Here is a 127,460-nt window from a genome sequence, read left to right as displayed (position 1 = left end):
TGATATCCATATAATTCATATTAAAACCACACAATCCCTATTCTATTCATGTCATTTACCAGGGTAGTTAGTTTTTCCTTGTGATTGCTCCAAGAGTACATATGTGCATAGAATAGGAGGGTTCCTGAAATGTCAGTAATGTAGAGTTCCTCTGGGTCAGAGATCTCCTAATCCTAGCCTGAGTTTGGCCCCAAGAAATGTTTTGTTCAGTCCACACATGTCAAAAACATTTTGGAATTGGTTTCCAGTTAATATGAAGTTAGGGGAATTGCACTTTGGAAGCCATGTGTCCAGCTTCTCCAGAGCAGAAGAAGAAGGTGAAAAAAGGAGGTGGAGGTGGAAGAGGAGGAGCAAGAAGAAGAAATCTGGCATCAGCGGAGCTGAATTCCCACATGGTAACCAGGGCTTCTGACAGCCTGCACATCACCTTTGAGCCAATTAGAAGGCATTCTTTCTTCAAAACCCTCCACAGACAGACTTCCTCCAGGAAATCATCATTGATAAATAACTACGTCTATGATGTGAAAAATATCTCCTCTGAAGTAGTGCCCCTGTGCAGTGCACAACCTGCACAACTGTTCTCAATGACCCTGATAGAATAAATCTTCAGAACTGAGTAGAGTCTACCCCTTTACAAAGGCATGAGCTCTCAACTTTCTACAGTCCTCACCATTCCCCTTTGTCTTATGCCTGGTCCATTTCACTCATTGATATTACCTGGCCCCAGAAGGTGTTTAAGCCTGGGCCCCTGGCCTCTCATTTTACAGAAATCTATGGAGAAGTAAAGGAATTCATCCAAGGTCATTCAGTGAATTAGCAGCAAGTAAAAACCAGGCCTTGAGTCTCTTGTCTTTCCAGATCAGGACTCTCTGCCATGCTGCCTGCCTCCCTCAGCATATGGTTCAAATCTGTTGGATTGTTTCTGGCCTAGGTGGTTGTGGAAGGGGTAGATCAACAATCCTTGGGGCATTTTATGGTTCTAGGAAGAGGAACCAAGCCACACACAAGCAAGCTGGAAATTCAATTGCCTGTGCAGCTGCAGAAGGCTAATTTCTACATTGATATTTGGCTTAACTAACAGCTAGAAAACACCACTCAACTCATTTTTTAAAATACTATCATATTAAATGACATTACACTTATTTATATACTGCACACAGTCCCAGTATCCTCAAATATGATTCTAATTTTGGTAGGTGTCTTGCAAGAGGGAGCATATTTCCAACTCATCCAGATACAGGGCCCTCTTTCCTCCTTATTCCTGTCCACATGTGATCAGATGGTGTATTGAGTTAAAGTTGAAATATGAGTGTCAGTGGGCATCCTGCTTTTTTCATTTAATTCAGGATTTTCTATCAGAGGTGTAAGTAGAAGACTCACCCAGGGAGCTTTCCCAAAATTCCAGTGCCCAACCTACTCCCCCGTCCAAGCAAACCAGAGACCTGTATTTTCATTTGTTGGGCATTTGATGCACACCCCTGGTTAAGAGCTGCTGAGTACTCACAGTGTGGTGGATGAATTCCAGGTTGCTAGAGGATCGTCAGACACTCAGCTTACATATCTGCCTGATGTGGCTACATCACAATCTCTAGCTGTTAGTCTGCTCCTGGACATTTATGGATATAATTTGATAAGCAACTTTGGGAAGGAGTGCTTTTGCTTTTTTTTTTTTTTATTATTATTTATTTTGAGAGAGAGAGAGAGAGCAAGCAGGGGAGGGGCACAGAGAGAGGAAGACAGAAATCCAAGCAGGCGCCACGCTGTCAGCTCAGAACCCCATGTGGGGCTCGAACCCATGAACCGTAAGGTCATGACCTGGGCCTAAATCAAGAGTCAGACGCTTACCTGACCAAGCCACCCAGGCACCCCCGAGTACTTTTACTTTTTAAAATTATGTCTGGCATCTGGATTTGCAGCAGATGGACCCGGGAAAAGGCCCTGCCCTTTTTCAGTTGCTCTTATGGTCTACAAATGCACTTCCCCCAAAGGGTCCTTTCACTTCCTGCTCATCAACAGCACAGATACATGTATTTTGCAATCACCTCTGCTTTTCCATCAACATAAAAACAGAAAATTTAATTACTTTCTTACTGTAAATTAAACAACTTACTTTTTTACAGAAAATATATACTTTTTTCGAACAATCTTGGATCTGAATCACTAAATCAAATCAAATCAAATCGAACAAAACTCTGGAGACAAACCAAATATTTGCCTGTGAATTTCCTAATGTGCAGCAGAGGGCAGCATTATAAAAAGGGGAAAAAGTGCTTTCCTCCTCTGAGGCCCCTGGGGTGCTAGTAAGGTGATATTGCAGAACTTGGAAGAAAAAGAAAACCAAACGAAATAGTTAAGTTATAAACCAATACCATTTATCATTGTCCCTTTCCTCTGTAACACTTGGAAAGGGGAAAATTCCAACCCATTGCCTCAAAAGTCTAATTTCAATGACTGCACTCACAGGCAGAGCAGAGATTGGGGCCAGCAGGGTTTCTTCTTTCCTAAGTTTTATACTTTCCCATCAAGACCCCAGGAGCCTGCCTTAGATGGGCAGAAAGGTGTCCCTTTCCTGGTGTCTCCCTGTCCCTGCTCCTCTTCCCTCAAAGACCCTTTAGATTCCAGACCTTTCTGCCCAACCCCAAGGCCCAACTCCCAGCCCTGTGGCCCTGGCTACAGGTCACAAACAGGCAGAGGTGGGAGGGGGGGTGTGTTCTCATATCATGTATGACATTTATCCACATAGCATATGGTTATAGTTTTTTATCACTGCTGTAGAGTCGTTATTTGTGTGAATATGCCATAATTTACCCATTCTGCTAGTGATGGGCATTTGGATAATTCCTAGTTTCAGGTTATTATGAAAAGAGTTGCCATGAATACTTTAGGACACGCCTTTTAGTAACTACACCCATGCATTGCCCTTGGATATTTACCTAATAATGGCTTTGCTGGGTCACCAGGGTTGCATATGTCAACTTTAGTAGATACTCCTGTCATAAACCCTAAGTCTAACATTCTCTTTAGGACATCAAAGAGCAGGACGTGGGATGAAAAGCGAGAGATGGCTAATATCCAGGAAAAGACAAGAGCCCTGAATAAGGGTCCTTGCCCCATATTTATTAAGATTAGAAGGCTTACAAATGTGATGGGTGTGCACAAAGAGACAAAGAAACTGGGAACATTAACTTGGGGACGTGAGGGAAAAGGGGGGTTTTGAAGATATACGGTGTTTGGGGTTTGGGTCCATATAAAACAAAATCTTGGTGCCAGGCAGATGAGCAGATGTTTGTTAATGGCAGACAGGAGTCGCCATGTCTGTTTATCTTAGCTAGCCTAGGGGATAAGACAGATAGGGCAAATTACCTCAGGGTTAACAAGGCACCTTTTCTTATGTGAACCATCTCCACTCTAGGCTGCTTCCCCTGCAGTGCAGCGGTCCATAGTCCAATTCACCTGTTTACTTAACTTTGCCCTTTCCTCCTGTGAAAGCAGCTTTTCTGTTATAGTACTAAATTGGGGGGCATTTTTGCCCTGCATGCCTAATTTTGTTTACCTCATATACCTTTGTATTGGGAGCCTTTGCACCCGTTCCTATTTTGGGGCCTTTGCCCCTCCCTCTCTGTTCTGGGAGCTTTGCACCCCTCTCTATTCTGGGGTGCCTTTGCACCTCCCTATTTTGGGGGTGCCAATCTTGTTTATCCAAACTTGGGTGTGAGCATTCTATGGCTTTGTATTTCTTTATGCCTTGTTAACCCATTGGTGTAAGCCCGGGAGATTCCTAAACTTATTCCCCACAACTCCAAAAAGCTTTCCAGAGTGGGTGCGCCCTCATACCAGCAGAGTAAAAAATTTCTAGCTGCTCCATATTGTCAATACTTGGTATTTTCTCAAGGATTCTTTCACTTTTATTCTTATTCATTACTGTATTTCCTTGCTTAGCTTTGCTGTAATGCAACAATTGATTTATAAAATTGCATTCCTGAAAATAAGTTACTCAATGGGAAAAGTGGACCACTGATGGTCAGTTAGTAATATAAAGGCAAGGACAACTTTGTCCACCACCATGGCCACTAGTTAGGTGACCAGGCATTGACTTCATCAAGGGTCGTTTTTACTGCAGCCATTACCTTGAAACCTCAGGGAATGTCTTTTGACACTCAGCTCTCTGGATGGAAACCACACTATGTTGATGTTGCCAAGGCTCTTTTGATGCTGTCTTGTAAGCAAGTGATTGGATTCCCCAGATTCAACCCATTCTGGAACTGGCAGAGGCAGAGCACAGTAGGAACTTTGGTCTGGAGGTGGATCTCAGAGGGAACAGCCGCACCTCCATGTGCATGGGGGGGGGGGGTGTATCTGCATTCCCGCTCTCACAGATACACAGTAGCTCTAAATCCAGAGGGTTTATCTACTGCTACATTTTAAATGTGTTTGTCCAGCTGGGGGGAGGGTTCCTCCTCATGCATCGGGTTTCCCTTTCTCTTCTCTAAAAGCAGTTGTCACTCCTCTGTCTACCTTCCTACTTCTAAAATGTTGACTGATGTCATTGTCTCTCCTCTTCCATTCTGTTTGTACACATGCTTGTGGACGTTATTTTTTGACCTTTTAGAAGAATATGGGGAGGGAGTGGAAATAAATGCAGCCACTGATCCTTCTTTAGTAGGAAGGGGAAAAATGCTTTTTTAAAATTTTTTTAAATGTTTTTATTTATTTTTGAGAGACAGAGAGACAGACAGAACATGAGTGGGAAAGGGGCAGAGAGAGAGGAGACACAGAATCTGAAGCAGGCTCCAGGCTCTGAGCCGTCAGCACAGATCCTGACATGGGACTTGAACCTAGAACCATGAGATCGTGACCTGAGCTGAAGTCGGATGCTTAACAGACTGAGCCACCCAGGCACCCTGGCAAGATGCTTTTTTATTAAACAATTAAAAATAGGTATGTTTCTACATTTTTGACAGCCACACGGCATCCCATAATAGGAATACTTGATAAATTATTTAAACACTCACTATAATTGGTCATTCAAGTTATTTCACAGGTTTTACTACTGTTAGTATTACAGAGGTGGACAATTTGATGCATTCTCCTTTGGGCTCATTCATAATTATTCCTTGTTAGTGAATAACAAGAATGTGGAGATGCCCCTTTGAAGTGTTTGGATAGATTTTTCCAAATTGCCCCGAATAAAGCTTGTACTAGTTTATCACTCATAACAACGGTTCCTGTTTTTCCACACTTTTGTCAATATTTGGCACAAGCACTAACATAGTAGTGGTAGAAATCCTTGACAGTTTGATAGTGGCAATTTGAGTGTCTGCTTTTAATTTGCATGTCTTTTTTTAAGTTTATTTATTTATTTATTTGGAGCAAGACAGAGACAGTGCAAGTGGGGGAGGAGCAGAGAGAGAAGGATAGAGAGAATCCCAAGCAGGCTCCATGCTGCCAGTGCAGAGCCCGACAGGGGGCTTGAACTCATGAAACTGCGAGATCATGACCTGAGCTGAAACCAAGAGTTGGACACTCAACCGACTGAGCCACCCAGGTGCCAATTTCCATGTCTTGATGTTCGTGTTTATTGATATGTTGAAATGACATTTTATAGGTGTATAGCTTCAAAGGCCCTTGGAATGTAGGTGATAAGATGAAGGGGGTTGACTCACTCATCCTTCCCTCCACCACAACCTTATGTTCACACCTGATGTGCTCCTGACCTGCTTCCATACAAAAACAAGTAGGCACAGAGCAGACAATGATTTGGGGATGGGGTTACATCTCCCCACCCCTAGCTGCCAACCAGCCCATTGGGCATCCTAAAGATTTCATGGCCCCCTGGACCTTCTAAAGTGAGTGCTGAAGGCCAGCCTTGGTAGATCCTGAGATTCGGGCAAACCATTGTGCAGTCCAGCATTTTGAAGAAGCTTATGTCACTATTCTTGCTGAGGCCTGTGGGAGCCCAAAGGCCAAGCTTTCTCACGCATGCAGAGAACTTAGCCTTCTCTGGAGAGCAGAACTCTCCTCCCACCCTTCTCTCATGCATGCAGAGAACTTAGCCTGCTCTGGAGAGCAGAACTCACCTCCAGCCCCTCCAGTGAATATTTAGGAGGAACCCTCTTGACCTCTCCAGTGGTTTGCCTGCTTCTGCCAGATTCTACTTTCAGAAACACCTTTTTTTCCTTGTCACTCCCAGAATTAAAGACTTTTGGTGGCTTCCTGTTGTTCAAGGTGAAATCCAGTTCTCCTTAGCTTGCCATTCAAGCCTTGTGACCTCCATTCACCCTTCTGGCCCAAATGTTCTCCTCAAGAGGCCCCCAAGTCTACCTTGCACCAGTGACCATGTGCTCTCTTCTCTGATACAACAAATCCTGTTCACCTCTTAATGCCCTCTACAATCAGAAAATCGTGGATGGTTTGGGCATTAATATATATAAACTCTAACAGAGCTCAGAGTAAGAAAACACACAAAACCCTTCTCTCACTCAAGGTCACTGTATCACCCAGATGTCTATTAATACAATCTATAATAATTTGAGTTTGCTGGACCCTTTCCAGAAGAATTTAATTCAATCTTAACTTTCTGGGGCCTCAATTTTTATGTCTTTCTGATTCACCCTTTTTCTTTTTTTACTCTTAGAAGGCTGAAGGAAACCTTTATAGCATAGCCCTAGCAAGCAAGGACTAAGTTTACAATCTTTTATTTAGAATTTAAATAAAAGAAATACACAAGCTCCTTGTTTACCAAAGTATAGTACACTTATTCCTAGAGTTATGCAAGATTACTTCAGATGGTGCACAAACTTCAAAGCATTATAAAAATTCTTTTAATGTTTATTCATTTTTGAGAGACAGAGAGACAGAGTGCAAGTGGGGGTTGGGCAGAGAGAGAGAGGGAGACACAGAATCTGAAGCAGGTTCCAGGCTGTGAGCTGTCAGCACAGAGACCAACGTGGGGCTTGAACTCACAAACCGTGAGATCATGACCTGAACTGAAGTTGGACGCTTAACTGACTGAGCCACCCAGGCATCCCCAAAGCATTATATAATGGTTATGTATTTATTTTGCTATATATTAGAAAAAAGCTCTAATATCAAATCTGTGATTTAATGGATATTAGTATCTGGCAGGAACTACCATTAAAATCTGTCTGACCTTCTTTGGCACACAACCAGACCATATTTCCTAGACTTCCTTGCAATTAGTTTGGCTGTATGGCTAAATTATTTCCAGTGGAAATTCCAGTGGGAATATTTCCAGTGGAAATTCCAGTGTCACTGTGAGTGACATTGAGGTATGCCACATTCAGGCCTGGCCCACCCACCCTGTTCACTCCTCTGTGCTTGCCCTCATTCCAGCTGCCTAGAATTGGCACCCGTAACAACATTAGAAACTATGAATTAAAGGTAGTAAAGCTGCCATGTTCTAGGTCAGGAGTTAGCAAGCTGCCCATGGGCCAAATCTAGCTGGCCACCTGTTTTTTCAATAAAGTTTTATTAAAACCCAACCATGCCCATTTGCCTAGGTATTATCTATGGCTGCTTTGGCTGCAATGGCAGATTGGACAGTTGCCACAGAGACCATATGACCCTCAACGACAAAAGTATTTACTATCTGGCCCTTTACAGAGAAACTTTGCCGACCCCCCTGCTTAGATCACTGGAGGGCAGCCACCTTGTTGACCTAAACAGCACCACATTTCTTCACATATACATGAAATAAGCCACTGAAATTCTAGGACGATCTGCTACCATAGTTTACCCTGCTCTCAGTATATTCTTACTCACAATTGTCAAGCTAGGCAGTCCCATGAGATTGCCTGATGGAGACAGCATGAATGTCAGTTGCTTGTGCCTTGTGGGATGACCATTTATGTCCATGGTGAGTGAAGCACTCCCCTCCAGAGCACACCCCCAGGCCAAAACTTCCCACAGGTGCTCTGCCTCAGTCTATCCTAGGACATATTTCTGGCTCATATTTCTTCTGGTGTTTGTCCTAGTAGGTGCTCTCCATATGTCTGTTGAGTAATTTGATGGAGAGACTGAGGGGGGGATAATTTGGAGGCCTCAGAGTTGTCTTCCCTCCTAAGACCTGCCTAAATGCTTGAGAGTTAAGGCCAGTTTCTAGGACTTTACTCTTTAGACCATCTCGCTCCACAAGAGAAACCTTAGGGAGTTTCCCACAGGAAAAGCAATAATCCCAGTCAAATGCCAATGAAACAAGAAGAACTGTATTATTTACAGAGCTAATGTGGTGCAAGGAGAGCGTAAACATTAAGCAAAATTGAGTTCTGGCATGAGCCTTTGTGAACTCCAGCCTCACTTGTGCAGAATCATCGCGAGCCAGAAATGGGCTTCCAGACTGCAGCCAGACATGGCAAGGTCTGGGAATGGCTTCCTCTGTTTGTAGAATTGGCCAGTGTCACAAGCAGGCATGTGATTAAGTGGGACTGGGAGAATAATTCATCCCCACCTTTTGTATTTTGCTAAGACAGCATCCTAGAATTTTTTTATGCTAAAAACCAGGGCTGTGTTCCAGGCTGCAAAGACCAGCTGGCCAGGTCAAAAGGCATAATGACTATGCCTTAACTGGTGTGTGTGTGTGTGTGTGTGTGTGTGTGTGTGTGTGTGTGCGCATGTGTTCTGCTGATTAGAAAGAGGCTTATTGTCTGCTCAGGAAGACAACCCAGATTGTCCCATGTGGATAGAGATGGGGTCCTCTTTCTTAGGGTGGTCTTTAGGACTCAGGTTTCTTTCCTGGATGAAAGGGAGGAACCCCAGCCCAGGTCAGTCTTCAGAGAAGCAATCACCTCTGGGGACTGACTCTACTGCTGTCACAATGTTCTCACCCCTATCCCCACACTGTCCTGCCACGGTGACTAGAATGAGTGAAAATTAATATCCTTTTTTGAATTTGAGTCTCCCGAAACTTCATTTCAGCTATAACCTGTGGCCTTGGCCAAGAACCTATGAGCTTCCCTGAGTGTCATGTGCTTTATGGCTGCTGGTTGCCCAATTTTCTCAGATGTCAATACTGGTCTGGCCTGGACAAGGGCAGCCTTGCCAGATGACACCAGGAAAATAGTGTCAGCCTGGAGAAGGCACGGCTGCCTGTTCAAGGCACCAGCCGGAAGACAGCTGTCCTCCACATCTGTTTCCTGTCCATTGACATCTCATGTCTCCAGTTCAATGCAGGGGGATCGGGGCATGCGATTTCTGGCTGGACAGCGACTTCTCAACAGCAAGTCAGAGCCAGCAGCAAACGCCTCCGCTGCCGGGCTACCTGTCCCAAGAGCCTGTTTCCACCGGTTTCAACCTGCCATCCCTCCAGGCAGCCTAAGGGCCCAGGAGGTGTCAGCAGGGAGTCATGGGTGCTTTGAAGGGTGGAGGTAGAGACGGTTCCAGGAGAGAGAAGCTACCGGAGCTTACCCACAGGCAAGTCAAGCATGTGCTTAGGGCACCAACACAGTCAGTCTGTCAACAAGGTTTTGACACCACAGCAGAATGGTTAAGAATAGGGGCTGTAACAGGGGTGCCTGGGTGGCTCAGTCCGCTGGGCATCTGACTTCAGCTCAGGTCATGATCTCATGGTTCATGGGGTCGAGCCCCGCATAGGGTTCTGTGCTGACAGCTCAGAGCCTGGAGCCTGCTTCAGATTCTGTGTCTCCCTCTCTCTCTGCCCTCCCCCACTCGTGCTCTGTCTCTCTCTGTCTCAAGAATAAATAAATGTTTTAAAAAAATTTAAAAAAAATGAATATGGGCTGTAACATTATGCAGCTTTTGTTCAACCCTCAGCTCTTCCTGTACTTGATGTTCCTTGCCCTGCTGAGCCCCGGGATATCATAGAATCAATTCACGGGGTTAATTTTGAGAACTGAGTGAGGTACAGAATACAAAACGCTCAGCGCCTCGTTTGCCACACAGAGAGCTCTCAATAAATCTCTGTCGAATGAAGTCCTGAAAGAATAGAAGTGGAAAATATGAAGTAAAAACATGATACTGCAGCCAGGAAAATGGCTGTGGTAATACAAATTAGATGTATAACCTTCCAGAACTTTTCCCACGCAAAGATCTGTTTTTACTAAAATGGGGTATTAGTATGGAAATAAAATTCATAGACCATACAATTCACCTTTTCCAAAGTGTGCAGCTCAGTGTTCTTTTAGTATATTCACACCCCCCCCCCATCTAAACCCAGAACATTTCGTCACTCCACAAAAAAGCCTCCTACCCATTCTGAGTCATTCCTTATGCCCTCCCTCCTCTGCCCCTAGCACCCTCTACTCTACTTTTTGTCTCGATGGATTTACCTATTCTGGAATTTTCCTATAAATAGACTTCTATAATATGTGGCCTACTGCTGTCCAGTTCTTGTTGCAACAAGAATCCGTGGTTCCTTTCTTTTCATGGCTGAATAATATTCCATTGTATGGAGAGATCAGACTTGGTTTATCCATTCATCAGTTGAATGGTCACTCGGGTTGTTCCCGCTTTGGGGTATTACAAATAATGCTTTTCTTTGTGTCTCATTTTGTATGGATATGTTTTCAATGATCTTGGGTATACCTAGGAGTGGAATCGCTGGGGGTATGGTAACTCTACGTTCGATTTCTGAGGAACTACTCAGTTATATCCTAAAGCAGCCGCAGCTATTTCATAACCTGATTTTGCCCCTTTTGCAATAGATCATGACTGTCTGTCCTTGTGTGCCTCACTAGTTTGAGTGAATGCATGCATAATATTTCCTTAGCCAGCTGTATCAGACTGTATTTAACAAATTCCCTTTTGTTGAACATTTAATAATCCTGTGAAAGAGTCATTGAGCGTCTAACTTGTGTCCCCAGCAGATACATGACACCTTCCCAGGTATATTCAGGGCACTTTGTATCCCCCTGTTGTAGTGCTTCCACAATGTGCAGTAATCCACTCTCCCCGACACCACGGTGTCGTATCTACTCCATGGTGAGGTCCTTGAGAAGGAACATCCCTTGAATTCATCTCTGTATCCATATCACCTGGCATAGCACCAGGCTTTTGGTAAATGGAGAATAAATGAATAGATGGAATAATGACTGAATGGAAGGAAGGATGAATGCATGATTAGAGCCAGGGAGTAGGGAGAGAAAGAGTTCACTTGTGGTAAGAGCTGTCTGCCCAAAGATCCCCACCTGGAGATGTAGTGAGTTCCCTGACCCTGGAGGTATGTGATAGGAAGCTGAGTCACTTGGAGAGAATATTGTAAAGTCAATTTAGACATCAGAAGGGAAACCGGATGAATTTAAGGTGCTTCCAAACTTGACAGCATAGAACTCCATAGAAAAGAAGCCCAGGCAGCTAAGAGATTTGTCGTGAGTTCCTTAGCTGAGCGGCTGTGAGGCTGGCAGTTGCTCTAGAAGTTTTCAAGTTTGTTCTGAGGACTTTGGACTAAAGCCTCTCTCTCCTTCTCTACAGGCATCCAACTGTTCATGCCTGCTTGTGAAACCCAGAGTACACTGAGGTTAGAGTCCTGCAAGGCAGAAACCCTTATATAACAGGCTGCTGGACGAGTCCGTGGCTATCTGTAATCGGAGAGGCAGTCCTGGCAGTTTGGACGAAGAGGGTAAACTGAGCGGGTGTGGCTTAGAGGCCCTGCCACTTGTGGAGCCACAGAGCGGTGGGGGCGGGAGTGGGACCAGGGGGTGGTACCCGCACAGCCTCTATAAGCGTCGTGGACACCTTGAGGCTCTGCAGCTGCAGTCCTTCCATGATGTGGCTCTTAGCTCTGGTCTTGACCTCCCTCACCACTTCCATGACTTGGGGTGAGTCCTTCTGAAACAAAATAGCGAGGGGCGTTTGGAAATTCTTGTCCAGGCACGAGGTGGGGGAGATGCATGAGGGCAAGGGTGTGTGTGGCAGGACTGGTTCCGCAGCAGCGCATGCCCTCCAGACTTGGCGCGCTTGGGACCCAGCGGGGCCCCGCCAACCCGAGACGCAGGGGAGCATGAGCACCCTGAGACTGCAGCTGTGTGCACAGGAGGGCACCCAGCTAACCTCATGCCTCATGGATGAGGGTTTCAGAGACTCCGTTTATTTTCCGCTTGATTATTTGTCTGAGTATGGCTGAATCATAGAGGGTGGCTTGGAAGAGTAGTAAGAGTACCCGTGGCTTTCTGCAAGTTGCATTAAGCCACTTTGCTTTTAGGAAAGACCTATATTGGTACCTGTTATCGTAACCCAGAGAAATCCGAAGAGGCTCTTCACTGTTCCGTTACTGTACTCACGTAGGTCTTTTCAAAAAAGAAAGAGGCCTGATGCAACTTGCAGAAAAAGAGGTGGGCGGGGGGCGGGGCGGGGGGTTGCTCTTCACTTCATGCCATTTCGACTTCGGAAAGATTTCATAGGAATAATCTACCTTTGGCTGGCACACAGAGAGCCTGGATGGACTGTATATCCAGAGTGCATGGGTTTGAATTACTAGCTGGGTGTCCTTAGACGCCCTGCTTTAGTTTTCTGTGCCTCGGTTTCCCCCTCTCTAAAATGGGAATGACAGTACCTACCTCATTAGGCTGTTGTGAAAGGTAAAACAGGTTGTTTCTAAAAAGTGCCTGCTATGGAGAGTGCAAATAAAGGATTCCTAAATAAAGAAGTTGTTTTCAAATGTAGTGCGGTTGTAGAAAACTTGAGGTATGTTAAGGCCAACAGATCAGCAGCCAGCCGCAATAGCTGGCTACTCACAGTTCCCAGGAGGGGGAGGCATGCCACCACCATGTCGCAGGGCAAGGTGATGCTCAGGGTGGGTGGGAGGAAGAGGGAGGAGGAAGGAATTTCGGGGAATTACCGTAGTTGCCAGGGGAAGGAAGAGGTAAGACAGGATAAGCAAGTTTAGGATTGGGAAACGAACCAATTTCAGGGAGTTCTCAGGCACAAGAGCGGCTGGCTGTTGTTGGGTACCTGGCCCTGGAGTGATTAGGGCAGGATGGTAATGGCTTGGCCTGGGAGAGCCCCATAAGGAGGTGGTAGGGGTACGGGTTCTGCTTGCCCAAAGGGAAGTTGGCTCCTGTCTCTAGAATTGGCTCCCTCTGAGAGGGGCAGTGCCTCCGGGGTCAGCAAGGCCCCAGATGTCAAGCATCAGCATACACAAAATAAAACGCGAGATAACACAAGAGTGTTGCACGGGACCCCGAATGCATCTGCGCCCGTTTACAGGCAGAGAAACAGACTCAAGGGAGGGAAACGTATTTGCTCAAGGTCAACGGGAAAATCACGCTCTGGAATCTGTCTGTGGTTCATGAATTGAGAGCCAGGGCTGTGACCATCAGAACTGTGAGGGTCCAGACCTCATCTGCATTTTATCTTCATTCTGATGGGGACACGGTGAGAAAACTGGAACTGCATATAAGGGCAGAGTAAGAACCCAATTAGGAATGGATCTATCCCTTCCTGCCGGTTACCCCCTGGCAAGGCCATCCCATTTCCATCCTCAGAAAGTCCATACTGGCTGCCTCCATTTCCTCAGCTTCCTCATCTGTAAAATGGGCATATTGTAAAGATAAATGGGAAATGGACCGGAATGCACACGTGGCACATAGTGAGCGCTCAGCATACAAACATTACATCTATACTTACGTCGTACATCGAGTGCGCACTGCTCCTGTTACCATAACCCTTATGCCTCTCCCTCCATCCACCCCCTTTTTCACCCTCGCCGATTGGGCTTCTGTCCACTTCATCTGTCTTGAGGATTATCACTGGATATTCTCCTATAAGACCAAACCTGGATTCTCCTTTTCTGTTCTGCCCTCACATTTTGAGGGAGAAGTTGGCCTTTGGTCTATGCCTAAAAGGGAGCAATTGGAAGGATGCCAGGCTAGAAATGGTTTCAGATGAGAAATTTACACACACAGGCTGCTTGGGGGATGGGCCGTGATCAAGAGTCTGAGCGGCCACTTGCACATGCAAATCCAGAAAGAAACCAGGACTGGGGTGGAAGCTTCAGGGAGACGGGTGCAGCTGGGTGGGGAAGAACTGCCTGCCCAACAAGGGTGGAACAGGTAGGAATCGGACCCCCAGTCTCCCCTCTGGACGACCCTGTGCAGAGCCTCCAGAAGAACCCCCTTCAAGCTGATTGGGTCACTCTGGCATATTCCTAGACTGTTCACTGCCTCTCATTTACCCACTAAATGAAGGCCCAACTGTTAGGCTGGCGCTGAGGCCCTCCCAGGACTGAACCTGACTCGTTACAGGCTGCCACCGGCTCCCCAGCGACTGCCTTCGCTCTTCCTCAGGCTGGCCTTGCATTTTGCTCTCAGAGCCTCGCCTAGGCACGTTCTCTTCTCTGCTTTATACCTTTATCCCCACTCTCCCCTCTGCTGCTTGTTGGGTCCCCCTCTCCCACTGCCAGTCTCAGCTCCAAGTTCACTGTCCCCATGATGCCACCAATCAGAAGGTCCCCCTGCCTCTTCTGACTCCTGTAGGGCCTCACTGGGACCTCTCTCAGGACACCAACCCCCTTGCTTCCCTCTGAGTGGAGTCAGGTGTGTTTATGACTCATTCTCCCTACAAGGTTCAGAGACACTGAGAGGAGGGAGTGCCTCTTGTTCATCCTCTCGGCCAGCATGCAGCTCAGCACCTGGGTCCTAATGGATACCTGTTTCTAGAGTCTTCTAAGGGTGGAATCAAAAGGCTTGATCCTCTCAGCAGCTCTTTTTCTTGCATTTCCTTTTTACTCGATGGTATTATACCTCCAATACCAATACCAATCCAGATAGCCCCGAGTAAGGGGCTGTTTACAAAGAAGAAACTGAGGCCCAGAGGGTTTCAGTGACTCATTCAAGGTCACATGCTGAAAGCGGAAAACCCACCTGCAGTCCAGGTCAAACTTTTCCTCTCTTTCCTCTGGATGTCCAGCAGGGCACCCGTCCTCACCTCCTGTGGTGGACACCTCTCAAGGCAAAGTCCTGGGCAAGCACGTCAGCGTAGAAGGATTTGCACAGCCTGTGGCCGTCTTCCTGGGAATCCCTTTTGCCAGGCCTCCTCTTGGATCCCTGAGGTTTGCTCCACCACAGCCTGCAGAGCCATGGAACTTCGTGAAGAATACCACCTCCGACCCTCCTATGTAAGCTGGCATCTTTTCAATGGGAATGTTTGCCTCAAAGTGATACAGGAAGGAGCCAAGGCGACACCCTGAGTGGCTTTGTTCTGAAATCTCTGAGCTGTTGTAGATCCTTAAAAACCTTGCAGAACTCACAGCATTCTAGAGCCCTTTATTCAACAAACGTTTATTGAGCATGTTCTGGGTTCCTAGGATCCATGCATGAAAATTATCCCTATGTTCGTGGCGCTTGCATTCGAGCAGGGAGAGTTAGATAACAAACAAAAAATATGCAAATTAATAAATTATGTACTATGTTAGAATATGATAAATGTCTTGTGAAAGAATTAGAAGTTGAGTCAGTGAGGGAGATCAGCTGTAATGATTCTGTTTATTCTCTTGTCTCAAACTTTGCTAAAATGGGGGAGCAGGATGGGTGAAGGAGGTTTGTGGGTGGGGAGTCCTGAGGGGAGTTGACTGGGAAAGTTCTCAACTCTCAGGTGTGTCTAAGTACCTAGTCATGAGCAGAGCAGTGGTTGGTGTGTCCCAATCACCCTGACCAAAGGTGCTCAGTCGGTTAAGCATCTGACTTTGACTCAGGTCATGATCTCGAGGTTCATGAATTCAAGTCCCGCGTCGGGCTCTGTGCTAACAGCTCAGAGCCTGGAGCCTGCTTTGGATTCTGTATCTCCATGTCTCTCTGCCCCTTCCCTGCTCGCTCTCTCTCTCTCTCTCTCAAAGATAAATAAGCATTAAAGTATTTTTAAAATGTATGCATGTTTATTTCCTGATTGCAAAGGTAATAACATACTCAGTACAGAAAAAGGAGGAAGCACAGGTAAGTAAAGGTAAGACAATGAAAATCATACACAATTCCGCCATAGAGAGAACTGCTGTTCACATTCTAGATTCTGCTTTTCTGGTCTTTTATCTATTGCATATTTTCTCCATTAAAAATAGAATCCATAAGATTCTGCACTGAATTCCAACGCGTGGGTTTCTTTTCCCCCACATCAAGAAACAATTCTCTGACACCAGCTGTGTGTCCTACAATTCAAATCATTCTTACACTGTTCTGCCCGGAGATAGTGTCAGATCCCACAGGTTAAAGACTCAGCCCCACAAGACTGCTGTCTGCTTCTGATGCCAATCACAAGTAGTCCAAGCTGTCAACTGTGCTTGTGACCTTGGCTCTAAATCACAGGTTCCCATGACCCCCTTCTTGGGTTCTATTAATTTGCTAGAGTGGTCACAGATCTCGGGAAACTGGTTTATTCACTAGATTACCAGTTTATTACAAGGTTTTTAAAGAGTATGTATCAACAGTTAAACGAAGAGATCCGTGGGGTGAGGTCCAAACAAAGGAGATTCTGTGTCCTTCTAGAGTTTGGGTTCTGGCACGGTGGCCTTAAAACATTCTGATTCAACAACTTGGGAACTCTCTGAACCCTGTCCTGTGGGTATTTTGGGGAAGGCTTTGTTATGTAGGCATGATTGATGAAACCAGTGGCCACTGGCCAGGATTCCACCTCCAGCCCCTCCTGCCTCCCCAGAGGCCAGGGGGCAGGACTGAAAGTTCCAGGCCTTTAATAAGTGTTTCATTTACCTGACAACCAGCTCCCATCTGAAGTGTGATCAAAAGTCACCTTATTAACACAACAAAAATATCTTTGCTGTTTTCTTCACAGAGGAGATGCCAGAGGTTTTAGGGAGTCTGTTCCAGAAATAGGATGGAGGCCAGATAGATATTTCTTATGATAAAAAACAATATCACCTCACACGATAAAGGTAGTTTAGATGCCTGCTTTGCTCATTTATAAATATATCATGAACATTGTTCTATGTCATTAAATATCATAGCCTAACATAGAAATAGCTACATTACATTGAGTATTGAATCATACTTTATTTACCCAATCTCTTATTTGGGGTCATTAAGTTGTTTTTGATAGTATAAATAACACTCTGATGAATATCCCGCAGCTAAATCTTTATGCACACCAATGAATATTTTTGGATAAGTTCGAAGAAATGACATTTCTGAGTAAAAGAGTATGCACCTCCTGTTAAATTCCTTTCCAGAAATGTTCCAACCACACTCCTCCTATTAATATATGAACACCTCCATTCACCAGAACTTTTGCAATGCGTGGGGTTATTAAAAAATACCTTTGGGCTGTTGGATAGGCAAAATAATAATAATTATTATTATCATTATAGTTATATATAATTTTGCTATTTATTCCCCATTAATTTGAACACTAGTGACGTTGAACTCTTTTCTCTCTTTTGACGTTTGATTTTCTTCTTTTATGACTATTAAGCTCCTTGTTCTGGTGATCAGGAGAAAGTTCCCTTACGGTGGAAATTAAGAAGTCACCGTTGGGGGCCCTGATTCTGCCACTTGATAGCTATGTCATCCGAGTGCCTCACGTACCTAATTTACATGCGGGGGGCAGTGATACCTGCCTTCTGGTACCTTGAGATCCAGAAGCGTTGCTTATTATGTCCTTAGAAATATAATGCACTACATAGTACAGATCTTTCCGGCTGCGTGACCTTGGGTAGTTCTCTAACCTCTCTGTGCTTCAGTTTTCTCAACTGTAAAATGGGGATAGTAATAGAGTCTATGTTATGGGCTTGTCATGGGAGGATTAAAGGGGTTAGTACATAAGGAGTGCTTAAAACAGCACCTGGCATGCTGGGAGGGCCATGAATATTACCAGTTTTAATCTATGTTGGAGCTTTAAGATCTGTTATTAGGGAAACCAATAGTGCTTGTCTGGGTTGGATAGATTCTTAGCATGTCAGGGCTGCAAGACCTTTTTTTTTCTTTTTTTTTAATGTTTATTTTATGTATTTTGAGAGAGAGACAGCACAAGCAGGGGAGGGGCAGAGAGAGAGGGAGAGAGGGAGTCCCAAGCAGGCTCCGTGCTGTCAGTGCAGAGCCTTAACGCGGGGCTCCAACTCACGAAGAGCGAGATCATGACCTGATCTGAAATCAAGAGTCAGACAAGCTTAACCGACTGAACCCCCCAGGTGCCCCTGCAAGGCCCTTATAGAAATCCCTTCCCTCACAGAGACCTGGCAGAGTCAAGCCAAAGCAGGCAAGGGATTCACCCTGGGTCTCCCAGAAAATTAGTGAGGGAGGCAGGACCGGAATACAGTTCTCCTGATATGGCCCCACACACATTTCACCCCTGAGCTGTTGTGGTCCTTAAATGCCTGCCATGTGAGTGACTTTGCAGGGATTATGGAAGTCTACCATGAACTAGAACATGCTCACCTGGTAGAGGACACGCTTACCTGGAACACGGAGAGCTGGGATGCTTCTGGGACTGTTTCCTCTGGCATTGAAACAGTCCTCTCCCAGGCAGTCAGCATACTGGCAGCCTCCTCTCCTTGACCCAGGGCACCTCAAAGCCTCCAGGAAGGGCAGAGGTGCTTCTCACCGTGCATGGTCCTGGGAGACCTTAGTGAGCCTCAGGCCCCCTACCCAGACTCTCCCTCACCGCCTCTCCTGAGAGAGTCTCCGAACCATTCCAATGTCTCCAGCCTAGTAAGAACAGCTTTACTTATCAGCCTAAACCCACCAGCCCAAGGCCTGGCCTGAGCGCAGAAGGCATTTGCTCGGCTCCGGGTGAACCTCACAAGCTCCTCTTTCTTGTCCTCTCCCTAGGTGTTCCCAGGATGCAGTGGGAGGGCAGGTGCTCTCCGACCTCTTTACCAACAGGAAGGAAAACATTCCTCTCAAGTTTTCCGAAGACTGCCTGTACCTAAATATTTACACTCCTGCTGACTTGAGGAAGAAGAACAGGCTGCCGGTAAGCAGAAGCTTCCAGCACTGCGGGTCTTCCGGTGTAGACCAGAAGAGCGAGAAGGCAGCTTGGGTGGGGGCTGTTTCAGGGACCCCCTGCTTCCCTTACCTCCCACGGTCAGACCTCATGACCCCAAGAAACACAAGCTCGCCACACCTCAGTCTCCCCTAGTGACAGACACGGGGCCTTTGGGGGAGTTTGCTGTGCCTCTGTCATGCACATTGTGATTTTTGCCAAATTGTTTCTTGCTGATAGAAGGACAAGAATGATTACTCTTAGAGTTAAGCCACCAGCCCAATCCTTCCTTTACAAGTAGAGAAACTGAGGTCCAGAATGGGGGAGGGGAGATCACGCTGGGGGATTGGCAGGATGAGAGCATAGGCCTTCTGAGTCTCAAACCAGTGCTCCCTGGCACAGACTGAGAAAGTGAGCCTGGGTGGCCTTTCCTCAGCACTTAACATGCTCCTCTGTCAACTTGCAGGGTCCCCTGAGAGATGTTAGGGGAAGAGCCTGGGGCAACCCATGAAGCTCTTTCTTTTGCCTCTGGCCAAATTTCTGGGATTTTATTGTAGCTAATCTCCTTCCTTGATTGTCTTTGGCACCGACCTATGACCCCATGAGTCAGCATTTCCACAATAAAAGAGGCCTAGAGGTGGGGCAGCTTCCAAACTCAAGCTGAAGCTTGGAGGAAGGTCTCCTGGAAAAGGAGGTATTCCCTGGGGTGGAGAGGCGTGGGGATGTTAGCACCCAGCCATCTCCCAGAAGCACACCTGGCATGATGCCCTGGAGTGGGGAGACGGCATCTGTGGACTTGTGAGCGAAACTAGCACTGTATATGCTCAGCTCAGTGAGATGGGACAATGTTTCACTCACTCATTCATTCATCCATTCTGTTACGTACTCCGTGCCCTCCCATGCATAGCTACACCTGGGGTTAGGACAAAGGAGGGACAAAAAAGCCATCACCAGACAGCCATTACTGTGGAGGATGGCTCCATCTGCGATGCTCAAACATTGACCAGCTTCTTCAGCGAGTCACTACTGACCAGCCCTTGCCTCAGCCTTCACGCAGATGACTGCAAACTCAGTCCCTCTCCGCAGAGGCGGGCAGGGATCAGAGGTGTGGGAGGAACAGAGGGAGGACCCCTACTTATGGACACAGGACTACAGGGTCTGGTCTTAAGCCTCGGTTCTGCCTTTTACTAGCAGAGAGACCTGGCTCTGTTTCCTTAGAATAGCATTAGTCACATATTCGATGACGCATGTCAAGCTTTGTCTCAGTGGCTGGTGAGTGTACAAGGCAAGTACTCCTGAAGCATTAGTTAGAGTTGAAGGGAAGATCTTACTCCTGTCCTAACGGCCAGCCCACTGCACCAGGCTGGGGGCCACACTGCGCTGGGTGGCTCAACAGATGAACTCCAGAGCCAGACTGGGTGGGTCAAGTCCTGCTTCTGCTGCTTATTAGTTGTGTGACTTCAGGCGGGTTAAATGCCTCAGTTTTCTTGCCTGTTAACGGGACAGCATTAGTCCCTACTTCATGGAATGGTACTTGGCACTTAGTGTTACAAAGTCTTTTTTTTTTTTTTAAGTTTATTATTTTTGGGGACACCTGGGTGGCTTGGTCGGTTAAGTGTCCGACTTTGGCTCAGGCCACGATCTCCCAGTCCGTGGGTTCAAGCCCCACGTCGGGCTCCGTGCTGACAGCTCAGAGCCTGGAGCCCGCTTCGGATTCCGTGTCTCCCTCTCTCTCTCTGACCCTCCCCCACTCATGCTCTGTCTCTCTCTCTCAAAAATAAATAATCATTAAAAAATTTTAAGCTTATTATTTATTTTAAGAAAGAGAGAGACAGAGAGAGAGAGACAGTGGCGGAGGGGCAGAGAGAGAGAGAGGGAGAGAGAATTCCCAAGCAGGCTCCGTGCTGCCAGTGCAGAGCCCAATGCGAGCCTTCATCTCACCAACTGTGAGATCGTGACCTGAGCCGAGGTTGGATGCTTGACTGATTGAGCCACCCAGGTGCCCACCCCCAATTTTTTTTATTAATAAAACTATTACAATATTATTTTTCAAGCACTCTTACTCCCTGGCTGTGTGAGAGCCTACATGCCAGAGCCGAGCATTATGAAGGGCCGTGTCTACCCTCATCCTCAAGGCTTATCGTGGTCCCTGGCACATAGTAGGTTCTCACATCATATCGGTCAAACGAATGACGACTTACTGGAGGAGGTGGCTTTTAGGCTGGGCTTTGGAAGATGGGTGGGATTTGGGGTTGCAGAGGAGGCAGAAGGAAGGTGTATTTGAAAGAAATCCCACTGGGGGCACGTGTGCTTCTTGAGACAGTCATTCATGTGCCAGAGCCGTTTAATTCACCGCACACGAGGTAAGTAAGATGAGGCTGAAATACAGGGCTGCGGCAGGCAGGGCGTGCAGGGCTGTGGGAACAGTCCGAGGACAATGGGAGTGTTGGGTGTTGGGGAGAACGTGGTACTCTCAACCTCGGCTGCCCCCATGAAGAAGTTCTCAGCGTGAAGAGCCTGGTGACACTGGAGCTGGGGACCCAGGAAGGGACAGCCAGGGTGTACTGAGTAGGGTGGTGGCCCAGGCCCCGGTTGGGAGCACAGAGGAAAGGAGCACCTGCCTGCTCCCACTTTGCTGGGGACTAGTGGACTTCAGGGATCGGCCCCCTTGGGTTACGGTCAAGAGGTAGGCGACCAAACCAGATAACCTGTTGAGGCCTTTCCCGGCTTTGCTTCCTCTAACCGGGACGGTTGCTTCCCTCCCGTCCAGGTGATGGTGTGGATCCACGGAGGGGGTCTGATGGTGGGCGGAGCATCAACCTATAGTGGACTGGTCCTCTCTGCCCATGAAAATGTGGTGGTGGTGACCATTCAGTACCGCCTGGGCATCTGGGGATACTTCAGGTAAGATACATTGGCCCCCAAAGCAAGGATGCAAGGATTCAGCTCTGATCATGTCAGCCCCCAAGGGGATCTTGGCCAGGTTCCCTAGTGAAGCATCCAAGTCCCTTCATAGTTGGGCTCCACCTATCTTCTCCTTCCCCAGCCACACGGGTCCACTTGCTTCTGAGCTTTTTGTAGGTGTATCCTCTCTACCTAGAATGCCCGTTCTACCTGATGGACTTCTTCCTTTTTTTTTTTTTTAATGTTTGTTTATTTTTGGGGGGGAGGGGCAGAAAGAGGGGGACAGAGGATCTGAAGCAGGCTCTGTGCTGACAGCAGAGCCTGACGTGGGGCTCGAACTCACGAACCGTGAGATCATGACCTGACCCGAGGTTGGACACCTCAACCGACTGAGCCACCCAGGCGCCGGTACCTGATGAACTTCTATTCATCCTGCAAGGCCCAACCCAAATGTTACACCCTCTGAAATACTCTTCTCTTTCTCACTTGTGCTGTCCCAGCACGTTGCACACATCTATCGAGACAGCATGCGGCGGGGCACTTAGAGGCTACCACATGAGAAAGGAAGGAAGGAACGTGGTCCGGGCAGGAACTCAGTGCATCCTTGTGGGTGAAGGAAAAGGAACGGGTGTCTGGAGCTGAAGGTTGTCGGTGCATCTGACTCCAGTGGACAGCCCCCCTGGGAGGAATGTCAGACCCACTCCTCCCGTTTCCTTTTTTGGAATTTGGCCCAAATGAGTGAAGGCAAGTGTCTTCCCGATTGAGTCTCCATGGGGCAGGGACCAGCTTCCCTGCAGGACACAGTTACCTCTGTGTTACACAGTCCCTCTGACCCTGAGATGGCTGAAGGGTGGGCCGGGGGTGGGCTGCTCCCAAGAAAGACCCCCAGGGCTGGAGGAGGGCTACCCCGGGTGAGTGCTGCCTCGGGATGAATCGCCATCATTGAGACCCCTCTCCTCTCTCAGCCGTGGCCCGTCTCTCTGCTCCCCGTTACAGTCAAACCGCTATATTAGCTATTTCTGCTGCTGCGGCCCCTCCCAGTCCGCCCTCTGCCCACCCCACCCCGGTCAGGGTTCCTCTCCAAACACACCACTGCGTTCTGGCCGAGGTCACCAGTGACCCAACAGCTCTTGGGCCAACCTCGGCAGCATCCACACACGACTCTTCACACGAGACCCTCTGACCTCCATGTGTATCTCTCTCTCCGTCTGCACTGGCCCCCTGGGTGACCTCAAAGCTCCCCGTTTCAGCCCCTGCCTCTCCTTGGAAATCCAGATGTGTAAGGCATTAACCAGTACCTGCACCTGCTGTCATCTCCACTGGACGTCTGAGGGGCCCCACACTCCACGGGGACACACGTAACCCTTGACCCCCACCGCTCCTTGCTCCGCACTTTCCTACTCTCCTGACAGTGCCTCCTGTTGGCTACTGGAAGCCCCTCCTTCCACCTGCTCCAGATAGAAGACTAGCGGGCACCCTTGACTTGTCTTCTTCTTACTCCCCACATCCAGTCGGGTCGGCAAATCCTCTCGGTTCCACCTTCGGAATATATTCAGGATCCAACCACTTCTCGCCTCCGCCCTTATGGCCCCTAACCAGCCCTCTGTGTCTCTCTCTTACTTAGAGGATTGTAATAACCACCTACTTTTATAACCCTGCTGCTTGGATGCTTACGTCTAATCCAGACAGTAGCCAGAGCGATCATTGAAGACATAAATGGAACCTCGTTGTTGCCCTGAAATGGATTCCCACATTGCTAACAATGACATCAAAGGTCTTACCAAGGCCCACAGAGCCCTCTAGCTGCATGTCCGACACTCCTACTTTTGTCCACTGGACCCCAGGGCCTTTGCACTGGCTGTTTTTTCAGCCTGGCATTCCCCTTCTTTGGATATGTGCAAGGCTTATGCGCTCATCCATTCAAGTATCTACTCAAACGCTACCACCTCAAAGAGGCCTTTCTTGATCATGTGATCTGAGATAGGACCCAGCTGCTCCACTCCTGCCTTTTCCCTCACCCTGTTTTATTTCTCCTGAGAATACTTTTACTATCTGACATCATATTCTGTATTTATCTGTTTGTGTGTGATCTGTAGTGTGAGCTCTGTATAATCAGAGATTTTGCCTGCTTCGTTGTCAGATGTGCTCCTAGCTCTTAGAACAGTGTTTTGCATGAAGTAGACACTCAGTAAATAGATCCCAGCTGAATGACTGTAGAGCCCTACAACAGAACAAGGCTACAGAAATGAAGATGGGAGACGACCCTTGTGTCAGGGTTGTGGAAGCCCAGTCTTTTACTAGAAGACTCACCTAGGGCCCCCAGCCCCATTTATGGTCCTGAGAGCCCTGCCATGAAGTCTGTGCTCCCGCCCCCACCCTGTTCTTAACAGCACAGGGGACGAACACAGCCGGGGAAACTGGGGTCAGTTGGACCAGGTGGCCGCACTTCGCTGGGTCCAGGAGAACATTGCCAACTTTGGAGGGAACCCGGGTTCTGTCACTATCTTCGGAGAGTCAGCAGGAGGTATCAGCGTCTCTATTCTCGTAAGTGTTCCTGGCCTCGGTACGGCTACTGATGAGACTCCTTGGAGCTTTTTGCCCTGTTGGCACCTTTCCCTACGAGATCTGGATCTAGGGCTGCCCCTACTCTGCACGGCGTTAGATGGTGGGGAGGGCTAATGGTCAAACTCTCCTTGGCCCCCGGGAGGCTCAGAGCCTAGGCTAGTGTCCTGGGTCCTCGAGAGTCTCCAGCCCCAGCCACAGCGGCGACATTCCTCCTCTTCTAACGTGGCTGAGCTCCAGCTCTCTCTCTCCTTCCTACTCATCTTAGCATTAGGATTCACTGCACTTCTCCTGGAAGGTAGGGGTGAGCATGGATTATGAATAAGAGTTGGACAGCGTCACTGTTCGGCCTGAAGCCAGGTCTGCCTGTCGGGGGATGTGAGCGCTCAGAGCAGGGCAGAGGTGGAGCCAGGATGGGGGGAGTGTGTGACCAGGGGAGGGGTGGTGGAAGTGGGGACGGGAAGGGATGGGGGAGCCGTGTGGGCTCCTGGGGCCCCTGGGGGCCAGGTGTGGGGAATGAGGCTGGGGAGCCGCTGAGAGAAGCAGGGATGGAAACCAGCTGACAAAGTGCTGGGAGCCATAAAACACCCTCCAGCCCCTTCACTGTTGAGGGTCAGCACCATTACTGTATTTTGAACGTATGTATTGGTTTCCTTGTGGAACACTCAGAAGGAAATGTTTTTATATCTTATTAAGTGGAGAAATAGGAAAAGTACAGACAAACCCAAAGAAAAAAAAGTCATCCATAGCCCCATTACCCAGGGAAGCTCACCATGGACATTTTGACACTTACTTTTCTAGTGTTTTCCTCCATGATTCGCTTACCCTGTTTCTCTCTCTCTCTCTCTCCCTCCCTCCCTCTCTCTCTCTCTCTCTCTCATCTATCTATCTATCTATCTATCTATCTATCATCTATCTCTGATTGATCTATCATTTATCTACCTAAGATTTTTTAAACAAAACCCTTCCTTAGCATATCTTATAATGGAAACATTTCCCTGAACATTAAACACTCTTCCACTAATATCATTTTGTTGTAGATTCCATGGTATTCCATGGTATAGATTTGCACAGTATTCCACGGTAAGAACGGAAAATGGTTTATTCACTCAACTGCATGATACTGGAAGCTTAGGTTATTCCCAATTATATTACAAACATTATGATCACTTTTCTTAGGATAAATCCTGAGTAATGGAAATGGGGAATCAGAACTGTGTCTTTAAATAGTTCTGATTGTTTAGTTTAGATTGTTTAGATAGTTCTGATTGTTATGATCAGTGTGATCATAACACTTCCCCTTCTCCCCTCATTCTGTGCTGCTGGCTCTCTCCAGCTAAGGTTCTCTTGGAGAAACCAGTCCCAGGATCGGCCTGGGACCAGGCCTGGCCAGGCAAGGACCTGCTGTGTCTACTGAGTGCCAGGGTCTTCAAGGGAATGGGCCAGAGTAGAGCTGTGGATGGGATAGCTCTTGAAAAGCCCTCCACACAAGCAGAAACTCTCTTTCCGTCCACTCTCCTGCCAGGTGTTATCTCCACTGGCCAAGAACCTCTTCCACCGGGCCATCTCCGAGAGTGGCGTGGCCCTCACTACTGCCCTGGTCAAGAAAGACATGAAGGATGCAGCTCAGGTGGGTCACCCTGGGTCACCTGACACCCTTTGCTCTGCTCCCCTGGAGTCTTCAGGGGACTTTCCTGCCAGGGCATCCAGAGTCATGAAACTGGAAGGGCGAGGAGACGTTGCAGCCAGCCTCCCAGTTTTACCACTGAGCAAACTGGGGCGGACAGTGGAAGCAGCTTGCCAGGGACCACAAGGGATCGGGGCAGAGCTGGGATTCGAGCACGTGGCTCTGGACTGCCAGCATGGTGCTCTGTCCACTGAGCACTCCTCCCAAAGTGTGCCAAGGCGGGCTGCCAGGCCACACAGTGGGCAGCGGACTGTCCCCACGTCTCGTCTCTCAGGGTCTCAGTTCTGGTGAACCCATTAGCAGGATGTGGGCCTGGAGTCGCTCCTCCTTAAGTGCCTCATGGCTGGGGTGGGTTCCTGGAGAATTCATTCATTCACTCATTCATTCATTCATCACATAATTTGGGGATAGCCAGACATCTAACAGCCACATGAATTTTGCATTGTAATGGAGGAGACAGATTAATGATTCCATAATCACACAGATTATAAAGTCTCAGCTGATAAGAGCAATAAAACAGAGGTGTCTGATGTCATAACGTAATCCAAAAGAAGCACCTAAGCTAGTGTGTAGGGTGTGAGGCTTCCTGAAAAGACATCTGAAACCAGGCAGTGTGGTTCTGGATTCCATGCTCTTACAGCCCCCACCCCCCGCCCCGATCCCCTGCCCTGCACTCCCTCCCTCTAGACGCTCAGCTTGGAGATCGTTACGCCCATTTTAACAGAGACAGGGGAATAAGGACAAAGCTTGTCTAATTGGCACGACGGGACCCAGGACCCCCACCTGCTGGTCTAGAGTATTCTCTGCTCCCCCACCACTGTCTTTAAAAATGAACGTCGGGGTAGAACAGCTCTTTTTTGATGGAGGGAAGGGACATGGCTCTTGAATTTTGCTGTTCCTTGTGATCTCTGCAGCAAATTGCTTTCTTTGCTGGGTGTAAAACCACCACCTCGGCTGTCACTGTTCACTGCCTGCGCCAGAAGACAGAAGAGGAGCTCTTGGAGATATCGCGGAAGATGGTAGGTGTATCCATTCTCGTGGCCACGTGAGCACCCCACCCAGGCTTCATTATTGCAGCAGTCCCCTTGACCTAGAAACCTGCCTGGGACAGTGTGTCTCCCCTGGGGAACAGTGTCAGCCTCTGGATATGAATGGGAATTTCTTTATTTTTTTTTTTCTTTATTTAATTTGAGAGAGAGAGAGCGCATGCAAGCTGGGGAGAGGGGCAGAGGGAGAGAGAGAGAATCTTAAGCAGGCCCCATGCTCATGCCGAGCCCAACTTGGGCTTGATCCCATGACCCTGGGATCATAACCTGAGCCAAAATCTAGAGTCAGATGCTCACTCGGCTGAGCCACCCAGGCGCCCCTCTTTTTTTTCTTTTTTATTATGAAATATCTCAAACATTTGCAAAGTTGAAAAACAGCACAATGAACAAATTGTATCATAATCTCTCACCTCTATCAAAACTTACTATTTTCCCATTCTTGTTTCCAAATGTATTTTTAAGAAATTAAGCATTACATATTCCCAGAGATAACTACTGTTCTGAATTTTGAGGATGGGATATTAAGAACAAAGATTTTAAGGAAGGTTGTCACAATTTATCTTGCTTGATTTAGAAATTACCTAGGGGCGCCTGGGTGGCTCAGTCGGTTGAGCGTCCGACTTCAGCTCAGGTCACGATCTCGCGGTCCGTGAGTTCGAGCCCCGTGTCGGGCTCTGGGCTGACGGCTCAGAGCCTGGAGCCTGCTTCCGATTCTGTGTCTCCCTCTCTCTCTGCCCCTCCCCCGTTCATGCTCTGTCTCTCTCTGTCTCAAAAATAAATAAACGTTTAAAAAAAATTAAAAAAAAAAAAAGAAATTACCTCAATTATATCCCGGTGGTGGCCCAATTTTCTGGCTTTTCTGAGACTCTGCCTCCATTGTGATTCTAGAACAACCATCCATCCATCCATTCATCCATCATCTCATTTGTCTACTCATCCACCAGTCTGTCCAATTCATCAATGTTCTTTTATCAGTTTAATATCAGTCCATCCCTAACTTTCATTCATTTCAGTCACCTCTACATTATCCAACCAGCACGTATCTTCACTTACCATTCACGTATCATCCCAAATCAATGATCCATCCCTCACCTAGTTGTTGTTGATCTACCCACCAATCCGTCCGATTCACCCTTACGCCATTGTATTGACCGACTCCATCCATCATCTACATCCATCCATCTATCTATCTGTCCATCCATCCGTCCCTCCCTCCATCCATCCTAGGTGTATGGAGAAGGGTAATTGGGTGGGTGTTGCAGACATTAATCAGATACAGTCCTTGCTTATGAGGATCTGTCCAAGGAGAAACACACTCATATACTTCATGGGTTAAGGGTGATGGGAGTATACAGAGAGGAAACATTCATAATAGTCAGTAGGGATGCTTCACAGAGGAGGGACATTTGAGGACTGATGGATGGCTATGACAGTGTCATCACAAGGACGCCCAGAAAATACAGCATGTAAGCCCAATGGGAACTATTCCGTCTGTGGGAGAAGGGCATGAATGTGAGCTAAGGTGTATCCTAAGCCCCTGGACTCTCATCTGAACCCTCAGCCTCTAAGGATATTCCCGGACCCCCCAGGGCTAGGCCTCTGGCCCTGGACTCTGTTTTATTTCCTGGCTTAACTCCAACGTCCAAAGCCTTGGGGCTTGGATCTTGGTTTCTCAGTCTCAAATAAGGTGATCAGTGCATTCAAAGAATAAAAACACAATTATTTCTGATTCCTGGAAAGAGGTAGGTTTATTTCAGCAATTCTCCATTGACTTAAGAAGACTCAGTTTATAAGGAGAGACTTGGTGATTTTGAGAAAACCCAGAGAAATTAACAGCCCATGTTATGTTTCTGAGTTGATATAGAGTGTCTCCCCAAAACACACCCACACACTCCCCCCCCCACACACACACAGGCACACAGACATACAACTCACTGACTGGTAGGGCTACAGCCCTAATAAAGAATACCTTACTGGTCACTTGCTACATTCTAGTGAGACCTGTTAGCTACAGTGTAGCAAATATACAGCAAAAAGGAGCATGGGTTGGGGTGAATTTCAGTGAGTTTGCTTAAGTCAAGACTTTCTTATACAAGAGGAGACTCCTCTCAAAATGCCTTGAGTGGAAAAAGAAATGTGTTGTAACAAAATCTTCATGAAACTAACTGAAAACTAAACCACAGTTGAGGAATACAAGGCTTCAGGCATGGCTGGATCCAGATGCACATATGATATTATTAAGAATATACCTGCCCTATCATTCAGCTTTTTTTTTTTTTTTCTCTCAGGCAAGTTTGTTCCCTGGGGAGGTTAAAGATAGCAACAGCATCTAGACTTACATTCCTATCCATTTAGAAACTTTCACAATAATTCCAGCAAAAACTTGGGGGGTAAAGTCTATTGGAGTAACATGGGCCTGTGCCCATACCTGAACTAATCTCTATGGTCAGGGAGATGGGGCACCCCAGGTCACATACAGATGCCTGGATTTATGGAGTGAGAGTGAGGAAGAGGGAGGTCCCCCAAAGGAATACTGGGGTCATGTTGCCTAGGGAAACAAGTAGGGGAAATGGATGGAGGGCAGGCACAAACAACAGACGTTTTCTCCAGCGCCTCCCTCCCCCATCCCACGCCTACACCTGTGCCCCTGCCCAGGGGAGCCAGTGTCCTGCCCACTTCCTCTCAGTCCAGCCAAGGTGGCACCAGGAGGGAGAACCTGACACCTTTGGCTCACCTCTCATGGCTTTTGTGCTGGAAGCCTTCTCACCCACACCCTCTGCCTTTGTCTTCACAGAAATTTTTCAGTATTGATTTATATGGAGACCCCAGAGAGGTAAGGACTTTTGGTTTCTTGATTACAGGTTTCTTGACACCTTTAAGCTCTAGTCAAATAGGAATGAATGAACCCTCCCTTGTGGGCTCTTGGTAACTCCTCGTGTTTATGTTGCCGAGGCTCAGAGAGGGGCAGTGACCTGCCTGGATAACGCAGCCAGGCGGACTAGTCATGGGACTGGAACAGGTTTCCCTGATTCCCAATCCAGAGCTCCCAGTTACCAACTCTGTGTCCCTTGGCCCCAGCCTACTGCCCACTTCTTGTTTACATTTCCTGCTCCCAGAAATTCCCCTCAGGAGAGGGCTGGGACTAGAAACTTCCACCATGGGGTCGTGGAGCTAGCTGGATGAAGCATTTCTTCAGGAGCCTTCACTGAGGAGCTCACGCCTTTCCCAGGAGGCTGCTGGGTTGATTAGCTGTCCAAGCTACACTGTTGGAGGGGCCGTCTGGAAGGGGCTGAGAATCTCAGTCCTGAGGATATACCACCCTCCTCCCAGCCACACCAGAACTCCATAGTAGCCTCCCCATCTCCTTCCTCCTCCCCTCCTACTTTCCAGCACCTTGACAGGTTCTGAGACATTATCTCTGCAACATTTACAGTCCTGTGCTCTCTGCTCTCTCTTGGGGATGGGCACCAGCACCTGCCTTCAAAGGTGTTGCGAGCATTCAGGGAGATTCGTTCATTCATTCAGCAAAGATTTAAGTAGCACTTGCTGTGTGAAAGGACCTGATTTAGGAGCTGGGGAAACAGCAATAAAACAGGCAAAGCAGATACAATGCCCTCGGAGTGAGGGAAGAGTACAGTAACAGAAAAGCGTCCTTGTTATGGGGGGAAAGAAAGTGAGAAATGGGTATAGAGTTTGCTGTGGTTTGAATCTGCATAGCAGAGTTAGGGAAGTCTCAAGAAGAAGAAGGTGACATCTGGGTCAAGTTCTGGAGGCAGAGAGGAAGGCAGCTGTCAGGTAAACTGGAGGAAGAGTATCCTAGGCAGAGAGAACAGCAGCTGCAAAGGTCCTGAGGCAGGAGGCCTGTGTGGCTGGTGTGGAGGGGGTCGGAGGAGAGAACAGGCTTGAAGCTAGAAAGGAAAGGGAGGTGGGGGTGGTCCCTTTAAAGGAATTGGATTTTGATTTCAAGTGAGATGAGGAAGTGTTGGGAGCGGTTTGAACAGAGGAGTGAGTTGACCTTGGGTTTTACAAAAGGGCTCTTTGATTGCTGCATTGAAATTGAAGGTAGGGAAGGGTAGGCAGCCCCGGGAGACCGTATGGGAGGCCACTGAGCTGCAGTAGTCAAGGCCAGAGGTCATGGCAGCCTGGGCTGGGCCCGTAGCAGAGGGGGTGGTGAGACAGTGGGGTGGCATCTGGGTATTTTTGAAGTCGTGGCTGGTGGGATTTGCTAATGGACAGGATATGGGGCAGAAGAGAAAGAGGGGGGTGAAGCACGCCCCTAGGATTTTGACCCGAGCCTGGGAATGCCCGAGGCCCACACAGGGCAGCCACTGGGAAGCGATCGTGTTGTTCTTGGTGTCACTTGTCAGCCTCCGTGGGACGCCACCTCCGTCAGATCATGGCCCCTCTGTCCCTCTCCTGGACTTTGATTATCTTCCACGTTTATTTCCCCCCACCCTCGTCCCCCAGTGCCGCAGACTGACCCTTGTAAACACAGGTCAGTGCATGTCACTTCCTTCTTAAAAGGCTGACCTTTCTTACAAGACGAACGCCCTCGCCCCCATGGAGTTATCCCTTCAGAACACGTCCATGTGACTGCTGTGTGCCAGGCATTGTGCAAAAAGTAGGCCGCAACATCCGACCCTCCCAGGCCGTGCCCGTTCTGGATTAGGCTTTGGGCACCGGTCCCGCTGAGCCCCTTCTGTGGCTGCCAGAAATGGCCCGTCATCTCTTCATCGGCCCTTGCAGGGCAGATGCAGTTTCCTGGAGCCACAGGGGACTGTCCAACGCCGCCTGCCCTCCGGTGGGGGGAATCAGGCACATGGCGTGAGGAGCTGGAAATACGGCTCATGGAGCTGGCGAGGGCTCCGGAGCACGGCCAGCGAGTTTTAGGAGTGATCTCTAACGTGTATCGAGCTGCCTCCGGGACCAGGTACTGTGCCGAGCATTCTGCACCGGTTCGGTCACTTAATCCCTATTCCAACCCGTCTCACAGATGACAAAACCAAAGCGCAAACAGATGAAATAACTTTCCCAAGTTACCAGCCAGTAGGTGGCAGAGGCAGGATTCAAGTCCCGATAATCTGGCTCCAAAACCCACATTCTTAATAACGACTGTGGCCAAATATGCATTATAACCATGCCCAGAGCCGGCTCCCCGGATGGTGACATGGGGGTCAGGTGCTGCTGCTGAATCTGTGCCCATGTAACTGATCTTCATCAAAGGTGAAACCTCAAATGGAGACATTTTTTTCAATACAATGCGAGCCCATCCCTGATGATTTTATTCATGCTTTTTCTCTCTAAGAAGGAATCGGGTCTCTGTTTAGGCACCTTGAGTGATGGGGGGCTCATTACCTCCTCGAAGCGAACTGTTTATCAATAGCAGCTTGTGTTTAATTAAATATAGACCGATAAGTACAATCGATTCTTATTAATTGTGAATTCTGTGTTTGTGAATTCATCTACTCTCTAAAATTAATGTGTGACCCCAAAACTGATACTCCTGACACTGCTTTTTTTAACGTTTATTTATTTTTGAGAGAGAGACAGAGCATGAACAGGGGAGGGGCAGAGAGAGAGGGAGACACAGAATCTGAAGCAGGCTCCAGGCTCTGAGCTGTCAGCACAGAGCCCGATGCGGGGCTCGAACCCACGAACTGTGAGATCATGACCCGAGCCAAAGTTGGACACTTAACCAATGGAGCCACCCAGGCGCCCTGATACTCCTGACACTTTTTACTGTCATTCATGCACATGGAGTGGTGAGAAGGCTGAGAGACCATGTGTAGGCTCCCGTTCGAGATGCAGCAAAGCCTCTGGCTTCTTGTCTCATGTCTCATACTCTTAACACGTGTCCTTTCCACTGTCTACTCAGTGCCACGTTTTCCGCATTTTTGTGCTTTCTGTTGATGGTTTCACTGTGGCAAGTGGCCCCTCAGGCACTGTCCCGTGCTCCCGAGGGAGGGCTTGTTCCAGGCTGTGATGCGCCTTCGTGTGTTAGTTAGATCAGCTTCTTCCAGGGCGGCTGACTGTGCTGTGGGCTGTGAGTTCAGCGGCAAGGGATCAATAGGGCAGCCCATCCAGGAACAGGAAGGGGCAACTTGCCGATCTGTCTGTGAGGCGGCTTGGGAAAGCGCTAAAATAACATCTAGTATGTGATGAAAGCTGTGGGAAATCGGGCACATCCGTGGTTTTGTGAGATGACCACGGATACGAAAGCATAACAACCCTGCCGTGAGGCTGAAGGCGAGGAAGTTCCAGGCGTGTTCCCGAGGGCCCAGGAAGACGGTGAGGCCTCAGCTGGTGTTTTATTATAAATAAATACTACATACAATTAGTTATTTGTAAGCAACGCATATTCCATCAAGGTGTCTTTAAGCACACGGAAAACAGAGTTGGTGAAAATGTGACCAGATAGTTGCAGGAACCTGACGTCGTATTTCCCCATGAGCAGTGGCCCCGCATTTGCTAGTTCAGAGCCCACGGTGCCTTTAGAGAACCAAACAGCCACGGATAACAGAATTGACTCTAGAGACCCACATAGGCAAATGGAAACTGCAAATTGAGAGATATAAATTTTTACATATACGTGCGGTGTATATATATGTGTGTGTATATATATATGTATATATTTTATGTATTTATATAAAGTTATATAAAATGTATATGTTTATAGATTTTAATACTAAAATATATTTGCATATTTATATATTTATATATTTAATATATTTATATTTAATAAATTTAATGTATGCTTATATGTACATAAATGTATGGACATATGTAGAGATATGTATACATGTATTTCAGTTTGAGTGAGTTTTGCCCCCCTCAGACTTCCCACTGCTAGTTCTGCCTCTGGGGTCGCATGCACTTGGCCCTGTTTGGAGGAGCCTGAGTTCTGTGGCCACCGCCTGTGGCCGTGCAAGTGTGGGGTGCTGGCCCCCTGCTCTGACAGGTGGAGAGGGGGATATGCGTGTGGCCTTGAGAGCAGAAGCCCAGACACCATGATGCCCTCCTTCCCAGAGCCATCCCTTCCTGCCCATCGTGGTGGATGGAGTACTGTTACCAAAGATGCCTGAAGAGATTCTGGCAGAAAAGAAATTCAACTTTGTTCCCTATATCATCGGAATCAACAAGCATGAGTTTGGTTGGCTTCTTCCAAAGGTGAGAATGTGGGGTCCCCTTAGGCTCCCCTCCCCCACCCATCACATCACCCCTCCCATCTCTGCTCACAGAGGCTCCTCCTTCTCGAGGCCCCCTCTGAATCCAGGGCAGCTGTCCCCTTCACATTTCCATGGGGGGTGCATTGACATTTCCGTGGGGAAACTTCTCCAGGATGGCCCCACTGCCACCTGGGGACCCTTTTCCCCAAGCAGTCTGACTGTCTTCCAATCTAAGAATCCCACAACGTGGGTGCCGGGGGAGTCTGTAGGGATAATCACTGAGCAGATGGGCAGACCGAGACTGGGAGAGGGACGGACTCCCAGTTAAGGAGTGAGGCCTGAGCCCCTGCGGCCCGTCCACCTGGGCTGGTGCTCTCCCTGTCCCTCCATAAATCCCGCACCTGCTCTTTCTTGGTCATCTAACTGGGGGAGTCAGTGGAGCTTTCTCCCTCTGGGGTGAAAGTTCGAAAAATCAGAAGTGCTCTCCCTCTGTCAGAAATAAACACAGCCAATGCCAGGTAAAGCGGTGAGGACCGTCTTATTTAGTTCTACCCCCGCAGCAGGGAGGAGAGACCAGCGTGAGCTGAACTCAGGTCCCTGCAACAAAAGGCTGGAGCCTGGTTAAAGGCCTGAATGTGCCAAGGAAAGACACTGTGGGGGTGTGACAGGGGCACGGAGGGCGGGGGAGTCTGTCCACGGGACTAGGCCACCTCGATTTGTTAAGTGCTGTTTTTCCAGAAACAAATTTCTGTCTCTTTGCCCAGAGGCAGTGGTTTTCAGGCTGCAGCAGGGTGCCCACCAGAGTCACAGGGACTGAGAGGGAGAAAGGAGACTTAGGGGCTGAATGTCTGCATTTCAAAAGGTGGCCCTAAGGTCCTGGAGGAAACAGTTTGGGGTGGTAGATTTACATCTCAAAGGGCAGAGAAAGAATTGTAATTGCAAGCTTTCTAAAGTAGCTGCTCTAAAAGGGGGTTCAGGGACCTATCAACCTATCACCAGGTTTGGGCCAGAATAAATAATACATTCCCCTGGTGTCCAGGGGCTCGTTAAGGGGAACTGGGATAATCCTAGGGACAAAATCTTAAGCTCTGGCAGTCAAGCCAGAGTTTGGTCAAGTTCTACAGTGCAGAGGTTTGGATGGAGCACAGAAATTTCAGAGGTCACTGACGGACCAAAGCCATAATGGCGGGATTTGATGATTCCTTGGTCATCTGAGACAGTGGGGGTATTTGTGAGGTCGGTGTTCTTTGTCTCAGAGCCCTCTACTTCAACGCTAGCCGGGCATAAATCTCTCCTGTGTGTCTCCATGTCCAGGGTGGGGATTCTTGCCTATGATTGATACACACACACACACACACACACACACACACACACACACACAGTACAAGGCCCTGGGACAGCTTCTCTTCACACTTACTTTATCCTTTTGCACCTGCTTGGATATAATAAGCTTGTTTGTCTCATTGATTTTGCCCAACTCATCAAGGACCCATGTCTGTCAAGTCATGACAAAGTGACCTTTGGTTGGTTGGTGAGTGTGGTTCTTTGTGCTGATTCTTGATGATCCACACTTGTGTCACTTGTTTTAACAGCTGATGGGTTACCCACTCTCTGAAGGCAAGCTGGACCAGAAGACAGCCATGTCACTCCTGTGGAAGTCTTACCCGCTTATTGTAAGAGTCTGGGGAACCATGGGAACTGGCTGAGACCCAAGGAGGGGCAGAGGCTTGCCCCAAATAGCTGAACAATTTGATGGCAGAATGCAGACTGGGGCTGGAGGGTTCTGCCCCCACTTTTCTGCCTTTCCCACCTCACCACGCAGGGTAGTGCTGGAGAGATTTACCACTAATGCAAGCCATTCTCTGTGTCATTCACTGGGGTGGGGGCCGGGGCCACTTTTACTTGTGCTCCATTTCAGGGCATCCCTGAGGAATTGATTCCACTGGCCGCTGAGAAGTATTTAGAAGGGACAGATGACCCTGTCAAAAAGAAAGACCTGTTCTTGGACGCAATTGGAGATGTGATATTTGGTGTCCCATCTGTGACTGTGGCCCGTTACCACAGAGGTGAGTCCCACAGGTTGGGCAGGAGAGGGACACTGAACCCACCAGCTTCACTGTCGGTCCTACTCACTTCTCAGCATAGACAGATATGTGGAAACCACCAATGGTCAAGCCTCCAAGGCCAATTTCTTATGGCCGGGGGTGGAACACTGTCTAACTTTGGGTCTGCCAGAAGCCAACTCTGAGAAAAGAATCTGAATGCAAGTAGCTTATTTGGGAGGTGACCCCAGAAAACACCAGCAGAAGAATGGAGATGTGGCCCCGAAAGGAGAAGGAAAACAATCAGACTTCCCTGGACACCTGGAGCTATCGTGTCTCCAGTCACGTCTCAGGGCTATTCCGTGTGAGTGGCAAGGGGCAGAGGTATTTATTCTTTCACTCTCATGAGCCATGAGTTGAAGGCTGTTCCCAAGGGGCTGGTAATTCCCTGGAGCTCTCACCTGCCTTACATACGGGCAGTGTGGTCTCTTGGTGGCCAAAGGGACGCCGGAGGTGGGAGTCAGGCTGGCACGTCCAGAAGTTGGATATGTGGTGAGGCACCAGCAGCACCTGCCACAGGGACCCCTCCCCTGAAGTTACAGTGGTCTGTGGGGCCAGAGGGCAGGTCTTAGAAAATATGCCTTGGCAGGTTTCCAAGGTCAGAGCTAGCTGCAAACTGGTTTGTTAACTGGTAGAGCTGGGGGTAGACTGAAGCCAAGCATATAATCAGGAGGCTTGTCTAGGACCAAAAGACAAACAAAGCAATACAAACAAACAAACAAACAAACCCAAAACAACAACAACAACAACAAAACAAAAGAAAACCAAACCAAAATAAAACAAAAGAAATGAGCAGTGGGAGGTGTGGGGGCAGGTGTTCCAGAGACTGTCCATGTACACAGCTGGCTTCTGTCCATCCCGATGTGTGCTGACTCTACCACAGGACCTTCCTGCACTGATCCAAGGCTGTGAGGTGGATCCAGGGTTGGATAAGCTCATCTAGAAAGGATGCATCCCTTCTGGGCGTCTTTACGAGGTCCTCATAGGACCCTTCCTTCACCTAGTCTGCAAGCCAGGAAATGGTTCTCTATCTAACCATGCCGGAGGGGTTTTAAAATTCAGGACTTTCTGTGCATGATAAAAAAGCAGCTAGAGCTGACCTACCCTGTCCCCAAGCCCTCGGTATAGTGATGTGCAGGAGCCAGTTACTGTTTCTTCCTCCCGGGGGGTCTGATGAAACGCTTCAGCCAGGGGCCGCCTGGGGTCAAATTTGCTCTTTCATAACCTTGGTCTTGCCTCTGGATACATGGCATCTTCTTCTGCTTCGTCTGCTGGTCCCAGCTATACTGGACTTGTGTTTTTTATCTGGTATCCTATGACTTTGAATTCGGGGTCTTCTTGCCAGGACCACACAGATTTTTGTCAACGTTATTCTCTCATTTTGTATTTGTCTCGATCTCTTTTTGATAAACAGAAAGTTTTCCGAATATAAAATTAATATCCTACACGTGTGGAAAATTTTTAAGATATGGAAACACATGAAGAAGGAAATTAGATATTACTCTAAATTCCTCCACCTAGAAACATCTGCTGTACGTTCTCTTTTAAATTTTTTTTTAACATTTATTTTTATTTTGAGACAGAGAGAGACAGAGCAGAGCAGGGAGGGGCAGAGAGAGGGAGACACAGAATCTGAAGCAGGCTCCAGGCTCTGAGCTACCAGCACAGAGCCCGACACAAGGCTCGAACTCAGAGACCTTGAGATCGTGACCTGAGCCAACGTTGGACACCCAACTGACTGAGCCACCTAGGCTCCCCTGCTATACATTTTTGATATATCTTCTTTGAATAATCTTTCCATGTCTTACATATAATTTAGAAATTAATTTGATATCGTATGCCATATTTTTGTTCATAGAACACTATTTTGTGTTCAAAAACAACCACTATTTCATGGAATGATGCATCAAAATTTACTTTAGTATCCCTGTCTCATTGGATATTTAGTCTGGCTGCTTATATTTCGATGCAGGAAAAATATATTATGCTAAGCCTTTAAAGTCAGACTTTAACCAAGTCTCTAATAATTTTCTTAGGATTGGTTATTAGAAGTGAAGTTCCCAAGTGGGGCCGTTAGAGCATTTTAAAGTTCTTGATACATGGTGTGAAATTGCCTTCCAGTGCATGCCTGGGATTTCTTAATTCTCTCGCTTGCAAAACTCAGATTAAAAAATAAAGACAATGCTGCCAATTTCACAAGCTCTTCCTTAAAAAAAAAAAAAAAAGGGGCCATCCCCATGCTTTAATGGCAAACTTAGATTACAAAATCTGTCCTTTCTGCTCCTCCTATTCTTCTTCTGCTATTGTCCTATTATCCTAATCTGTGCCCTACTTTCCTTTGAAAACATGTGTTGTGCTTGTAGGAATTTTATACCTCCTCTTGGTTTTAGGCAGAAAGTTAAAAGAGAGAGAGAGAATTCTCTTTTGTGCCGCATGCTGGCTGCCCCAAAGGAGTTCTCTCATTCACAGAAGGTCTTCCCTCTGTGGCAAAGAGCTCCTTTCTAAAACTCCCGAGTGGTGGAGGGACGTTACAGCCCCTTCCCTCAGTGAGTTCTGCTTGACCTTGAAGCAGCTGTTTAATATGTGGATTTAAAAACCACAGAAGGGTTCCTTCTTCCAGACAACACCTCTGGCTAAATCAAGGGTGCACTGTTGGGGGGTCGAGGAGGCATTCCAATAAATTATTCTACCTCCTCATGTGGGGATGGCATATAACGTTAAATCATTTGGGGACAAATATTTAATGATATGGAGAAATGATTTTAGTATATTACAAAATGACATATACACATCATCCCATTTGTATATGCATAGAAAGATATATGCTAAAATATTAACAGAGGTGTCTTCAAGTGGTGCTAGGATTATAAGTGATCCTTTTGGTCATTTTCCTTTTTTCTGCACTTTCCAAGTTTGTTTTGGCACCCAAAGGGGAAAAAAGCTGTATCATTTCTCCTCCAGCCAGACTAGGGACCCAACCCTTCCCCATCAGTCATTCTGCTGTGGGCATTGGGGTCCATGCAAAGTGCTAGTTCCAGGCACCACCCTAGACTGGTGGCCCCCAACTTAGCCCTGAAGGGGCAGGCAGAGTGGACAGCTCTGGATAAAGCTATCTGAGGGAAAATCGACACCTCCTGGGGGCTTGGAGAGGGGGTGCTGAGAGTGGGGGCTGGGAAAGCAGGAGAAAGGCACCGTTGTCCTCCCTCAGAGCCCTCTTTCTCTCTTCTGTCACCACCCCGGGCGCAGCAGGAAGCAAGATATGAGGTGACGAGGTGATGGATCAATAGAAAATGCTGAGTTTTCGGCTTCCCCAGATACAAGAGACAGATTATGCCCTTCCCCCATGTTTGTATAAATATCTGAGCTGTCAAGCCAGCAACTAGGATTTGCTTCCCTCTTCCCTAGGAATTAGCTGACAAGCACACTGGAAACTCTCCAAACTGGGTAGAATAAAAGGCACCTGTTGGGCTGCAGATAGTCTCCAAAGGGATCAAAACCAGCCCGTTTTTCAATGAAATACAGTAGCGTAAACAGTGTGTATAGAGATGTTCTTGCGTGTGAACCCATCAGTAGGCAACAGGATCTGTGTGTAATTGGCCCAAGGCCCCTATAATGATACTATTTTGAATGGATTTATTCAGAATTTCAACATTTCATTCATTCAGTCTTCAGTCATTGACTCATTCAACAAATATCTGACGTAAAGCCAGTTTATCACCAGTTTATCACCAGTTGATCACCGCCAATATCACCTCCTCCAACTGTGCACCTTTAAGCAAATCGCAGAGCTTTCCCAAAGCTTTGTTTCTGTGTTGTGCTGGTAACCAAGGGTTTTCTGTAGGGCAACACAATGTCCAGTACACAGTTGGCTCTCACGATGGGCAGCTATTAATGTTGCTGCTGTTGTGTACCTAGGACCCAGGTGTGCCACCAATTCCCGGAGCGCTCAGGGCCCCCTTGGTGCCATCCAGGTGCGCATCTGGGGAAATGAACTGTGCACGAATCCATGTCCTTACAGATGCCGGAGCCCCCACGTACATGTATGAGTTCCAGTATCATCCAAGCTTCTCATCAGACATGAAACCCAAGACGTTGATAGGGGACCACGGCGATGAGCTGTTCTCAGTCTTCGGGGCACCATTTTTAAAAGGTGATGGCCCTTCGGCGATGACAAATTTGGAGTTAGAAGATCTGGGTTTAAGTCTCAGTTTGGTGGCCATGGGTCAAGTTCCCCCTTGTCTCTTGACCTTACTTACCCAAATACATCGGAGCAGGGCTGAACTATGAACATTTCCAACCTTTCTCCTACCCTGACACATCTGATGGAGAAGGTATATCCAAGTGCCCCCATTCATACTCTAAGAATTCAGGCCTGGGTATCAATAAGCCACATGGCAGGTCACCTGCTCAAGCGCTAGAGGGCCCTGCTCTAGCCCTCACCATGCAGGGCCCTGCTCAAGCGCTAGAATGTCACCACTCACTTCCCACTGTGAGTGAGGGTAAGGTTAGAATTGGTGTTGACCTTGAATCGGGGCTAATGTGCACGTGTGTGTCTGTCTGTCCAACCATCTACCCACCTAAAATTCCTAACTTTCTCAACTTAATATATTTAATAATATATATAATACTTTATTATTTTTTAATGTTTATTTTTTCAGAGAGAGAGAGAGAGACAGCGTGCAAGTGAGTGAGGGAGGGGCAGACAGAGAGGGAGACACAGAATTCGAAGCAGGCTCCAGGCTCTGAGCTGTCAGCACAGACAAGCTGAGAGATCACGACCCGAGCCACAGTTGGATGCTTAACCGACTGAGCTCCCCAGGCACCTAGATAATATAATACTTTAAAGAAGACCTTTCACAAATATCTCCAATGCCTTCACTATCACCAGTTACAGATGACTTGCGTGTGACCCACCTCAGGCTGTTTGTGGCCGACACAGCAGTGCCTCTGGGCATTTCCTGCTTGGCTGATTCATTAGGGCCACTGCACATCAATGATATTTCAGGTTTTATGAGAACGTGGGTGGGTGAAGGAGAGCGAGCAAAGGCCCAGATGGGAGCAGTCCCAAGGTGGGGTCTCTGTAGTGAACATTCTGGGTGTAGCCCTGGAGACCTTGATAGGTGCGGAGAGGCGTGGCTGTCTAGGCACTGAGGAGACTGCAGCCACCCCCGAGTCCCTCATCAGCAACGCCCAAGCTTAGAGTGCACACAAATTACCCAGATCTTCTTGAAATGCAGATTTTGACACAGACGGTCTGAAGCAAGGGCTCAAATTCTGAGTTTCTAACAAGCTGTCCCGTGCTCCTGGCCATAAACCACACTTTGAGTAGCAAAGGCTTTTTTTCTTCTTCCCCACAGGAGGTGCCTCAGAAGAGGAGATCAGACTCAGCAAGATGATGATGAAATTTTGGGCCAATTTTGCTCGGAGTGGGTGAGGCTGGTGACAGAGATGGAGCAGGGTTGGGACAGGCGGGGGTGTTTACTGGGAAAGGTAGTTCCCAGCCCTGTAACCCTGACAAGGAGCAGCGAGAGTTCTCTAAAAGTGGACAGGCTGCCTAGGATTCGGTGAGCTCCCTGCCTCTGGAGGTGAAGGAGCCTCCTGGGGGAAATGAAACCAAGAAGTCCTGCAAATCTCAAAGTGTTGTTGGGTCCCCACAGTCACTTTGGGCAATTCTCATTTGATTCTGTTCCTAGGAACCCCAATGGGGAAGGACTGCCCTCTTGGCCGGCGTATGACCAGAAGGAAGGGTATCTGCAGATTGGAGCCACCACTCAGCCAGCCCAGAAGCTGAAAGACAAGGAAGTGGCTTTCTGGACCGAGCTCCTGGCCAAGGGGGCAGCAAAAAAGCCACCCCACAAAGAGCACGTTGAGCTGTGAATGGGTGGCCTGGCTGGCCATGGGCCCTGGGGGAGCCCAGACTGGGGTAGTCTATAGAAGGTGTTTATGAGCCAAAGACGGATCTTATTGGAGGAGGCTGGGAATATGTCTGGTGGGGGAGGGCAAAGGCCGGGGAAGAGGAATTGTGGCCAATTTAGGGAATAAATGTTCTCTCGGAGACCACGTCAGTGTCTGTGTCTTGGGCTCAGGGAAAGAAGATGAACAGGATGGGCATGATTGTCTGGAAGGTGCCTCCGGTGGGGATGGCTTGGCCCCAGGAGCTGCCAAGGATAATTGTGCATCCGCCCCATGTCTCTGGGCCCTCAACAACTTCCAGCAACAGGATGTGGGGTGGCCAGAACGTAATGTCTCTCTTGTCCATGTGGAGCCACCAGTCTACATATGTACCTGCAGTGGTGGAGAAAGGAGGTGTCGTGGTGACCCTGTGGCACCGTCACGTGGCCCTTACTGACCCTTCCAGAGATCCGCAGTTTTCCTTCAATGTACACAGCATCCTCCCGGGCCCTTCCCTGAGGTCATCTCATCCAGCAACTTGTCTGAACCCCTCCTATAGCCTGGATCACTTCAGGATTTATTGTTAGCATATCTGTGCTGGCTGCCCATTAGAATCACCTGAACGACTTTTTAAAAAATGCCGTTGCCCAGGCCCCATCCTGATTCTAATTCCTTTGTCCGGGGGAGGGTCCTGGACTGCAGGATTTTTTTTTTTTTTTTTTAACTCCCTATGTTTAGCTGGTGTGCGGCTAGAGTTGAGAACCACTGACCTGGTCCGTGAGTTCTTCGAGGCAGGACTCTTTGTGCGAGTCTCTATGTCTCCTGGGCCCTGCACAGTGTGTGTGCTGAATATGTGTATGGAAGGATGGCATAAGCCAGCGAATAAAGGAGAGTTCCCAGGTTCCTGAAGATTGCTAAATAAATAAATAATTATAGGCCTTCCCAGGCAATGAGACCAGATGGACAGGTTGATAGATGGTGGTCGGATGGAACTTTACAGAGTGAAGGTGGGCGTCAGCCTTCAGGTATCTGATGGTTATACCTTTGAATCCTATAATAATAACAGTAACTAGAAGTTATTGGATATTTATTATGTGCCTTCATAATAAAGTACTTTTTATATTAATTCAGATAATCTTCACAGACACCCTTTGAGGTGAATGCTTGCTATCAACCCCATGGAAGTTAACACAAGGCCCAAGAAAACTCAACTAGTGAGCGACAGACAAGACCACGTACATAATTTGCTGTGCAATTTTATTAACAATAAAAATGACTATTTATTTAAAAATTGTTAAGAATTTCAAGATGGCGACTGCAGAGTTTTAAAGCCACCGTGAGCCTAGAGTCCTGAGTGAAGGCACGGGTCTCGCACCTATGAAGCCCATCCTGGTGACGCAGCTGGAATGTGGCCCTTAGCAGTCTGGCTCTACAGCTGGAGCCCGTAAGTGCGAAGCAATCCTTCCTTTGTAAGCAGGACACTTCAAAACTATTCTGGGCTTGTCCTGACCTCTCCAGTTCATCGGATTCGGCCAAAGGCACCCATTTGACTGGCGGTTCTTTGCTGCCCTCTGGTGGGCGGTGTCCAGATAGCCGCACTTGCTTCCGGGAGGGATCCAGGACTGTAAGGGGGCTGAGACTCCCAACTCTGTCCCCACCGCGGTGACTACGCCTGAGCTGACACGTTCAGGGGCAGCATTCAGATTGGTCTCTTGGCGCCTCCAGAGTCCTAACCACGCAGGGGCAGCTAGGGTAGGAGCTCCTCAAGTCTTATTCCTACTTCAAACTGAGATGAATTGTTTCCTGGCCCTGGTGGTCTCCCCAGCCTCCAACAGAACGAATCCAGTTCCGGGCACCTCAGAAGTGCTCGGAAAACTCCACTCGCACAGCACTTCTCTGCAAAGCGTCTGTCCTTTGCCTCTCATCCGGGCTGATGAAAGTCCTAACTAGCCTCCCTGCCTTTTTTTCTCTGTGCTATAGAGCCAGGGTGATCCATCTGAACGGCCACCCTGGTTTTCCCTTGCTATGCACATCCTTTGCTGTCTGATTTTGCAGCTCCACTCATAAAGAGTCTGGGTTGGCCTCTTCACTGGCTTTGACAATAAAATATGGCAGAAGTGATGCTGTGCCTCAAGAGGTCTTGCACGTGTTCACACACTGTCTTGAACCCGCATGACTGCTGTGTGAACGAGCCCAGGCCAGCCTGCCCAGGAATGAGGCAGCACACAGAGGGGAGTCATCCCAGGAGAGGCTATCGAAGACCAGTCGGCCTCCAGCCGACCCACAGCTTCAGACGCTTGGGTGAGCCCAGTCAGGATCAGCTGAGGTCGGCCAGATTCGCGGACCTTCCTGGGTGGTCCACAGACCCCTCGGCCGAATACACGGCTGTTGTTTTAAGCTTTGGGCCGGTTTGTTCCACAGCAGTCACTTCCTAATACACTATGTGACACCCAAGTATGGACATCCGCTCCACTCCTATCTAAAACTTATTAATGACTCCTCATTGCCCTCTGGAAAAAAGTTCCACCTCCCTATTGCAAGTTGGGAAGGCCCTCATCTTCTAGATTTTACTTGCCTCTGCAGCCCTTCTATTTGGAAATTTCCACTGCAAATTTCTTCAGATCCTTGTGTCCCCTGTAGTCCTGCGTGCATCTGTGTTGTCACTTTTGCTATTCTCATGACCTAGAATTTTCCTCCTGACTCAGCTCAAGTATCACCTGTTGCAGGGCACTCTATGATCTCCCCAGGTGGGGTTCTGCGCATGATTTCTCTGCCAGGTTTTGAGATGGCCTTGTCCCCCTCATCTCTGTAAACCCCACCACCTACTGAGGGCCGACCATGTGCCAGATACTCGTCTCGACACTGGAGAGATAGATATCGGAGGTTGCTGTCTTCTGTCCCCAAAGTTGCTGGCCCCCTGAAAATTCATTTCAACAAATTGTGGTAAGTTTGGTGAGAGGGGTGGGTTAGGAAAGGCTTTTTAGGGGCGATACCATGAGGGACAGGTAAGAGTTGGCCAGTTTCAGAGAGATGGGGAAAGGCCCAGGGATGAGGCCCAGGGGGACAGGGTGTCCTTGGGTACACATCTGCAGCTAGTATAGGGTGACCAGAACAGAGAGGGGGAATGAAATGAGGATAGTCTGGGTTTACTTTGAAGGCACTGGGGAGACCCCAGAGGGCTAAAAATAAGCACGCAGTAGGTGCTTAATATATGTTTCCTGATCAGCACACCATCTGCCTCCTCTATCAGACTGAGAGTTTCTCAGTGACAGGGTTATTCCTTCTTTGTATAGTCCAGTTCCTCCCTGGTATGCACTAGGACCAGGTAGGGTTTTCATCAGTGAATAAATGAATGAAAGAGTAAATAAATCCACCCGAGAGATAACAATACAAAACCAAATGGATCTTTTCATCCAGACAAAAACTACTCTCTGCTCCCCTGGTTCAGGGAAGTATGGAAGGTTCGGATGGGCTCTGAGGGGGGTCTAGAGAACAAAGACCCCCATCCTCCTGGCTTCTCTCAGCCTCTGCTCTGCAGGAGGAATGTGCATTGGTGCCATCTGGCGGCCACAGCGCCCATATTCTATTTTAATCCGCTTCCTCTGTTCCTAAGGTGTGGTCAGGCCAGAGAAGGTAAGCGGGAACCTGGGATGGGCGGAAACCTTCTGTCAGCAGACACACATCCCCACCTGCTCAGCCAGCCCCAGGTCTGCCTGTTCTCACCCTGCAAGACCTCAGCCCTGAGTCCAAGAGAGTAATTGATTTCAGCCCATGGGACAGAGAAGCCCTTATCTACGGCCACTCAGACCCTGGTGCTTTCCACAAGGGCCCCCACAGTTCTCAGCAGATGATGGATTCCAGGGGTGAAGAAGCCATGGGAAAGGAGGCAATGACCAGTGTTTTCCCAATATCCTTCGTGTCTTCTTCCTAAGAGAACACTGATTTTGTCCAGAGCAGCAATGTACCCAGTTACAAATTCCAGACACCCTGATAGCTAGAAATTGCCATAATGCATGGATCTGGCCCATGAGATACAGGCAGACATCCAGGTAGGGTTCTAGGAGACCCACGCTTCTGAGTAAAGAATCACAGACACAGCTGGCCTCTGCCTTTTGCCCCTTCTCTTTATTTCCCCTCCTCCTGCCTGAAAGGTGGGCAAGATGTCTGCAGGTGAATTTGCCTGCCCCCCTCCCCCGCCACCCATGAGCATGAGAACCACATGCTATGGATGTGGATGGTGAAACGGAAAGCTACAAATAGTCCACATCCTTGACGACTTTTCTTAAGTGTCTCCACAGTCATCCCAGGCTACTGGGCATGTCTGGGCAGAGACCCTCACTAAAGTTCTTCTCTGAGAGCAGACACTTCTCTTCTTCTTGCTGAGGAACATGTCTCTCCCTGACCCATTGCCTATCTGTCACAAGAGCATGAGAAAAATCTCATTTGTTAAGGGACCATACGTAGATTCCTGTTATATTGTCATCCTAACATATAGAGGATAAGGATAGGGAACCCAAGTGGAACCTGTATCCGACATAAAGAGCCAGACAGCATGGGATTAAAGTGTGTTCAGAGAAAGCATAGGTATTTTCTCTGGGAGCCAGGAACTCCAGAGAGTTCAAGATGAACTCTCTTACTGTAGTGACCTTGGGCAAGTCTTTGCTTCCTAGCACATTGGAGGCACTTAAATGCATACATATTTAAATATGTTTGTGTGTATATATACATATATAATGTGTGTATATAAATTACATATGTGTGTACAGATTACAGATTGTTTGTAACGAAGAGGGTGTTGGAACTAGTTGAGGACCATGCCCCTACCGGCTGAATCATGTTATGCCTGTATGGCCAGGGCCCAGAGACAATGGCATACCAGAGTGGCTAAGAACACAAGACTGCCAGGGTGCCTGAGTGGCTCAGTCAGGTAAGCGTCTGACTTCAGCTCAGGTCATGATCTCACGGTTCGTGGGTTCGAGCCCCACATTGGGCTCTGTGCACACAGCTCAGAGCCTGGAGCCTCCTTAGGATTCTGTGTCTCCCTCTCTCTCTGTCCCCGCCCCTCCTTGTGCTCTGTCCCTCAAAATAAATAAACATTAAAAAAATTTAAAAAAAAGACAAACACAAGACTCCCTGGGTTCAAACCCCAGTTTCACCAACTGGTAAGTTATTTCATCTCTTTGTGTCTCAGTTTCCCCCATTTGTAAATGGAGATAATCATACTACCTCCTGGCCTCATCAGGAGAATTCAATGAGATGAAATTTGCAAAGCACCTGGAACAGTAACTGGCACTGGATAAGCCAATGTTTGGCTGATTAGATGTCAACTCAGTGCATTGGCCTTGTCCAAGGTGCTGATGTTCCTAAGGTCACAGCACCTCAGGGGATCCATGGCTGTGAGACCAGGAGGGCTCCATTCTCTCTTTAACAAACCCAGGGACTCCTTGTGCCCTGTTTCCCTTCTAATTCCATAACTTCAGTGGGGCCGCTCTAAATGTAACTAATTAACAATTCTAGTCTTCGCTGTGATGCTCCCTGATCTGACTCTGCGGCTCATTTGAAATGTCGGAGTTGCCTTGCCCTTCCTTACCTGTGAGCATGCCTCAGATACCACCCACCACCCACTCTTCTCTCCTGATAGGGTGTCATTACTGTCATGTGACTGCAGATGGCGGATCAGAGCTTAATGGCAACTACCGGGGAGCCTGGGGGGCTGTGACGCAAGAAAAGAAGTTTAGCACGGACCTGGGAATATGCTCGGGTGGACAGCAGGTAGGTGCCCCGATGTTGGGCTGACCATGGCCTTCAAGTCTGCACCAGGCTTCCTGCGGCCAGGGGCTGGGCGTGTTTCAGGCCTCTCCTCTTCTGATTCTGAGTCTGCCCATTCTCAGCTGGTACTCTGGACTGGGGCCCGAAGCTGCAGGGTGTGTGGGGTCATTCTTGGCTACAGAAACGATCCATTTGTGGCCCCTGGGTATGTCCAGGCAATGGACTTTGCTTGGGCCTTCTCAGGGGACAGAGATGGTCTTCCTTGATTTCCTGCAGCCCACCCCCTTACCTCCATGCCCTGCTGGTCTGGCCCAGCTCAGCCCCTCCCAGGCCTGAGGCCGACAGAGCCAGGAGCTGAGAAGCAGGACGCCAGAAGTCACTTAGTTGCCAGCTCTTCCAGGAGTCTCTGGTCACCACACCTCTGTCTGCTCCTCCTCTGGGCTGGAGTTGAGGTCAAGGCTGCCCGAGCTGATGCCCGGCTGGGGGAGCCTCTCCCGTGCTATCAGTCTAATGGAGGCTGACAGCAGAGGGCTTGTGGGGCAGGCGGGTCCTGCAGAAGGCTGGCTGTTGGACGCTGGCATTTCCCGAAGCTTGAACTTCCTGCCCGGGGGGGTCACATGCACTGGGGCCCAGGGAGAGAGACTTGGGTTTGGCTACCCAGACCCAGTTCAAACCTCAGAGGCAGCATCTGAAGGAGGGGGACAAAGGAACAGAGACCCTGTTTTGGCTGCAGGAAAACCCAACAGTAACTGGGCTGCCTTTGAAATGGGCAGAGGTGGGGGAGGGGGAGGAGATAGACGCTCATCATGGAGCTGATCTGCCCTGAACACAAGCTATGGAGCAGACACTATCCTGAACATAATACTAACGTCTAGTCCTCCCCACGGCCCCACCAACTGGCCACTCAGGCAGAAATCACAAACCGAAGCAGAGGAGGCTAAGGAGACTCACTCTAGTTTTTTGCCCTATTGAGTGATGGGACCAGGGTTTGGATTCAGCCACTGCGGCTCCCGGGATGTCACTCTTAAGTGCACATTGTCTTGTCTGATCCTCCGGGCATAGCTCTCTTATGCACACTTATTCCTGCCCTTCAGGTACAAGAAAGCCTCACATATCTTATTTAACTTTCTCCAGGATTCCACGGCAGGAAGTAGTAGAGATGGGATTCAAACCCAGGTCCAGTTTGCTAAAGAAACCTTTTGTTCTTTCCACCAGACCCAAGCAGACTATAAACTGCAGGCCAAATCCAGCCCCCCAAATGTTTCATAAATAAAGCTACTTTTATGCTATAATAGCAGTTCAATAGTTGTGACAGAGACTTTTACAGAAAATGTTTGCTGACCCCTGCACTAAATCTGTAGGGTGAATGAAAGGCAGCAGCAAACACCTCTGTTTATTAGTGTCTGCCTAGAAAGGTAGTCGTTCACATCGTAGTGTGAATTAGTCCATAGGCCCTGTGACAGCTTCTGGAGATATCTCGTAGAGTCAAAAACAGAAAGGACTTCAAAGTATCACCTAACCCAACCCTTTCTCTCTATTGATGGGGAAACCAGTGCTTAATGTTGACTTTTCTAATGTGACTCGGTCCTAACATCAGAGTAGCTGGTCCCTAGTGGGCTCTGAAACTTTTCCATAGCCTTGACTCCTAACAATACTGACCCATCCAGATACACCTTGATTACCCTACTAGAGACTGTGTGACAAAAAATCCTCTTCAGTCCCCTGCAACGTATCCTCAACCTGAATTTCAAGTCCTCATAGCCCCACTGTCTTTTCCCACAGCTCAAGGCACCTGTTGGAACTGATCCCTCCCCCACCTCAATTTCAGAGGACACCCCATAATGCAGAGAGCAAACACTCACCCTTCAGTGGCTGTGTGTCCCTGGGTGGGTCACTTCTCAACCCGAGCCCTCAGTTTCCTCATCTGTCCAGTGGGTACATTGTTCTTTTTGCCCCTTACCTCACCTCACAGGGTCATTGTCAGGAAAACAAATGACATGTTGGATGGTGGGATGGATTATGTCATGTTCGCTTGGTTGGGGGTGGTGACCAGAGACCAACGCCGTGTATCATCAGAAGAGGGAGGCCCCCAAAGCTTATATGCACATATACCCATGAGTCTCAAACATCTGAGACTCTGAAGGACACGTGCATTCTGTCTCCCAGAGGAGTAGACACAAACTCATCGAAGACAAAATTTGCGTTTCATTTCAAAAGGTTCTGACATTTTTCAAGTCCATCCATAAACAGTTTTAATAACTCCTGACCCATTATACAGATGGACAAATTGAGTCCTTGAGAGAGAGATGACACATATCAGTGCTTTTGGAAAGAGATAAAAATGAAGCTACGTCCCTCCCAAAGGCTGTGATTAAATTGGGGAAAATTTAAAAGACTAGCAGTTGCCCAAAGTGAGGCTCACCGGTGAGTCTTCTCCTACCACATTTGTCAGCCTAGGGCACAGGGTGGCAGCCAGGGTCGCCAGGTGCCCCACCGTCCCCAGAAGAGCTGCCCTTTCAGCTTCTGACCCAACCTCCCTCCGCTCCACCCGCAGGACTGCAGACACTCGTTAAATGTCAGCATGCACAAAGGGAAGGCTGGAAGCATGACTGCCTTTTGTTTGATTCACTATAATAAACCCCAACTCTGATTTCGGAGTCAAAACCAAATAGTCAGAATCATAAAACCCTCCCTGGGATGTCCGCCCAGCTGCAATTCAACAGGGCAAACCAGTCCTCACCTCGAGACCCTTGGTATGTGTGTTTACCTGTCCTACCGCTGCTACGTGAGGTTGGGCTCGTGCTTCTCCCAAAAGAAGCTCCACGGAGGGGCCTTTAGAGTTTGTGCACCCTCTCTCCCCCGCCCCTATGTGACACCGAGTCCCCTCCATAACCTACCCAAGAGACATTGCCTGCTTGCATGTCTCCAGTGATGGGGAGCTCACCACTTCCAGCAACAGCCCATTCTCCGTTCTGGTCTAATCTTCTTGTGAGTTGTTTACCACCCATCCCTGACTGCCTTTTACATATTTAAAGACATAGACTGGATTTTTTTTGTCAATACCTCATTTATATTGATGTCACTGTGTCTGCTTGTTGACTTGCATTGAAAATCCTAATGTGAGCTCACACCTTCCCCAATAATGACAGTACTTAGCAATAAGGACCTACGCGTTAATGTATCCTTCTCCCCAGGAAAGTGTAGCAATAGATTGTGCATTGAATTCAATCGAATTCAGCCCTAGAAATGGAATGCAAAACTAGATAACTCTGTGTCACTTGGACACAGAGTTATTCATTAAAAATATGTCTTAAGAAATAAAACCAATGGAGGCTCCTGGGTGGCTCATTTAGTTAAGTGTTCAACTTTGGCTCAGGCCGTGATCTCATGGTTCATGAGTTCGAGCCCCTCATTGGGCTTCCCGCTGTCAGCCTGTCAGCACAGAGCCCGCTTTGGATCTCCTGTCCCCCACTCTCTCTGCCCCCCCCCAACTCTCATGTGCTCTCTCTCTCTCTCCAAAATAAATAAACATTAAAAAAAAAATAAAAACAATGTAACTACGTTAGTGGCTTGAATTTCAATCAATCAAAAAAAATAAACATACGTGTCAATCTCAGAGCTGGGATTACATATTTAACCCCCTCCAGTCTCCTGTTCCATGGGTTATAAAAAGAGTTATTTGGGTGAAAAGTGGACCACTCTGACCAGAAGCTCTTCCTTACTAGCTGGAGGCTGATCACAGACACTCCCATCTGCCTTACATAATTCATAGCATTTTACCTTCGTGACCGAGAGAACCCACTACTAGACACACGGCACAGGAAATTCTCCTTTATTATTCTGTACACTGATTTTTCCATGAAGAGAACAGCTTTTAAAATAAATCCACACCAGACACAGACACCTGCATGACATGGGAACAGTCCGTGACACAGAGAGGGCACCACTGGGACAATCCTTATTTACACAGAAGTGGAGAAACAGAGGGCTGAGGGCGGGTACCCCAAAAGCAACTTCACGTTCACCAGTGTTTCGGTGGTTTCTGACATGGCGGCAATAAATATGCTGATACCCACACAGCTGTGGATCCTGGGACTCACCGGGGCCTCACATGTTACCCTCAAGATCTTGAGCACAAATGGGTTGGATTTATTTATTTATTTTTAAATACCAAGTGTTTCTGGCACCAGTGGAAGAAATACTGGAGGGGCGCCTGGGTGGTGCAGTCGGTTAAGCGTCCGACTTCAGCCAGGTCACGATCTCGCGGTCCGTGAGTTCGAGCCCCGCGTCAGGCTCTGGGCTGATGGCTCGGAGCCTGGAGCCTGTTTCCGATTCTGTGTCTCCCTCTCTCTCTGCCCCTCCCCCGTTCATGCTCTGTCTCTCTCTGTCCCAAAAAGAAATAAAAAAAAAAAAAAAAAAAGAAATACTGGAGAAGGAGGAACTACTGAATGTCCAGAAAAATCAAAGTTCTGGAGGCCAGAAACCTGACATTTCTCTACTCAGTAGGTTATTGGCCACCAGATCATTCTGGAAGGACTCACAGTCAGCGAGGTGCTTCCCTCCTTGTAAATTTAGCACAAGTACGTTGCCGTGGAGACCGGAACATTTTTTAACTGGATGGGACCTTTGACGATCTGATCTGACCCTTGCTTTTACAGACAAAGAAGCTGAAGCCCAGAGAGATGAAGAGACCCCTCCTTAGGAACCCCGCTGGGCAGCGGTAGACCCAGATCCCTGCAGACTCTGAAAGCTGTGCTGTTTCTACGCGCTTCCTCTCTGTTCTCCATCCCCTGGCTTTCAAAGGAAGTAAACATATGAAATGAGCTCCGTGGGCTTCTTTGCTAGGAAATGACGTCTTTGGTAAGAGTGCTTCGGTCTCACATCACCAGGGCCTCCGTATGGATCATACGGCCAGAGACAGCCTCCCCCCCACCGGGCAGGGGCGCCCTCTGAGAATTAAGGCAGCTTTGGGGACCTTTACTCAGCAGGATATTGGCAAGAGTTGGCGGCTCCCTTCTCCTTTGTCTCATCTGCATCTAGAATGACGATCCACTGACGGGTGGTCGCGAAATGACTCGACATCCAGTAGATGTGAAGGCGATGGTCTTAAACGGAGAGTTTACATTTCATGGAAAATAATAATTCTTTAAAAACCCGGTAAAATAGCAAAAGTGTCATATACAGTACACAGGAACACCCTTATCTCGGGTAACCTCTGCTATCAAAAAAAGGCCACAAAAAAGAAGTCAAACGTTACTCAGGATAAAGCACATACTCCTCCTCTGTTAAGTGTGGGTGGAAGGTGAGCCCAGAAGGCCTGCCAGCACCTCCATGAGAACTTCCAAGGGCTTCCTGGGGCCCCCATTCCCCCCCCCCCGGGGGGGGCCCGGGCTCGGGGCCAGACCCCCCTCACCCCAAGCTCAGGAGCCGACTCCCGACACAAGGCAGCACCATGGCGTTGGTTTGGTGTTGGGTCAGCTAGCACCGCGTCTCTGATTCACCCTCGGGACAGATGTCTGGAGGCAGAAGGGCCACATGCAGATGGAAAGAGAAAACTGCAGGTTCCCTCTGAAGCGTGCCCCTGTCCTGACACACACACAGGCTCTTTCTGCTTGCCCTCGTTTCAGCCAAGTAGACTCGCCTTTCGTGCCCTGCTGTTCCCCAGAGTGACTGAGTCCATCAAAAAGGGGACAGCTGTGAACAAATGACGCCCTCTCCCCTCTTCCCTTCTTCCAATACATTGCTCTTTTGCTAGGAAACACTCCCTGGCCACTTGACTGGGTTTTGTTTATTTTTTAACGACAGCCCTGGGTGGGGTAAACCATAGTGTGCTGGGGATTTCAAAGTGCTCTGGGCTAAGAGGCACGGGATCCGACTTGAGGGTCTGACTGGATCCCTTAGGAGCTGAGAAAACTTGAACAAGAGCGGCCGAAATACTGAGCCTTGGTGTTCCCACCTGGGAAATGGGACAGAAACCAGCCGTGCAATCCTTGCTGGGAAGATGGGAGGTGACAGGGATGAAGGGACTGTGTGTAAAACGACTAGAACACCTAGGGAGGAGTTACTCTTCACGGGAGGATTTGAAGTCGCTTATGGGACCAGATCCCACCTGTGATGGGTCGCCCTTCCCTCATCTCCCTCGCCCCCACCTTATTGTTCAGCTCCGTTGGATGCCCTCAGGCCCCGCCTTCCACAGCAGTCCAAGACACCTGCCACTTGGGCTTAGCCTTTGAACTGGCCTTTTTACATAAAAATATCAAAAGTCTTCTGATTCTCCCACTTTTCTCCAAAAAATGACCCAAGGACACTGACTTAGCAGGGAAATCTCAGGACCTTCAGAGAGAAGACCACCTCCCTGCCCCACCACTCCCCCCGCCCCCAACATAACCCTCTTCCACAAACTGCATGATTGATTGATCGGGCTCAGGGACACCCCAGTCTTATGCAAAGTACCTTCTGGATGTGAGTCTTCCTACACTCCCAGTATGAGCAGCCTATTTATTTATTTATTTATGGCCCAAGATTCCTCAATAGGGGCTTCCTCAGTCACAACAAGAACCTCTGAATCTAGATTTCCAAGGAAGGCACGAGAGACTCAAACCATAAACAGAAACCCCAAATAGATGCCACCAACTTCCCAAACTACAAATCTGTTCTCTGAGCTGAAACTCACCACCACCACCACCACCAGAGGGCGCCACTTGCAAATGTGTATCAGAAGTCAACCTGCAAATTCTCTAAAACCATCATCCTGCTCCTTCAGCTCAGAATATTTTCCCCTCGACTTGACTGACCAGGTTGCTACCTGCTTGGCTCCACCATGCCCTCAGATGCCAAGTTAAGACCATCAGGAGAGACAAAGGGAGTTTTCAGGGCCAACTCCCCACCACTTGAGAGCCCTGGTCCGTGCTGGGTGGGATTCCCAGGGAAGACCTTTGCAGGTGTCTGCGGACAACAGATAAACAAACAGCCTATCAGGATGCCCTTGGGCATCCACCTGTCCCTGTGAGGATGGCAGAGAATTCCATAGTACAGACACACTTCTGGCCTCGCTGGGGTCCTGTCCCAAGTCCCCCAGAAAGATCTCAGAAGCCACAGATGGGTTTCTGGGCCCCATGTGCCCGACAGACCAAGACCTGCACGTGGCCTCTATGAGCTCATCTGGTACTTCTGCAAAACCTCCTCACTGCGGCTCATCTACATTTTGCCTCGTGACATCCATGGCTCTGGACCCTCTAACCACCAGAAGCTGGAAGAATGTTCCAGAACACGCACAAATCAGATTCAGCTTAGCCAGAGTGAAAACTAATCATGAAGGATTCTTCTCACAAGCCTCCAAAGCGTCTATCCAGACTGATGACCAGAACAAACCAAGCCATGCTCCCTGATCAAGGTTCAGACACCAGAATGCTGACTGGGTGGCAAGAGAGAGAGAGGATCCCCTGCCCCAGATGCAGCTGGCCTTTTTGTTTGTGTTCGGTTTTATGGTATCTGGCCAAAAGCGACATCCTCTCTCTGATTTGGCGGGCGGGATTTCTCCTGTGGCCCCAAAGTGCAAGCAAGGTAGTGGTGAATTCTGCCCGAGCCGTGGATGGAGCTCAGCTTGGGCCAGATCCCAGGGTGGGTGAGGCTTTCCCAAAACAAAAGGGGCTCGATGGAAGTCACTTTTCCTGTTCCCTCCCCTCCTCCTCCCCCTCCAGACTTTCCAATCCAAGCTCAAAGCCTCCGGGCCAGATGAACAGAAGGTGAATAAAAACGAGGTCACTAAATCATTTGTAACTGGGGAAAGAGGGGTAGGGATGGAGAGAACATCTTTCGGGAGAGGAGTCCCAAGACTGTGTCCGGGGTGGCAGCAAAGCCTTGGACCTGGACGTCGGCACGGCAGGGTTCCTCCTTGGGGCTCAGATGGCCAGCCAGTGCTGCAGCTGCGGAGGAAGATGGCAGGGTCATGATGCCAAGGCCAGAGGCGGGTGGGGACGAGAGGACCCGGGGCCCAGAAGGACAGCGGAAGCACGGGGAGGCAGAGAACACAGCCCCTCCCTCCAAAGACCCCGGAGAACGTGCAGGCTGACTCCCTAACCGTCACTTGGGCCCAGAAAGGGCGAGGAAGCCTCGCAAAGTGGCACAGCAAGTCTGAAGCAGGGGGCTCACGAGGACCCTCCCCCAGCCCCCAACCCCCAGGGTTTTAAAGTTAAAGGACTTAGGCCATCCTGTGGCTCATCCTGCGAGATAAGAGATCCCCAGCCTAGGGTGACAACTTACAGAGAGGAAATAAAGCTTCGGAAAGACTGGACGTGTGGTTTCCCAGGACCAAGGAGCAGAGGGGCAGCTGGAAGCTAGTAGAAGCAGGGGACAGGTCCCTCTCCGCCATTCCTGACACCACACCCCTGGGACGATAGCCCCACAGCTGCTCAGGGTTTTGTAGCATGTGGTATGTGCAGCCAGCATACAGTGGGGGGCAGCTAGGGCCCCCCGCCCGGAACGGTCCGGCCTCCCGCCCAGAGCGGTCCGGCCTGCACCTACTTGGAACTGCCTGACATCCCTCTGGGCCACCAGGTGATGCTCGTTCTCCGGGGTGATGCCATAGGCCAGCCTCTGTGAGAAGACGGGGAGGGGGAGGAGGCCTCAGCCGGGCCCAGGAGCACCTCCCGGCAGCCCAGACACAGGCCACCTACATTCTGGCCCTGAAGTCCCACAAGGACAGCGTGTGAGGTCCACACAAGACACACTGTCCTTGTTTGTGGCCCGGGTCGGTTCACACGGACTCATTGGTCTAGTCCGTGTTTATGGGGTCGACTACTGTGGTCAGACACGAGGTGAGGCCCTGGGGCTGCGGAGCTCAAGGAGACGCACACGGTCTGTGCTTTGGGGACACACAAGCACACGGGCAATTTCGAAACCACAGCTGAAGTGTTGCAGAGGACAGGCTCGGAGCACAACGAGGGCCCAGAAGATGGAGTAGCATTGCTGGGGATCAGGGCAGGCCCTCCCTGGGGTGCAGACACAGGGCGGGGACTCGGGAAGGCATCTGGATCAATGACCGATCCCTGCAAGGTGGGACGCCCTCCCTGCTCCCACAGGGTGACAAATAAAAAGCGCAAAGCAGATCGTGGTTCTCAGGCCCAGGACGCGCTGACAGAGCACAGACCCTCCCAGTGACCGGAGGCTCCTGGATGTGGGATTTCAAGGACAGGAAACATGTCACAAGGAGCCGGGGGAGGGGACAGAGAAGCCCGGCCTGGGACCCTCTTCCCCCAGCCCTTGTGTGGCCCGCTTCCTGATGCCCTCATTTGTCTGTCTGTCCCCTCATTAGAATGTGAGCTCTGGGGAGTTGCATCTGGTGCCCAGCGGGGTGCTGGGGCCGTGTAGACTCGCACCAAATAGCTGGAAAGTCAGGGCATGAAGGGATGAAGGAATGAAACTTCATCTTCCGAAGTAAGGACATTAGGAAAAGACCGTCACCATTATTTATGAAAGAAAAGGCCTATCAACGAAATAGGACAGACATAATTTGAGAGTGAAGGCACCGTTCCCTCAACCTTTCTCCGTGCACATGCACACACAATGCGTACAAGTAAGAGAGGAAGGTGTTGGGTTCAGGAAGGAGGCGGGTAAAAGCTTCGATGACCAGATCACAGTGAGCTCAGACTGGGAGAGTGGGGGCATCTGGGACACGACAGACTTGAGTGTCACCTCCTCACATAAACATCGGTAGGGACTGAGTGTAGTCAGAGCATGTGTGCACCCGACACAGACATAACAGTGGGCAGCAAGCCTTGAACGTGTCCTCTGTGCCCGGCACTGTGCTGAGCGCTTCCTGTGTCTTCTCAAGATCCATAGCGCTATCCCCAGGGTACCAGTGTGGAAACTGGGGGCGGGGGGCGGGAAACGACTTGGCCGTGGTGGCGGCTCTGGGGTCCGTGTCCTCGTGTCTGTCCTCTCCCGTCGCATCGGGGATGACCGGGGACATCCCTCCCGTCCTGTCCCCCGCACCGCCTGGCGGCCCCAAGCTTACCTCCCGAAGGGAGCCCCGCGTGCTGAAGAACTTGTAGACGCTGTAGGCAGGCACCAGGACCATGGAGGACAGCGCGATGCCCCATCCAACCCAGTTGGCCCAGAGCGGGAAGATGTAGTCATCGTAGGTGAGTGGCTTGAAGTTGACGACACTCATCACCACCACAAACTGCGGGACAGCGGGCAGTGGGAAGGGACAGGAGGAGGGACGTGAAGACAGAGCAGGACGGGGAGCCACGGGGAGAGGACAGAGGAAGCGGGTGGGAGAGAGGCAGTGGAAGATCCGTGGGAAGTGAGGGGCCAGGGGACAGAAACAAGAAAGCAAGAGAAAAAGAGAAAGGAGGTAGAGAAGAAGGAAGAATTCATTCAGCAAGCAAATGATGACCAAAGGGGACAAAGGGAGCCAGAAACAGAGAAAAGGAGTGGCAAGGTGACCCTGGAGCTGGGCCGAGTGGTGGTGCACACAGCCCCCCTGGAGCCCCTGCCACGGCGGGGCTGAGTGTCCTGAGTGTCCCCTCTGCATAACCCGGGCTCTGCTCCCCAGAACCTCCACCCGCAAAGCAAAGATCCCCGCGCCCCGCCCCCCCAGCCCAGACACAGCCCCCTCTCCCCAGGAAGGCCGGGCCACACGGTACGCACCAGGAGGAAGGCGGGGCTCACGAACTTCCAGCACAGTCTCCAGTACAGGCCTGGCTTGAACCCCATCATCTGCTGGATGTCGTTGCTGAACCTGTCCACACCTGTGCACACACAGGGCAGGCTGTTACACCGGTCCCTGAGGATCGCTGGGCCGCACCCTGCTGCCCTCCCCTGAGAGTCAGGCTGCCCAGGGGGCAGCGGGGCAAGGCTCGGACACGCTGGCACTTAGGAGCCCTGGGCGCCGGCAGTGGCTGGCCAAGAACAGGGAAGAAGAGACACCCAGCAAGTGCCATTTGTGACAACACGGACGGACCTAGAGGTCACCATGTCCGCCACAGAGACACAAAGGCCATATGACTTCGCTTCCATGTGGAATCTAAAACACAAACCAAAGGAACAAAGTAAAAAAGAAACAAAGAAAAAAACACACACACTCTTGAATACACTGGTGGTTGCTGGAGGGGAGCCAGGCGGGAAAGGGATACAACACACAGACAGAAGGAATTAAGAGGTACAAACTTCCAGTTAGAAAATAAGTAAGTCATGAGCGCAGGGAAGATAATGAACAGTACTGTAGTGACATTGTTTGGTGACAGATGGTGACTGTACTTCTCCTGGGGAGCACTGAGTAATGGACAGGGGTGTCCAATCACGATGCCTTGCACCTGAAACTAATGTAACACTGTGTGTCGACCGTATTGCAGTTAAAAAGTTCAGAAAAACAGTATCACCTTTTATGTGCCATTCTGATTTGTTTTTCAGGGGGAACACAGTGCTCCGGGAGCAGAGGGGACTTGCTCCAGGTAACACAGCCAGGGCGGCCTGGCTCCCAAGCCTGCCACTTTGCCCTGTTCCGTGTCTTTTAGAACAGTGATGATGGGGGCGCCTGGGTGGCTCAGTGGGTGAAGCTTCCAACTTCGGCTCAGGTCATGATCTCACGGTTCGTGAGTTCGAGCCCCGCGTCGGGCTCCATGCTGACAGGTGGGAGCCTGGAACCTGCTTCGGATTCTGTGTCTTCCTCTCTCTCTTACCCTCCCCCATCCTCTCTCTCTCTCTCTCTCTCTCTCGCTCTCTCTCTCTGTCTCTCTCAAAAGTAAACATTAAAAAAAAAAAAAACGAACAGTGATGTGATGAAAGAGTCCAGACTCACGTGGATTAACTCTTTGATGCGACACGTGGGGAAAAAAGAAAACAACACATTTGACAGTTTGTAATGCTTTCTCCCCATTCAGCTCCAGAATAAGGTCATCAGAGAAACAGTAAGACACTCGGTTATATCTGAATTTCAGAAAGATAACGAAAGAGATTTTGGTTTAACTCCATCCCATGCAATATTTGGGATATACTTAACAGTAAATCAATTACCAATTACTCATTGTTTATCTGAAATTCAAGTTTAACTGGGCGTCTTGTATTCTGTTTGCTAAATGCGGCGATCTCACTCTAGAATGAATTGCACGGCTTGGGGATCAGCAGCTCCCTGAGTCCCTTGCTAAAAGCTGGCACTGGGTGCCCCTGGGGGGCTTTGCAGCCTCCCGTTAAAAGGAATTCATGCAAAGATGAGCTGGGGGCTGGAAGACCTATTCCCTGACAAGCTACTTGCTCGACTCTGGAATCAGGCCGTGGCCGCGCTGGAAAAGGAGAGCCCCTTTGCCTCTGCGGGTGGGGGTGAGGCTTTTCCAGGGCCCTGTTCGTACCATAAAACCAGGAGACTCCGATGGCTTCCATGAGCACGGCAAACAGAATGGAGGTCCCCGCCGCAAAGGTGTCCAGCAGGGTCAGCACGTATATCCCACCCTGGGCACGGAGAGACAAAGCCTGAGGCCATCCCGGCCAGAAATGGCCACGGACCACATCCACCCCAATTCACCTGCCCCCTGTCCCGCTGGCTCAGAACCCTGTTTGAGAAGGCAGGTGACAGGATTGTGGTTCCACTGTCTCCATGTTGCATATTTGCTTTCTACTGAAGGTCTTCTGTAGTCCCTGGGCCTGAGGGTGGGTATTTCAGCCAGCAAATGGGACAGGGCTTTCACAGGGACTTTGGCTGCCCCTCAAACAAATAAGCAGTTGAAAGAGTAGCCTGGAATTCTTCAGGCTCAGAGGCGGGAGACTGAGGACACTGGGGGGTTAGCCCCAGGGGATCGGGCTGCAGGGCTGAGGTCCCGCCTCCCTTCCCCGCTGAGCTCACCCTGGCCCTCCCCACCCCAGCTCCAAGGCTGGGGATGCCCGACTGGATTGAAATGCAGCCTCCAGAGCTCCAGGTGACCCAGGGCCCAGCCCCTCCTCACCTTGGTTATGCAGAACAGGGCCAGAAGGAAGGTTCCAAAGGTGACACCAAATGTGAAGAGTTTCCGGTGTCTCTTCAGGACCTGGAAGTCATCCGCCAGGCCTGTGATGACGGCCTCCATGCCTCCCATCTGCATGGAGCCAGGCAGGGCGAGGAGCACGGATGAGAGACTGCCCGCACCTGGGTCCCAGGCCCCAGCTCCCTGGGACCTCCCGAAGCCCAGGGGACACGGGCACCCTGGTGGCGGCCTTGCCTTCCTCCTCATCCTCACCCCACTCTGCCCTGTCCTCAACCAAACTCAGAACTCCCAAACTATGTGGGGGAGGCTGGAAAGTTAACTCCTGTGTCCCTCTGATCACAGGTACCTGTCTCCGGTCCCACGCAGTTGGCCTGAGCCGGTACTGATTAGCCCAGGAAGAGGGCAGAGGGTAAAATGCCAAACTGCTCATGCATGGAATCTACCTGCATATAAGCAGAGGGCTTTCTGGAAACAACCACCAAAAGAGCGTTTCCGGTGGCTGGAACTTGAGGCAGCGTTTTCTGACAAGGATTTTTCACGCCAGACTCTCAGAGTCGGAAAGGGTCTCATATGAGTAATAATCATGTGCTCACTCCAGTGATCCCCCAAGCCTGGGATGGCAGATAAGAGGTGCACACGCTGTCATTCTCTACCTATACGTGTCCCCTGTCCCCTCGGCAGACGGTGTTAATCAAAATCAGTATTCCTTCCTATGAGCCTGGAAGCAGCCTCAGAATCCTTCTCAACGCACTTCCCTACGCAGAGACTTCTTGCAAATTTTCGGGCATGACGTACCGAAGGTGGACACAGACATAAAGAGGTCCGTAAATCTAATCTCGCATATAGGTTAACAAAAAAGGTACTAAGAAGCTAATGAGACTCAAAGTGTTGTGTCGGCCATTGGTGATGAAATATAATGGGAAGGGTGCTTGGTTAGAGAAGAAAAGTTCCATCCGGGCCCCCTCCGAATTCAGCTCCCCTAGGTGTGAGAGGAGGGCGCCCGGCTGGCTCCGAGGAGGTCTCTTCCGATGTGAATTCTGTGATGCCATCACGTTTCTACTGGTTCTTAACATTGGCCTAAGTCTTGCCCTTTTTTTGAGTGAGGGCTTGTCTGCATTTAATTAGGGCTTTCTGGAAACAACCGGTAACCAAGCGGGGACGTCAGGCTGAGTACTTGGGGGATGGGGAGGGTCAGGCCCAGCGTGTGTGTGGTGGGGTACCCCGAGCAGGGTCACTCACCGAGCTGTCAATTCCCAGAGCCAGAAGCATGATGAAGAACACGACAGCCCAGAATGTGGATCCCGACAGGGTGGAAATGGCTTCTGGGTACAGGATGAAAACCAGGCCGGCTCCTGTGAGAAACACCGAGGACCTTGTCAGCGGCTGGGCCCGCTGGTCGGAGATGCCGATGGGACAGGGTAACTGAGGCCGTCAGCCCAGCCAGCCCCGCGGAACTTGGCCAGTCACCTGAGGCAGAGCAACCAAGGGTCCGCGGGTGACAGGAGAAGCTAGATCCAGCTCGTAGGTTGTCACGGTCCCGGGGAGGTTGACCTCAAACAGCCAGGCCAGAGAGCAGCGCCTCGCCCGGGCAGCTCCAGGCTCCAGGCCGCGAGGCCCATGCCCGCACACCCTCAGGGAGCCTCCTACTCTGAAAAGTTTGTGGTCCTCGGGGTCCATTAGAGTTCCCTCCCGGGCCTCGACCTCTTTGTGGCCATAAGACTCCGAGAAACAGTAGGGAAGGCCAGTCTCCAGAGTCGGACAGCTCAGGGCTTGAACACTAGCACCACTGCTCACTAGCTGGGTGACCTTGGGCAGCTCACACAGCCTGAGTCTCAGTTTTCTCACCTGTAAAGTGGGCCGATTAACACTTTACCACCCACGGTGGTGTGAGAACTAATGAAGGGATGTCAAGCGCTCAGCTCCAAAATCGATCCTGCCTAGCCCGACTCAGGGAAGGTTCCGTTACATAAGCAGGGGCCAGGACTGCCGGGAACTCCCCACTGACAGCCTCAGCGGCAGCTGGAAGATTTGGAAGCCTCCACGCCCAGCCCTCTCGTTCCCACAGCCCCCGCCCTTCGTGGGCTGCGTCCGCCCACCCACCTTCGGTGGCAACGTCCTCAATGTTGACCTTGTGTTCATGGGCCATGTAACCAAGGATGGAGAAGATAGCGAACCCAGAGATGAAGCTGGTGACACAGTTGATGGTGCTGGTGAGCAGGGCGTCCCTGGGGGAGAGAAGTGCCGTTCACTCACGTCACCCGATGCCCCACCTGCTCCCTGAGCCCCGCACTGGATACGCAATGGCTGCCTCAAATGCCACCCACCCCCCCCCCCCCCGGTTTCCCTGCCGCCACAGGGACCCCGGCGCCCCAGCGGGTCAGGACGTGCAGGTGCAGGAGACGGACTGACAGCTTTTGGGTGAAACACGTTGGGACCAGGGGCTGGTAGCAAGCTCTTGTTGGGGAATCACATGCCCCGCCTTCCACTTCCACCAACTGTCTGTAGCTCCCCCGTGCTTCTCGACTTCAAGGCCTTCAAGAGCTTCATTAAGATGCCTCAACCTTGGGGCACCCTAGGTGGCTCAGTCGGTCAAGCGTCCGACTCTTGACTTCAGGTCAAGTCATGATCTCATGGTTTGTGGGTTCGAGCCCCGTGTCGGGCTCTGCACTGACGGTATGGAGCCGGCTTAGGATTCTCTCTGTCCCCGCCCCCGCCCCTCCCCCTGCCTGTGCTCTCTCTCTCTCTCTCTCTCTACCAAAATAAATAAATAAGCTTCAAAAAAAAGTGACCCAACCTTCCTGCCTGCCTTCCTTTCCATGATGCAGTCTTAGGACAAAACATACCAGTCGACTTGCTGGCCCACGGACACAGCGCCTCCCTGGCTTCGCTCAGGCGTCTCCCCACCACCCGTGCCCTCCACTCTGTGTCCCTCTGTCACAATCCCCAGCCATCTTGCAAGGCTCACCTCACACTCCCCTCCATGCTCTTGCCGACCACCCCACTTCCCTGGCCTGCCTACAGCCTGCCCGCTGGCATGCACCCATCCCACTATGTCATGCACCAGAGGATGGTGTGCTTCTGTCTTTTAGAAAAATGTTTACTTATTTATTTTTGAGAGAGAAAGAGCTCGAGCAGGGGAGGAGCAGAGAGAGAGGGGGAGAGAGGGAACCCCAAGCAGCCTGCACTGTCAGTGCAGAGCCCGACACGGGACTCAAACTCACGCACCGTGAGATTACGACCTGAGCCGAGATTGAGAGTCGGACACTTAACTGACTGAGCCACACAGGCGTCTCTTTTATTTTTTTAATGTTTATTCATTTGAGGGGGAGAATGAGTGTGCAGGGGAGGGGCAGAGAGAGAGGGAGAGAGAGAATCCCAAGCAGGCTCCACACTGTCGGTGATGTTTAACCGACTGAGCCACCCAGGTGCCCCAGTGTGATTCTGTCTTAAGCCTTCGCCGGGTGGGGGACCCAGCCCAATTTGTGCCCAAGTCCGAGACTGTCACGGCACTGGGCCCAGGGGAGGCAGTGTTAACTGTTGACCTAGAACCGAGCTAGAACGTGGAACGTGGTCTTTTGACTCTGGGGTCACATACAGACTTCTCTGTCCACCCTGCAGTCTTACCTCTGACCCTGCCAGACCCGCACCTCCCATGTGACCAGTCCTTGCCTGTCTGGGCGTCCGGACGGTGTTGTCTGCTCTTGAAAGGCACACGGTGCTCCTCTGCCCCAACTACCCGTTCCCATGACCTCCCAGGTCTTGTGGCCTCACTTTTCCCAGCACCCACCTTGCCTGTTGAAGAGGTGTCCCGAATTAAAATGCATTCGCTAGGACCCCCTTAGGCCATGTCAGAGGTCACCCACTCTGTAGCTCATGGAAAGTCCACCCTGCCTCATTTGACAGAGGAAGAAGAGTGGACTCGCCCCAGACCGGAACCCTCTTTCCCACCCCTGCAGGAGTCGGTCCCCAGGTCTAGAGTTTTCCAGAGCCCCAACAAGGATCTTACCTGTAGCAGTTGTTGTCAAATTTGTTGTAACTGGCAAATGCAATCAGGACTCCAAATCCAGCCCCCAAGGAAAAAAATATCTGAGTCGCCGCATCAATCCACACCTGAAACAGCAGACAAAAGCCATCACCCTCTGCTGCCTACAGAACAGCACCACCTCACTGCTCCGGGATGGCTGGCGGGCCCCAGGGATGCTCTTGAGACCTGAGGAAACGAGGTCGGAACCAGCGACGGGCAGCCACGTCACTCCCCCGAAACTTGCACAAAGCGACCTTGGAGAGAGGCCTGCGGTCCCTCTAGCAGCTCCTGCCTTCGGTGGCCACGAATGAGCTCACCCTGGAGGAACTCCCTGGTTCAGTTTGATGTCCTGACTTCCAAAGAAAGTTTATAAACTCACGGTTCTAGGCTACAATGTGGATGGAGTGAGGGCAAAGGGTATGAACATCTCAGGAGTTACAGAGACGGCATCTTCAGAAAAGAGACAGGGACTCCTACTGTCTCAAAACCAGCCCGCAGACCGCGGTGACTTCCTCGGGGGGCCAGGGGTGTTACTTATCCCATCTTTTGGGTGATGAAAGCACATGGCTGGAACCCCGGAGATCTGAGCCCCCCCTCCAACTTCTAGCCCTGGTCATTTTCACCTCTTGATATGCCAGTTTCCTCACCCGCACGGGGTCGGGGGGGAATTACACCCAGCTCACTCGGGCAGAGATCTGCACGCGGGTTGGACCTCCCTCACGTCTCCTAGGCTTCCCCTACTCTGCAAGCCGAAGGTGTAACAAGAGAGGCAATCTGACGGAGGAGATCAGGTCTGCTCCCTGAGACAGCATATGGGCTCAGCGTCTACACATCACAAAGACAAGATATTTAAACGGGTGCAGAACAAACCGAACTCCGGCTTGCTTCACAATTTACAAGACTGGTTCGGGTCTTAAGCTCTGTTATCTTTCTGACAGTGACTAAGGAAATGGGTTTCCCTCTGGGTTATTGGACTGTAACACTGTGGTGTGTTGGAGCGTTATCACTATGGGAGGTGAGTACTAAGCTGCGTCCCTCCTAAGCCTATGTGGCTCCCACCTGCCAGGATCGCTGTGGGTTCAGACAGAGTGTGAAGAAGCCTTTGGGAAGAGTGAGGGGCAATGCTGAGCTGCTGTCCCCGAGGCCGGCCTCAGGGAGGGGGGGGAAATGATCCCAGCCGCGGCTGGAAGCTGCTCAAGGCACCGGATACCTCCAACACTCTGGTCCCAGCCTCGTTCCACTGCTGCGGACTCCACTCCGCGTTCGTGTCTCTGGGTAGGACAGTGAGCTGGAGGAGGCTGTGGCAGGGTGGGGGGAGAGTCAGCGGGGTCCAGAGCGCCCTGTGGCTGCAGCTGCTGCTTCTGCTGACATCATGGGATGGCAGCAGAGGCAGGGCTGGGGGCTGGAGGCGGGAATTAAGGCTGGGGTGGCTGGGGTGGGCTAGGAGGCCAGAGCAGGTGGCAGGACCCGGGACAGAGCATTGCCTCCCTTTGGAAAGTTCTGCACAGAACACCACATGGAGCCACAGAATCCCGGGCCATCACAGCTGGGAGACCAGCAGGGGCGAATCAAATGGGCGTCGGTCAGACGGAGAAGCAGCAGCAGGGAGAGGGAAGGGTCCACCCTCCACCCCAGGCTATGCCACAAGTTTATGGCAGACCTAGGACCAGGTTGCCTACGGCTGCCCACGCCGAGACCCCTCCCCAACCCTGACCCACAGGTGCGTGGTCCCTCGTCACTGACCGTGGCCTCTCTCAGGCGGTAGAAGTCGATGTGCAGGTAGGCGTTGATGCCGTTGGAGGCACCAGGCAGCGTGATGCCATGGACCAGGAGCACAAACAGCACGAGGTAGGGCAGCGTGGCCGTGATCCACACCACCTGGAGGCGGACAAGCTTGCTGTGAGAGCCGGGCTCCACCGCCACGCTGGGGGTGGGGTGGGGGTCAGGCTCTCGCCCAGGGGGCCGGCCATGCCCTCCCCACTCTTTCCTTCACGCGTGCCACAAGCCCCCTCTCGGGATGAGGCCACTCCCGCGGCTCAGGACCAAGTGGGAGAGTCCGCACACCGGGGTAGCACAGCCGTGGAGCGGGGCAGCCGGGATGAAGACTAGGTTCTCACCCGGTGCCTCCTCTTTGATGGGCGGCCTCTACTGACCCCTTCAAGTTGCCCCAGGCAGATCTAAGCACACCCACGTCTAATGCTCTCCACCCTTGCTCCCTCCTCCCTCCTTCCCTCCCGCCTCTCTCCGGCTCCTCTTTCTTCATTCAAACATCTCCTCCCAACTCACTGCCCGAGAGGGGAGATGTGGGTGAGCAGAAAGAAGGCTCTCTGGGAGAAGGGAGATGTGGGTGAGCAGAAAGAAGGCTCTCTGGCCGTTCTTTATCTCGGGACAGATTTAGGACGACGACAAACCTCACTGTCCCTTCTCACCCCTGACTACGCATCAGAGTACTCTGGAGGAAGTTATAGTTTAAAATGTCAAAGTTCAGATCCTATCCTTGGGGTTTCTGATTTAATTGGCTTGGAGTGTGGCCTGTACTTTAGTATGTTTTATGAGTTCCCCCTCTCCCCCCGCGTGATGTCAATGTGCAGTCAAGGTTTAAAAATCACTGCCATTGGCAGGTGCAGCCATGGAGAGCCTTAGAGAAAGAAGACTGTGAAATGTGCTCAGGGCTGGGTTAGGCAGGACCCAAGAAGACCCAGCTGAAACAAAAGAGGACACATGACACCAGAGAGTCCCTCCTCCCCAAGCCCTGGCACTATGCAGTCCCCAGAATCTTCACACACTCCTGGGGAGAATATGGAAGCCCTGAAACATGACCACAGGTTAAGTTCTTTGCTGGCCTAGAAAGACAATGGGCTCAACGCAAAAACTGAGATATGAAAAACAAAATTCTGTTTTCCATACCGACACTGAAGGACTGGGATTTATCCTCTCTGTCTGTCTTTCCTGTTAGGCCAGGAGCTCCTTGGAAGCAAAATCCCTATATTTTTCAAGTTTGTACCCCCAGCACATGGCATACATGAATGCTTAAAAAAACATTTGTTGGATAGATGGATGGATGACTGGACAGTGGTACAGATGAATGATTGGATGGGTGGATGGATGGATGGATGATTGGGCAGTTGTATAGATGAATGATTGGATGGGTGGATGGTTGGATATATAGTTGGGTAGACAGTTGAGTGGTAGATGTGTGGTTAGGTAAGTGAATTATTCAGCATATGGGTGAGTAGATGGATGAGTGAGTCAGTGATAATTCTGAGGGTCAGCAGATGACCGAGTTAGTCAAAGAACAAATGAAAGAAGGAGCAAGTGAATGAACGAGCAACTGAGCAGGGAATAACTAAACGCATCAGTGGTTGGTCATGTCTTCTGAGGGAACCAGAAGAGGAATCAGCATCTTGTTTCATGTTATCCAGCCGTTCCTCCATTGTTCCCTGATTCTAGGGGGGGGTGGTGGTCTTTGTGGATATAGGATTTAGGTCTCCGTTCTCTTTCAAAAGAGGACAAATTGCAAGAAACAAATAAGGAGGGAGACATGCCTTGGAAAGTGAAACCATTGCATCTGGGTGGCTCCGCATTAATCCTGGATTTATTCCCCTAAACTGGAACAAATGGGTCTAACTCCTTGGTGACAGGCACAGGAGGAGCCCTCACACATCCTTGCGTTGGTCCTAACTGCTGTGTTCCCCTACACTTCACGTCCACAGCTGCAGGCCAGGTGAGACCATACTCCACGCATCAAAAAACATCCTTGGGTCTGACTCCAAGGCACCTCCCAGGGAATGTGCAGGCAGCACTCATTCGTCATGTCTGAGGCTCCAACATGGATTTAATTTGGAACCTATCAGGACACAAGGACCATGGGGACATGACTGAGCTATAACCCTGACTGCAGTCAAGCATCAAGAAAGGGGAACTTCTCTTGTCCATGCATATGTATTCAAAGCGAAACCATCTGAGTCTTATTGAAAGTTCTCAGAATGGAAGGTGGTAGTGAGTTCAGCTGCCTAAAATCTTGTGTGAAAAGATCCTTGGCCGACTGCGAGCTCATACTAACATGTGCCCAGTCTGTACCCTGAGCTCTGTCATCTCTGCTCTCCAAATTTTAACTGGCAGTGCATCTCTGGCCACAAGAAGCCAGACTTGGTCCATCTGGGACCAGGAGATGAAAAGACAGACAAGCAGCCCATTGTTTGGGCCAAGTGTCCTCAGTCCCCAAGGGAGGCCACTGCTTTCCACTGCCTCAAATCCAGCTTCTCACCCACCTTGTGGTTCTACGCATAGGGGCTAGAATTTGTCTGGCTCCAGGCTGCCAAACTCAAACCAATGGTTGATAATCACAACGAAGATCTTCGCTCTATAAAAGGAAGAACTTTCTAATGACTGGATCTCTCTAAAGAGAGAATGAGCTTCCCAGGGAGACGGCACGGTCCCTGTTATTGAAGGTGTGAAAATCTTGCCAGAGATCCAGGCATGGGGCAAAGGATTGCCTACATCAAGGGGAGGCCCATGAACCACAGACATCAGCATTGCCTGGGAACTTGTCATAAATGCAAACTCCCATCCCACCCTCACGGAGTCAGACTCTCAAGGAGACACCCAGAAATCTGGGTTTTGACAAGCCCTCCCTGTGATTCTTTTGGGCACTAAAGGTTGAGAAGCACTGCTCGGGGTCACCACTGAAGTCTACTCTAACACAGAGATGAGAAATGTCCGTGCTTTGTCACCACAACACTGCACTGATTTAGCCTCTATTGATTCCGAATGTGTGACCCTCCGAACTGGGCTTTCGGGACAGTTGCACTAATAATGAAGACCTACAAGGTTCGTGCGGTGAGGAGTATGTACTGATGTTACATGAGAAAACACCAGGGTATAAAAATTGTAGCACATTCATTGCTCCTATGCAAATGATATTCTCCATTATACTGGGTCCAGTCGAGTCACTAAAGCAAGCGAGGAACAGCTTGTATTGAACCATTAGCGGGAAGACTTGGGTAGAATAATGACCAGAGGGGCAGGTGCCTGGGTAGCTCAGTTGGCTAAGCGTCCAGCTCTTGGTTTTGGCTCAGGTCGTGATCCCACGGTTTGGGGGTTTGAGCCCCGCATTGGTATCCTCACTGGCAGCACGGAGCCTGCTTGGGATTCTCTCTCTCCCTCTCTCTGCCCCTCTCTAGCTCTTGCTTTCTCTCTCTCTCCCTCTCTCTCAAAATAAATAAGTAAACTTAAAAAAATCATGACTGAAACTTCCAAGTAACAAAATGACCTTTCTACTTAAAAATTCTAAAACTCAGGATGCCTGGGTGGCTCGGTTGGTTAAGCATCCAACTTCAGCTCAGGTTATGATCTCGTGATTCGTGAGTTCGAGCCCGGAGTCAGGCTCTGTGCTGACAGCTCAGAGATTACCGCCTGCTTTGGATTCTGTGTCTCCCTCTCTCCCTACCCCTCTCCACTCCCCCCGTCCCTCTCTTTCTCTCAAAAAGAAATATTAAAAATTTAAAAATTCTTAAAAATAAAAATTCTAAAACTCGGGTGGCTTTTTATTAATTGGTCCAGTTTTCTCCCCAACCCCACCACACTTTGCCAGAATTTGAGAGGTGTTCTGTCTCTTCCCGTCCACCCAAACAGCCCATAGCCTGGCAGTCCAGTGGGCAGTGCATGGTGGCCACGCCCAGCCAGTTCTGTTGTGTTGATTTATCTCCAGGCCTAGGGGAGCCCAAGATGTCTGAACACTTAGTACAATATGTAAACAGAGCAGGTGGGAGCCCGAGCCCGCGCCTCCCTCCAATGCACACAGAGTCTACGGAGCCTTTAGTCCTCTGAGGTGGGGAAAGAGCACTGGAAGGGGTGCTGGGGAAGGAGACAAAGGCAGGATGAAGATCATTTATTGATCAATTTCCATCTGCCAGCGTGGTACCAAGGACCTCTCCTCCATCCTCCCAGTGGCCCTGGAGGTTGGCACAAGTATATCAGTAGAGAGCAGCATTAATTCCAGGGTCACCCAGCAGGAAACGATGGCACCCGGACTCCAACCCAGGTGGTCTGGCCACAAAGCTATGTTGTCAATCACTCACTCCAGTGGATACATGGGACCCAGGATCAAGTCTTAGCCACGCGAAGAGACTGCGGTGAAATCCTGTCCCCCTCCAGGCTTCAGCTTCCCCGTGTGTCCAAGCAGGTTGGAGTAGATGGCCTGAAGGTGCCTTCTGGTCTGACATTTAGGGGGCTCGGTGACTGGGATTATGGTTTAAGAATTCAGTTCAACTAAGGACTCATGAGATGGGGGGCAGGGGGTGGGCAGGCAGGACTCCAGGATTGCCAACAACAGTGCCCGTGCTTCCAGAGTGACTCCCTGGGGACCAACTCCCCACTCAAACCTCTGCCCTCTACCCCGAGCTGGTCAATGGGTCAAGGTCAGTGTGTGTGTGATCTGGGGCAGGCCCTCTCCCTGATTCAGACCGTGCCCTGCCCCCCACCATCATAGCTGTCCCATGGAGTCACAACTCCTCCCAGACACAGAGCCTTCACTTGCCAAGACAGGAAGTGTGAACATTTGCAACTCATTTTGGGCCATCTCTGTGGCTGTGGAAGCCTGCTAAGAACAGCTCCGTCCCGTTCCAGATGTAGTCTGGGCAGATACACGCAATGCTCTTGATTTTCTCATGAGTTAGTTTATAAAAGCAATTCAAGACGGGGCACAGGAACGTCCTGAGTGAAGCTTCCCATTCTGGAAAGCTCCCTCCCCACGGACTGCCAGGGGCCTTTTCCCTTTCAGCCACCAGAGGCCAGAACGCTGGGGGGATTTACGCAAAATGTGGGGTGGAGGGTTTCCCTAGGGCAATATCCCCCCCTCCCCGCCCCAACTCATTACACTCTGAAGGGGAGGGCTTACCTCCTTAAAGGAGGTGCGGAGGAACCGAGCGGGCTCAGCTGTGCTCTTTCTTATCATCCGGCTCCCTGCAGACAACTCACACTCTGCTCCCAGCAAGTACTACCCTAGGTGGGGCCGGCTGTACCAACTTCGGCGATGGCTGTCGGGCACTTAACCTTGGGATGCAATGTTAGAGGCTGTGGTGGCCTCAGGCTCAGGCCAGAAGCAGTGGGAAAGATCATGCATCTTGCAATTTTGCCACCCGCAGAGGCCGGGAGAGCCCTTCTCCTGATACCCAGGAAAGGTGCAGAGAGGCTGGACAAGGCTGGCCCGGGCTTCCGCGCCTCTGTGGCTTTACTCAGGCAGTTCCTTCCACTGAAAACCCCTTCCCTCTGTCCCATCCCTACCTGCTCCTGTCCTTAGAGACCTGGGCCAAATGTCACTTTCTCGTGGTCTTTACGGCCCCTGTCAGGTTCCAAGAGCTCATTTTGATGCAGCATCTCTCACTTTTTTGACCACTCATGGTAAGAAAAAATCTTGAACACCGAGACGAAATCCACACCAATGTGTGGATCGCTAGGGCTGAAATCCAAATTCTGCAAGCCAGCCAGCTCTTCCTTTACTACGTGCAATGCACTCTGTTACGATCTAGGCCATTTTCTTGTTAAAAAACCGTGGTGACCTGCTAAATCGATATAAGGACAGCTGAAAAATCCAGTTTGTATTTCAACTAAAATGCATCTTGACTCCCGGATGTGAAGGTATCTCCACGGTACAGTAAAAAAGACAAAAAGCAAAAGCAAACAAACAAACAAAAAACCAGGACATAGAATAGCGTGCACAGTTTGCGACCGTCACTGTTTATTTAGAGGGGACACACATATGTCTCTGGATGAAGACTCAAGAAACTAGTGGGACTGGTTGACCTATGTCTGTCCGTAACACACATAAGACCATAAGCACCTGGAGAAGGAATCTGTCTGGTCTATTCTTGCATCACTAGCATCAAGCCTGGCACATAGTAGGTGTTCATAAATGCTTAGTAAGTTGTGCTGAATTCGAAAGAACACTTCATGAGACTCCCCAACTTATTTATCCACCCACCTTTCTTTCTTTCTGCCTACTTAACCTCCTTTGCTCACGAATCCTTCAATTAGTATTTATTGAAGACCTACTATGTGCCGGGTGTCGGGATGGTAGTGGTCCTAGCCTGGTTTTGCCCTACCTCGGAATTGCTCCCAGCTCCGGTCCTCATTTTATTTGGGTTCCTCCTTGGGGCAGACACTGGGTCTCCAACATGCTGATAGAAAGCTCCACGTCAAGCCTTTCTTGACAGATTTCATCCCCACTGGCTGCTGGACCCCTGCCATTATCTCTGCTCTCAATGGCATTACCAAGGACTCTAGGAATACCAGGGATACCAAGGACTCTAGGAATACCAGGGATACCAAGGACTCTAGGATACCAAGGACTCAGGAATACCCTGATGCACGCCACTTTCCATATCACTCGCCTAACGAAGCTTCTCACCAATCCCCACCTGCCTGATTATGGTAGATTGCTGCCTCGTGACCCCCAGTGAACCCACACCGGTGTCAGTCCCCTCCGTTACCGACGCTGGGCTTTCCCACAGCACTTATCTTGGCTACCGGGCCAACGGCAAGCATGATGCAAGCAGAGGCTGGAAGAGCTACTTGCACATTGGGGCTTGTCTGCTTGGAACCTGCTCTTGGAACTCGGTGCCATGCTGTCAGGAGCCCAGACCGCTTGGAGAGGCTACGTGGAAACAGCCCAAGATGCTCTGGTTGACGGCTCCAGCTGGGCTCCCAGCCAGTACCAACTGCCGTCCATGAGCACGCGCCATCTTGGACGCTCCAGCTCAGCCGAACCCCCAGATATGCAGCCAGGCAATATCACGTGGGGCAGCAGACCCACCGAACTGATCTCAGTCAACCCACGGGGTCATGAGACATAACAAAATGGTTACTGTACATCACGGCATCTTGGGGTGTGTTGTTACACAGCATTTGCCAATCAAAACGTGGGAAAGGGCGTTTTTCAACTACAGCCTCTTTGGTACAGTGAAGTTCCACGTGGACCCCACGGGGCCCAAACGGGGTTGTTGTTCTCATGATGCTCCCCAGGCTCAGAATCAACATGGATCATGAAGCAGATACACTCCACCCCGAGGAACTGAACACAGGGGACAGGAGGAAGGGTCACCCAGGACAAAACGCCAACTCCCGTGGCCCTCCTACGTCATTTTACCCTGTGCCCCTCTCCCCAGGAAACCTAGACCCCTGTGGGCACTCAGCACTGTGCCAGACTACACACACCGATTTTTACAGTGAAGGAAATGGTTATGTTCCAGGGAAGGATGCAAGTTTGCATCAAGTTTGGGGCCAGAATTCATGATTTATCAATCACACGTCAATAGGTTGCTTTAGGCCTTTTCTGAGCCCCTTGTGGTGTCCCATTCCCTGGTCTCTGCTATCGGGGAGCTTTGGCTTGAATGTGGGTGCCCTGACGCACCCCCCCCCACCCTACTGCTGGGGAGCCTTGGGCTTGGGGAAGGGGAGGGACTTGTCTGGGGTCTCCCGGTTAGCCAGCGGCAGAGCTGGGGTGGGGGCAGACCCAGGCTCTGTCCTTCTACGTCCGCCTTTTTTTTTCACCAACCACAAAATAACTGTTGTTTTCCGGCCAACCTCCGAACTGAAAGAGAAAGAAAGGTATTACCTTTCCTGATGTCTTCACTCCTTTCCAGAGGCTAAAAAACAGGATGACGACGACGACCATCAGACACAGCAAGAGCTGCCACTGGGGCAGGCCGATGTCGTGGATCCCGCCGCTCTCATGAAGGTGCAGGACGCCACGCCTGCCCGGAGGAGGAGAGGGGACCAGGGAAGACGGTGTCGTCACACAGGGTGACCGAGGCCTTGACCACAGGCCGGCCCCCGAAAGCGCACATTGACGGAAGCCGGCCTTGGGCCGCCCCACCCCCGGCCCCTGCCCTGCATCGTTTGGGCCTGCTCGACGCCATCCTGCCCTGGGCCAGGAAACCATCTGGGGGGTCTTCCCACTCCAGGCTGTCTTTCGTAAGCAACAACAAAAATTTTCAGTGTGACAAAAATCTCTTGAGTGCCACCTGCATGCCTGGCCCTGGAGAGAAGATGGAAATAACAGGAAAAGTCCGGAGGCTGTGCTACTCGCATCTGGAGGATAGTGGCCAGGGACATCCTACAACGCACGGGACAGCCTTCACGTCCTTTCACGGGCAGGACGGCCTCCGACAACAAAGAATTGTCCAGTCCAAAGTTTTCATGTTGCTGAGTTTACGAATCCCTTGGTCCAGAAACTGAGATGACAATAAACGTTTCTCATCTAAAAGCTAAAGGCGTGCATATCCCGCGCCCTAGCAAGTCCACTCCTGGGTATTCACTCAGTAGACATGTGTACGTATGTTCACCAAATCACATGTTCTAGAATGTTCCCAGCAGCATTAATCACAATAATCTCAAATTGGAGAATACTCATATATCCATCAATAGCAGCACGGATCGATCGTGATATGTTCATAAAATGGAATATTACAAAACCACCGGCTCTCTGTGGATGGGCCCCTCACGTACAATCCTACGAGAAAGAAGTGGACGCCGAACCTGAGGAAGTCAGGACTTTCTGTCTGATTCCGCTCACACAAACTATAACGGGCCAAAGTAACCTAAGGTGTTAGAAGTCAGGAAGGGTGCAGCCAGGGTGGGGATGCGGGTACTGAACGGGAGGGGACACAGGAGGAGTTTCTGGGACGCCGGTCAGTTATGTGTCTGGGTGCTTGGGAACATGGCTGTGTTCAGCTTGTGACATTCTGGAACCGTCCCTTACTGACATGCACTCCCCTACAATATGGCATATCCTATTTTAGAGTAAGGAAAACAAATAAAATACAAATGAGGTTTGAGAATAGCGGGGTTAGAGTAAGGAAAACAAATAAAACACAGATGAGGTTTGAGAAGGGCGGGGTCTCTCACACAATCTACGGTGAAGAAACGGTAAACAGAATCGCACGCAAAATGACCGGCTGCTCACGGCTAATCAACGTCATTAGGGTCTAACCAAACGTCAAGGAAGACCAACCGATGAAACCGCAGACCGGGGAAGACAAAGAAAGCAGAATTGTTTCTGTGGAAGAGGGAACAGCTTGGTAAGGCAGAGCCATCTGCACCCCGGTCATTCATTCCTTAGTGAGTGCCTGCTGTAAACAGCCTCATCCCGGGCCTCAGCAGCACAGTGCGGACTCCTTGCACCTGGTGCCTGGTGTGGGGGGCTTACAGTGTAGCAACCGAGGCAGCATTGAATGCACAGTCCCAATAAAGTGTGACAAGCATCGGGAGCGGAGGGAGCATCAGGGGCACCCAGAACTGGTCCCTGCCTGCCCTCCACAGCACTCCACACTCAGAGGCTGCAAACTGTCAACACCCTTCAAGGCCCAGCTCCAATGTCACCTCTTCTGGGAGGCCTCCGTGATCACCCCCGGCACGGGCCTTTCAACCCTCCCAGTTCCTGCGGCTCCTGGCTCATTCCCCGGGCCATGCCTGCCCCTGAGGCGTTAGGGCTGACCGCATGCAAGGTTCTCCCAGGGTGAGAGGGTGGACGAGCCATCCTGGGTCCCGGGTCTGCAGTGCTAAGCCTGGGCCTGGCACTCAGGCCTGGTTAGCTCAGAGCAGACTGTTGGATCAGGGACACGTGCTCACCACCTCACTTGCTAAATTCAATAATCCACCTTCTAAAGCAAGAGGACCCGGGAAGGACAGAGGGTCAGCCTCCCCCGCGGCCTCACTCCACCTCTCAGCAGCTCCTCCTCCGACCTGGGGGAGTCCTCACCCTTTGACACCGTCCCGGGCAACCAGCCACTTTCCACGCGGGAACCTAACTTCCCTTTGTCTCGTCCTGCAGGGCCTTTTGCTCTCGGCCAGGGGTCCTTTCAGAAAGTGTCTGATTGATACGCGCACACCAGCGATACAGGCCAGAGGCAGCTTCGCCATCCGTCCTTCCCCACAGTAGTGCCTTCACGCAAAAGAAGGTCACACTAAAGGCAAAAGTTCACACGCCCACAGTGGATAAACCGGCTGTAGTCGACCATCTCTCTGCCTGTCTGTCTCTCTGTCTCTCTCTCTCTCTCTCTCTCCCACCCCTCCTCACCCCTCTTCCGTTCCCTCCTTTTTCTCCTCACTCCCTCCCTCCAGAAGAGAAATACGAGGTACAGAGAATGTAACCTGTAGGCCCATCAACAAAACAGGGTTCTCAACCTGCTCATGAGAATCACGCAGAGGGGCCCCTGGGGGGCTCAGTCGGTTAAGCGTCCAGACCCTTGATTTCGGCTCAGGTCGTGTTCTCACAGTTTGTGAGTTCCAGTCCCACTTGGAATTCTGTCTCTCCTCTCTCTGCCCCTCACCCACTCGTGAACTCCCTCTCTTTCTCTGGCTCTCTCTCTCTCTCTGAAAATAAATAAATAAACCTTTAAAAAAATCACACAGAGAAGCTTTGTGACAATCACTGACGTCTGGGCCCCCCTCTCAACCAACTGAATTAGAACCCATGGGGAATGGGCCTGGGCACCAGCATCTTTTAAATTCTCCAGGTGATTCTACTGGGCAGCCAAAGCTGAGACCCCTTGAACAACAGGCCCCCTCAACAAACCTGAGTTACAGGTTTTCGTTAGAGGAAACGTGAGTCTTCCAGAAACTGTCTTTACTTTCCTGGCAAAATAAAATTGGCTTTCTGTGCCTAAGGGGAAGAAAAGGCTCCAGAGCAGCTTAAAAAATGCAGGCTTGGAATAGTTTGGACGCCTGGGTCTCAGAGGAGCCCACAGAATCAGAGGCAGATAGATGGCCGCACTCGCTGGGAGCAGAGGCACCGGAAGATGCTACCCTGGTGGGGAAACCCGTACCCTGAGTCTGGAAACTCGGTTAGCTTATCCTTGGGCAGGAGTTTAAATCTGTGGAGGCCACCACCATTTAAATTTGTGGAGGCGTGTTTCATTCACTCATTTGATCATTTACTCATCCATTCAAGACCGATGTCTATTATTTGCAAGAACGTAAAAGCAAATAGAAGAACCTGGAACAGAACTGGGATCAGACAGACCTGGGATCCCACCCTGGTCCTGCCACCAGTGATGGGGTGGCCCGAACCCTCTCACTGATTCCTCAAACTCATTCTGCACATCTTCTGTGAGCCGGAGAGGGTTGGGGGCCCGTGACACGGCCGCAGACAAGCCACGTGGAGCTCCTACGGGGTAGCGGGCGACAAAACCCGGTGTCGACTTTCCCCCTGTTGAGCCTTGTTCCTTTTCAGCAAAATGCTCTCGTGCGGATTAAATTCCAGAATGTAGACAATGCCTAGAACTCAGGAAATGCTCAACAAATGGTAACTCTAATGATCATGATCCAGTCCCAGCCTTCCAGGAGCAGGAGTGTCCCCAAAGGAGCTAAGGAGTGCCCCCAAAATGACTGGGGAGTTAGGTTAGTCCGAGGGAGTCAGCTGGCAGGTTCACTGAGGGGGGCCGGTGCCTTCTCTGCAGAGTGCGGGAGGACAGGTGAGCTGAGAGGAGGTGCACAGGTGTGGCAGAAGGAGAGATGGACAGAGGGGGTGTGGGCAGGCACATGCATCTATCTGCAAGTGAGCAAGTGTGAACGAATGGGCAGAGCTGTGTGGTCCACAAAGGCCCATATGTCCCCTCTCCAGATGGCCCCTATCCCTGCGGCCCCCAGGCCAGACGTCATGGCTTTAAAGGACTCACCTAGCATCAGCACCCTCCCCCCCCCCATGCAGTTGGTTTTAGTGTCTGGCCCGTCCTAATCCCGCCTCCTGGTCTGCTACCACCCCCCACCCTTGCTGCCCTGTCCCAGGCCAGACCCACATTCTCTCCCTTGCTGCTATAGAAGTCTCCCCATCTCCCCATACCACGGCCCCTTAAATCCATCTGTCTGATCTGCCCTTCTAATCTGTCAGTCTCCTGCCCCTAAGTCTTCCAGGGCTCCTTATCACCTGGAACAGTGGCTCCCACTGCCTCCCCAGGGCTGTTTGGCAATGTCTGGGCTCTCGTATCTGGAGTGGAGGAGACGCTGCCCGTATCTCATGGGCAGAGGCCAGAGATGTCACCGAACATCCCAAATGCACAGGACAGCCCTGCCCCAATGTAGAATTGCCCAGCCCATAATGCTAAAAGTGCGGAGGTTAGGAAATCCTGGTCTAAAGGATAAAAACATAAACGTTTCAGAACCTGAGACTTTTCATAATTGTCCCCTGCCCAGCGTCTCCCCTGTCTCACCATACCCTGCCTTGGGCTTCTGGCCCCAGCGAGCCACTGTCACTTCTCAAGCATATGAGGCTCTGGTTGCTCTGGGCCTTAGGACTTCCTGTTCCTTTCCACCTAGAACACACTTCCCGGCCCAATTTGTCAGCCTGGCAAACTTCTCCCCTTGCTGGTCTCAACTCAAAATCATGTCCTGACTTAGTTTCCTCTCTTATGTCCTGAGAGAGAGACAGGGAGGAAGAGAGAAGGGGAGGGGAGGGAGAGGGAGGGGAGGAGGAGGGGAGGTAGGGGTGGGGAGAGGAGAAACAGCTCAAGGAAAGGGAAGGGAAAGGACAGAAAGCAGGTGGGTGCGTCCAAAAATTGACAGAGAACTAGAATCAGGTCCTGAACCCACCTGACTCTTAATTCTCCTTCCTCATTGTTTCATGGGCCAAATATTGAATGGTGTCAATAACCATTTGGCCAATTTGACTATTAAAAGCATGAGAAAAAGGCACCGGACCAGCTGTACTTGTCCTGAAAGTTGCTAAAATGACGTGAGTGCGTGTCCAACCGGATGGCTGAAATGCCCCCACGCGCGTGTGAAATCCACGGTCAGGCTCGCAGGCTTTGTCTAGAGAGTTCGCCAGTGTAAAGGCCAGACTCCTGAGCTGATTCCCAGGAAAAGAAATGTGACCCCAGCCTCTCCCCAGCAGGCCCCGAGCCTCAGGGGTTTAGTACAAGTAACTTGGGTTTGTTGGACTCTTCCAGCAGTTTAATGAAAATGAATCATCGGGAAGTATCTGGTCCAGGGTTTCCAAAGTCCGCGGGCCAAACGGGCTCAGTTTCTTACTTGACATTTGAGCACAGAGGGTTGGTGCCGGGGAGGAGGGAGCGTCTCTGTCCCACCAGGAACAGGCAGGGGGTAGAAGTTTTCTGTCTCCGGAGCATGTTCACCAAGGGTGCCCTTTGGAAAGTTCCAGAGAGCGTCAGGGTTTCTTTTAGCTGCGGGTTGTCTGGCTTCAGGCCCAGAGCCTGGGGAGAACAGTGGTTTTGTTCCCTTGGATGGTTTTTCCAATCCATCAGCCTAAATGAGTACAAGATGGCAATGACCCTGGCCAGCGGGCTCTGAGGGAAGAGAAGAAACGACCTAGCCTTCCTCAGGGCTGGCACCGGGGGTCCCACTTGCTGGCTCCCCAGACTGAGACGGGGGTGACTCTCTTAAAGCAGAAACATCTAGATACCAGGGCCATTATGCGCCATTAAGAAAAATCCACTTGACAGTTCATGACTTACGGACTGCAAAGCACACGACAGCAAGCTCAGGGTGAGGAAGAGGTGCGCGAAATGGGCTGCCGTCTACCTGCAGAGACGCCTGCGCTCGGGTCCCCGGCCCACGGCCCCAAGACTCTGTCGGGCGGGAGGAGGAAGACCGGAGAAGCCTGGGTGTGGGGTGAGAGCCCTGATCCAGACGACCTGGCTTCGGATCCCAGCCCTGCCACTTGCCGAAAACCCGACCCGCCACCTTCTTATCTGCGAGAGAGGAGTCATTTCCAACCCCGCCACCTCCGAAAACGAAACGGGTCTTGGGTGGAAAGAGATCCGGGGTGCCCAGCTCATGGTGCTGTGAGGCTTGTGGGGGGTGGGGGAGGCGGCGAGCCCTGCGGAGCACGGGGCTGCTGAAATACGCCCCGGATGCCGCTCCCCGCCGCGTGCCCCAAGTCCCCAGGTCCCGCACGAAGACCGGTGTCTTTGTCCACCACATTCTGCTCACATCTGAGCCGGGAGGGAGTTCAGGGCTGTAACTGAAGTGACCCGCGTCTCAAAACCCAACTGGCCTCTCTCTCTCCTGCCGGGGCAGACCTGCCGGCCGTGAGGACGTCAGAAGAGGAACCAAATAATGACTAGACTAGAGACGACCAACGCTATCGTTTTCCGTTTTAATTTACAAGGACAAGGGTTGCCCAGAGCAGAAAGGAAAGTCATGTTTTTTTCCTCTAGCACGAGATGATGAAGGGGAGAGCTTGGAACCAATTAAACGTATCAGCAGCACCCTCTGTCCCGGCTCCTTTGCCACCTCCTGGTCCAAAACCACACTCATAAAGTCAGGAGGCCTAAAACTTCCATCCACAAGCTCCCCAAAGGTTCTGGGGTTTTCTGAGGCTCCGCTCCTCAGAAGCAGAGTGAAGGAGGGGCGCCTGGGTGGCTCAGGCGGTTGGGCGTCTGATTTTGGCCCAGGTCATGATCTCGTGGTTCACGAGTTCAAGCCCCGCGTCGGGCTCTGTGCAGATGGCTCGGAGCCTGGAGCCTGCTTCGGATTCTGTGTCTCCCTCTCTCTCTCTCTCTGCCCCTCCCCTGCTCACGCTCTGTCTCTCTCACAAAAATAAATAAAACATAAAAAAATTAAAAAAATAAATAAATAAAAGTGAAGACGGCCCCACAACAGGACACTGCTGGGATGTCAGCCTGAAGCAGGAAAAATCTTGCTCTGTCTGAGACCGAAGAGCACAGTGGTCAAGACAGTGGTTGTCACCCTCGGCTGAACAGTAGAATCACCAGAGGAGCTGGTGCACCAGAGGAGCCAAACCCCCCATGTTCTGGCTGCACCCAGACCAATGAAATTGGCGTCTCTGGGTGCAGGGTCCAGGCATCCATATGTTTCTGGGTGGTTCTGAATCGCTGGGCTGGGAGCCTGGCTTTTCCACCCAGACTTCCTGGGTTCAAACCCATTCCAAATGTCACTTCTAAACTACATGACCCTGGACAAGTCGTTTCCTGCTTGCGCCTGTTTCCTCCTTCGTGACACGATGATAGTTCTAGACTGGCCACGGTGGTCACGGTGAAAAGGCACTGTGCATAGTGACTGGGACATAATCTAGGCCGGACAAAGGTTAGTTGTGACTGTGGCAATGTTTCTGAGTAGTCATGGCCATTTATAATGGGTCGAATCCAATACGACCCAGAGGTTAGGACTGCAGGCTCTGGATGTCACTGTCTGGTGAGGCAGGGGCTGGGGTGGGGAGAGGGAGGGTCCCAGGGGCAAAGCAGGGGCAGGTGTTCACTCACGGCCTATAGCACAAGCTGCCTGGGCCCATTGTCCTATAAGCACAAGCTGCCTGGGCCCAAATCTTGGCTCTGTGCAGTACTGGCCGTGGGGCCCTGGGGCCCTGGGGCAGTGCTTATATTCACAGCCTCCTCGTGCGTGCACTTGGGGAGGCAGGGGGTAGTTACAGAAACCTCGTGGGGTTGGGGTGAGGCTTAAATTGAAATAACACATGCAAAGAAGTCAGCAGAAAGCTGGACACACGTGCGTGATGGGGAGGGAGACAGGGATAACACTGTTAATGTAAAACGGATGTTTGCTTTAAGCAACGGCAACGCCTCAGTCCTCGAGGGGTTTCAGATGTGCTTCAATCTGCATTTGATGACAACTTTGGACCCTCTCCCCTCCAAGTCCCACACCTATGTCATTTCGCACATGTCTGCTGGAAGCCCACAGGAAACACAGATGGTGGAGGGGACATGCAGGTCAGGGACAGGCAAGTTCTCGGCACTGGCTCGTTGAGGGCAGCTCCTAGGCCCTGAGCGCCTAATTTCCCAAGCCCCAGGAGGCACAAGGCTCTCCAGAGGCCACTTTTAACCAAACTGTATCTCTTTGGCCCTCCTGCCCTGAGATGGAAGGGATGGAAACTGGCCTAGGATAAGCCCAGTCTCCAGACAATCAGGACGCATCCCCAGGGCCTTGGAGTAGAGAATCCATAGCACTGAAGGAAGCTGGTCCTCGCATTTTGTCTTTTATGAATCTGTCTTTTCTCATCCTCTGGACCAGAACTATCCAACGTGGTAGCCACGGGCCACATATGGCTATTTAAAGGTAAATTGATGAAGATTAAATAAAATTTAAAAACTTAACTCTTCAGTCACACTGGCCATGTTTCGATGGCTCCACTGGCCACACGTGGCCCCCTCTTGAGCTGCACAGATAGAGAACATTCCTATCACCGCAGGGCAGCACTGCTCTAGACCAGGAGTCGGCGAGCCGTGGCCCCCAAGCAAAGTCCAGGCCATAGCCTGTGAGCTAAGAATGGTCTTTGTCTTTGGAAAGGATAAAATGAAACAAAGCAGAATATGCGAGAGACATACATGCTCCTCAAGGCCTCAAATATTTGCTATCTGGTTTTTACAGAGGAGCTTGTCACAGCCTACTCCAGACCCCGTACGCCTCACGAGTGAGGTCCTGGTGAGATTTCCCTGTCCCACCCCACAGCTGTAACAGGACTTCCTGCTTATCTGTGAACACTTGTGTCTCGATTGCTAAAACGGGGCTTGTCTCCGCCCGAGGGAAAAACACAACACAAGCTGCATTCTGAAGAGCCCGACGTGCAAACATTTTCACATTAGTTGACCAAAACCAAGTTGACCTCAAGACATAAAAGGATGGAGTTGAGGGGGCGCCTGGGTGGCTCAGTCGGTTGGGCGGCCGACTTCGGCTCAGGTCACGATCTCGCGGTCCGTGAGTTCGAGCCCCGCGTCGGGCTCTGTGCTGACAGCTCAGAGCCTGGAGCCTGTTTCAGATTCTGTGTCTCCCTCTCACTGACCCTCCCCTGTTCATGCTCTGTCTCTCTCTGTCTCAAAAATAAATAAACGTTAAAAAAAATTAAAAAAAAAAAAAAAAGGATGGAGTTGAGGATGACAGGGGAACCACAAATAAACATTGACGGTTCTGGATGAAAACCACAGAGTAAAACAACTCTCCGCGAGCCCGTACAGATGTCAATGAACGACGGAGGAGATGCAAATCAAAGCCACCATGAGATATCAGAACCTTACACCTGGTAGAATGACCACCATCAAAAAAACAAGAGGTAACAAGAGCTGGTGAGGATGTGGAGAAAAGGAACCCTCGTGCACCGTTGGCGGGAATGCAAACGGGTGCAGCCGCTGTGGGAAAGAGTATGGAGGCTCCTCAGAGAGTTACGAATACAACTGCTAGCTGATCCAGCAATTTCACGGCTGGGTATTTATCCGAAGGAAGTGGAAACACTAACTCAAAAAGATGTCTGCACCCCTGTGTTCACAGCATTATTTATAATAGCCAAGACATGGAAACAAGATATCCATGGATGCATGAATGTATAAAAACGATGGAGTGTGTGTGTGTGTGTGTGTGTGTGTGTGTGTACGGAGAGACAAAGTGTGATATACACATATGTATACACACACACGTACACACACACACACACACACACAAACTACGGTGTGTTGTATATATGTATTGTGTATATATGTATTAGATATATATATATACACACAATACAAAATATATATGTAATATACAATATTTTTATACTTATATAAAATTTATGTAAGTGTATATAAAATATATAATTTATCTATATACATAAAATATTCACGTGAAAAAAATGGATATCCTTCCATTTGTGATGACATGGACAGCCCTGGAGGGCGTTATGCAAAGCGAAATAAGTCAGACAGAGAAAGACAAATACCATAGGATCCCACTTATACGTGGAAACTAAAAATTTTTTTACAAAGACAAAGAAAACGAACTGGTAGTTGCCAGAGGCAGGCGGTGGGAGTGGTCAAACTGGGTGAAGGTGGTAAAAAGGTACAAACTTCCAGAAGCTATAAAATAAAGAAATCATGGGGATGTAATGTACAGCGTGGTGAGTCCAGTTAACGATCCTACTGTATATTTGAAAGTTGCTAAGAGGGCAGATCTTGAAAGTTCTCATCACAAGGAAAAAAAATTTGTAACTGTGGGTAGTGATGAATGCTAACTAAACTTATTGTAGGAATCATTTTGCAATATATACATGTGTCAAATTATTGTACACCTGAAGCTAGTATGAAGTTATACGTCAATTATAGCTCAATAAAAAAATGCATCAGTAAATGATAGAATGAAGGAATAAATAGGGGGAAAGGGACAACTCTTCCTTGCAAAAGAATCCCAATCAATTCATCTAGAGGGAATGATGGGAACAGAAAATCACAATTAGCAAACGCTATGATAATAAACTTTGCTGGCAAGAATCATTGAAGGATGCTGAGGATGTGGGGTAAGGATGATGAGAAACAAGATATTTACATAACCTCGAGAGGTTCCTGCAGAAGACACTTGTTAATTACAAAGGGAATAATGGTCTCTCCACACAGAAGGAAGCTGGCAGGTACTGTCTTAGCCAAGCGATCAAGGTTCCCATCCCCAGTAATAAGAGGCATCGTGTCCCTCCTGATACGGTGCACTGAGAAGGACACAGCATCATCTCTATGGTATTCTTATCAAAAATGCCTAACCTCAGTTTAATCGGGAGAAGATAGCAAACCAACCCACACTGAGGCCTAATTCACAGAATAACTGACCAGTACTCTTCAAAAGTGTCAAGGTCATGACACTCAAGGAAAGACCAGAGAACTCTCACAGACTGGGGACTAAGGGGAAGGGACAGCTAAATGCCACGTGGCACTCTGGGCTGGATCCTGGACCAGAAAAGGACGTTAGTGAGAAAACAGACGAATTCGAAAAAAGGCCTTTAGCAGGTTAGTTAACAGTATATGAACGTTAATTTTCAGATTTCAATCACTGCACTAGGGTTATATAAGGTGTCGACAGACGAGACTGAATGCAGGGTGTACAAGAGCTCTACATGTTACTTACCCAACTTTTCTGTATCTACAATGATTTCAACATAAAACGTGTCTTTTTAAAAAAGACATTCTGTGTTCTACCACCAGTCAGTGCCTCTCAGGCACACATGGTCCACATACTTCCCCCGAGCCGCACATAGCTGGCCTGCTTCTCGCTTTCTGAATTTCACCGACAACCTTCAACCTGGAAGCCCCAGAGGGACAGCAGCGCAGGTGGGCCACATGGCAGCTTCAGGACCAGTTCCATTTGGGTTCAAGCTCCAGTTCCATCAGCTGCTGGCTGAGCCCCTAGATGTTCCCTTGGTTGGCTTCATCAGTGTTCATGTCACCTCCTCAGACAAGCCCTCCCTGGCCACCCGAGCTAATGGTCCTTTCCCCCCATATACCTGGTTTTCGTTCTTTAAGAGCACCTACACTCCCTAAAATGTGTTTTATTTCCTGAAGGGCACGTCGACTCTCTAGAGAAACGTTCTTGCTTCCTTACATGTTTACTAGGGTATTTCCCCGCACCCCCACTCTCCCGGGCCGGAACACAGGGTCCTCCACTGCCCTGGCCAGGGCTGTATCCTCAGCTCCCAGCCCAGGGTCAGGCCCGTGGTGGCTTCTCAGTGCCCCCTACAAATGCCGACCGGGGTGGTTTCCCTTAGTGGTCGGCCCAGGTCCTGCCCCGCACAGGTCTCGGTGCGCCCGAGTGAATAGGACAAGGTCGATGACTTACTCGTAAAACTCTGCTGCCGGCGTGAACTTGTACTTGGAGTACTTGGTGTGGTTGCCCAGCACAGAGCTGTTGAGGAGCTTGGGGTCGGTGCAGTTGGGGCTGTTCCAGGCATGGCCGCAGTCGGTCCAAGGCAGCTTGAGGGTGAAGGAGGAGAAGAGGTAGTAGAGAGACCAGGCGATGATGACGTTGTAGTAGAAGCCAACGTAGATGGCGATGAGGATCACAGCGTAGCCAACTCCTGGGCGGGGGCAGAGAGGGATCAGGCGCGGGCTTCCCCGGGCCCAGCCCCAGAGCCACCTCTCTCGGGGAGCCAGCTCCAACCATGGCACGACCCAACCCCTACGCCCCTCCTTCTCTGCAGCAGGTTGTCAGAGCCTCACCTCCATGCCCTGGGAGCCCACGACCCCTTCGCCTGAGTGCTCTCTCTTGCCTCTCTTGCCCACTCCTCAGGCAGGCCAGAAGGGTCAGGACCCCAATGTCCCCAGGGAGCAGCCAGAGCGTATGTACCGGAGCGTATGGAGGCACCAGAGTGTGAGTATCCCAGACCCCTCACCCCCTGGGCCGAGTAAGCATGAGGCATGCTAACAGTCTCTCCCAGTGGGATGGGCCCCTGCTCCCTGGTGGAACAGGCTTGATTGACACACCTTTTATTGGCTGACACCCTCCCCTCTGTCTCTCACAGTCTTTCCTAGAATCGACTCCCCAAATAACTCCCTCCACAAATCCTTGTCTCAGGACGTGCTTCTGGGAAACCCCAAACAAGCAGTCCCTGATTAGCGCTTCAGTCCTGGGTGTTCTCTGGGCCCTCCTTTCAACCATCTGCTCCATGCGTGGGCCAATCTCATCTTCCTGAATATGCTGGAAGCTCTTCTTGGGCTAGCCAGTTCTAGGGCTTTTGCCTACAGTAGACATTTTTTTTTTTTTTTTTTTTTTTTTGGCCTGTGCAATATTGATTAAGGGAGTAGCCTTAAGTGTTCTTAGCATGTGAGGTTTGGGTGAGGCTAATCCCTCACTTCCTTGATCTGGCTGTAGACACACGACTCAGGCCTGGCCAACCAGAGGTCTGCTTCCCCACAGCCATAGGGATTGGTTGATAGGTAAACATACGACTCAAGTTAAACCAAGGAGAGTCTTCTCTGGGATCTTTACTGATGATAAAAAGGTGTTTTCGATTTATTCTGTCACTGGTAAACTTGGTAGGATTTAATCTTGTTGTTAATGGCCGGTTTTGCTAGCACCTGAGAAGAATATGCCTGAGACGGATGCTAACACCGACTTCAGACGGAGAGAGGTGGAGAGAGATTCCAGATAATGCTGTTCAAGGACGTGGATCAAGCTGTACCCGAAGCTAGCAGAAACTCTTGGACTTAACCATATCATAAGCCAAAAATTCTTTTTACATGAAAGCCACTTTGAGCGGGATTTCTGGAAGTTAAACTAAAAAGTCCTAACCAATACACACGTCTTATAAGCCTCTTACCAGCCTCTGTCTACTACACGACTGAGTAGAAGGCAGTCGGGAAACAGGTGCCAGCTGAGAAGAGGCTCATAAGAATCATACTGGCCCTCAGTGTCACCCGGGCCCAGTTCACTAAGCAGTGCTTGGGAGACACAAATTCTGATTCCATACCCTTCTCGTAGACATATGGGGGCCAAGAAATGGCAGTTGGTATGGCTATTTTTTCCCAGATGGGCTCCAAGTCCCAAATGCAAGCAGGCTTCATCACCTGTCCCAGATGTGATCGATTAGTCGTGGCTGCTGTATTCAGGACTGTGAGACAATTTCCTAGCTGAGCCCAGAAAGGTCTACGATCTATTTATCATGTCTGCCATGGGAGCAAGAGGGGAGAGTAGAGGCATGTGTTGAGTACTTCTAGCACTTTTGTAAATATTTCCCATACAGGAAACAGACACCCTCTGGTCAGTCAGCAGCGGAGGCTGGACTGGTACCCAGGCTCCCAGACTCTCTAGGCTAAGCTGGCCTTGACACACCAAGGGCTCTCCGTGTAGCTTGCAATGGTGGATGCTTTTGACCTTGCCAATACCTACGAATCCCCCAAGAGAGCTGGTCTACCCCTCGGATCCCACCTTTGGAGCAGTTTCTCCAGGGGCACCAAGGAAATCTTTTGGACACTGCTTGACTCCCCTGCACCCATCCTTTACCTTTGAAAAATGGGCAGATCTTCCACACTGTGGCTGCCCCTTCTCGGTTGTACTGGCCCAGAGCCAACTCCATGTAGAACAGGGGCATCCCAGCAATGATAAGGAACAGGGTGTACGGGATCAGAAAGGCACCTGGAGGACACAGAGGCAGAGCGTGACTCCCTGGACCCCTGGCCAGCCTTGTGTCTGCCCCCTGCACCTGCTTGGATCAATGTCTGCCAGAGCCTAAGTGTCCTCAGTTATCTGCTCCCCGGCCACTTCCCAAGGGGTGTTTTGTGGTAGGGAAATAGATTTAACACAGAGCACTCAAGACAAATAATCGTAACAGTAACAGTAACAGTAATTGTTGTGGGACCAGGAAAAACCATCACTATGATAATGAGGTTGTGTGGTCAAATCAGTAAAATCTGGGTTAATCAAAGCTGAACGAGCTTGTTCCTGGCAGGATTCTTCTGGCCTTGGATACACATAGGCACACACTATGAAGCACCATGAAGACGCTTAGAGGTACAGTCTTTACCAACTTCATTTAAATGCAGAACCTTTTCTTTCATGGATCACCACTCTGGGGAATGCCAGTTGCCCCAAACCCTCCTTTTAAAGGTCAGAAAACTGACATCAGTGAGGGAGAGACAGTGCCCAAAGCCTCACACGATTGAGTTTCTAACTTCGCTTATATTTGTCCCATTTTCAGGTCACATGGGGCTTTCCCAAACACAATCTCACTGGATTATTAGTTTCACAGCTGCTCAGAGACATAATCAGACAGGGTCATTATGTCCCCCACCTCCGGGGGAAACTGAGGGCAGGGAAGGGAGTTGAATCAGACCTGTTCTTGCTACTGGTAAGGGACAGAAGCAGGATTCACATTCAGGTCTTCGAACGCATCAGGCTCCCCCTGCTACAGGCGACTGAAGGCAAATAATCCCTAGAGCGAGCGTCTGACCAGGGAAGAAACCCACCCAGAGCATCGCAGACACCAGTGAGAGCCCCTGGCCATGGGCAGCAACTCATCCCCAAGAGAATTCCTGCTGGGATGAGACGTGTGTGAGTCTCAGAGATGATGCTCAGCGTGTCCGGCAGCCTGGGGCGAGCTTACCGGGCTCTGACGCCGTTAGGTGACTCACTGGGATACGTGCCATGTCAGCCCAGGCTGCCAGCGTGACCGAAGCAAAATGCCAGCTCCTTTTCCTGACGCAGCTGGAGGTGGCCAGGCCAGATCCACACTCGTCCCCGCCTCTGGCCTTTGGCGGAGATGCAGTAGCCTTGGAAACCAAACACTCTCTGGCCCGCCCACACCAGGAAAGTGCAGAAGCCGGGAAATATTTAATGACAGTAGCAGGAGGAATATAACATCCTGTGCCGTGTTCCAGGTGCTTTCCATACAAGGTCTCCTTCGACCTTCACAGTGACCCTAAGATGCAGTGATGATTGCTATCTCCATTTTCCAGACGTGGAAACTGAGGCTCCAAGCTAGCGAGGAATTATGGCAAAGTCACGCGGCACCCCAGGTTCAAACTCACCCAGTCTCACTTACTCAGGCTGAGCCCCCACTTTCTTCCCAGGGCTGCTCCTCGGGAAGCCCAGGGATCTTAAGGACAAAGCGTGAAGTGTCGGCCCCAGTGCTCTGGGATCCAGTCCCTTCCGAAGCAAGAGAAGGACCAGCACTGTGGGCACAGGAAAGACACTAGCAGGAAGTGAGTCCCTCCTACGTGTCATGTAGGCACTGGGCCCTCCGTGATCCCATCGACCCTAAGTCTGAGGTAGCAACTGCTATGCCCATTTCTCGGAGGGGGAAACTGAGGCTTGGAGAAATCCAGTGACTTGACCAAGGTCACCCAGCCAGTAAGTGATGGATCTGGGGTTTGGCCCTAGGTCTGCCTGCCTCCAGAGCTCCAGAGCCATTCCCAACATAATTTGTAGACGCCAGAATATTCCAGCTTCAGTGAGGGACGTGAGGCTGAACAGGGTCTCAGAGGGGAGGCTGTCCTGGAACTGGGGATCTGGGGCCAGCTTAGCCATCTCGTCAGTTGGTCATATATACTGGTCCAATACCCCATCCCCTGCTCCCTGCTGGACCTCTTTGAATGCCCACGTGCCACCCTCTCTCGTCCCCTCCTCATTTCTTGCTTTCAGACTCCACCTTGTCCTTCTCCCTCTCCCACACGCAGAGAGGGCCGACCTGGTACCTGAGCTCTCGTCTGTCCACGGTGCTGGCAGTAGTGGTGGTGGCGATGGAACGGACGCTGGTAATGTGACAGAGGTAGTTGGTGGTGGTGATGGTGACATTGGTGAACATCTGTTATATGACGAGCCACACACTGAGCTTTTATGTAATTCTTCATTTGAAATCATCCCTGAGACATAATTACCGCTACTTCCACTCAACAGATGAGGAAACTGAGGCTAAGAAAGGTTAAGTTGCTTGTCCAGACTAGAATAATCTGGACATCCCTTTGAGCCCCACTCTGTCTCCCACCGCCTTGCTACTGCCCTCGGGAGACGGGAACCAGAGAGTAGGGGAAACAGACGCATCTGACTGTTGAATAGGTCTGAAGACTGAGGTCGGTGGCCCGAGGGACGGCGGGGAAGGAAAGAGCGGGGCTCACGGCTCAGATGTTGGCACTGGCGTTCCTTTCCACAGCGAAGGGAAAGAGCAACGTCAGCCAACTAACCAGGCGTCTCACTCGGGCCAATGTCCCCCACTCCAAACCTCCGGGTGGCCGGAGGTTTACAACGGGTTTACAACAGGTAGGTAAATTGCCCAGTTGGACATTCGTCTCCTCTTGTGCTTGGCTGGGAGTGCCAGCAGAGGAGATAGGGAGGGAGGATGACAGGTCTGCACGAGCCCGAGGCTCTTCTCTGTGAGCGCCTGTGATGTGAGCCCAGCCACTGCTTCAGGAGGAAACAGCCCAAGAACACTCCAGAATGATGGAGCAGCTGAGTGTGCATAAAAACCAGAAAGCTGCCCAGGGACCAGTGCCTTATTCCGAAAGAAGACACTGACCAGCTGGCTGGGCCAAGCCCCCTTGCAGAAAGATCTGGAGGAAGCTGGAGCAGGGCTGGAGAGCCAGAAAGGGGTTTCAGGGATGCCTGAGGTCAGCCGAGGAGGCCTCGCTTAGAAACAGCCCTGCAGCAGCTCCTGGGAAACTGAGGCTGGACTGCAAACTTTCCAGAAGCTACTGCCCTGCAAGGCCCATAACCACCACATCCCCAAGGCCCTGCTACGTGGCAGTACCAGCTGCAAACTGGCCTTGCACAGGGTCTGAGAGCTGAGAACCTCAGACGCCACAGCCCACAATCCTGTCTTGATTCTGGAATGCTCTCTCTGGTTACAGAGGTCCTGGTGTACAGACCCAGAGGAGCACCCACAGGGCATATCTCCTGAGGCTCTCAGCTCCTGGCAGTCTTCACACAAATGCACGCACACAGATGCACACCCGTGCACACTCGTGACCCTTCTGCACAGTGACACACACGAACACCCGAGGAAAGACCTGTGGGCTGTAAAAGAGACTCTGACAAATGGCCTTTGGATGAATTTAGTAAGGAAAGCATCCGTCCCATCACTGCTAGCCCAGGGCACACTGCCTGCAACCTCACCATTAAAGAGGCACCGCACTGGTCAGAGAGGGGTTCTGGAATCTTCTGTACAAATGCCAAGCCCTCAGGAAGTGAAGCCCAGGGGCACCAAGTTCCGAGTGGGATGCGCTGGGGCAGATGAGGAGGGCAAATGAGAGGAGCTCAGGAAAGGGGAGGGAATGTCTGCAGGGCCCTCAGCAGGAGGCAGAAGGGCGGAGGCCCACTGGGAATCCGGGGTGAGCTGGAGAGAGTATGACCAGGGAGGGGCTGCAGGAAGGAGAGCTGGGTCCCTCAGGGAACCCACTTCCCAGTCTGCTGAGGGCCAGATTCCTCCAACTGTGCCTTCTGGCCACAGCCTGATATATCAAGAAGTGAAGACTCGTGGGACTGTTCCCTCGGTGCCCGTGGCTCAGCTGTGGATGGGCAGTGGCTGCGGCTTTCGCCAGAGTTCCAAGAAAACCTCGGTCAATGCCGAGAGTAGCCAGATTTGTGCCCTCGCCCTGAACACCCTGAAGGCATAGCAGACATAAGGGCGCAAGAGAGGGTGACATCTGCATGAGAGCCGGTGCTGCTCGCGGCAGGCACGCGGGTGGGGCCGGGGGGCAATGTGGCCCTGGCATTGGACACCGCACATGGCCACGGTTTTCCACATGACCCATCAGGCTGCACCTTTTAAATCAAACATGCTCTATCTTCGTGCCTCGACAAGTGCACGTTCATAACTGTTCTATCATAAGGTTCCGTTTTGGAGCCCTCGCCTCTGACAGCCCTGTGCCACAACGGGGCGGCGAAGGGGGAAGCCCCACCTCAGCTCTGTCCAGGGACACACAAGGCCTTTTGCACGTATGTATGGACTATTGCACACACATGTCTAAGCTCTGTCCACACCCCTGCAGACCACAGGCCTCTGGCCTCCCCTGGGGCCTGTGGCCTGTGCACATTACAGAAGGAATGAAGCGAGAGGCCCGTTCAGACCCAGAAGGAGGTTGGGGCGTTTGCACAGGGAATGACTGGGAACCGGTATCTGGAGTGGTGGCGGGGGTGGGGGGAGGGGGGGCAGTGTTCTCGGTGGGCAGGCCTCGGTGAGAAGGGAAAGAGGGCGGAGCAGGGCTGTCTAAAGCACAGGGCCCGGGGAAGACCCCCTGTGACACAGTATGGAATACGGATACAGTAAAACCTTGGTTTGCAAGCATAATTCATTCCAGAAACATGTGTCCAGATCCAAAGCACTTGTATATCAACGCGAATTTCCCCATAAGAAATAAGGGAAACTCAGATGATTCATTCCACAGCCCCAAAATATTCATATAAAAATGATTACAATATGGTAATAGGATGCAAAATAAGAAAGAAAATTCAAAACATAAAGAAAAATAAACAGATTAACCTGCGCTTACCTTGGAAGACCTTCGTGGCTGGTGTAAGGGAGACGGGAGAGAGGAGGGTTATTGTGTAGGACGACTTTCACTATCCCTAACAGAGTCACTGCTATCTATCGGCTCAATGGAATCTTTTTCTTTTCGCACGACTTTAACCAGGAGCTTATCCAATGACCTAGAAGGAAGCCAAGCATTCCTAAGCTTCCTCTTGTATAGAAAAGCAAAGGACTGTCCATCGGTGCTTTGAAGGGACAAAAATACACTACTGCCAGTCATGGGCACCTTCCAACGTTCTGGAAAAGTCACTGATTTCTGCCAAACACCGCGGCCTGAGACGGAGCACCTGAGCCTAGGAGACGATTACCTATAATTCCGCAGTGAGAGAGAGAGAGAGAGAGAGAGAGAGAGAAGAACGATTGGCTCCGAATCATTGGCTCCATTGTGATCATGTGACATTCAACGTCACGTACCACTCGTATTGCAAGACATCATTGCTTTATCAAGTTAAAATTTTTTAGAAATGTGTGCCTCGTCTTGCGGAAACACTCGAAAAACAAGTTACTCGCCATCCAAGGTTTTACTATATCTGGTCTCTGCTCTGGGTTTCTGAGACAGAGCTCTTAAAAACCCCTTGTAATTTTCTTCTTCTCTTTTAATGTTTATTCATTTATTCTGAGAGAGAGAGAGAGAGAGACAGAGAGAGAGAGAGAGGCAGAGAGGGAGAGAGAACACGAACACACGAGCAGGGGAGGAGCAGAGAGAAAATCCCACGCAGGCTCCACGCCTCTGTCAGCGCACAGCCCCACACTGGGCTCCATCTCACCAAGTGTGAGACCATGACCTAAGCCCAAATCACGAGTCAGATGCCCAACCGACTGAGCAACCCAGGTGCCCCAAACCCTTGTAATTTTCTGAGTGGGGGTGATAGGAATGTCTTACACAGGGCTCCTAAGTCCCTTGGAATTTTCTGGGTGATACGAGTATCTTTCATTCTAATGAGACAATTCTCGGTGAGCTCCTGGACGGGGGCTGGTCACCAGAAGAGCCAAGCCCTGATTAGAAGCTTGGAACTTTCGGCCCCAGGTTCCAACCTCCAGGAAAGAAAGAAGGGCTGGAGACAAATAAAGCTAATATCGATTACGCCCGCGTGATGAAGCTTCCATAAAAATCTCTGCACTACGGAACCTGGAAAACCTCCAGGCTGGTGAACATCAGCACACGCCAGGAGGGTGGCACAGCCCAACTCCATGAGGACAGAAGCTCCCGCACTCAGGACTCGTCCAGAACTTGCCCCATACACCTCCTCATTGGTATCCTTTACCATACCCTTTATAACAAACTGGAAAATGTAAGTTAGTGCTTCCCTGAGTTCTATGAGCTGCTGTGGCACATTACTGACCTGAAGAGAGGATCATGGAAACCCCTGACTTACAGCCAGGTGGTCAGAAGCACAGGTGACAGCTTGAGACCCATGGGTGGCATCTGAAGTGGGGGCAGTCTTGCGGGACTGAGTCCTTAACCTGAGGGGTCTGCCAACTCCCGGTCGCCAGTGTCAGGACTGAATTGTAGGACACCCCGCTGGGGTCTGGGGAGCCGGAGAATTGGCCAGTGCATCTCTGGTTTGCTGTGATAATTGGAGACGATGGAGGAGAAGTAACTACCTGGCGCTTAGCAGGTGCTCTGTAAACGGGAATCACATCCCACCGTCAAACCGCAGAGCGCGCACAGTGCAACTTTGTAAACTGGAAATCGCCAAGTTGACAAGTGCCTGTGCAGGGGACGGTGGCCGGGTCCTGCACGGAGCACAGCGCCGAATGCCTGCTGGAGGCTCACCAGCACAGGAGGACGTGGAGGCGGTCCCCCGGACCCTTCACGTCCCTATCCCGAGTGAGGCCGGTTACTCCCCCTGTGGCCGTCCCCCTTTCAGAGGTGCCCACGGCCAGCTGAGGCTCTGCTGAACCTGGCAGCCGACCTGTCCCTCTGGCCGGAACTGCTTTTTCGCCTTCCCCAAATCCCTCCCCCGCAGCCTTCACTTTCCACCTTCTTTTTGTCCTTCGCACCATGGAGAATGGAACAGATCAGTCTTGTCCAAAGCAATGCTGTGCACGCTGGGTGTCGGGCATAGGGCCACCCGCCACCCCCACCCCCAAGTCTCTGCCAGTTAAACAGCTGGCTTCACACGGCCATTTCTTTAGAGAAACACTCCGCTTCTTACAATAAACGAAGCCCAGATCATTCATGTTTGTCAACACAGACTCTGCCCAGGGTAGGATATTGGAACCATGCGGTGACCACTCATGTTTCCTCCTCCCCGAGACTCATCTGCCCCTGCCCACTGGCCCCAGGATCCCTTTAACCTCAGCCCAAGTGGAGCCTCGCAGCTCTTGAGTCCTCCTGACTTTTACTGAGATTGGCCAGGAGCACGGGCGCACACCTCTGCAGAAATGCCTGCTGCTCCGGGAGGAAGTTCCACACAAAAGGAGCAGCACGGTCACTTTAGGGGCTTCCCGCTGACCTCCGGGCCTTCGATCTGAGACCGGGGAACATCCCCAGCAAGGAGAAACGCCCACTTCCTGACGGATTAACACCCCTGCTCCCTTAAGGAGGGCAAAGGGGGTTAAAAGCAGGGAGACTAGCATTGGGGCTCCCCTCCTCATGGGGCGATTCTCTCTCTGCTGTCAACTTTGCAGGGTCTGACCTGATATTTATTAAGAATTCTGGGGCTTTCCATATAGCTCCTTGAAGGTTCTGGTTTCCTATCTCCATTCTGGTCTCTTCAAAATGAACAAATAGGGCGCCTGGGTGGCGCAGTCGGTTAAGCGTCCGACTTCAGCCAGGTCACGATCTCGCGGTCCGTGAGTTCGAGCCCCGCGTCAGGCTCTGGGCTGATGGCTCGGAGCCTGGAGCCTGTTTCCGATTCTGTGTCTCCCTCTCTCTCTGCCCCTCCCCCGTTCATGCTCTGTCTCTCTCTGTCCCAAAAATAAATAAAAAAATGTTGAAAAAAAAAAATTCAAAATGAACAAATAAGAGGGCGTTTGGGATGCTCAGAACTGTATTTTGGAAGGCAACACAACTCACAAAGATCAGTAGAACCTCATCTCCCTCATCTGGGATATAATACTTCCAATCACAGAACCCCAAATGACGTTAGCTTTTAGGATGTTTACAATAGACTAAGAGCTCTCTCAAGATGGGGATTGCCTTTTGCTCATCTCCACGTTCCTGGCATATGATGAGCACATCGGAAATGTTTTCTGGTTAAATAAATGGTTCCCAGAAGGGAGTCACAGGGAGGATGCAGCTAATGAAATCCCCAGGGCCTTCCTCTACTTGCATGGTGACCTAATCCTTAGTTAGGCAGCTGGGTCTGGGACCACAGGACAGGGTGTAGCATTTATCCCCACGAAATCCCATCTTGTTGGAAACAGCTTCTCTAGATCTTTTACGGCCAGCTCAGAGCAGTGAGCCCCCTCCTGCTGATGACCCCAGATTAAAGTCTCAGCTCTAGCCCCCGATGAGCACCTCATTCCTGCAAACTCGTCAGCGGAGGGCCACGCCAGCTGGCCGGCTCATGTGTACCTGAGCCGAACCGTCAGCGTCAGGGTCAGGCTTGGCAAGCTCAGGGTGTAGACGGCCTCCTACAGCCAGGCCGGAGGTGAGGGCATTGAGTCTGCAAACCTCTGACCTCTGTACCAGCCACGCTTCACACCCAGCCTCCAGAAGTCCAGATATTTTGGCCAAGAGGGTTGCCCCCCACGGGCTGTGCATACCTGAGATGCTCAGCTTACTCAGGAAAGGAGGAGAACCCTATCCGGGACCAGAACCACATCTCACGGGACCTGGTGCGGGACTGTTAATCCCCCTTTTCCAGGTGAGGAAAGTGCAGTGGGGCGAGGCTGGACTGCCAGGACCTGGAACAAAGCCTAGGTCTTGCCTCTTGCTTTCCCGTGACCCAGACGTGCCTAATTTCCAGCCTTATTCCCCTTCCTCAGTTCTTCCTTAGAATTAGTTCTGCTCCCTCCAAAACCAGGACACCACTGGGTCTAGCCTGCGGTTCAAAATCACCAAATGATAACAATAATAGGCGCGGGTCCATTTATTGAACCCCCACTATGTTGCACACGTCATCACCCTGCTGATGAGAAAGTATACTCTTTCCCCTTCTCTGCACAAGAAAACTGACGCCCAGAGAGGAGGAGTCCAAGACTACATTTCTAGGAAGTGTCAGGCTCAGATGCAAACGTGGGTCTGTCTGAACCTAGAGACCATGTGTCTGACGGCACAGGACTTGTCTCAAACTGAAGCGGCCGTTGCCGAGACCCCTTCCCTGGCAGGGAGGCAGACATGGGGACCAGGTCGATCTGCCTACGCCTCCCCGGACGTCAGCGCGGCCAGGCCCAAGACCACCACCGGTGCAGGGGGAGTATCTAGCACCCTGAAAGTAGCCCCACTGCCCAGCACTCCGTTTGAGAAGGTTCCGAACCCTGGAAATTTCAAGGCATTCCCCATCGGCAGCTTCCCGTATTTGTGCGTCCCAGCAGCTGGCCTATGCGAAGATGTTCAGGCAGGCTCATCTTTCCCAGGAATTAACTCAGAAAGTATTAGCCGGGGGCCTAAACTCCTGGCACTTTTACCATTTCAAAACACCCTCCAGTATGGGCCAGCGTGAGCAGCCAGGCGCGGAGGTTACTTTGGTAAACTGGCACCAGAGGAGAACACAGGCCACGAAATAAACAGGGCGGGTGAGTCCGGGCTTAAGTGCAGAGCCGAGCCAGGTCTTTGGAGAGGGACAGGTCTTGGGGGTCACCTATGCTCACCTCCAGCTGTAGTGGGGAACTCGGGCGTAGAGACGGGCTGGGCTGTGCCCACAGAAACAGAGCTGGGATTCAAACTTGGGTCTTTTGGCTGCTTGCCAACCTGCTTGCCCATCTCAGGGGCTGACTTTAGAATTACATTTAAGAATTGATCCCCAAGGAGCAGCCAGGGGGTCTCCGCAGAGATCAAGCTCAGAAGGGGCCAGCTGAGCTCCCCCAGAGGGGTGAGGAGAAAAGGATCTGCCTTCGAGTCTGCGACGGAAATGGGAGGCTGCCTCCCTCCCCTGTGTCATCCATGGCCACCCCAGCCAGAAATGGAAATTCACTGGGACAACTTCTCCACCCCTTAGCCTGGCATTCAAGGTCTCCGGGGCCGGGCCCCAACTTGTCTCTCCGCCCTTATCGCTGATGGCTTGCCCTCCCGCCAGCCCGCACTCCTAGTCTCTGCGATGATCACACGTGCATTCTCAAATAAAATGCCTCCTATCTTCTTCTCAAGGCTTGTCCATGCACCTCCCTTCCCTTCCTTGGGGCGGTGCTCCAAGCACAGTCCACCTCCGAATCTTTCCCAAGCAGCCCCTCTTCGGGCCTTTAGAGCGCCTGTCACCTCTCCCACCCATGTCACACGTCATCAAAATGTTGTTAAGGAAAAGCAGCAGCTACCTTTACTAAGGCCATGCTCTCTGCCTGGCTCTCCACCGGCATTATCACATCATCACGTCCTTATCCTCTGAGCTGAAAGCCATTCTTTCCATTTGACAGATGAGGACACTGAGGCTTCAGAGGCTGCCCCAAATCACACTGCCAGAAGTTGGAACCCGGGACTCCACGGCCAAGGCCCCTAACTTCTAGATTGCTGGCCCTACCCCTCCCAGCGCATGCTGCCTCTCTGGGTTAGTCAGTGTTTCTGGATAGGCATTAGGTCTCTGAGGACTTGGACCATTTTCATTCATTTATTCACTCAACAGAAGTTTGTTGGGTACCTTCTATCGCATTCCTAGGATCTAGACTTTACTTTGGGCATGAGAAATGGAGGAAGAAGTGACAGTCTATGCCCTCAATGTGCCCCAGTCTGTGTGGGTGACAGATACACAAAGCAATAAATGACCGAACAACGCAGGTGGGTGATATACAGGGCTAGCAGACCCAAGAGAGGGAGCTTCTGGCCAAATTTACCTACAAATTGGAACCTGTGACAAATCGGCTATGTTTGTGCCCTGAGCCCCTGGTATATCACCTTGCAGGCAGCAGGTGGTCACAATTGGTGGCAATGACCAAGTGAGCACACGGTGTCTGCGGGGCCCCAGAATATCCATCTAGCTGATGCGTGCGGCTGGCCATCTGGGATCCTTGCAGTTTCACCCAGCACTTATAACAGTGGCAGTGGCGTGGGGATGGCATATGACACTTCAGGTGACTGAAGCTCCTGGCAGGCAGGTGTGGTGATGAATCTATCTAGGTGATCCCGGCAGAGCCCAGCACTGTGCCTCACACCAGGGAGGAACTTGTAAATATTGCTGATTATTGATAGAGGCTTCTGCTGTCTGGGGACACACGGTCTCAGATGGTCACTGAGGTCATGCTGGATGGCACATCTCAGGGTCTCTCAGTCTGTCTTCCATTCATCACCTCCCCACCTGCTAAAAATACACGGAAGCTGCATCTCCTCCCTTCCTGGGTCCAAAGGGCCAGAATTCTTAAACCTGACCAGAGACTCTTGAGAGGCCACAGCAGCCAAACACGGAAGAGTGTCACCTCTGGGTCACGTTTCCCATTTCTCCACCAAAGCAAGTGTCCAGAGCAAACACTGAAGCAAACAGCTGGGTCCCAGACCCTATGGGGCAGATCACAAGCTTTCCCTTTACCTGGTTCCAGGTAAGGAAACATCTGCCCTGCCTCCTTCTGAGCCCCTGGAGTCCTGAGCTACAGTTACTGCCAGGCGGGATGGCCCAGGGAATAGACAGAAGTTTCCAGAGCTGAGCCCCCGTGTGCCAACTTCTTCCTTCCTGTCATTTTTCCAGGCTCTCTGCAGGGCACCCCTGAACTCTAGCAAATGAGCGCAGGACTGGTGTGGTTTAGGCACCCACGAGCAAAGGCCCTCAAGAAGGAGCTAGGGTCTTAGGATCTTGTGTCCTGTCCCCCCAAGCTGCTTCTTCCAAGGCTCTGCCATTTGGTTGGGCTATAGTTGGTCTCTAGACTTGCATCCCAGGCAAGTGGGTATCATGTCACCCTGCACGGGAAAGGGGAGAGAGCCTCGCTACTTCCACTGGAGTTTTCTCCAGGCCCCTCTCCTACTCCACCCTGCATCGGAGCCAAGGACCCCAGGCGGCTGCAGGGGGCAAAGGCTTCACCTGCCTCAAGCATCAGGCCAGTTCTTCGTCCCTAAAGACCCATTCCTACCTAGACTGTGCACTCCGGCCCCTCCATCAAAACAAACACCAACATGACAGTGGAGCTCTCTGACACTAGCTTCTCTTTGTGGGTCTCAGTTCCAGAGTCTCTGTCCCCAAGAGTGCAAGGCCTCCCAAGTGCCTTCAGGGAACCCACATCCTCTCTCCCCTTCTGGCCCAGAGGTCCCTGCCCCAAGACTCAAAGTGCTGGAGTTAGGATCACTGTGTGCCTGGCTGTCACATCCTGTGCACTTCTGGCACCCCTTGCAGAGCTCTCCAAATCTTCTTGCGAACCATCAAAAGATCACCTACATTCCTCATGCACCTATCACTGTCCAGGGGCAAGCCTCCACTTCCCCTTTCCACTGAGGACTCCAATTCTGTTTCCGTGAGCCCTGTGCAGACCCTTCTGCGCTCCAGACTCGCTCGCGTGCTTCCTCTTCTCCCGCGCATCCCATCTCCTCCATCCCGGCCCCGGTCCTGGCCACTGCTGCGGTCAGGTAGCCTCCCAAGTCCAAACCCCAGCCCATCAGGGGGCTCACCGCCACCATTCTTGTAGCAGAGGTAGGGGAAGCGCCACACGTTGGCCAGGTCCACCGCGAAGCCGATCACTGACAGCAGGAAGTCGATCTTCTTGCCCCAGGTCTCCCGGGGCTGCTCGTCGCCATCGCGGGACGCCAGGAGACACTGGACGCCGTTGCGCTCTTTCACCACCAAGAGCTCCGCGGCTTTGCGCCCTTGCACCGGCTGCTCCGGCCCCGGGTCCGCCCCGCCGTTCTCGGGCTGCACCTGCGGCTTCATCCGCGCCAGAAGCATGGGTGCGGTTGGCGAGGGGAACGTCAGCCGTACTGGGAGCGCGCCGAGGCTCTGCTTGGATAAAAGGAAAAGATGTGGTCACTAGGCCATCCCGCCCTCCATGCGCCTCCCGAGACCTCCCGGGAGCGCGGGGATAGAGCGGCCAGCGCGCGCACCGAGCGGACGCAGGGTTCCCCCAGACTCGCGCGCGTCTGTTGGTAAAATTTGGAAAGAGCGGTAGTGGCGCGGAACTGAGACGGAACTTAGAGTTGGAGACCAACCCTGCCGGCCCTGTGGGTCTGGTCCCGGACCCCACAGCGCTTCCCTCATTCGCCCGCTCCCTCTCGCCCCCAAATGGCTGGGTTGGGACACGCGGAGGCGGAGGTTTCCCAGGGCGGTGACCCTGCCCGTGCCGCTGGCTGCCCCCTGTCCCCCAGCTCGGGATCTGTGCCACCTCCGGCAGCCCCAGGAGCCTCCCGACACTTACCCCTCCGCACTTCAAAGTCGCTACCGCTCTCGCTCTGCGCACGCAGCCGGGGTCTCCGGCACACCTCGGCCGGGCGGCGCGCAGGGCGCACTCACGTGTCCGGCAGCGCCGCGGTCCCGGGTGCCCCGCCTGGCCGCGACGGGCTGTGGGGCGCCGGCCGGGGCTGGGCTCCGCCGCGTGGCGCTCGGGCGCGGCCCGAGGAGCGCGGGAGGCGCGGGGCGGCCGGCGGGGCGCGCGCTGGCTGCTTCTGGCCGCGCCGGGCGGGGGCCGGGCTGGTAATGTAGCCTGCGCCCCAGGTAACGCGCCGATTGCATTAAGCCCGCGCCGGGCCCGCTCCGTCTGGAGCCTGTTAGCGCTAATGGAGACTGACAGCGTGGCCGGGGCCGGGCAGGGGCGGGGGCGCGGCGCGGGCTCGGGGGGCGACTCGGGGACCCGGGTGCCCGCTCCCTTTCCAGCACGCACCGGCGCGCCAGGCGCAGCTCCCGGGGGCCACCGGGCTCTGGCTTCCCACCGCGGGAAGAGAGCGAGACGCCCAGAACTGGGGTCAGAGTCGCGTCTGAGAGGGGGCCGGGAGAGCAAACGACCCGAGTCAGCACGGGCTCTGTCATCTGCCGCAGGCCATTGAAACTTACCCTGCCAGAGTTTCTCCGTCAACGAAGTGGGAATGTTCTGCTCAGCGCATTGCCGCGGTCGGCAAACAGGCAAACGCCATGGCCGGCCAGTTGGCCGGCTCGGGGTTGAAAGGTCACGCCCCAACCCTTACTCCTACATCTCTGTTACGGGCAGGCTAGCCCAGATTTGCAGTTCTGACCCTCGTTCTATCGGGCTTCATTCATTCCTCCACTCATTCATTTACCCCTAACTCATTTGTTCCTATCTGTGCCTGCTATGTGCCAGGCACTGTTCTAGGCCTGCACAACTTAACTCAAAAATCCCTGCCCGGGTGGCGTTGATATTCTGCCAGGGAGAGACGGGAATCAAGAAGCAAAATAAATGCACACATTCTATGGTATGTGAGGTGATATTTGCATAGGGAAAAACAGCACGGTAGGGGATGCGCAGTGCTGCGTGCGGGGAGGGTGGGGAGGCAGTTGGGTCAGGGAATCTGAGAAGGCGACGTTTAAGCAAGTAAATGGACCTAGTATTCACGGATGCATTGTTTGTCTATTGGTTAATTGATCCATTCTTCCAACGATCACTTGCTACATGCCTGAACAGTGCTGGCTAATGGAGCTAGTTCCTGCCATCAAGGAGCTGACAGTCCAGTGTGTAAAGAGTCCATCACGACCCAGATTGGTCAGGGCCGGTTGTAACCACAGGGGTATGGAAACTGGTTGGAGCCGAGTCGGCAAGTAAGGGGTGAGGTGGTAATCCAAGAAGACGTCACAAAAGTGACAACACTTAAGTGGGATGGACAGGAATTTGGATAAACCCAGGCGTGCTGACCTCTCTGTCCTTTAAACATTCCAAGCTCAGACCCACCCCAGGACCTTTACACTTGCTGTTTCCTTTGCCTGAGTTGTTCAGATCTCAGTTCAGTGGTCCCTTCCTGTCCAGTCAAACCTGAAATACACCCCCACTCTCTATCATGTTGCCCTGTTTTATTCCCTTCATTACATCAGTACACAAATTTATTTGTTCATTTCTTGTATGTCTTCTCTTGGGTAGCATATGACTCCGTGAGGGGAGGAACCTTGGCTGTCGTACACACCACTGTGTTCCTAATACCTGGAACATACTAGGGCACCAATTAGTATGGAAACTGAATGGATTAATGGTAGTGCATGGAGGTGCTTAGAGCATTTCGCCAGGGGAACCAGCAGGACAAATATCCTCTGTGAAGGATGTGGAGAGAAGAGGACGGGAAATGAAGGATGGTGAGCCTGCCCTGGCCTTCTGGGGGCTGATGATGGGTAGAGGCAGAAGGTCAGGGAAAGGACTGAGCAAAGGTCTCAGGAGTGCCCGGCACCACAGGTTCCCATCCACCAAGGATGTTAATCTTCTTTGGCCCATGGACAGTCTTGACAAGCCTGTGAGGAAAGCAGGGAAGAAAACACCTTTCCATTTCTCAGGTCAGGAAACTGTGGCTCTGGGGATCCAAGGGATCTGCCTGAGGTCCCACAGGTTGGAAATGACAAAGTTGAAATGAGAACCCAGGCCTCCCGGCTCCCAGCCCCTGTCCCCTCCACCAGTTTATGGAGGGAGACACTCAGAATGTCTCTAGTGATCACGTTTCCCTCCTCTCCTTTTACCCCACGCCCCACCCAGCTGGCCCTGAACACCCACCTCTGAACACCTCAGCCTTCCCCCCGCCGTAGCACCCCCATGGAGGATCCCCATCGCCTCACTGCAAAAGCCTCCCGGCTGGCCACCTCACATCCAGTATCGGTCTGATCACCTCCCTCTTCCGTCTCCTCTTCTGTCTCCTCCGAGAGACGACACACAAAATGTGATGTAATTAACCGCGGATTGAAGGTCATTTTATTTTCTTCTTTATACTTGTCTTTGTGTGCCAACTTGTCTACAATGAGCATTTGATACTCGTGCAATCAGGAGAAGATAACCCACAGTTTCTCGAAATCCTCCAATCTTTTCGAGATAATATCGAAACACCTTTAGCAGGACGGACAAGACTCTGCCCGTCCGTTCAGGTACCCTGGATACCTTGTGCCTCTGGATTTTTAACTATGCCGTTCCTTTCTTCGTCTACCTGGAGAACTCCTATTCATCCTTCAAAACCTCAGAAGTCATGCCCACTGTAAAGCCTTTCCTGGTAACCACCTCCTTCTTTATACTGCTTTGTGTATTTGTCTCGTACAGTTATCGGTGTGATTTCCCTACTAGGGGTAAGGAAAGTGCCCAATATTTCCTGTTACACAGCTTGTGCTATGGAGATGTGTACAAAACAGAACTAGAAGAGATCTCAATCATCAGTTGGGTTTGGGTTATCGGTCGTTTATGTTGGATTCCTCCAGAAGCCTAACCTGAAACAAAGATTTGAGTTCAAGTAGTTTACTTAGGAGGCAATTCCTGGAAGCACTGGTATAGGAGTGGGGAGGAGAGGCGAGAAAGGAAAAGGAACCAAGAGAGGGGACGTTAAGGGACAGTTACAGCTGTGGGCAGCTGGTGTTTAATTCTGCTAGGGATCTCCGGGAGGCTGCGTAGAGCAGGCCTCTGTCGTCCCACTCCTGGGCAAGGAAGTTGGAGTATTTACCCATTAAGGCTGTTCCCAGGGTGCTAACTTGCCAGCATTTCCAGCCTGCCTGGCGTGTGGGCTGAACATGTTCCAGCTGCCAGGAAGAGGCTTCTAGCAGAGTCCGGGTACCGGCGGTGAGGAGCTGGTGGTGGGGTCTGCGTTGGCAGGCACGGCGTGGGCGGGGGCGCTGCAAGTGAGCCACGGGGCTGGAGGGAGGCATCCCCCCACTCATGCACACCATCAGAGGGCCAGTCAGCAAGCCCAGAGGGTTCCACCTGGTGGTCTCAGAGACTTCTGGGGGACAGCAGTGGGAACACCAGGCTGGGACTGGGCCGAAGGGGAAGGCGTCTCTCTCCATTTCTGACCCAGGCTCCCTGTGCATCTCTCCAAGAGCCACGGGGCCATGTGGCTTCTCTCCATACCCTGCATTCTGCCCTTCCGGGTGGCCTGAGGGCAAGTGGGTGGGCAGACGGCTGGAGCATTATCAGAGCTAACTTGATCTTGGGGGAGGCGTCACTTCCACTTACCATGGCACTTGGTGACACAGGCCATGGGCACAAGGCGATGGCTGGTGCTGTCAGTCCAGCTCTGGACATCTCCCGGCAGACGCCAAGACCCTGACACGCAAAGGATAGGCTGGAGGACATTTGGAAGCCAAGGGTCTGGGTACTGGAGGTGTCTCAAGAACACTGTCAGAACTTGGACCTTCATTGCACGGATGGGGGAACTAAGGCCAGAGAAGAGGAGAGGTTTGCCTGTAAATTTTCTGCTTGCCTTCCTTCCTTCCTTCCTTCCTTCCTTCCTTCCTTCCTTCCTTCCTTCCTTCCTTCCTTTTTCCCTCTTCCCTCCCTCCCTCTCTTCTCTTCTTCCTCCCTCTGTGCCCCCCACTTCCTTCCTTCCTTCCTTCCTTCCTTCCTTCCTTCCTTCCTTCCTTCCTTCCTTTTTCTTTGCCTGTTTGTTTTGTTTGGTTTTGTTTTGTCTTTTAACCAGGGGCATTAGACCTACGTCCTTGCACATGACCTGCCCTGGGGCCATTGGTCACCGGCATAACTTACATTGTATTTACAAATAGCATAAAAGTCCCCTTAATAAAAGACCCAGAGAAGCTGAAATCGGTCTCCTCCAGAACACCTCCCACCAAAGCCCCTCCGTCCTTGAGGCTTCTAACTCACCCATAGGCGGCTCAGACCTTGGAGTCTCCTCTGTTGAGCACCTACCCCAACTGGCCACATCCAGGCCCTGGCATGAAAGAGCATCCATCCGTCACTGACATCCACGTTTACATCCTCCGCCTGAATCCAACCACAGACTGCACGTCTCTACGTGGGTGATAAAAGGCACCTGGAATTCACCGTGTCCGAAATAGAATTCTTGAGCTCCCCTTCCTGACTTTCCCACAAACATGCTCTTCCTCCTTCTCCCTCATCTCAGGTGATGACATCTTCTTCCTTCTAGGTCCTCAAGCCAAAAAACCTTGGAGTTGGCCCTGACTCCTCTTTTTCATTCTTCCACATCCAATGCTATTGCGAACTCTTTGCGTCCAAGTGGCCTCACCCCTCCCCACCTCCACGGGGACCGGGCTGCTCCAGGCCATGCCATCTCTCACCTGGATTACTGTGCAGTCTCCGAGTGGCCTCCCTCACTCTCCCCTTTGCCCTGAAGTTTAAGCCCTACCCCGTTGCCAGACCTTTTGGAGACGAGCTCAGATCCTGTCCCTCTATCTCCATGCTCTCATCTTACTCGGGGGGAAACCAAAGTCCTTCCAAGGGTGATATGGATGAACAAGTAAACACATCCTTTTGCGGACTTGCCAATGCAAGCCCAGCTAAGCCCTGTGGCCCCCGAGGTGTGGGAATCAGGCAAGGACACAGGCCCTGGGCAAGAAGAGAATGGGACGGGCAGGTGGTATGGCAGAAAGAACCCCCGGGGCTGGGAGTCAGCACCCAGGGTCCCGACTCCTGCTCGGCTTGATTTCAGGCTTTGGGGTAATGGCCAAGTCCAATGACAACATGGGGATGAACCACAGGAAGAAGAAAAACAGAAAAAAGGGAGGTCAGGAGAGGAGCTGGGGAGGGAGAAAAGGAAAGGAGGGGTTCAAGGCAAAGGGACTCCTTCCCTTGGGAAGAAAGGTGGTCCTCCCTCCTCTGCAAGATCCCCTTAAGACATCCCTTGGCCTTAAGGTAGTCATGAGTTATGGCGACATGATGCTCACACCTAGTTTGCGCCCATCTCCACGGCAGAGGGGATTTGTGCTCAGCTGAGCAGAATGAGCCATACATAGCCAGGTTGGCACAAGGACTTTGCACCCCTGGGGAATACCAGAGCAAGGGGGGACCCCCCCAGGAACCTTCATGCCCAGGTACCCTCCGTTAGAAGACCAGAAATGCCTTAGGTAATCTGATGAAATGTGGATTCTCCCAGAAATATGCACATACACACAGCATTTCTAACTTAGTGTGAAATGTATCACACGTGAGCAAAAGCATATAGAACAGGTATGAACAGTTTACAGTTTAAATAATATTAATGATATGAACATAGAAGAACCCACCTCCATGGGTTGAGAAGCAGAGCATTTCCATAGTCAGTTAAGCGTCTGACTTCGGCTCAGGTCATGATCTCACGGCTTGTGAGTTCGAGCCCCGTATCGGGTTCTGTGCTAATAGCTCAGAGCCTGGAGCCTGCTTGGGATTCTGTGTCTCCCTCTCTCTCTCTGCCCCTGCCCCGCTCACGCCCTGTCTCTCTCACACGCACAAAAAGAAATAAACATTAAAAAAAAAAAAAAAGGAAAAAGAGCGTTTCCGGTTCCCCATCAGCCCCTGTGTGCCCCTCCTCAACAGCCCCCTTCACTGCTCTCCCCCACTCCAAGGCAACCACCACCCCTTGCTTAGCAAGTAATCATTTCTTTGTCTTTCTTTACCACCTACCGATATCTCCCCAACAATACATAGTTTCCTTTTGTCCTTCTTTGAACTTTGTATACAAAGAATCACACTACAGACATTTCTGTGACTTCTTTGGCTGAATACAACATTTTTGAGATTCATCCGTGATGGAGTGAGCTGTAGTTCACTCATTCTTATTGTTGGATATATTCGTTGTATCGGAGGAAGAGTAACTAATTCATTTATTCATTCAACTGTTGAAGGACATTTGGATTATTTCCATGTGTTTAATATTTGAACAACGCTGCCTATAAACTTTGGTACAGACTACTCCTGTGCAGGTGTGCATGGGTTTCTAGAGTTTCTATACTTAGCAAATCGCTGGTTTGTAGTGTATGTGTCTGTTCCGCTTTATCAAGGAATGCCAAACTATTTTCTAAGATGGTTGTACCAAATACAACTCTCTCCAGCAGAGCTATTTTTTCACTTCCAGTTTCTCACATCCTCCCCAAAGCTGGGTATTATTTACACTTTGAATTTTTGCTAGTCTTTTATTATTTTTTTTAAAAAAATTTTAACATTTATTCATTTTTGAGGGACAGAGAGAGACAGAGTGTGAATGGGGGAGGGGCAGAGAGAGAGGGAGACACAGAATCTGAAGCAGGCTCCAGGCGTTAGCTGTCAGCACAGAGCCTGATCCAGGGCTCGAACCCATGAACCATGAGATCATGACCTGAGCTAAAGTCAGGTGCATAACCGACTGAGCCACCCAATCGCCCCTGAATTTTTGCCAGTCTTTTATTTTTTTTAATTAAAAAAAATTTTTTTTTAATGTTTATTTATTTCTGATACAGAGAGAGACAGAGCATGAGTAGGGGAGGGGCAGAAAGAGAGGGAGACACAGAATCAGAAGCAGGCTCCAGGCTCCAAGCTGTCAGCACAGAGCCCGACGCGGGGCTCGAACTCACAGACCGCAAGATCATGACCTGGGCTGAAGTCGGACGCTTAACAGACTGAGCCACCCAGGCGCCCCTTTGCCAGTCTTTTACATGTAGCTTTAACCTGCATCTTCCTGACTTCTAATGACGTGGAGTATCCTTTCACATGTGTATTGTCCATGTGTGTTTCTTTTTGTCCTGTAAAATGATGACGTGGTTGGTGCAATTTGCTTGTTTGTTTGTTATTTTCTATTGGCTTGTCCGTCTTTTCTTCATGATTCATAGTAGTTCTTAGTATTCTGGGTACAAATATTTGTCAGTTTTATTGCAAACATCTTTTCTTGGTTGCATTGTAAGTCTTTTTTCCCTACGTGGTAAGGAAAACCTTTATTTTCACATAAATAAAGGTTATTAATGTTAATGTAATGTTCATTTAATTTAACTTTTCTTTTGGTTTAAGTATTTATGTTTCAGTTAAGAAATCCTTCCCTACCTAGGGGGCACCTGGGTGGCTCAGTCGGTTAAACGTCCGACTTCGACTCAGGTCATGATCTCACAGTCCATGATTTCGAGCCCCGAGTCAGGCTGTGTGCTGACAGCTCAGAGCCTGGAGCCTGCTTCCAATTCTGTGTCTCTTCTCCCTCTGACCCTCCCCCGCTTGCACTCTGTCTCTCTCTCTCTCAAAATAAAATAAAAACATAAAAAAACCAAAATCCTTCCCTACCTGATATTTTCCTAAATTACAATTTAAAATTTGCCAGGTTTTCCCTTTATACTCCCCTTCAATAGCTTAACTAACGTTACTGCCTCGGTACAGACTTTCACTTGTAAGATGAGTGCTGGGGCCTAACGTAAAGCATGGTGACCATAGGTAACACCAGCATGTTACGTATCTGAAATTTGCTAAGACAGTAGAGCTAATGTGTTCTGACCATACCCCGAAAAAGAGAACTCTATGTGAGGTGATGGATATGTTAATTAACTTAATTATGGCAACCGTATCACAATGTGTATGTATATCAGATGATCACATCGTACACTTTAAATACATACAATTTTACCTGTCAATTGTGCCTCAATAAAGCCAGGAAAACAAACAGATGAACAGCATTGCTTTGTAATATGGTCTTGCTATCTGATGGGCCAAGATGCTTCAGTTCTCCTTCAGGAGTGTCTTGGCCGTGCTATTCCTCACGAATTTCAGAATCAGCTTGCTGAGCTCCTTGAAAAATCCTACTGGAGGTTCCACCGTGATTACACTGATTGTAGAGATCGATATGGGGAGACCTGACATTTCTACAGGATTCGGTCTTTCTATCCAAGAGCACAGTGCATACCTCTGTATATCTGTCATCTTTAACGCACAAAGCATTTTAAACAGAGGTTAGGGGATCTTCAGATTCCCACATGCAACCCATCTCAGAATCCCTTGACATTGCCTCCTGCTAGCCTCCAGGCTCTCTTTTCTCCGTGTCATACATGTGAACCCATTCTTACAGCTACCTCTCACCCCCTCCCGGTTCATCCTTCTGGTGTCCATTCCGAAGAAACTGACCAGCCTCAGCTTCTTCTGCAGCTTGGAGATACAAGACGGTGAACTGGCTGAAAGAGTGGTTTTAGGAGCCACGATGCATGAGCTCTAATCCTCGTTCCGCCCCGTACTGTCTGGGAAATCTTGGCCAAGTTCCCCTATTTCTTTTGTGTGTCTCAGTTTCTTCATCTATAAAATGGGTGAGATGGGGATGGCAACCGTACCCATCCACAGCATTGTCGAGAGGATTAAATGAATAAATACATGCAAAGCACTTAGAGCCATATACCAGCACGGCGTAACGTGTTACTTCTGTTGTTTCAAAACCTTTATTTCTTATGTCTGTGGGAGATAGGGGTCTTCTCCAGAATTTTAAATCAGGTTTATCGGACATCGCCATTCAGGCCTGGGATGGAATCACAAATATACGTTGATATGACAATGATGAGTGTGGAATTGGAATTTTTTTAGAGAAAGTTGGGAGGGTTCAAAGCCTGGATTCATCACTTGTGTGCTGGGTGCCTTTGGTTTCTGAGCCTCAGGTTTCCCACTTTTTTTTAATTTTTAATTTTTTTTCAAGAGAGAGTGAGCGCATGAGCAAGGGGTGGGGAGTGGACAGGGAGAGACAGAGAGAGGGAGAGAGAGAGAGAGTCTTAAGCAGGCTCCATGCTTAGTATGGAGCCCAACGCGGGGCTTGATCCCACAACCCCGGGATCATGACCTGAGCCCAATTCAAGAGTCAGACGCTCAACTCACTGAGCCACCCAGGTGCCCCTCAGTTTTCCTGCTTGTAAAATGGGGGTAACATGGGGCACCTGGGTGGCTCAGTCTGTTAGGCGTCTGACTTGGGCTCAGGTCATCATCTCACGGTTCGTGGGTTTGAGCCCTTCGTCGGGCTCTGTGCTGACAGTTAGAAGCCTGGAGCCTGCTTCAGGTTCTGTGTCTCCCTCTCTCTCTGCCCCTTCCCTGCTCACACACACTCTCTCTCAAAAACAAATAAACATTTTATTTAAAAAAATTGTTTTTAATGTTTTTATTTATTTTTGAGACAGAGAGAGACAGAACACGAGCAGGGGAGGGGCAGAGAGAGAGGGAGACACAGAATCCGAAGCAGGCTCCAGGCTCCGAGCTGTCAGCACAGAGTCTGACATGGGTCTTGAACTCACGGACTGTGAGATCATGACCTGAACTGAAGTTGGACGCTCAACCGACTGAGCCACCCAGGCGCCCCAAAAACAAATAAACATTTTTAAAAAATGTTTAAATGGGGGTAACATACCTGTTCGATAAGATAACCAATGGGAAGGACTTTGATATCATTATTGGAAGAGACACATTTCTCAAGATTCCACGATGCCAGCTGCCGCCGTGTCCCCAGGGGTCACTGCTTCTTCCTAGAGGCCTTTCCCTCTCTGCCACTCTCCCAGATCCCAGATCACACTAGGCTAGCAGGCCGTGCAAAGGTGCAGATTCCTTGGTCCCATCCCAGAGATTTGGATTCAGGGGATCTGGAGCAGGGGCCTGGAATCTGCATGTTTACAGTGTGTTTAATTCCTGTTTAAAAAAATAGAATTCCGGTGTTAGTGACACGTTTCATAAACATAGTCCCAGGCGGAGAGTGGCTGCAGCAATTTCCACCTGCTTTGCTTGACCCGAGCTCCTTCTTTCTCTCGCAATGGTGCACTTTTCTTCCTTTTGCTGTGGCCGCTTAGCAAAGAGCACACAGCCACTTCCTGGCTGAGCTGTGTTTTCCCTGGGAGGGGTGAACGGGTGCCCTCTAGGGCATGCAAGTGAGAAGAGCTGCTCCGTGCTCATTGTCTGGGCCACTGTCACGGCCATAAAACACGCAGAGCAGATGCGTCGGATGGGTGAGGGGACAGAGGTGGGAACTGCACCCTCGTCAAGGTGATCGTCGAGGGGCCTCAGCACGGGGTTGTTCACAATGAAGCCAAGGGCTGGGGATGTCGCCTCCGGTCTGGGCTGGTCCTGCTCTGCCTTTGTGCCCAGGAACCCGAAGGCAGTTATTGATGGCAGTGCAGGTGGTGGTCCACACTGTGTAGACCACACACAGAGAACACCTGCCCGAGGCATGTCCTTATGTGAAGCCTGCCATCTCCTCCTCCCCCAAGGCGAAAGCTGAGTGGTCCTAGGGCAAGGGCAGGGGAACTAGTCAGCTGGGCTCAGGGGGTGGTTTTCTGCCCCTCTTCATGGTAAATACCATCACCATCCCCTTCCAGTTTTTTAGGAGACCGCAGACCCCCTGGTGGCCGTAGTGTGATAAGCCAGCACAGTGACACTCGACTTTCACACTGAGTGGGGCTTCATTCAAATCCTGGCTCTGTCACCTGGTAGCTGTGTCACCTTGGGCTGATGTGTGCCTGTTTCCTCTTCTACACAGTGGGGTCCATCATCATAGTTATCTCGCAGCGTAGTTGGAAGGCGTGGAAGCATCACGACTCTGAAATGCCCCCGACGTGTGCGGCATATACGAAATACACGTGGGCATTGGCTACATGTCTGGCAGGCCTTCATTGATGGAGCATTTATTGGTTGTAAGGACCACGTATGATTGCGTATACTACTCACCGTGGTTATCCCCATTTTACAGATGAGTTAATGCTGGCAGAGGTCAAATGGCTTGTCCCTGGCCGCGTGGGTAAGATGGGACAGGAAGTGGGATTTGAACCCGGATCTGGGCTGGCTCCAGGGCACCTGCTCTTAATCACTGCTCTTTCTGGTGGCTCAGCGTCTGCCTCCTGGGTCCCGGCCGTCTTCATCCTCCCCGCCTCCTCACGGCCCCCTCCCCATCTCAGGAGGACCCTTGTCCCTTTGTGGCTGGGAACCTGGAGGCTGTGGCTGATGCAGTTCTGAACCTCAGCGCCTTCAGGAGCCACAGTCTTCTCCCGTCCTTTCCCCTCTGAACCAGAGTCCTTCCTCCCCAAGGCTCCCCTCCTCCCACCCCGATCCCTGACGCACCAACCCTGCCCACCACCTCTGGGACCTGCCTCGACACCACCCTGCCCCTCTCCTGCTTTCCCTCTCCTGTCTCCTCCCCTCCATCCTACCCACCTATCCAGGTCTCCCCTCTTTACGGCTGTGTCCCGCTCACTCCATTTCCCCCGTGGCTCAAGGAAGAGCCCGAGCTGCGTCGGTGGCCTTTCCCCCAGTCACTCAGGTTAGTGGCAGGACGAGTGCCCAGGCCCTGGCTCCTGACACATGGTCCAAGGCTCTTCCCACAGCCCACATCCTCTCTGTGGAGTGGTTATCAGACTGGGCACACCCTGAGGGCACAGGACATGGGACAGGGAAGCAGAGGAGGCTGGGAAGGAGGGTCCAGACTGGCCGGATCTGGGTGCTCGCAGGGTCCAAGAGAGGTCATTCCTTTCTTTTTTTGTTGTTTTTTTTTTTTTAGTTTTTTAAATAAATTTTTTTAAGTTAATTTATGTTTTTGAGAGAGAGAGGGTGCGAGCAAGGGAGGGGCAGAGAGACAAAGAGAAAGAATGCCAAACAGGCTCCGAGCTGTCAGCACAGAGCCCAACGAGGGGCTCGAACCCATGAGCTATGAGATCCCGACCTGAGCTGAAGTCAGACGCTTAACTGATTAAGCCACCCAGGCTCCCCTAGGCCATTCCTTTCCTCCTCCAAGGGACACAGACACACACCCATCAGCCCTACAAGGCACCGCTTTCCTGGTGAGGAGACAAGGTTGCGGGTTGTCACCGTGCATGGATAGCTGTGGGCTGTTGAGTTCCATTCAGCCCGGGTGCCGCCCCCCACCCCGTCCAACAGTCCAACAGAACCCACTTCTGGGTGCGTGTGTGCGGGGGGTGAGCAGAGGTGGTGGGGAGGGGACTCGTGAGGGGCGGACCCACTGGCCCGAAGGGAGGGTGTGCTGTCAGAAAGGGGAGGCTATACTCATATTCTAGGCGGCTCAAGGGCAGGGCCGGAGCCCAAAGCGTTTGCTGTGGGGCCTCAGAGCCCGGCTCCTGGGAGCACAGGAAGGAGTTTAGCGGGCAATGTCAGGGACGGAGGAGGCCACCTTCCGAGGCCTGAGTGACCCCTGGTTTGTGGTAAGAAATCACAGTGTGGGGCCTGTTCGCCTGACAGTTTTCCAGGCCTCCGTGAAGCTGGGGAAGGGGCCGCGGGAGGGGAGGGCAGATTCCGCCAATCATTGCTAATCAGTTTGCTGGGAATAGTCCCTCTGGTGGCTGGGGTGGGGGACAGGGCCATCCTCCAGCCCAAGTGGCGTCCAAGTACAGTTGAACGACAGCATTTTCTTCTCTGTGCGTTTACTTTTACATTTACCATCTATTTATGACCTTGAAACGGGTTTTCGATTTCTGATGGTGATATAGAGTCTCTCTCATAATTTGTGAGTTCTAACTTTATGATCTTAAAATCATGAAATATGGCAGACTTACATAAAAAGATACCCATCGTATAACAAACAGCGAGCTAGCTTAAAAAACAAAAACATTAGCCGTATGACCGATGGTCCTGTGTTCTACTCCCCAGGTGTGCCCCTGTCCTCCCTCCTACATGGCCAATCAGGTTGATTATTCTCAGGCATGAAAGTCATGAATCTATCAATGTTTTCTCTAGGTGGATGGATGGATGGATAGATAGATGGATAGATAGATAGATAGATAGATAGATAGATAGAGGTAGGTAGGTAGATAGAGGTAGAGATATAAAGAGATTGACAAATATAGGGATATATATGGATATATACATAGGAGATATATAAATCCCTAAAATTATAAATGTGTACTTCTAAAATTATCATATACTAACAATTGGGCCTTGACTAATACAGGTTTGTCCACACACGTCCACTAATATGCAAATGTTTTACCGTACCGTTCAGTAAATATATTTTCTCTTCCTTAGGATTTTCTTAATAACCTTTTCTTTCTCTATTTTTACTTTATTGTCAGAATATGGTATATAATACTGGTAACATACAAACTATGTGTTAATCAACTGTTTACATTGTTAGTAACATTTCTGGTCAATAGTAGGCTATTAGTAGTTAAGTTTTGGGGGAGTCAAATTTACACATGGATTTTCGACGGAGTGGAAGGGTCAATGTCCCTAACCCCTGCATAGCTCCAGGGTCAACTGTCTTTTTTTTCCCCCTTTGGGTCAACCGCCTTCATGTGCGTGTGTCTATGAGGCTTAACATACAGAAAAGTGCACTAATCATAAAGGTACTTTTTACATGGTAAATACATCCACAAAATCACCATTCAGACCATTAAAAAGTATGACCAGCACCCCAGAGACTCTCCTTGTTCCCCCTCCTAGTGAACATCTACCTACTCCAGCCCCCACAAAGGTAACCACTCTCTTGACCTCCAGCAGCGTGGATTAGTTTTGCTTGTCTAAACAATAGAAAGTATCGTTTTGTGCATGTTTAAAGTTGATACGAATGGCATCATTCTGCATGAATCTTTCTGCAAATGTTCTTGAGATTTTTCCATGTTGATACTTGAACTTCCTTTTAAAAACAAATGTATTTAATTAAGAGGAGTGAGTTGATTTGAAGGAAAACACCGAGGGCATACTAGGACAAGTTGAGCAGAGGGTGCCAGAACTTAGGAAACATTGGATCTAACTCCGCTATCTTCCCCTTTTACAGGTGTGAAAACTGAGGCCAGAGAAGTAAGAGCCATACCCCGCCGGGCCACTCTGCAAGTTCATGTACTGCTGGGACAAGGGCCCCAGCCCCAAATGCCTGAGGCCAGAGATCTTTTCCACTACGTCATGTTGGCAAGGAACACCTCCCTCCACCCAACCCCATGGCGACAGATAGCAACTCTATTTCCTAGCCAAGGTTACTTCTTAACCTTGAACTGCAGAAACTAAGCTGTTCTCATTGAATTGTTTTAGAATGAAGCCTGGGGTGGGGGCGGTGTGGTGTTGTGGGGACAAGTCAGCTGTCCAGCTTTCAAAGTTATGACAAGTCTTCCACTCGGCAGCCCACCTCGGTGACCTATATTTTAATATGTGCTATTAGATTATTGCTAATGAGACATTTTAGGGCTAAAAGAATTATGCTCGCTGCCCGGGCTGCGGTAAAAGTACAATCGAATTAAGGGCTGAAATCGTTTAGGACTCTGCTAGACAACCTGTCCCCCAGGCTGGGCCTGAATGGAGAGATTAAGCTTTAGAAATTACACAGGAAAAATAAGTATAATTGATCTAAGGTAACTTCACTCGTCTAAATTAAATAATGTGATTGTTACAGGCAGAAAGGATCAGGATGAGGAGCCGGACGGAAAAGGCTCGCTATCTGCAAACAAAGTTATAAGTAAAAGCCCTAGGGAATTGACTTTTTCCTGACGAGCTGAACATCCTCCTTGCTGATGGCTTTGAGAGTCCGCTGGGGCATGAGCTGGAAGTGGACCCAGTCTGAGCTCAGAGAATCTGAGCTTTGGGACCCCCGAGCACCATCCTCACATCCCCTGCCTAGTACCTGGGCCCTTGAGCTCTTCCCAGCCTCCCAAATGGGGGAGCTGACGCCACCCTATGCCCTTAGGCAGGTTGTCCAATGTCTTCACTCTTGGGTGCGAGAGATTTCTCTGCGGGTGGCTGGCCAGCTGCTTTCGTGTGGCCGGTGCCCACCCGCGTGAGTCCTGCCCCCTGGAGCACCAAAGATCAGGTCCATGCCAACCTCCCTGGAACAAGCTCTCCCCCGACCTCCCGTGCCACCATTTATCATGGCACAGTGCCAGCCTGAGACCAGTTCTCGAACGGGGCTGCAGCGTTTGCACAATGGCAGAGGACCTGGTGTTCAGGGAGCTGACTGGCTGAAGGAGAGAAGTGATATCTCCTCTCTGGCTTAAGTGTTTGCGTCCCACCAACACTTCCCTTGGTTCTACGTCATTGGGGAAGAGGGGGCGGGGTGGGCAATGTCAGTCCTGGTGCTGTTCATTCAATGGCAGATGCTGTCGGCAGGAGTCTCCCTGCTAACCGGTGAGGGCAGAGACTTCTCACCTCATCCATCTATCTCGTCCGCTCAGCCCCCTTTGCCTCCCAGAGCTCCTGTGTGTCCTACTCCTAGGCGAAGAGTGGGCTGCCTGGAAGGGGAGATTTGGGGGCTCCCAAACTCCCCCCAAATATTGCTGCTTCTAATGCCTTCAAGCCCATAGTTAACCCTATTTAAAAAAAAAAATTCCAGGGCACCGGGGTGGCTCAGTCGGTTGAGCATCCGACTCTTGGTTTCAGCTCAGGTCATGATTTCACAGTTTGCGGGTTCGAGCCCCACGTCAGGCTCCGTGCGGACAGCATGGAGCCTGCTTGGGATTCTCTCTTTCTCTCTCTCTCTCTCTCTCTGCCCCTCCCCTGATCCCTCTTTCTGTCTCTCTCTCAAAATAAACAAATAAACTTCAAAAAAAAAAAAATTCCAGGGTGCCTGGATGGCTCGGTGGGTGGAGCGACCGACTCTTGATTTCGGCTGGGGTGGGATCAAGCCCCAAGTCAGGCTCTGTGCTGAGTGTGGGAATCTTGCTTAAGATTCTCTCTCCTCTGCCCTCCTCCCCCGTTCACACTCTCTAAATTAATTAATTAAAATCTTTTTAAAAATTCCAGTTAGTCAACATACAGTGTTGTACTAGCTTCAGGTGTACAATATAGTGATTCATCACTTCTATACATTACCCAGCGCTCATCATGATACGTGTCCTCTTAATCCCCTTCCTACCAGTTTCACCCGTCCTCCCACCTACCTCCCCTCTGATAACCACCAGTTTGTTCTCTGCATTTAAGAGTCTGGGTTTGTTGGTTTGTTTGTTCGTTTGTTTTTGTCTCTTTTTTTCTTTGTTCACTTGTTCTGTTTCCTGTTTTTTAAGCAATTTTTTTTAACGTTTATTTTTGAGACAGACGGAGAGCGAGCAGGGGAGGGACAGAGAGAGGGAGACACAGAATCCGAGGCAGGCTCCAGGCTCTGAGCTGTCAGCACAGAGCCCAGCTCGGGGCTCGAACTCACATACCGCGCGATCATGACCTGAGCCGAAGTCGAACACTGAACCGACTGAGCCACCCAGGTGCCCCCATTTGTTTTGTTTCTTAAGTTCCACATAAGAGTGAGATCATATGGTATTTGTCTTTTTCTGGCTGACTTATTTCTGTTAGCATTATACTCTGTAGATCCATCCATGTTGTTGCAAATGGCAAGAACTCTCTCTTTTTTTACAGCTAAGTAACATTCCATTATGTTATACACCACATCTTCTTTATCCATTCATCTATCAATGGACACTTGGGTTCCTTCATATCTGGGCTACTGTAAATAATGCTGCAATAAACATAGGGATACATACATCTTTTCAAATCAGTGTTTTCATATTTGTTGTTTAAATAGCCAGTAGTGGAATTACTGGACCAGAGGGTAGGTCTCTTCTTAATTTATCGAGGAACCTCCATACTGTTTTCCACAGTGGCTGCCCCAGTTTTCATTCCCACCAACAGGGCATGAGGGCTCATTTCTCTTTCTCTTCACATCCTCACCAGCCCCTGTTGTTTCTTGTGTTTTTAATTTTAGCCATTCTGACAGGCGCGAGGTGATATCTCATTGTGGTTTTGATTTGCATTTCCCTGATGAGGAGTGATGTTGAGCATCTTTTCATGTGTCTGTTGGCCATCTGGATGTCTGTTGGAAAAAATGCCTGTTCATGTCTTCTGACCATTTTTCATTGGATTATTTGCTTTCTTTGGTGCTGAATTGTGTCAGTTCCTTATATATTCTGGATAGTAACTTCTTAATCAGGTATGTCATTTGCAAATACTTTTCCCATTCCCTACGTTGCTTGTTGATATTGTTGACTGTTTCCTTTGTGTCACTCTCCAGGTTAAAAACGAACTAGCATACGGGGGCGCCTGGGTGGCTCACTTGGTTAAGTAGTTAAGCATCCGAGTTTAGCTCAGGTCATGATCTTGTGGTTTGTGGGTTCGAGCCCCACCTCGGGCTCTCTGCTGACAGTGCGGAGCCTGGAGCCTGCTCAGATTCTATGTCTCCTCTCTCTGCCCCTCCCCTGCTCGCACTCTGTCTCTCTCTCAAAAAATAAACATTAAAAAAATTTAAAAAACAAACTAGAATATTTAGTACAAAGGATTTCCTCCCTCTCACCATCCTTTCTTTTTTTCTTCTCCCCACTTCCCTCCTTCCTTCCTTCCTTCCTTCCTTCCTTCCTTCCTTCCTTCCAATAGATATTTCCTGAGCAACTACTATGTGTCAGGGACAGTTCTATGACACAGGACTACAGTGGTAAACAAGATGGCTAAGCCCCCTGCTTACACTCAAGGAGGGGGAAACATCTAAAATGAATAAACAAGCAAATAAATAAGATATCAAGGCATACTGACAAGTGCTTGAAGACTACACTAGAGTGTGAGTTAATTCAGAAAGCTGGGAAGGGCCCCGGGCCAAGCAGGTACCCAGGGAAGCTTCTCCAGGGCCTCCCAAATTGAGAGATCAGAAGTTGAGATGGGCTGAGCCCTCCAGAGAGCAGGGAGGAGAGACTAAGGCAGAGAGTGCACAGGCCGGGGTTGGAACAGACAGAACCAGCAGGAAGGGGAGGCTTCCAGAAGAGACGGTGGGTAAAGGAAGGAAAGGGTGGGCAACGGCCTGATTTTAAGGCCCCTGTTGGCCAAGGTGAGAAGGATGGTGTGTGTTAAGGAAGCCATTGGGAATGGCTGAATGGGAGAGCACATGATCGAAGTTGTATTGAAAGGGTCTGTCCGGCCGGTGCGTGCAGAGTGGGGCAGGGATCTGGTCCAATGGCTCTGGAGTCACCAGGGGAGAAGAGGGGCTGTGAACAGCTGAGACCCCTCCTGGGCAGGAGGAAGAGGGCTGGCAGGAAAGGACAGTCTGGGGACAGTTTCTGATCCTGAAAAACATAAAGAGACACCTAAGGAGTAAACAGACATGCTCTCTCCAGTTCTTTAGAGATTTGACTGTCCTGGCCCAGAAAACTGCCCACCTTGGCCCGTCCTGCTGGGAACCATCTTGGAGCCTGTCTGTGTCTTTCAAAGTGGGACAGACGGGATCAGCGTCAGGGGCCGCGGGCCTCTGAAACACCTGCTCTTTGAATGGGTCTGTGGACAGGGCAGAGCACAGATCTTGACTGCTCTTAAGTACATCTCCAAACCTCACTCTGTCAGCAAACAGGTGACTTTCAGTTTGTGGAACAGGAGAGATCTCTGTTCCTCAAAAGTCTGTGACCGAGTCCGAGAGACTCCCATATTCATTCCTGTCTTTGAAAGCAGAAGTGCAAGCTTGAACTTGAGCAGTATAAACCTCTTTCTCTCGTGAATTCAGGAGACAACACGAATTGACTCTTGCACACCTCAGTCCTCCCCGTTGCACTTGGCACAGGGTCTACTCTTTGGGCCTCAGCCTTCCTTTCTGTATAAGGGGCGAGATGATTTCCAGTGTTCACGCCTGTCTGACATCTATGTCCTCCCTGAAAGGGAGGGATGAGGGGTAAACTTAGGGGCAGTATAACAGGGGGCAAAGTAGACAATTCTGAATAAATCGTGGGCCCTCTGCCCATCTCACTGTGTCCCGGGGTGGGGAGCTGCCAATGACCAGGCAAGAATCCGATGAGAGGGGAGGGCCAGGGGGAGGATGGGCTGGCTGCCACAAAGGACCCGCATACCAGCGCGTAATTACATTTTCCCGACTTCTCCTGTTGTTTTGGTCACCTGAGGGCTTTGCAAAGCTTTCGTCGTTCTTTTTCCGTTGTCTGATTTTCTTTTCTCTTTTTCTTTTCATTTTTTTCCTTTACCTTCAGACACTGATATTAGCTCAATGACTCAGCCCTTTGGCTCCTTATTAATTCCAGGCTCCTGTGTCCTATCTGCCCATTCTCCTTCCTGCTTCTCAGAAGCCCGGCTCGCACTTTGGTTCTTCGTGGGCAGCGAATGCTGTCCACGATGCCCTGCTACCTTCCTCTCTGAAGTACCGTGGGTCTGTGGATTTCCTGTGCTGACAGCTCCAAGTCCCATTGCTAGTGTAGACAGAAAATTTTGAAGTCGCTGCATATTTTCTAAAACAACAAGACCCCCAAATAAAGCAGGGCAATGGAACATCACAAGATAAGCCGCAAAATTTTTAGGACGGAGGAGACTCCAGAGTTCATCCAAAGCAGCGTGTCCTCTCCACTGTATCACCCCCTCAGCAGTGGCCATTTAACAGGTGCTTGCATGCCTCCCTTGACGGAGTGCTTACTTCTTGCAAAGGCAAACGACTGCACCTTTAGACTTCACCGACTGGTAAGGAGTCCTGTGGTCAAGCTGCCGGCCCTGGGTTCAGCCCTTAGAGCCACACGGAGGATGGTGACCCCCTCCTTCTGCACAACCACGGCAGATATTGGAGGACAGGGATAGCGAGTCTCCCTCCCCGACCCCAATGCCATTGCCACCCACCTCGGGTTCTCTCTTGTCTAGGACAAGCACCCAGCCCCAATGCCTTTAAGTCTTACAAGAGACTTGATTCCAAGTCACAACTCCTGGCCTTGCCTTTGGAATTCAGCAGCTGCCAGGGACATCACAGCTAATTGCCTAAGAGGCCACGGGGACACATTTCTTCCCCTCCGCAGTCATTGACTTTCTCGGGTTTCGTTGATCCAGTTTGTATCGATTGCATCCCGGTGAAACGCAGACACTTGCACGGTTTCACCGCCCCTGAGAGACCCGCCTGTCATCTCGAACCGGGGCCAGACCAAAACCATTTGTGATCACTCGGGAAGGTGCCCGAGGGCCACTAAAGCAGCTGTGGCATCAGCCACCCAGTCCGGGTGAATGGCGGAAGGAGTTACCTGGGACAGGGAGCCACCAGCCAGCACCTTGTGGGCCACCTGGAGGCCGTGGAGTTGTGGCTGATGCACCTACTTCGCAAATCAGGAACTCTCACACGAAACTCAGAGTCTCTGGTTTCTTCTAAAGCATCGGGAGCTCTGTCCGGCCACCCTGAGTTTGGGGGAAGGCACGATCTCTCCAGCTGAACCCAGACTCCTTACTTCTCCTCGGTCCACTCACTCCCCTTTCTGCCCACTTTTGTGCTGTGGAGAGTCTGCAGCCCCTGCCCCGGGGCACTTCTGCCTCTCCTGCCCCAGAATTTCCACCTCTTTGGCACCAGGATGGTGAAAATACAGGACAGATGCCCAGAGAATGGAGTCTTGGTTGGGGACAAAAGGTAAGGCAGAAAAGGGCACCTTGTTCTTCCCGATGGAGACCTTGGCCTGGAGGACAGAGGCCACAGCTGTCGGTCTGACCCTGGAGGACTCATCAGCCAGTCGGCCACTAGGCTCTTTCAGGTCAGGGTCCTGCCAGTCTTTCCAGACACTGCTCTCCCCTCCTCTCTCCTCACACCCTTCACTCCCCGAAAGCTGGGCCTCCCCGTTCTTCCTCCACGCACAGGTCGGTCCCTCTGTCCGGAAACGCCCTCCTTTCCTCCTCTTTGCTTGGAGAATCCCACTTCCTTGGGACTTCATTCCAACTCCTCAGACCCCACAGCCGGGTCAGACCCCCTTGGTCTGGGTTCCAGCTGTCCCCATACCTCGAGTGACAGGCCTTACCCCACACGCCAGTGATAACCCCGGTGCCCCCTGCCAGGGGACGAGCTTGTTGAGGGCTGAGACGGGGTCTCGTTCACCGTATACCCCCTCCACCTCCGGCTGCAGGCAATGCCGTCCCCACTCTGTTTTGTTGACCATCTGACACAGCTTTTGGGCCTGACCAGATGTTGTGCTGAACAGGAGGGAGCAGGAAGGATCCTGGGGGTGACCAGTCCCATCTGCGTGTTACCTGGTTGCCCTGACAAGGTGTGGTCACCCGCTTCTCCTGCAGAAGACGGAGGGTCTGGAGGGCTGTTGCCAAAGCTTCTTCAGAGCCATCTTTGGAAACCATCGGTTTACAAAAAAGTACCGTATTAGTTTCCTACGGCTGCCGCAGGCAACCACAGACTTTTGTTGTCTCGCTGTTCTGGAGGCTGGATGTCTCAAATTAAGGTGTGGGCAGGCTCTGGCTCCTTCTGAGGGCTCTGGGAGAGAACGCTTCCTTGCCTTTTCCAGCTCCTGGAGTTTGAAGGCAGTCCTTGACATTCCTCTGCTTGGAGCTGCGTGGCTCCAATCTCTGCCACTGTCTTCATGTGGTGTCTTCTTTCCGTGGTTGTCTGCATCCCACTGTTTTCTTTTCTCCTAAGGACACCAGTCAGATTGGATCAGAACCCATCCTCGTATTAACTAACTGCGTGTGTCAAGACCCTATTTCCAAATAAGGTGACATTCTGCGTACCTTCTGACATTCTGAGTTAAGGCTTCGGCATGTATTTTGGGGGGGGGGGGGCGCATTTCAATCCGTAACAAGTACCAGAATCTCCGTCACTCCTAGCCTTTGCCGTCTCCCAGCCGATGGCCGAAGGCTGACCTCAGTGACAAAGTCAATCGAGGTATTGCCGCAAATGACCCAAGACTAACAGGGCTCCTCAGCCAACTCTGGTCCTCCCAGAGGTCCACGAAGGGGCAAACCTGGATGCTGTCTAGGTGTTTCCTCATTCCACATAGGCCGTAAGCCACGGCTGTAGCCAGGATGTCTGAGCAAGCCTGGTGCTCGAAACCAGCTGATCTGGGCAGGACGTGGCTGCGTGCCAGCACTGAGGACCCTGAGAGCAGCCATTTACTTTTGGTTCCCTAAAGAAGAGTAAATGTTGTGAGTTGTTCCGGAAGTAGGCTGGAAGCTCTCTGGTGGCCTTTCCTGATCGAGCTCAGATTCAGAACCGCAGATCTCCGGTGGTATCCTAATCGGGAGTATTATTTTTTCCTTGGCAAGACATAACCTCAGCCTCGGACTAAACCCACTCAGTTCAAATGATGTATTGACATTTGGATTCCACCCCCCCCCCCCATATACGAGTTATGAAAAAAAACGAAAACGTTGATTTCTACTGGAATGGATTTATTAGTAGGTGTTGGGGATGAACAAGAAGTCATACGTGAGCTTTCCTTTAGGGGAAAAAAATTACTGGTTTGGCTCAAGCTTTAGAAAATGAGTTTGATGCCCCCCCCCAAACCCCACCCCATAGTTTGGAATTCTGGTGCGTGTCACATACTGTTTGACAAGATTGAAAACATGCTTGTTCTGAGCAAAGCAATCTAGACTCTTTTAAAGTTGTCAGTAGGGCGTTGAGTACCCAGCACCTCGCATGTGGAATACACCACCCCCCCCACCACCACCCACTCGATGGCACTGAGAGCCATCGCTTGACCAAATCAGGGCTCCGTCAAAGCGCCCCTTCATTCTGTTTCTCCTTGGCTGCCATTTGGAGGTGGTGAGAAGAACGAGCACCTGTCTCTCTAGGTCTCCTTGGTCTTACCTCTGCTTTTCTCGACACATCTGTAAAATGGGCGTCCCAGCGTATCAGAAGGACAGCCCTAGGTGTGAGCTCTGAGATCCTTGGGAGAAAAATATCAGATTATATCCACCTGAGTCTCCTGATTTTCCAAAGCTCAGACAGTAATGCCAGCATTCAAGGTAATACTTTCCATACGATGTTACACTTCGAAAGATTTTCTCTCTCATTCTCTCAGTCCCTGCCTCTGTCTCTCTTTCACGTGTGTACACACACACACACACACACACACACGCGCGCGCGCGCGCGCGTTTGGTCTGAACTGACTCCCTAAAGCTCCGTGACGGTATGTAGATGAAGTAATATCCCCATTTTACAGAGGAGGAAACTGAGTCCTAGCAAGCTAAGGGATGTGACAGTAAGTCAGTGAATGAACACAGCAACTGGAACCTAAGTGCCCTGAGCCTGGCATTCTTTTCTCTGCACTACAGGCCCACCCAGAAAATGGTGAGCACAAGCAAACATGCATGGAGGGCGGGATGGGAAAGGCCCGAGCCCCCAGGTGCCTCCCGGATTCCCTCCCATGCCATCACCCTCTGCAGCCTCTTCTGGCAACGAGCAGGTCTCCCATCCCTCAGATGTGCACGGAAGCCCTGGCCCCAAGCCTGGCCATCAAGCTCTCTGGGAACAAACAAGGCCTTTCCTCCAACCCCAGAACACTCGATCTCTCCTCTTGTGCCGACCCCACCCTGGGGAGCCATGCGTCATTGCTGTCAACACACTGGGGCTGGGTGACCGCCACAGGAATTCATCCATAAACGCAGACAATGGCTGAGGAAGTGCGGGCCTTTCATGTGGCTTGAGGGCCGCATGTGGGGGATCAGAGCCAAGGGGGCCTCCATTCCAGGTCATATTACCACTTGTACCCCTTATGTGTGGCCTCTCATGAGCCCTCTGGTCTCGTTGGCTCTCTCCAAGGGTCCTATGCGGTAGACAAAGCCACAGTTATGATTTCCTCTTAGAGATGCAGAAACTGAAGTGCAGAGAGATTGCAGTGGCTTAAGGGTGCTGCATGAGACTCAGAGCTGACCGGGGGTTAGGGGACTAGGCCAGCTTTGCCCCCAGAGCACGACCTAGCAGTGACTTCACTTCCCAGGGTCTAGCTTCCTCCTTTGCAAAAAGGGGGCTATTGCTTCGTTCGAGACACTTCTTGGGTCCAAAGAGGTAGCTTCTTTTTGACAACACTTTGAGAATTATTATGTTTTCTTAAATCACACAGGGACGCCTGGGTGGCTCGGTTGGTTAAGGGTCCGACTCTTGATTTTGGCTCAGGCCGTGATTTCACAGTGCATGAGATTGAGCTCCACATCAGGCTCTGCATTGGCCTCTCTCCCTCTCTGCTCCTCCCCACCCACCCCCCAAAATAAATAAATAAGCTTAAAAAAATCTTACAGGGGCACCCGAGTGGGTGGCTCAGTTGGTTAAGCTCAGGTCACGGTCTCACAGTTCGTGGGTTTGAGCCCCGCGTCGGGAACCGTGAGATCGTGACCTGAGCTGAAGTCGGACACTTAACCAACTGAGCCACCCAGGCGCTCCGAAATAAGTATTTTTTTTTTTTTAATTTTTTTTTCAACATTTTTTATTTATTTTTGGGACAGAGAAAGACAGAGCATGAACGGGGGAGGGGCAGAGAGAGAGGGAGACACAGAATCCGAAGCAGGCTCCAGGCTCCGAGCCATCAGCCCAGAGCCTGACTCGGGGCTCGAACTCACAGACCGCGAGATCGTGACCTGGCTGAAGTCGGACGCTTAACCGACTGCGCCACCCAGGCGCCCCCGAAATAAGTATTTTTTAAAAACTAAAAAAAATCATACATAACTTTCTGGCCCCAGTATTCAAATGACCTACTGAATCAATGAATGAATGGAGGCAAAACTAAGGTATATTTGTGGCTGTTCTGAGTGAATGAGCTCCAGCTAACAACAAAATCATTCTCCTAAAATATCCTCTGAGGATCAGAGAGCCATAGAACATTCCACAAGACCAATTATCTGGTTCCTTCTCTTGTGAACCATTTGTGGATTATATTTAAACGTTCCCACAACCCTTCTCCATTTGCCAAAGTTGTTAGTAATGTCCATGACGCAGGCCTTGCAGGGTGATGGTGGGGAAAGAGGCTGTCTGCTCAGGTTTCAAGGCAGGTTGGCTTCCTGTTTACGTACAATTTAAACTAAGAGCCAGGCTGTCGCTGGGGAAGGTGACAGCACTTCTCTCTTGGGATTTCTATGTTTTGGTTTTTCACTACGAAACTCTCCAGTTGAGAGCATTCGGTTACTAATTTGTATCTAATATCATGGCCGAATGGAGGAGGGAGCATT

At 50.7% G+C, this 127,460-nt stretch overlaps 2 protein-coding genes and 1 long non-coding RNA gene across 11 annotated transcripts; 2 read left to right on the top strand and 1 right to left on the bottom strand.

The window, feature by feature from the left end:
- Window positions 1-11,658: 11,658 nt before the first annotated feature.
- On the top strand, window positions 11,659-42,424 carry CES1 (carboxylesterase 1). 2 transcript variants are annotated; one of them, XM_019455907.2, is made up of 14 exons: window positions 11,659-11,792; window positions 14,881-15,088; window positions 18,744-18,888; window positions 21,668-21,801; window positions 24,192-24,345; window positions 25,889-25,993; window positions 26,965-27,069; window positions 29,891-29,929; window positions 34,123-34,263; window positions 35,855-35,935; window positions 36,181-36,328; window positions 40,383-40,514; window positions 41,722-41,794; window positions 42,058-42,424. In XM_019455907.2, exons 1-14 carry the CDS (start codon window positions 11,738-11,740, stop codon window positions 42,239-42,241), a joined length of 1,704 nt encoding a protein of 567 aa, XP_019311452.1. In that variant the 5' UTR covers window positions 11,659-11,737; the 3' UTR covers window positions 42,242-42,424. The 2 variants fall into 2 exon arrangements, with proteins under 2 accessions (XP_019311452.1, XP_019311453.1); XM_019455908.2 differs by having other exon boundaries at window positions 11,661-11,792; window positions 14,884-15,088.
- Window positions 42,425-43,233: 809 nt separating this feature from the next.
- LOC109270901 (uncharacterized) lies at window positions 43,234-52,848 on the top strand. 2 transcript variants are annotated; one of them, XR_002081725.2, is made up of 4 exons: window positions 43,234-45,199; window positions 47,023-47,183; window positions 47,925-48,028; window positions 52,684-52,848. It is a non-coding gene; the product is annotated as an uncharacterized LOC109270901 (long non-coding RNA). The 2 variants fall into 2 exon arrangements; XR_002081724.2 differs by having other exon boundaries at window positions 47,898-48,028.
- A 947-nt stretch (window positions 52,849-53,795) lies between these two features.
- On the bottom strand, window positions 53,796-112,272 carry SLC6A2 (solute carrier family 6 member 2). Of its 7 annotated transcripts, none has more exons than XM_053906119.1 (15): window positions 112,009-112,272; window positions 101,440-101,764; window positions 88,733-88,864; window positions 86,570-86,807; window positions 74,622-74,760; window positions 66,752-66,886; window positions 64,991-65,094; window positions 63,085-63,209; window positions 62,224-62,336; window positions 60,967-61,095; window positions 60,376-60,475; window positions 58,679-58,779; window positions 58,041-58,208; window positions 56,549-56,620; window positions 53,796-55,950 (listed from the first exon to the last, which is right to left on the bottom strand). In XM_053906119.1, exons 2-15 carry the CDS (start codon window positions 101,711-101,713, stop codon window positions 55,927-55,929), a joined length of 1,854 nt encoding a protein of 617 aa, XP_053762094.1. In that variant the 5' UTR covers window positions 101,714-101,764; window positions 112,009-112,272; the 3' UTR covers window positions 53,796-55,926. The 7 variants fall into 7 exon arrangements, with proteins under 7 accessions (XP_053762094.1, XP_053762095.1, XP_019311450.2 ...); XM_053906120.1 differs by lacking the exon at window positions 112,009-112,272 and adding an exon at window positions 102,812-103,113; XM_019455905.2 differs by lacking the exon at window positions 112,009-112,272 and adding an exon at window positions 102,180-102,329.
- Window positions 112,273-127,460: the final 15,188 nt, after the last annotated feature.

This window comes from Panthera pardus, unplaced genomic scaffold (genome assembly GCF_024362965.1).
Source record: "Panthera pardus isolate Hobbes unplaced genomic scaffold, ASM2436296v1 HiC_scaffold_18, whole genome shotgun sequence".
Classification (NCBI taxonomy): Eukaryota; Metazoa; Chordata; class Mammalia; order Carnivora; family Felidae; genus Panthera; species Panthera pardus.
This window is presented reverse-complemented; position numbering and strand designations above follow the sequence as displayed.

Bases quoted from the DNA above. Each gene is read 5' to 3' on its own strand.
- CES1 (XM_019455907.2), top strand. From the start codon at position 11,738: ATGATGTGGCTCTTAGCTCTGGTCTTGACCTCCCTCACCACTTCCATG. The intron at 29,930-34,122 runs GTAAGGACTTTT...CCTCCTTCCCAG, and splicing joins TATATGGAGACCCCAGAGAG to AGCCATCCCTTCCTGCCCAT. The intron at 40,515-41,721 runs GTGATGGCCCTT...TCTTCCCCACAG, and splicing joins CGGGGCACCATTTTTAAAAG to GAGGTGCCTCAGAAGAGGAG.
- SLC6A2 (XM_053906118.1), bottom strand. From the start codon at position 102,022: ATGAGGGAAGCGCTGTGGGGTCCGGGACCAGACCCACAGGGCCGGCAG. The intron at 65,095-66,751 runs GTCAGTGACGAG...CTGCTGTTTCAG, and splicing joins ACCGCCTGAGAGAGGCCACG to GTGTGGATTGATGCGGCGAC. The intron at 61,096-62,223 runs GTGAGTGACCCT...GGCTCCATGCAG, and splicing joins CTCTGGGAATTGACAGCTCG to ATGGGAGGCATGGAGGCCGT.